General features: G+C 39.2%; 1 protein-coding gene and 1 pseudogene across 3 annotated transcripts; both read right to left on the bottom strand.

Annotated features, from left to right (window-relative positions):
• Positions 1 to 5,007: 5,007 nt before the first annotated feature.
• Positions 5,008 to 61,618, bottom strand: RNF19A (ring finger protein 19A, RBR E3 ubiquitin protein ligase). Of its 3 annotated transcripts, none has more exons than XM_047088873.1 (10): positions 61,363 to 61,618; positions 36,904 to 37,671; positions 23,281 to 23,489; positions 18,507 to 18,651; positions 17,133 to 17,295; positions 13,452 to 13,566; positions 12,759 to 12,920; positions 10,111 to 10,324; positions 8,276 to 8,419; positions 5,008 to 7,186 (listed from the first exon to the last, which is right to left on the bottom strand). In XM_047088873.1, the coding sequence occupies exons 2-10, from the start codon at positions 37,575 to 37,577 to the stop codon at positions 6,496 to 6,498; spliced, it is 2,517 nt and encodes an 838-aa protein (XP_046944829.1). In that variant the 5' UTR covers positions 37,578 to 37,671; positions 61,363 to 61,618; the 3' UTR covers positions 5,008 to 6,495. The 3 variants fall into 3 exon arrangements, with proteins under 3 accessions (XP_046944829.1, XP_046944830.1, XP_046944831.1); XM_047088874.1 differs by lacking the exon at positions 61,363 to 61,618 and adding an exon at positions 50,739 to 50,837; XM_047088875.1 differs by lacking the exon at positions 61,363 to 61,618 and adding an exon at positions 50,723 to 50,820.
• Positions 61,619 to 72,401: 10,783 nt separating this feature from the next.
• Positions 72,402 to 72,981, bottom strand: LOC124518968 (60S ribosomal protein L18a-like; annotated as a pseudogene).
• Between the last annotated feature and the right edge of the window lie 53,142 nt (positions 72,982 to 126,123).

Raw genomic sequence — 126,123 nt, 5'->3', positions numbered from 1 at the left:
AAACTGAATAAAGAGAAAACCCCCTCCAAAAACAGGCAAAAGATATAAAAGTCAGTTTAGAAAACAGTACATCAAATACCACCAATTCTCCTCCTACAAAAAGATATACAAATTCACTAGTGACCAGGGATACATAAACATAAAATCAAATAATACATATTACTTTATGCCAAATAGTCTTGTAAAAACTATAAAGCTCTAATATTTACTATTCGTTGAACGCAGGGGAAAGGAGACTCATCTATTGTTAGTGGAACTGTAAATATTGATGGCCTTTTTTAAAAAAGGGAATTTGATAACCTTATTAAATTTAAAACTACATAGACTTTGCAACCTAGACATCGGAAATCCATGAAACTATCTCCCATAATTAAAACTACCAGAAAATAAGGACTTACATGAGGGGCTGCCTGCACACTTTTGTAGAGGAGTGGGGCCGGGTGGGAAACAAGAGAGCCAAAGAGAATGCCCATCATATGCAGCCATTAAAAAGAATGAGCTGGAGCTGTACCAGTTGACTTGGACTAATTTCTGTAAGATATTGAGAAAATCAAGAAAATGATCAATGTATATATGCATTGTGCATGACCATGTAACATGGAGAAAACTATGCTATCATACATACTTGCTCCTTTGCAGGGGTTATGGGGGGAAGGTAATGTAGAAAGGAGGGGCTGAGAAAAGGTGGAGCAAAGAATAAAGGGAAAGAAGGGAAAAAAGGGCTGAAAGGGAAAGTAAATTCTTTTCTGTGCATTCTCTGAAACATGTTTGCACATTACCTCTCTAAATCAACAAATTTCTTTATCCAGCTAAAGTATCATATTTCCTATAATAAATGACAATACAACAAAAAGCCCCCAAAAGCAAAATTAAAATGCCTTGGCTAAACCAACCCTGAAAAATGCTGTTCCAGTTGATGAGGGAAAAAAGGCAGGAGAGCTGCAAATCTCCTTGCAGCTTGCAGCCCACAGACAGACACGAGAAACATGCAGAGTGTGCCTTCCTCAAAGAAATCACGGCTGCCTTCATGTTTTATTAAAAACTAAAAATGACTTTAACAGCAGCTGCCCCTCAAGGTCCTGAAACCCTGTTTCAAAGTATCTTAGAAACTTACTTTATCTCTATCTCCATTCCCTCCACAAAGTATATAATCAGTCACTCCTCACAACCCTAGTGCAGCTCCTTCTCCCCACGGGTCCTGTCCCTGTGCTAAAATAAAATCACCTTTTTGCACCAAAAATGTCTCAAGAATTCTTTCTTGGCTGTTTGCTCACGAACGCAAAACTTCCAAATTTCATCATAGTGGCTGTCATACACCTACATTTATGAACGTACGTGATATAAAACCTTATTAAAGGTGACTGCTTTTTCAGTCACTGTCTTTGTTTCCAAAAACTTGTTCTAACAATGTAATGAAGAGACTGGTACCAACTCTGAGGCCTAGGCCCACAAACATTCTCATTGCCGCTGCTCAGTTATTCTGTCCCATCATAGCAAGCTTATCCTCAATCTCCTTTTCAAATATAAAGTACTTATTAGTACATAACTTATAGGAAAAAGAAGACATGGTCCTTATCCTCAAGAGCCTATAGTTTCTTTCTTTCTAAGATTTCTCTTGTCCCAGTATTCTGAATTCAGAATTTGGAGGTACTTGGTATACCTGTGCTATGAAGCATCTAAGTTTTACCTCCTCCATGCTGGATAAAAGGTAGTTGAAATAGGTGTTCCAATTATTAGGCAAAAGGCTGGAAAGAAAAACAATAAAAGCAAAACTGTCATTACCATAGAGCCAGAAAAATTCACAGATTCTAGGATTAGTAAACTCTTACAGAAGAAAGCCTGCCACTCCTTACTGCTCATGTTATATCGATAAAGATGAACTGCTTCTCAAGCTGAAAATCTCATTTTCTAAATTTTTTTTTTTTTCAACATTTATTTATTTTTGGGACAGAGAGAGACAGAGCATGAACGGGGGAGGGGCAGAGAGAGAGGGAGACACAGAATCGGAAACAGGCTCCAGGCTCTGAGCCATCAGCCCAGAGCCCGACGCGGGGCTCGAACTCACGGACCGCGAGATCGTGACCTGGCTGAAGTCGGACGCTTAACCGACTGCGCCACCCAGGCGCCCCTGAAAATCTCATTTTCTATAATATTAAAAAATAATTCACAATGCCCAGATAGCCTTAACAACAATTTTTACCAAACATTCAGAAAAGATATAATTCCAATCCTATGCACTCTGATACTGAAGTTTATCCCAGAAGGTTTGTATAATATTTGAAAAATCAAGTTCATATTTTAACCATATTAACCATAACCATATTAACCCTTAAAGGAATAAATCACAATTATATGACAGATGTCCCTTCCAATAGCAGTCAATAAAATTCAACATATTTCTCAAGGTAAAAACTATTGGCAAACTAAAAGACAACTTAATAAACTTGATAAAGGGCATCTACAAATTTATCCACACAAATATCATACTTAATGGTTGTTATTCAGCACCTTACACTTGAAGTCCTAGCCAGTGCAAATGAGCCAGAAAAAGAAATACATGATAGAAAGATCAAAGGGGAAGAAACAAAACCGTTTGAATCCTGGCTTTGCCACTTACCAGCCATGTCACCCTGGACAAAATACTTAACTCTGTGCCTCTGTTTCCTCATCTATAAAACGGGGACAATAAATACCTCCTTCAGAGAGTTGTCTGAAGAATAAATAAGTTAATATTTTAAAAGTATGTAGAAAGTGTTGGACAATTCAGAGCACTGTAAAAATGTTAGATAAAAAAATAAATTATTCACACATGACGACTGTGTACACAGAAATGTCAAAGAAGCTTAACTACTGGAATTAAAAGTTATATTCCCTAGATATGAAATTACACAAAAATCAGCTGTATTTATATATACTATCAGTAACAAACAGAAAATGGCATTGAAGAAAATATAAAGTTCCCCAGGAATAAAATTTAACAGAACACACAAAAGACCTCCACAGGGATAATTATAGACCCAATGTAATCCCAACTAAAACTGGCGGAATTCAACGTTACTCTAAAGTGGTTATGGAAATGTAAAGTGTCAAGAATAGTCAACACACTCTCCAAGAAAAACAAGGTGGCAGATTTGTCTTACTAGATGTCAAATACCAAGACTGATGTCTAAATAGTCCATTAACTCACCTGGGAGAAGATCTCTTTCTGCAATGCTCATCCATTTGGTTTGGATCTTTTAGATCTTTACACTAATGTTATCTAAGCAGAAATGCTCTGTATAAAACAGCACTACCCAATACCTCTAGTCCCTTTATTCCACACTTCATGTTTTTCATAACACCCATCATCTGACACCATTTTAAGCTATGTGTATGTTTTTCATGTCTCTCTCCCCCAACTATAGTATAAGGTCATTGAAGCCACGGTGTCTGATACAATGCTGTATCTCCAGTCTACTTTGTTACTTAGTTGAATAAATTGGCAGGAATCCCAAAAATTCTGACTAGCATATGAAATACAATGATTAAATTTGAACTAAATTTAAAACCTGCAAACTCCCTTTCACTATTCATCTATTAAATGATGGTTACCAAAACACTGTAACTCTCCCCAAGTTTACAATACTATTCTGAGCATTCAAAACCCACCAGTATGTAAACATTGGCTTTTAGCAATGATAACTCATGCTTCAATAAGGGAAATAAATAAAACAAGCCTATTAAAAGGAACCATATAAGACGTAGCCCTGAGAATCCTAATGACTCTGGCTATAAAGGCAAAACGATCAGAGAACAGGAGGTTAGGTATTTTGCTCATGTAGGAATTAATAGCTATGATGGTTTTCAACATGTATTTTATCCTTTGGTGGTCAAAGTTCACATTTAACTAGACAATATGCTGTGGAAAGTCTTACATATTTACAAATTAACTCAATTTGCAGTGAAAATAATAGTGATGGACTGTGTAAATTTTCCATAAAAGCAGATTCAGTGCTCTGAGGCTGGGAATTTGTATATTTAAGAGAATCCCAGTAAACTGGTGGTCTACATAACGAACAGTAGAGTAATGCCATTATAATCTTTGTATTCTTCTCTCTCACTACTCTGTGACTTTTCCCCTGTAGGCCTTAAAAAAAAGCAAACTACAAATGGTCTTACAAAGATTTTGGTGAGTTTAGGCCTGCTTGAACCCTGGAGTATTCTCGTGTTCTCAGAATTGAGCTCCAGGGGAATTTGGCTTGGTCCTAAATTAATCCAAGTGTGAAGGATCCGTGGGGGGATGAAGGAACTTCTGAAACCAGTGGAAAGGTTTAGACCATTTTTTCAAGTGAGACTGGGGCAGTACTTGTTGAGGGCACAACCAGAAGTGGAATGAGGTACACTGAATGCACTGACCTCCTACGTGGCACCACTTTTGCCGTATTCCTCCAAAACTCATTTCACTTTCCATTTAATCTTCGGTCTTTCACAGAAATGTCAAGAAGGTGGGCAACATATGCATACATATTAGTTTCATTATTAACTATGTAACAGGAAATTTAAACAATTACCAATGCATTTTTAGAGGCTACGAGGAGGGAAAGCATTTGATTACAATTACTAGCTTAAATTTAAATGGCTCTAGTTTCATGGTCTTATGTTGCCAGAGAAAATCTTAGAATAGTCTTTTAAGATCTTTTTACTTTTCTGTTAAGATGAGGATTTATAATACTTATCTTTTCACAATTTAATGATGGATCTATTTACTTTCCAACCAATTCACTTTAAAAAATAAAATATGTTGATGAATAAAGCAGCTTCTTTCTAGAGGAAAGGCAAGTATCAGACATGAAGAAAGGACAGTTTCTAACATTGTTTGTTGAGAATTTCAGCAGATGCTTCCTTTTGGGCTGAGACTAGGATACAGAATCATCTCAATAGCTTGCAAGATCTATAAATACCTGCCATATAGCAAATAAGTATTCTTGTTCTTATAAAAACACTTGCAAACGAACCATAAGGCAGCAATACATTAGTATTTACATTTATTTAATGTATGCAGTTTACACACTCACTGTTGAACAAAATTGGAATGCAAACAAATATACAAATACCATAATAAGCATTATCAAATAAAATAACTGGCACTAGTGTTATAAGCATATTAATGGACCTGGTGAGAACAAGTGATGGAAGAAGACTGCAGCCCAGGGCATTTTTCTTTTTATCAAAAGAAAACGCTCAGTAGCACCATAATGGTAATACTTAACAGAAACACTTAAGATGGAACATTTCAACTGCTATCATTGAGGTTAACCTGTTTTATATAAGTGAATTAACAGTATAGGCAGTATTTTGGCCAACTTCTGTTTATGTCAGCTGACCACCCTCCATAAACAAAAGCAAAAGAAAGTAAAGCCAGCCATACACGGATCCCCTCCTCAGTACTTGGTACAAACTCTGCACCGTGCTTTGAGCTCATGATCAGAGAAGATATGCATGTGTTAAAAACTGAGGTTATGTAATCACTGAAGCCTGAGTGTGTCTTTGGTAGGCTAATACTTTTTCAGCATTGTTATTATTAATCATGTTTATCTATCTTGTATTTGTCTACATAATCCAAAGTGGCTAGAGAGGACACTATGGAAAACAATATAGCAAAATCTTCAAACAACTAGGCCCTTAAAATCCAGTCTATTCCAAAGGCACCAAGAATCAATGGGGTGCAAACGTCCCCTTGGTAGAAGGTGACTTTTTTGTAATACTTATAAACTAATGGAATTGTATTTTGTAGTTTTATAGATCTTATTTGGTGCTGTCAGTATACTTAATTACCTACTTTTACGCTTTGCTTCTAAGATGGCAACAGCAAGATGCAAGATATAGAGAGTACCAGGTATTTCTATTTCAAAGTTGTGCAAAAACTGCCACAATCTTGCTCAGAGTGTCTAAGTATCCAAATGGTAGCAAATGGGCTGCATTAAGCTTTATATATCCACATTGCATATGAAGAAAAAAAATGAAATTTATGCTCAGTTATGAATAGAAATGTTACAAAGAGGATCATATACTGAGAGTAACCTGCAAAGTTCTTTAAACAGTATCCTTTAGTGGTTTCAATAAAATGTCACTAACCACTTACCCCTAAGCCTCAAGTTTTCTTCATAAGAATGTTTCTAATTGCATTAGTACTTTATACTGATTATAAATTAAGCCAAATTTCTATCTAAATACACAGTATGTGCTTCAAGCATTGTTTTGTGGTGAACACACAAAACATACTTCTCTTAAGAATTATTGTCCTTACAATAATGCACTTTTTAAAGCCTTCATTTCATAGTTTGGTAATTAAGATCCACATGAAACACAATGCTTTGCTGAACACAGAAAATGTATCTGCATTAGATTATGCAACCTGGCATTTGCTGGTAACTTGAAACTTAAAGTAGTCACATGTAGTTCAACCAGCTCCAAACAAGGTTGTTCAGTGGTAATTAATTTGCAGCATTTATAGGCCTAAATTTCAGTCTGAATTGCAACTTTTAATTCCATTGTCTGATGTGAGTGGTTATTATTTGTTTCTTTTAGTGCATCACCAAAATATAAATCAACATTGGGTTTTATTCCATTGTTACCATGTTCTTCAGCAATATGATTCAACTGTGGAACTTCTGAACACGAAGCAGTTTTGGTAAGCACAGAGATGCTACACTGATGTGGAGAATTTTCCAGACGGTCATTTTCTACCTCAGGAAGAATGTTAACGGTAGCAAAGCGGGCATGATAATCATTGGAACCATGACTACAAGAAGTTTTCATGCTTTCTAGGTCAGAACAACTAAATTCAGAAAAATGACTAGAGTGCGAATCCGCTACAGATGGCATACTGTCACTCAGGGATGGAGCCTCAAATTCACTTGAGTTCGTGCTTTGCTGTTCTAACAACTGTGCATCCATGTCCTCTCTGGTCTCATTTATCTTCATGGTACTCTTTTTCCTCAATTTACCACTTTTTGCTTTCTTTCCTGCTGTTGCTTCTTTGGACCACTTGGTGGCACCGGATTTACCTTCAGGCAAGCCACTGGATGAACCACCAGGATGACTCCGAGCGGCGCTGCCATCCTCCACGCTACTACTTCCGCTGTTGTGCCTGAATTTAGATGGCTTTGATTCAATATCTACTTGCACCTCCAGACTGTTGCCTTCTCTGGAACACAAGAGTAACAAATATAAACAAATTTCTAACTTCCTTTTATTTTGATTCAGGTTAACAGCAAAGGGGGTGAAAAATTCAAAGACTACATAAAAGCTGTCAGAACAAATTGATGTCGGACAAGTTCTATTAAAAAATTACTTGAGGGGCGCCTGGGTGGCTCAGTCGGTTAGGCATCCGACTTCGGCTCAGGTCATGATCTCATGGTCTGTGAGGTCAAGCCCCGTGTCGGGCTCTGTGCTGACAGCTCAGAGCCTGGAGCCTGTTTCAGATTCTGTGTCTCCCTCTCTCTCTGATCCTCCCCCATTCATGCTCTGTCTCTCTCTGTCTCAAAAATAAATAAAAAAACATTAAAAAATTTTAAAAAAATTACTTGAAATAATAGGACTATATTTACATTAATGCTTTAATTAAAAAAAAAACAGAAATAGCTACATTTATTGCTTATGCTGTTCCAGGTACTATGTTACCTTCTCCATTTTTTTTCAGAATAGCTTTATTGAGATGTAATTTACATATCACAAAATTCCTGTTTAAAGCACACAATTCAATGTTCTCTAGTGTATTCACAGAGTTGTACAACCATCACACCACCACCTAACTTCACAACATTTTCATCACTCCCACAAGCAACTCTGTATCCACTTCCACTGCCTGTCTTCCCACCCCGACAACACCTAATATACTTTCTGTCTCTATGGATTTGCCTACTCTGGACATCTCTTCATTTGCTTTTCCCAGAGAACCCAATAGTTGGTAACCACTATTTATGATAGTTTTGCCTAATGATAGGAATAATTCTTTTAAAATTAATTTAAAAAATACTTTAACTTTTGGGGCACCTGGGTGGCTCAGTCAGTTGAGCGTCTGACCTCGGCTCAGGTCATGATTTCATGATCAGGTCATGGGTTCGAGCCCCGTATCAGGCTTTGTGCTGACAGCTCAGAGCCTGGAGCCTGCTTTGGATTCTAGGTCTCCCTCTTTCTCTGCCCCTCCCCCACTTGTGCTCTGTCTCTCTCTCAAGAATAAACATTAAAAAATTAAAGAAAAAAATCTTTAACTTTATAACAGTTCTTTCCTTACTTGTCCAACGGGATGTAGGAATTCAGAATAGATCCTGCCATTGCTTTGGTGCTGGCATTATCACTAACTGTTCCCAAGCTGACTGTGCCAGATTCTCCACTTAGACTGTACCGTTCTTTCTGTACGTCTGCTTGTACTTCCAACCTTAAAAAGCAGGGAGGAGATAAAAACTGAAATTACATGTAATATCAGACTACTATAATACATATCTTCAAATAATTCCATTAAGAATCCCTAGGAATTAAGAAACTATTTTAGAAACAGCTACCAGCATTTTTTTAGCCTCCTTTTATTTGATTATTTAAATTCTACTGCAGCACACGGAACAGTACCAGCCATCCAAATAAAATAGGAAAAATTAGCTGTCTGCCAAGTAAGATACTAACAGAATAACACAAAAAGGACATAAAGGATTTTAATTAAATATGCTGGCCATGTTTGAGTGTGAAACAAAATCTGAATACACTAAAAGCCATTCTACTTGACAGAACAATGAATCAAAAAATCATGAGCATCTATATATTAAAAATGATCCTATGAATTTGACCTGATTCTTTAAAAAAGACATAATAATAAACACCACTACAACTTAAGAGTTTGTATTTAAAAGCAACCTACCTGAAAATAAGATAAATACAACCAATTTGACTTTTGGGGTGCCTGGGTGGCTCAGTTAACTATCTGACTCTCTTGATTCTGGCTCAGGTCATGATCCCACAGTTCACGAGCTTGAGCCCCACATCGACGAGCTCTACATTAATGGTGCAGAGCCTGCTGGGGATTCTCTCTCCCTCCCTCTCTGCCCCTCCCCCACTTGCTAGCTCTCTCTCAAAATAAATAAACTAAAAAAAAAAAAAGATCCTGGGGCACCTGGGTGGCTCAGTTGGTTAAGCACCCGACTTCAGCTCAGGTCATCATCTCATGGTTCATGAGTTTGGGCCCCACATCAAGCTCTCTGCTGTCAGCATGGAGCCCACTTTGGATCCTCTGTGCCCTTCTCTCTCTGCCCCTCCCCTGCTAGTTTTCACTCTCTTGCACACAAAATAAATAGATAAGCTTTAAAAAAATTTTTTTTAAAGAGCCTATAAAATATCTGATTCTTTAAAAATGACATAATAATAACTTAAGAGTTGTGTTCAAAAGCAAGCTACCTAAAAACAAGATAAATATGACCAATTTATCTTTTAATTCATGTATACTTTCTTACATTAAAAAAGCTAATAAACAGAAGTAAAGAATACTGAATTAGAAAAGAAACAAAGGAAGATAAAAATGCTTTACATTTCTCCTACTTATCTGTATGGCTGTTGGTAAAAGACTTGGTGAGAATGAAATAAACATAAATATACAAAAGGATTCAGGTGGACAAGACTACCCTGGCCTCAGTTCACACACTCCCACATATCCTGATTCCTCCTGCTCCCCTAGGCCTTAACCCAATGTCTCTTTTTCTAACATCCAGCTGCTGCTGTCTTGAGAGGTAAGGTCCAGGCTTAAGTATTTCCTTTACTGTGCCTACCAAAGCAGCTCTAGCACTGATTCATAACATCAGATGTGACAAGTGCAGTGAAAAAACTGGCAGAATGCTATGCCATAGACTTGGCTTTTACCATACCATGGGTCTATACTATTATGACAGAAAATTCAAATAAGTAAAAACCTCCTGTTCACCACTAAGATTCATTTTTAATATTACCATTTTCAACTCTGACACAGCCCGGTTATATGTAATCATCATATTGATTACATAATGACATAATCATTCAAAATTCTTATTTAATGAATAACTTGTAGTTAACAGAAGGCAAACAGAAAACTAAGCACACTTCTCTTACCTGTTAAAACAGTTTACCATGGCACTTCCTGACAGACTCCCTGTTATACTGGCTCCAGCCAGAGCCATGGTACTGGCCGTTTCACTCAAGTTGTCTCGAATGGCTCCTATTCGATCCATGTGGCTTCCACTCGCGCTCAAACTGCCAGTCAGACCACCAACACTTCCCTCCCCTATGCTAGGGTTGTGTCTTGCTTCTGCTACTGAAGTTGTGTCTAAATGCAAATATTTCAAAGAAATTAAATAAGTGTGATTATTAGTTTTCCTCTTCTTAAATTCCTCTATGATTTCAGATAGGACGTTTTATTATAAAACATACACAGGAACAGAAAAGACATCTGGAGTCAGGAATAAGTAACTATGGGGTAAAGGGAAAGAGAAGTATCTCAGAGTTTAAAAACAGATTAAGGACTAACTCTCAGTATTAAACTGTCACCACTTTTTGCCATAATAGAACTGTATGGGAACAGACGGTCGCTACACTTGTGGTGAGCATAGTATAATGCAGAAACTTGTTGAATCACTATGTTGCATACTTGAAATTAGTGTAGTACTGTGTGTCAACTATACTCAAGAAAGAAAAAAAAATAAATGAGGAATGAGAAGAAATGGGAGAGGAGAAACTGGTTTTCTCCTTTTTTTTTTTAGGATTAAAAATACTAGGATTTTTGTATGCTAATAGAAACAAATAAATATGATCAAAGCAAGTACCTACTATGTTCTGGGTGCTAAAAATACAGTAACAAAGAAGACACATATAGCCCTTATCCTTAGGAAACCAAGTAAACAAAAAAGTTATTACAAATTGTGATAAGTGCTTTTAAGGAATCAAATTTTTCCCTTTAAGGCAAAATTGGCTTAAAATCCCACCCCTTCCCAAAAAAGTGGTCAGCACTTTTTAGAAAATCCAGATGATTTAGGAATTCTGTGAAAAATGTGACGGTTGAAAAAGTTAGCTGACTTTGGAGGCAAATATGTGAGTTTCCAACAAGGTTCCATTTAAACCACTTATTATTCTCCAGGTCAAGAAAATGGGCCAGGAGCTGATTTCTAGATATGTCCTACAGATCCAACTGTCTGTAAGCTATTATAAGATCTGATACCAGGGGAGAAAACTATTCCAGGCAGAGAGAACTGCAAGTTTAAAAGTCTACAAGTAAAGGTGTACTTGGCATCCTCAAAAACACGAAGGAGGGATGGTATAAGATAGGAGAGTGACAAGAAAGAAGTTCAGAGATGCAGCCTAGGACAGATCATGTGGAGTGGAGCTGTACAGGCCATGGTAGGGATTGTGGATTTTTCCTCCGGCACAGTTGGAAGCACTAGCAGAGTTCTGAGCACAAGAAAGACATGATCTGATTTATGTTTCACAAGTTATCACTATGGCTACACTGTGGAATAGTGAGTGGAAGATAAGATGATGGATGAGCTAAAGAAGCTATTACAATAGACCAAGAAGAGGATAGTAGCTTGGACTAATGGAATAGTGGTGGTGAGGGTAAGAAATGGTTGGATTATAGCTAAATATTGAAGGAAGCACCAGAATCTGCTGATGGATCTGATGTAGGGTAAGAAGGGAAAAGGAGGAGTCACTGTAAGTGAAGGTTTTTGGCCCAAGCAACAGCAAGAATGGAGAGGCTACTTAATGAGGTGAGGATGATGACTGAGAGAACACGTCTTAGAGTGAAGAATTTGGTTGCAGACAAGTTAACCTTGAAATTCTTGTTAGATATTCAAGTGTAGATTAAAGAGGAGAGTTAGATGTACAAATGTGAAGTTCAAAGGAGAGTTCCAGCCTAGACACAAATTTATGAGTCGTCAGTCTACATATTATTTAATAGAGGAGATTATAATGCAGCGGGTGTAGATGAAGACTGAGAAGAAGTAGCCAGGAGATATGATGAGATGAGAAAAGGTTTCCCGGAAGATAAGAAAATATTTCAAGAAGGAGGGCATGGTCTACCATGTCAGGTGTACTGGTATATTAAGATAAAACCCAAAAGGTGACCATTATATCTGGTAACATGGAGGTCACTCATGACTCTGCTTTAGTGGAGTGGTAGAGATAAAACCCTAGAGTGGAAGGGTCCAAATACATTTGGAGTGAGTTCAAGACAGAATGGGAGGTAAGAAAGTGTATATTATCTTTGTACTTCTGCCTAATTATTTCCTGAAGACAAATTTCTATAAGAAGAATTGCTGGAATATAGAACATGCACATTTTTTAAGGTTTTACTCCTACTGGTAGTCTATGAGGGCCTTTTCATTCTCTAGTTAATTCATATTTCTTTGAATAACAGTGGGTTGAAGATATTCTCTATTCACTGGCCATCTGCATTTCTTCTTTTATGAACTACCTTTCTCTTCATATCCTATCCTTACTGACTTGTAATATTTTAAGCAAAACTGAAGACTGAAAGTCTAGAACTTCTAAGACGTTACATTTCCAGTGTAGGTTAGGTACCCAGAACCCTTCCACCCGTTTTCATCCATTCACCTTTCCTAGGCAGTATTTCAATGATATACTTCTGGATGAATGCTATTAGGCCTCTGGAAAAGAAGGCAATGGAAATTCTAATTTACATGTTATCTATCCCCTAACATAAACTATTAATAAGTACATTTTCTTCCTTTGCTTAAAGGACTTACCTACAGCTGTATTAGTTCCACCAACATTTATATCATTTTCATCATCAAATTCAATCCTGACTCCTTTTCCATTGCCTGCTGAGACTCCACAACCTCCGCTTCGACAGAGAGAAATTGGAACAACACCATAGACATAGGCTAACATGATAGGAACACCAATACCTAAAGAGGAATTAAATTAGTCATTAGAAGGCAAAAAATAAATCATAGAAACATGACTTTTTAGAAAGCCTTTTCAAGAGAAAATATACAGGAGAAAAGTGCTGTTGCTCTCCAACTCTTGCCCAAAGTGGATTTACCCAGCTGATAAGGGGAACAAACAAATTCAAAGCTCCGAATCTTTCAGGTGACACTCATGAGGTGAAAAAAGATGTCAACCTTTTTAAGTGCCAAGTCTTCAAATTGTATGGGGTGAGGGAGGGAATAAGCCACTAAGAATTTACCAATTATCCTAATGCTAGGCTCTTGAGTCTATAATACTTTTAACCAATACAATTACTCAATGAGAGGTTTTCTGTAGGCTCAGTTTAAATTGTCCTTAAATACAAAAGTAATTATCGTTGGGATGAGCACTGGGTGTTGTATGGAAACCAATTTGACAGTAAATTATATTTAAAAAAAAAAATATAATGCTTTCAATCCTTCCACAAAACTTAAAACTTGAGATTATTGTATTTTTAAGCATTTTCTTACCTACAGTTACTGCAGCTACAACTGGAGATACTATTACAGACAATGTTACACCACCTGTTATGGCCAAATTCCGTTTGTGCTTTGAAACGTCCTTGCCTTCGTATCGGTTGTGAATCTTGAATTAAAAATAAAAACGAGGTGAAGATTTAAAAACACATTACGTATTTAATTTAAATGAAAGTCTAGACATACATTTGATAGTAATTTAAAGTGATTTCTTTTATAATTTCATTCACTTAAGTGTCCTAATTGAAGACAAATGTTTTAATGTTCTTAAACCACATTCTTACACATAGTTTACTCCTTATTAATAATTTGCTTCAAAAAGACAGTGATTTAATAGATTTTACTTTGTGTTTACTTTTAAATAGTCTTGAGTAAATGTATAATCTTATTCAAGAATAGTTAAAATCATGTTTTGAGCAAAGAAGAAATTAAGAATATTATTTTCAACACAGTTATGAATTAGATATTTACAAATAGGATTACTCCTAAGAAATTTAGCATTTCACAGGTTTCTAAATAAACATCCCTAAATGGTAAAAGTTGGCTTCTAGGGGAGATTTCTACAACTTTTTTTTTTTTAAATGTTTATTTATTTATTTTGAGAGAGAGAGACAGAGAACGTGAGCCGAGGAGGGACACAGAGACAGACACAGAATCCAAAGCAGGCTCCAGGCTCTGAGGTGTCAGCACATAGCCCGATGCGGGGCTCAAACCCATGAATCGTGAGATCATGACCTGAGCCGATGTCAGACGCTTAACCAACTGAGCCAGCCAGGCAGCTCCCCCTGCCCCATTTTTTTAAAAAAATTAACCTTTAACAAGCAGTATGAATAAGCAAACACCACTAAATAAGTCACTTAGATTCCTTTTTATAAAGAAAAATATTATCAAATGACTCAGAATCCTGGGGTCCCATTTATAGCTCAAAGTAAAAAGGTGAAAGAGGGAAAAAAGAGAATGCTGCTGCCAGGGGACAGAAGTTAGATCTACTTAGCATCTTTGTATACAATATAAGTAGTAATAAATAGAATTTAATATCACATTGAAAGTGGCTTGGGAGATATATGAACTTCAAGAAACAGCTCAGTATCTGGGATGCCTGAGTGGCTCAGTTGGTTAAGTGTCTGACCTCAGCTCAGGTCATGATCTCACAGTTTGTGAGTTCAAGCCCCATGTGGGGTTCTGAGCTGACAGCTCAGAGCCTGGAGCCTGCTTCCGATTCTGTGTCTCCCTCTCTCTGCCCCTCCCCTGCTCATGCTCTGTGTGTGTCTCTCTCAAAAACGAATAAACATTAAAAAACAAAACAAAAACAGCTCAGTATCTTTGGTCTCGTGATTTGCAAGGGCTAAAGCTAATAAGTACATTTCTCCGGTTTCAATAGAGATTCACAACAGCCTTCAAAAGTGTGCAAGTAGTCTCTAACATAAGATACTTGACTTATGAACAATATTACAAGTGAGGTTTAATAAAATAATCTATTATTATTATATGGTTATTTTGAAGGCTATAAAGTACAATGAGTCTTGTGAAATATATTAAACAGTGAGAAAGCTGGGGTGGGGAGGTGGGAGAAGCATGTGTGGGACAAGAAATATTCCTATTTCCTAGTCAGAATCTTGTTTCCCAGCATTGACTATATGTTCCTATGGAATGGGCCTCTATAATTGCCTCAACAGTCCCTGCAGCTACCTCCCAAAGGTATCTTTCATTACCCTTCAGTACTGCAGCTAATTCTTGCTCCTCTCCCAACTACCATTCCTGAAAAACAGCACTGAAGCAGAATAAAGCCAAAACTAAAAACTGAGTAAACAGGAACCCTCCAGAAAACTTTTCATCCTTAAGCACTCATGTTTAATTACAGTGATCATATCACACTACTTCTGGTTCAACTTAATTTTTTCTATTTTACTATTTTGTGCCACATTTTCTATTTGTTATTGCAAATAAAGACTAAACTTTTAGGTACTTTTCAACTTAATAGGTTTGCCTGGGCTGGTTTGTATCCCCAAATACCGCAGAGAAAATTGTTTCAATGGAAAACTAATTCATCAACTTGTAGATGTTTGAAAAAAGGAGACTGGTAACTGCACCTAAGACTTGAACAATGAGGTAAATAATCCCTCCTCTATAAATTATTTGTAAGTGTGTGCAGTACAACAGTCTCTATTTACCTTCTACTTCTATTTCTAAGTATCTGAATAAACAGTTTTGTTTTTAGCAAAGGCTTGCTTTGGATAATTACATGAAAAATTATTATAATCAGCTATTATGTATGGGACACTTTAAACAAGCTTAGTTACTTAAAACCTTCCATAATAAACATTTGGCTCATAAGTATCTATGTTTATCCTTGGTCCCAAAGCTAATTTTTTAAAAAAATAGTATGTATTGTTATTTTTCTGATTATAAAAGTAATATATGTTGAATATTTAAAAATGTGCCTGTTATATGGAAAAGGATCAGCTTTGTCTTGAGTTTGGCCCCAAAAGTCTTAACTGGAATTTAATGAAACAATTCAAAGGGAAACAGATTCTGACTCAACATTAACAATTACAGATAACAGGCAACAGAATGGGCTGCTTCAGGAGTTGGTGTTTCCCCCATTACTGAAGTGCCCAAATGGCTAGAAGAATTTATCAGGATTCTTACATAAAGAATGTATCTGTGTTTACATCCTAGCTCTGCTTCTGTTTGTGTAACTCAAACTTTCCTAAACCTCAATATTCTAACACATAAATTTCTGTGAGTTTAAAAGGAGTCAAAGTACGTAAAACACCCAGCACACAGTAAGGGCTATATGCCTCTGCTCTATTCTGCAATTAGATACCTTCTATAGTTACTTCTCAATTCTGATTTTCTATTAGCCCCTAAGTGACTTCTTAGCCACTTCACAAATTATCCCTTTAACTTTTCAAAAAAGAATTATTGAATAGCTAATGAAATATAATTCATCATTCACAGGCCACTCACTGGTAATTATTGGTGTTTGGACCTTCAAAAGATTGTTATAATCTACAAAACAGCATATTTAGTAATAGCAGTAATCTAAGAAAATAAAAGCTTTGAACTAAAGTTCAAAATAATTCAGGAACTGGCTAATTATTCTTTGCCTTGAGAGCATGTGTTTTTTAGCCATTAACTTTTTCTAGACCTGACTTTACAAGGATATACATCCATGCGAAAATTATCAGGTGTGTCCTTCAATACTTTACACTTAAAGTTAGAAAGGTTTATAATACAAATGTACTCAAGTTTTCAGATTCAGGTAATTTCAAAGCAAGTCTACTTTTTAAAAAAAAATTTTTAATCTTCATTTATTTTTGAGAGAGAGAGACAGAGTGTGAGCAGAGGAGGAACAGAGAGGGAGACACAGAATCCAAAGCAGGCTCCAGGCTCTGGCTCGAACTCATGAACTGCAAGTTCACGACCTAGCTGAAGTCAGATGTTCAACTGACTGAGCCGCCCAGGTGCCCCAAAGCAAGTCTACTTTCTATGCATTCGTATGAGTTTGCTGAATGCTGAAAATTTATTATTTTATGAAAAATAAAGTAGTTTTATACTGAAAATACTAAAAATGATCTTTCAAAACAAATAAAAGGCAAAACAAAAATCATCAACCTTAATCCTAAAGATTTAGAATAAGATATTAAACTAATAAGGAATCAAGCATTTTACCTTACGGCCCACATAGACAGGAATGCCAATAATCATTGCAGGGATAGCAATGCCAGCTATTAAAGCAATTCCTACAGGAGCACCAACAAGTGTCCCCAGCTGCCACAATATCTTCTTCTTTCGGCTCCAGGGTTTCTTCCCCCAAAAAGTACAACCTGATGGACTAATGAAAAAAATTATAACTGTAACCACTGTAAAACATAATAATGACTACACTAAAGAAATGACTCTAAAAGAATTTTCATACTTAGGAATGAGGTTTTTTCCCTTTCTTTGAATTCATTAAAAGCCAAAAAAAAAAAAAAATCAGTGTAAGAATCACCATAAATTATTTTAAAAGGATACTGACAGGGGCACCTGAGTGGCTCAGTCGGTTAAGCGTCAGACTTTGGCTCAGATCATGATCTCACGGTTCTGTGCTGACAGCTCGGAGCCTGGAGCCTGCTTCAGATTCTGTCTCCCCACTCTCTGCCCCTACCCTGCTCACACTCTGTGTCTCTTTCTAGCTCTCAAAAATAAACATTAAAGGGGCGCCTGGGTGGCGCAGTCGGTTAAGCGTCCGACTTCAGCCAGGTCACGATCTCGCGGTCCGTGAGTTCGAGCCCCGCGTCAGGCTCTGGGCTGATGGCTCGGAGCCTGGAGCCTGTTTCCGATTCTGTGTCTCCCTCTCTCTCTGCCCCTCCCCCGTTCATGCTCTGTCTCTCTCTGTCCTAAAAATAAAAAAAAAAAATAAAAAATAAAAAAAATAAACATTAAAAAAAAATTTTTTTTAAAGAATACTGATAACTAGGATTCAGGTTAAATATTTATCCCTAGTTCTCCATTAGCCGGAAAATGTTAGTTTTTGAAGAGTAAATTAATGCAAACATGCTTATTTCTATCCCTGTTTTAGGCATACAATTATCTGATTATATTAAGCTCACTTTGTGGAATAAATGAGGAAATTTATATATGAGAAAATTAAGTGGAATTATTTATGACCTAGCATAATTACATGGGGGTATAAAATACTAGCTTTCTAGTTTAAAAAAAAAACAAAACAAACACAAAAAAAGAAGAAATCTAGGTTTCCTATTTTTGACTAATCCCAAATGACAAGCACAATAATTTGGTTCCATTTAAATTTATGTAACTGAAATAAAACACATCCCTCTAAGAATCTTATAAGCACCAAGTTTAAAAATGCTTAGGATAATACAGTTTCAAATTCTTTTACAATATAAAATTATATTTAGATATAAATAGCTCCTTTTCCCTTCCCACCCAAGTACTAACCAGGCCTGATCCTGCTTAGCTTCCCATATCGGACATGATTGGGCATATTCAGGGTGGTATGGCCACAGACTAAATAGCTAGCTCCTACTATAAACTTACCTTAAATAATGTAAATCTGAGATTTCTTTCATACATAACCAACAAAACTCACAACCACAGACAGCACATGTCATGTGATTACAGCTCCCATCATTCATCTTTATTATATAAGCAGCACATCGTGGACATGGCTTTATATCATCAGCTATCAGGAAAACAGAGAGACCTGTTTGTTTAGTACATAAAACTGGTCTAAAAATAACAATTTTAGTAGATAATCAATTGCAGCAATGCCAAAAAAATCTTAACATATCAGATTGTTAACTGAAGAAAGGAACATACTTTATATTAAATTTTCAAATTGTAAACATTTTCAAACAGAACAATGAGAACAAACAGTGACAAAATAATAAAAAGAAAGGAGAACCAAGGACAGCCCTGGGCAAACTGCAAACTACATAAAGTTTGTCTTTGTTCCTACCTCATAGCTGTCTTCTCTGAGTGGCACTTGATATTCTAAAACTTTTCTAACCATCTCTACTTTATTAAAATGTAGATATTCTTTATACTACAGAATAGTTATCTTTGTCCTTTTTTTTATTCATTTATTCAAATGCTGTTTCTGGATAATGCACAGTAATATGGTTACAATGCACACAGGTGCTAAGTTAAAATCAAATGGTACATAACTTTTGGAATCACTAACATAGAATACAAGTTATCTCAAATTACACAACTATTTTGAACTTTGGCACCTAAGAGCAACCAGTAAATTATTTTCTATTATTAGTAGTGAGGTATATTTTCTAACTATACACAGTTAAGAAAAGATATGCATGGTACTAGCCATTGAATTCAAGTATTTGTTCCATTTTCTTACATGATAAGCATTAAACTATATTCTAGTTTCCTTTCTAAAAGTTTTATGGTCATATTTTACAGTGAATTCAGCTTTCCTTACTGCTTCTTTAAGAGCCAAAGCTGGTTTTTAACTTAAGAACTCATCAATGCTCACAATTAGTATTTTAACAATTCAAACAATTTTGAGCAAACTGGTAACTCTATGCAGCCAGATCAAGAATATAAAAATTAAAAATATCCGTAAGTCATGATTTCAATGATCCAAAGGACATAAAGTCTGCATTAAAATACTTTTAACACTGGAGCATAAATTTTAAAAAGCTAACTTTTATAGGTGATATAATGTCTAGTACATCAAATTAAAGAAATACTAATACTATCTGCTTAACTGGCATATTAATTGATAAACTTCCTCATTCCAGAGTATACTCAAGTAGTAAATATCTCAATTAGAGGTGGGAGTAAAGACACTTGACTTTGGCTCTGATACATTCAGAACAAAATGAAAGGGGACATCCTCATTCATTCTTATGTTCTAAAAACACAAAACAGCTTTTCAATACGCTTAGATTACATGTTAGAGAATGAACACCATAAGGGATTTTTTTTGAGGTCTCCTTATAGATGTGCATGTTTTCACTGTGTACTTATCTACAAAAGGCTGTTTTGTCTTTGTCTCTTTTCTTAAAACAAATTAGAAAAAAATTCACTGTGTACATATTTTTCTCTCAAAATGCAAAAATCCTAAATAGAGCTATTTTACTGATTAGATGGTCAACTGATGCCCCATTCCCTGAGCATCAATTAATCCACAGCTGCTTTATGTTAAAAGTTTCCTGTTTGTATTTAAGGTGGGTTTGACAAAGTTTTGTGGTTTTTTTTTTAAATCATATTTCTATTTGCTGTTAAAATATGGGCTGGCCTACTGTCATATTAAGAAAAAAAAATAACAGGTTACAAAACACTATACAATTTGTCAAATTTGTCAAATCTCAAAATTTGTTTAAAAATGTTCCCACCCCCCACCATAGTACCTGTAAGGACTTACAACAAAATGTTAACAGTGGTTATCTCTTGGGGTGGTAGCATTAGGGAATAGTACACAGGGGACAGTAGTAGATAGGGGAGTGGAAAACCAATTAAATGTATTTTTAATAAAGGGGGAAAATATAGTAATAAAAGTGAAAAATACAGTTATTTAAAATGTGAACTCCAAGTGCATAAACTCCCTAGTAGCTATAAGGAAGTGTCTCATGTAGATGCAATACTGTCACAGTTTAAAGACAAATATAATCACAATACAGCACTCTTACTTATCTTCAACTCACTCATAAGGAATAGTCAACTGATTATTATCGTTATGTCAAGCAATCTTTAAAAGTACAGCCAATTTTTCAAAGAATCATGATAATGGGAGACAAAAAATACCAAGATATCTGGAATAATGGGAATTAATAAAACCATTTCAGATGGTAGTTTCCTTCCCTCTTCCCCCCGCCAGTCAATGAGCAGCCAAGTTCAAGTTGATAGATTATATCAAAAGAAACTATCACATAAACATTTGTCCTGAGAGTTCTGATTTTTAGAGCACTGAAAGTAAAAAGGCATGTACTTAAATTTTCAGAATTATAAGATTTTTGAAATATGGAAAAATTCCAAATGAACTTTTTAAAATAATCACCTTGGGAAGCTATATTTATTCCAACAATGCTACTATTTGGCTCAAATCATTTGGGAAGTTTTTCTTTCATAATTACTTTCAAAGCAACTTAATATAAAGAAAATCACTCTCGAGAGCACCTGGGTGGTTCAGTCGGTTATGCAACCAATTCTTGATTTTGACTCCGGTCATGTGTCTCATGGCTTGTGACTTCGTGACCCACAATGGGCTCTGCACTAACAGTGCACAGCCTGCTTGAGATTCTCTCTCTCCCTTGAGAGATCCCTGCTTGAGATTCTCTCTGCCCCTCCCTCCCTTGCACTACCTCTCTCTCAAAATAAATAAATTTCAAAAAAAAAAAAAATCATTCCCATGATCAGACAGTCACATTTTACTTTGGATATATCCCAAACCGGTGATTCAACTTGGTATGATATTCTAGTGGTTAAACTTAGCTCCAAAGGAACTTCTGGTCATTTCCAAAAATCAAACTGACATTAAGAAGATAGTTTAAGTGGCTGTATTAGGATCTAAAGGTTATGACCAATAAGGTGTTCCAGGGTAGCACTGCTGAAAAAAAAACAACAACATAAAATCCCCCATGGTGAATACTGTAAGATCAACATTTATTTGGATGACTAAATCATGATGTTTATTTTAAAATCAATAACAAATGCAAATCTCTAGCAGGTGACTGGTTTCTCTAGTTTCTCCACCTCTAACAGCCAGAGCACCTACTATGTGTCAGGAAATGTTTCAACCTTATAGACATAAGTATTATTAATATCTTCATTTTATAGCTGAGACAACTTGCTCAGGGTTGCACAGAGAATTAGTGGAGAAGCTACAATTCATATCCAGAGACACTGATTCCAGGGTCAAGTCTGTGACTCAGTATGTCATGTGTCCTATAACCAATAAACACCCATCCCTACATTTAAAAAAGAGGAATATCATTTCCAAGTGGACCATTCAATGGCTACAGCGGACTCTACAGGGTACAGTTTACATATATCAGGTCCTCTCTGAATTGCTTCTGGACCCACACCTACAATTCATTATTAATACCTTTGAGTTCCACCCCAAATCTTCAGGAGAGTAAGCAGAAACAAGTCAATCAGCAAACAAGCATGAAAATCTGTGTACATTATATAAAATATTAAATGTTGACTTTCAAGTTTATATCATTTTAAATGTTTAATTTAAAATTCAACTTTAACTACTGAATAAGACTTTTTTCTGATAGCATTAAGTATATGACTATCTCAATAATACACTGCTGGTAGGAATGTAAATCATTTTCTTGACAAATGTCTGTACTTTCCAAGTTTTTCCATTTTATAATTAGTGAGAAAAGTATTTTTCTAAAAAAAACTATTTTTCTAAAAGTATTTTTCCTAAAAATCCCAATAAACAATGAAATTTTGTAAATGGGAAATATTAATTTTTGGAATTTTTACTCAAAGAACATTAAGAGATTCAGAAAAATTTTTTAGGGGCGCCTGGGTGGCTCAGTCCATTAAGCGTCCAACTTCGGCTCAGGTAATGATCTCGTGGTTCGTGAGTTCGAGCCCCGCTCAAAACGTCAGGCTCTGTGCTGACAGCTCAGAGTGTGGAGCCTGCTTTGGATTCTGTGTCTCCCTCTCTCTCTGCCCCTTCCCCACTGATGCTCTCTCTCCCTCAAAAATAAACATTAAAAAAAATGTTTTTTTTTTAAATTTTTGAGATTTAGAAGATGCATACATTGTTCGTGTACATATCCCCAGGTAATTTTTAAATTCTTAGCCAAAGACACAAAATTCTTAGTGTCCTCCCCACTAAGGTATGATCTGAATCCTTGATCACAAAATCAGAAGAGACATCTGTAAATAAAAGATGTAGTATTTCACAAAACATGTAAATGAAAGAATTCAAAAAATAAATACCATTTTAAACCTGTAACTTTGTGATATTTACACAATTAGAAATAATCTAAAGGTAATATATTCAAACTTAATATTTTATTAAAAATCTTTGCTAAGCTTTGCATAATACACCTTTATAAATTACAATTTCAGACATCCTTAGCTATCAGTTATGCAAGTCATCACGGCACTTCACTTTTTTACAATAAAATCTTTCCAACCTCAGTACCATTTTCTTCCACAGCAAAGATTGAGTGCTTCTGAGACAGAAATGCCAACACATAAAACACTTTCAAAAACTGAAGGGAGAAAAGGTAATAACAGGAACTGAATGCTGCATTTTTTATTAAGATAACTATAGTGCTCTGTATGTGTCAAGTATCTTATTAGAAAAGTTAGACATAAGTACCTGCTGCTCCAGATTCTTGACTATAACTAATGGATGAAGAACGTATAGTTCTCAGACGTAAACTCTGGGCTCTCTCTTGCCGAGCAGCATCACAGGTCTGATTGGGGTGCCAAATTTGTTTACAGTGGTAGCAAAACTCTGTTCCACAGCCTTCTCGCCCACAAGTTAATTTTGGACAGCTAGCACATCCAAATGCTATCACAGCGTATCTTCAAAGAAGAATAAAAACGATTTAAAATGTGACATAAAAGAAGAAATATTAAGTAAAACAATTAGCCAACTTCAATGCTATTCCTGTTTTCTATTTATGCATGACCAAACAGTCATAAACTCTATCTCATCAATATAAAAGGGGGGGGAAAGTGAACAATTCATAAATGAAGACATACAAATGGTTCAAAACATTTTTAAAGTTCCATTGTTAACTAAGATGGCAAACTATATAGTTAACTTAATCCCAATTTTATAAAAATTCTATTAAATTAGTATAATATGCACACAGAAAACACTAGAAGGAAATACACCAAAAATCTTGACAGCCGTTTTGCTGGTATTAGAGTTCTAATTTTCTGTTTTATATATTTATACATTTCTGACTTAAAATTTTTTTTTAATGTTTATTTATTTTTACGCGGGGGAGGGGCAGAGAGAGAGGGAGACACAGAATCCAAAGCAGGCTTCACACTCTGAGCTGTCAGCACAGAGCCCCATGTGGGGCTCAAACTCACGACTTGTGACATCATGACCTGAGCTAAAGTTGGACACTTAACCGACTAAGCCCTATAGGCACCCCTATACATTTCTGATTTTTATAATTACTTACTTTGAAAATCAGAAAAACAAAAATATAACCTATTTAAAATATAATGACTGTGAATGAGCTATACCTATAAGTGAATGGCAAACTGCCAATTCATAAGTTTTGTGATTATCTAGTATTTATGCATAAATTCTCATATTAATGTTTCTAAGGCACATGCTGAAAGTGCTCTTTGGTGCCGATGTCCTACCAAAAAGTACATAAACTTGAATTCTCAAGCAAAAAAAATTTTTTTCCACTTAAGATAAAAGACTGAGAATAGTAGATTTATGACTTGCCCCAATACCTATTCTCTAAGTTAATATTTTTGTCACTTTCATGTTTATTTTTGAGAGAGAGAGACGGACAGAGCGAGTGCGCACGTGAGCAGGGGAGGGCTGAGAAGGAGATATAGAATCCAAAGCAGGCTCCAGGCTCTGAACTGTCAGCACAGGGCCTGACACGGGGCTCAAACCCATGAGCCGTGAGATCATGACCTGAGCCGAAGTCAGATGCTTAACCGACTGAGCACCCCCCAGTATTTTTGGCACTTTAATAATTTCTTATTTAAAATAAATTCTGGGCACTCTTGGACATTTATCCCAGAAAAATGAAAACTTATGTTCAAACAAGTACACAAATGTCTATAGCAGCTTTATTTGTAACAGCCAAAAACCAGAAACAGTTTAGATGTCATTCTTCAACAGGTCAATCAATGGTTAAACAAACTGGGGTGCATACATACCATGGACTGCTACTGGAGAACAAAAAGAAACTACTGATACACTTAACAACTCTCATAAATCTCTGGGGAATTATGCTGAATGAAAAAAGTCCGTCTCAAAGTTATATATACTGTATGATTCCATTTATACATTTTTGAAATGACAAAGTTTTAGAAAATGGAAAACTGACTAGAGGTGGCCACAGGTTAAGGGATGGGGTAGAGGAGCCAACAGGGTGTGATACAGGTGGATGTATTTATAAAAGAACAACAGGTATATGACTAAATATACATACACACACCAGTAAGTACAAGTAAAACTGGGGGAATTTAAGATTGGTAGATTATATCAATGCCAATATCCTGGTTGTGATGTTGTCTTATAGCTTTGTAAAATGGTACCACTGGGGCAAACTGTGAAGGATACACAGGATTTCTCTATTATTTCTTATAATTACACATGAATCTATAATTATCTCAATAAAAGTTTACAATAAAAAAAATGTTTAGGGGATTCTGGTTCTCTTTGAAAGAGACACAAACAAGTCTTATTTATATATAAGAAGCTTTTGGGGCACCTGGGTGGCTCAGTCGGTTGGGCGTCCGACTTCAGCTCAGGTCATGATCTCGCAGTCCGTGGGTTCGAGCCCCGCGTCGGGCTCTGTGCTGACAGCTCAGAGCCCGGAGCCTGTTTCAGATTCTGTGTCTCCTTCTTTCTCTGACCCTCCCCTGTTCACGCTGTCTCAAAAATAAATAAATGTTAAAAAAAATTAAAAAAAAATATATATAAGAAGCTTTGTAAATATCAAACATTTCCTTTTGCCTGGAAACTTAGGGGAGTTTCCAGGGTTCCTTTTGTTATTGGCAGTAAAATTTAAACAGTAACTGTCACTGAGATTTTTATTAAATTTCAAAATAATCTACAAAATTGTAAAGTTTTAATAGTCAAGAAGTTCCTCCACTTTTGGACCCTTTGTTTCCTTAATATCTTATATCTTACCCTTTAAACTTAAATTTTACATCTTAAATTCCATTTTATTTTTGATAGACCAATTCTGCAATTACCACTATCATAAATATGTCCAAGCATGACTAACTCAAAGGTAATTTATGTATCAGCGTCAGGTAATTTAGCAAAGTTTAATTTCCTGAGGGCTTATTCATTGCATTCTCAATAAAAAGAAAAAAGTCCTCAAAGACTCTACACTTTCTCTTCTACAAATTATAACCCTAAGTAGTCTTTAAGGTAGTAATTTCAGTGAAAAGGAAATGACCTTCTCTTCTAAAACTCTTTTCTAACCTAGCTTTTCTTGAAGGAAGGAAGAAAAGGGACACAGGGAAATCTCTGTGTGTATGCAGGGGACAATGATGCTAAGACCGACTTTTTTAAGGCCAGTCACAATTATAAAGGCAGAAGAAAAATTTAGGTTACCTGGTCCAAATTCCACTTCTACCCCCTATTACTGAATAGTTTCATGTAAATTACATCATCTCCCTACAACTAAGTTTTCCCAAAAATATAACAGGGACTCAAGAAGTTTGGCTTAGGCTCAGTAGTCACCCAAAATCAACTTCAGCTTTAGCTTTGATCTTCAGAATGCCAAATAAGCAATTCACCACTTCAGTGATATTTCTAGTATCTCTGCACCTGTGTTTGATTAATGACCATGTGATCATACAAGTTACTATCCTTTCTACAGCAATATAAATAATGTATGTCATTTTGGATTATTAGTATCTGAATATTCATTGTAAAATAACCATTAGTAGGCATTCTAGACAGAATAAAAATCTTATGGCTTTATATGGTGAAATTTTACTGGACAACTTAAGTATAAATGTACATAATGTTGGAAAAATAAAATGCAATAATTATTAGTGATGACTGTGAAAGCCAAATTTAGATACAAACTAAAGAACTTTCAAACAATTAAATAGGGAAACAGATTTACAGTTAATATGAACATTGAGAGTGCTATAACAGAATTTAGGAAGAATATAGCCTTTCTGAGTAAATAAGTATTTATAAAAAATATATGAGGTAGATGAACAGAAATTAGGTTATATCAGGGCGCCTGGGTGGCTCACTCGGTTAAGCATCTGACTCTTGATTTCAGCATAGGTCATTATCTCACAGTTGTGGGATCAAGCCTGGTGTTGGACTCCACACTGAACATAGAGCCTGCTTAAGATTCACTCTCCTTCTCTCTCCTTCTGCACCTCTCCCCTGCTTGCACTCTAAAATAAATAAAATTAAATTTAAAAAAGAAATTAGGTTATATCGTAATTCTAACCTCGGTTGAAAGTTGTTCAGTATACTACTATATCACTAAATAAACCTTTAAGAATTGACATACTTTTTAATGATTTAAGCTATGAATCTTTTAAGAAAAAGTCCTTATTACAGAATTCTTCACATTTTGACAAGAAGAATGAAAAACAGAATGTCAACTTTGCCATTTTAAAATTTCATGACAAGATGCAGTGTATGGGTGGCTCAGCCAGTTAAGCAACCAACTTTGGCTCAGCTGGTGATCTCACGGTTCATGAGTTCGAGCCCCACATCAGGCTTTCTGCTGTCAGCACAGAGCCTGCTTCGGATCCTTTGTCCCCTACCCTGTCCTCTCTGCCCTTCCCCTAATTTCACATGTGCTGTCTCTCAAAAATAAACATTTTAAAAAACAAAGTAAAATAAAATTTCATGACATGAGAATTTCCAAAATCTGATACAATATCCATGAAAACACAAAAGGGTATGGCAAGAAAACTGAGATCTCAAAACGCATTTTATTCTCAATAATCAAACTTCAAACAGCTTCATAAATTGCTTTAAGATGAAAATTCCTTACAGTTTTGAGTCTAAAGACTTAAGCTTGTTGAAAATAACTGCTTATAAGTATTGAATATCTGTACTTAGAATTTTTTAAATATGTAGTATAATTATCAGGAGCAAACTAAACAGCTGACATGTAGACTAGTATCTTACAGGATGATGTCAAACGCTTAACATTTGATTATTTTTTAAATTATTTTTTTAAATAAAATTTTATATTGGGGCACTTGGGTGGCTCAGTTAGCTGAACATCCGACTTTGGTCATGATCCCACAGCTCGTGAGTTCAAGGCCCGAGTTGGGCTCTGTGCTGACAGCTCAGAGCCTGGAACCTGCTTCAGATTCTGTCTCCCTCTCTCTCTGCCCCTCTCCCATTTGTGCCATGTCTCTCTCAAAAATAAATAAACATTAAAAAAAATTTTTTAGGGACACCTGGGTGGCTCAGTCAGTTGAGTGCCTGACTTAGGCTCAGGTCATGATCTCACAGTTCATGGGTTCAAGCCTGCATCAGGCTCTGTGCTGACAGCCCAGAGCCTGGAGCCTGCTTCGGATTCTGTGTCTCCCTCCCTCTCTGCTTCTCTCCTGCTCACGCGCTCGCGCTCTCTCTCTCTCTCGAAAATAAAATAAACATTACAAAAATTTTTAAAATTTTTAAATATAAAATTTTATATTTACTTTTGTATCCTCTAAGTTCATCACACCATAATTAGTGATATTTGACTTTGGCCTTGGAGCAATATTAATTTGACATCTGGTCATTTGGCATTTGTTGAAAATGTAGGTTAGATGCATCTCAAAAATTAGGATATAATACTAAAAAGAGTTGTGATACATAAATAAAACTGTGTGTGTGTTTATACAGGGAGAGCGAGAGAGAGAGAGGAGAGAAAGAGGTGGGGAGAAAGGAGGGAGATGGGGGGAAAGAATTTGTTCATAGCACGTATGTACTCAAATATTAGAGATAAAGTAATAAGAAAAAGTATATCAAACTTGTTTTATGCTACTTCTCAGTATTTTTTTTAAAGGAAAAGCTAAGAAATCCAATCCCAGAACTAAACATTCACGTCCCATTCAATCTGTTCAAATCACAAAGAAAAATAAGTTTATCTTTCCTAATTCTGTTTTCATGAATGTATATTTTGATTAAAAGTTAAGGCAGTCTACCAGTTTTTTCTTATGTTAACAGTTATTGAGTACTTACTATATAAGTGTTCGTGTTCATACATATTCAGTCCTAATAATAACTTTGTTAGGCACATTCTATAATACAGCAAGAATTAAATGTACCTAGCATTCACATGTTTTTGAAAGCAAAATGTTAGGCCTTTTGAAGATCATTTTCATTGTGTGGGAGCTGAACTTTTTTTCCATTGGAAAACAGCTCTCAAATTATAATGGAAGCCAATGGTAAAACTAAATATAAAATGCTTCCTTTAAAGAAAAATTTCAGGAGTCTCTCTGCTCTGATGCATTAAGTGTTATGTGGGAAAAGAACACCCTCAGATGTCAGAGATAAGTGAATAATACCAGTTAACTAAACATCTTTGGCTTGAACAGCATTCACATCTTGGTTTAAAAGATACTCCATTTCCTTCTACAATCCATTATTTAACTCAAGTCTTACTTTCCATCTCTATTCTTTCTACTTAAAATGTTTTTTTTTAAGTTTATTCACCCATTTTGAGAGAGCAAGAGAGAGCAAGCATGCAAGCAGGGGCAGAGAGAGAGAGAGAGAGAGAGAGAGAGAGAGAGAGAGAGAGAATCCCAAGCAGGATCTGCACTGTGAGTGCAGAGCCAGATGTGGGACTTGAACTCACAAACCCAGGGGATCATGACGAGCTGAAATCAAGGGTTGGACGCTTTACTGAATGAGCCACCCGGGCACCCCCCTACTTAAAATGTTGAAGCCTCCCTATTTAGCAGGAGTGAAGGGATAGGAAGAAATGGGAAAGGTGCAAAGGGATTCGAATAGGGCAGTCTTTCCAGAAATATTTTCTGTTCACTGAATTGCTAACAGGAGGTCTATACTAACAAGTACTCAATGGTCAAGTTAGGAAAATGCTAAGCAGAATTACTTTTTCATTTTTTTTCTTTGTTAATCCTAGGATTTTCTAAAAAAAATTTTTTAACATATCAATGATCAGTAGACAGTGATTTCCAGAATTTATTTCACCATGATGTCTATTTCCTGGTAGAGTTTCGCAGTACTAGAGTTCTACAAATTACACTAATGATCACACTTAGGAAGTAGGGATACCAGCTAGGATAGTATAGTCTGTCTATAGCAAATTCCTCATGAAGGAACAAGTAAAAAGAACAATAGATATATTTCACGTGAAATGTAATCCTAAGAAAGATATAATAGTCCCCAATAAAAATATTAAAAAATGAGAAAAAAGAAGAACGATTATCTAGGAATCAAAGATACATTTTTTGCCCCAAAGGTAAATTTTAACACAACCTTTAGAGAACAAAGAAAACATAATCACAAATACCCAAACTATTTGATCCAGATAAGGGGAAAAGTAAAATTTTGTATCAAAATCAACAGGCTCATGTTTCCACTTGCTAAAAGTTACTAATATTTTATGGAAAAGGAGTAACTTGCTTAATATATTTGGGAGAGTGTCTAGGTAATGTGAGGCTCATCTCCTGGTTCCCTCTTTCAGAAGCTGCTTACTTCCTACATAGGACGAATTCTGTTGTGCTTTCCACTACATGCTCCAGGGGAGGCTTACAGTTGTTGAGAACTGCCCAGACTATTTGGAGAAGTCAGTCTTACTTAGGAGTGAAGTGTAAGTAAGCTATTCTGGCTGCACATCTAAAGCCACATTCTTTAGTTAACTAATTAGTAGAGAGAGCTGACATGTCTCCTGTCATATCAACTTGGTTCTGAATGAAGGTTTGAGAGAACGTTTTTATTGATTCCCTTAAAACTCCATCAAAAATCTTAGTATCATAACAATGTCTGGTATAGCAGAAGTTTATACTGAATTACACAGCATTAAAATCTATCTAGATCAATTTTATGGTTAGGAAGAATAATTTAAAAAAGAGCAAACTCTCAGCTCAAGGTACTTTCAAACTCCCAGAACACTTTTATGAATGTCTATTCTAACAGATACAACTTACCACTAGTTATGAATTACAACTTCCACTGAAACATGGTTTACTCATGATGGTTCCCTATACACAAAACCTGCTGTTTTCTAAGTCACATGTACTTGTTTCCTCTGGAGAAAATAAAAGTTGGATCTGTTCTCTGTATAAAATTTCTAAAAGGTCAGCCTACAAAAGCATTTCCAGCATGTCAAAAGATGGTCAAGTTATTTTTTATTTTTTTAATGTTTATTTATTTACTTTTGAGAGACAGACAGAAAGCACAAGTGGGGGAGGGACATAGAGACAGGGAGACACAGAATCCAAAGCAGGCTCCAGGCTCTGCGTTGTCAGCACAGAGCCTGATGCGGGGCTCGAACCCATGGACCGTGAGATGATGACCTGAGCTGAAGTTGGATACTTAATGACTGAGCCACCCAGGTGTCCCAAAAGATGACCAAGTTATGGCTAAAACCTTTTTGTAGGATGGAAATAAGAGTTATATAGATATTAACTAAATTTAAAATATTTAAATATTAAAATTTGAGTTTAAAATATTGTTTAGTTGCTATAGCTCCATTTAAGTTTATGAACAGTATCCTCCACCACAATAATTATATAGAATAATTTAAATATCGGCCAGTTTGACACTACACAAACCTGATTATAGCTGATCACATTGCTTTAAAGTGTTTTATTAACGGTTCTTAAGATAGATGATTTATGTTTGTGGCATACAGTAAGATTGGTTCATTCAACAACTCTTTGTTGAGCATGGGGTTAACCAATGGTTACAAAGAAAAATCAAATATATATATACACACACATACACACACACACACACACACACACATATATATTTTTGCCCTTGAGGGGCTCACAGACATTATTAAATCATTAATCATATTCTTCTATAATAAATGTTCCTATGTATTCAAAGCTCCCCATCAAAGTCAGAAGCACTCACCTGAGATAACAGGGATAATTTGTGCTGGTAGAAGGGTGGCATTGAAAAAAGTGATGACCACAACTGATATGCTAACTTTTTGCTATGTGCCTACAATGTATAAACCAGGCCTCCTGGGCAGAAGGTAATCAGATATTTTTACTCAACACAGGTTTTATGCTTTCCTTCCTAAGTGCCCCTCACCCCAACACTTCTTAGCCACGGCCAGATTTTTCTCTGAACCTGTACAGACTGCATGTTCTAGAAGCAGTGTGGCTAACTTCATCCTGGTTAAATCATAGCACACAGGTTTGGCTCCTTCTCAAGAGGAGTTTTTAGAAATACTATCTTTTAAACAAGCTTCATCTGTCCTGGCCCTCAGAAGAGTGGAAAGAATATTAGGTCAGAAACCCTGAGAGATCTCAAATAGAAACCAGGTCAAGTTTTCTTTATACTCTGAGCTCAGGGCAGTATTTCTCAAAGTGTGTTAAACTACATGTTTAAGTAAAATTAACGTTAGACACACAAAAGGGTTATATTGATAAATGTCAAATGCAAAAGAAAAAATTCATAACTTAAACAGCATTTCTAGAAAAAAGCCTTTCAAGTGTGTTGTACAATGAAAGGTATTAAATACTATGTATGTGCCAATGGTCCTAGTTGCCTAAATATTTCTATGACTTACTGACAATCAGATATTTACCAGTATTCTTAATGCCAGATTTAAACAATAAATGGATTTTAAGTTAAAAAATGTCCTGGGGCACCTGATGGCTCAGTCGGTTAAGCGACCAACTCTTTTTTTTTCTTTTTTAATTTTTTTTTCAACGTTTTTTATTTATTTTTGGGACAGAGAGAGACAGAGCATGAACAGGGGAGGGGCAGAGAGAGAGGGAGACACAGAATCGGAAACAGGCTCCAGGCTCCGAGCCATCAGCCCAGAGCCTGACGCGGGGCTCGAACTCACGGACCCTGAGATCGTGACCTGGCTGAAGTCGGACGCTTAACCGACTGCGCCACCCAGGCGCCCCAGCGACCAACTCTTGATTTCAGCTCAGGTCATGATCTCGCAGTTTGTGAGTTTGAGCCCTGCATCAAGCTCTGCGCTGACAGTACAGAGTCTGCTGGGGGCTCTGTCTCCCTCTCTCTCTACACATCCCCTGCTCTTGTGTGTGCACTCTCTCTCAAAAATAAATAAAATATTAAAAAAAAAAAAAGTCCTTCTGTGGATCCAAAGATTTTAGTAAGTTCTGAGAGGGCAGGGATTTTTGGGTTTTGTTCATTATTAAATCTCTACTACCTGGCACACAGATGCATTAAATATTTGAGTAGCTGTCTGACTTAAAAAAATTTACAGCAAAACTTAAGAAATGGACATGAGGAATGATAAATAAGAGCTATAAAAGTTGTTGTGTGCTAGGAATTATGCTAATAATAAAATTAAAGATCTATCCCAATTCTTAACACAATAGGACAGAGATTCAAAATCAGATCTGTATATGCTCATGCTAAGTAAAAATGAAACTTTTAATGAGAGTTTATGTAGTCTATGTTTTCAAGTTTTTTATGTTTATCTACTTTTGAGAGAGCGAGCGTGTTCACCCGCACGCGCGAGCAGGGGAGGGGCAGAGAAAGAGGGAAACACAGAATGTGAAGCAGGCTCTAGGCTCTGAGCTGTTAGTACAGAGGCAGATGTGGGACTCAAACTCACGAACCCACGAGATCATGATCTGAGCTGAAGTCAGACACTTAACCAACTGAGCCACCCAAGTGTCCCTCTATGTTTTCAAAGTATACATATACATTTTAGGTTACTAGATGACATTTTCTACATAATGTAACCATAAAAGCCTACAGTGTAATCAAGTATATAAAATATGCTCTTAATCTTGAGAGACAGCATAAATCAAATGTAAATGAAAATACATAAATAAAAGTTATGTTGACATGTTTTCTTTGTCCTTTGTGGGTAAAATACTAACAACCACCAACCCAAAGTTAACTTACAGTCAATTTAATCAAGGCCAATTCTTTGTTAAACTTATATAACAATCAAGTGGTTGTTTTCCTAATAACAGAATCTATTAAAGTAGTTGTTTCTATTATTTTATGATATTTATACTTGAGTTAACATTTAATTTCTCCAAAATATTTAGAATATTAAGCCATTTTACTTTTTTAACAATGAAGTCTCAATGAGAAGAAAATGGGCGAAAATAACCCAAAGTATGAAATATTTTTAAATTTTACTGAAAAATGTCACACATACAAAAAGGACTTATAAATGAATACCCCTGTATCTACCACACAAACTAAGAAAAGTATCAGTAGAGTGATCATATAATTAACAACCTAAACCGGAACATGTGAGAGCGGTGATGCTATTAAAAATTACACCAGTACAGTAAGTGTAAACTGAAACCACTGAGGGAAATCAGAACCCAAGGTTACCTCATTTATCAGTGGCTTTAGAAGCCCCTTGATTGCCCCTTCAAATTCACATCCTCCTTTTCAATTGGTAACCATGAAACTCAATATAATTCATCCATTTTGCTTTAATGAACAATTTTTTTCTTGTTTGCTATCACGAACCTTCTTAAACATGTCTCCTAACAAAATGTCTCCTGGTACACAAGAGTTTTTTCAATCCTTTTAAATTACAGGATAAATGTGTATTCAATTTTAATAATAGTAATAATAATAATAATAATAATAATAATGGCAGTAGGTGAGCTACTCTTAGACATATGTTTTCTTTTGGTTCAATTTTTTCCTTTTATTTATAAAACTTTCCTTTGTAACCTGTTTTGATTTTGTTTTGGTGTTATTACATGTGATGATCTATTTTTTTCCCCTCAAAGAGCTAATTTTCACAATTCTGTATGTTGAAAAATCAATCCTTTCCCAGTTTGTTTCCCCTAAAATCAAGTTCTTATATAAACAAGAATCTGTGTCAGCCCTTCTATTGTGTTCTATTAGGTTGATACAATTGATATCTATTTGGACCACATGATCAGTCAACCCAGCACCAGAGAATATACCTATTTACTGACCAGAAAGTTTGTGCCCAGGATTTATGGTCTCAATCTCTTAGGGCCACAGATTCTGACACGTAAGCCTTTTAACTTATTCTATCACTTTCAGACTTTTTCTTTTAAATCTATTAAATGCTTGAAGGAACTTGTGAAGCACTTCTTACCCTGAGGTTCCATGAAAGATAAAAAACCACATTCTTTCTCCAGACAAAACACAATATATAGGCATATTCCTCACTATTTGAAGTCTTGCTATAGAAGTATTTGCTATAATGATGTGTAAAAATGTTTTTATAACCTAACATTTGCTGTCCAACTTAAGATCTAATGAACGTGCACACTTGCACCGTGAAACTTTGCACAGGAGTCCAGGGAACCAAGTGATACAAAGGTATCCAAGCTGTTCTTCTCACAGGATAAAGCCTCCTGTTCAAGTTATTTAAATGTATTGTTCATTATCCCTATTTTCTTCCCATCTTTTTCCTGAGAGTTTAATTCTTCATGGATCTCAGAGTTTGCTTCTGTCATATACCTGGAAGCACAGCCAACCTTGGCCTGGTTTAGATAGTTATCTTTAACATAACATTTTATTATTTATATTCTAGTACAAGCTCCCTGCAGTAGAGGGGAGCATAGTTCAAATCTGATAATAGTATTTCTGAGTCCTTCACACAACTAATAAGTTCATAAAATGTTCAATAATTAGGTAATATTTTTAATGCTTTGTATTACACTGAAATCCTTGGTAGACAGTTAAGTGCTAGTTATAACTGGGAAAACTGGCTGTGATTTGCACAGGCTGGCAACATATCATCACTTTTCTCATTTAAAATTATGGAATGCAATTGATTGATGAATAAAGAAGATGTGGTATACATATAAAATGAAATTTTACTCAAATATCAAAAAGAATGAAATCTTGCCATTTGCAACAACATTCATGGAACAAGAACATATTATGCTAAGTGAAGTCAGTCAGAGAAGACAAATATATGATTTCGCACGTATGTGGAATTTAAGAAACAGATGAACAGGGGAAGGGATGGAAAATTAAGACAAAAACACAGAGGAAGGCAAACCATAAGAGACTTAAATACAGAGAACAAACTGAGGGTTGCTGGAGAGGTGTGGGGTGGGAGGATGGGCTAAATGGGTGATGGGCATTAAGGAGGGCACTTGTTGGGATGAGCCCTGGGTGTTATATATAAGTGATAAATCACTAAATTCTACTCCTGAAGCCATTAGTACACTATAGGTTAACTAACTTGGATTTAAATAAAATTTAAAAAATAAAAAAAATTATGGAATATAGGCTAAATGCAATCTGAAAATTTGCTACTCAACAAGCTTTCAATAATAGATTCGATTCAGACAATAAATCCTGAAACTTCATCTGAGAAATTAAACTCACATTCCACCCTCGTCTCTGATTATACCCAGATAATCTTGGAAGTTCTGGGTTTTCCCCAACTCTTACTTACAATCTCTGGTTTACTAATGGTATGCTAAATTACATCCGGTATTTACAGCTTTTGTTCTTCTTAGAAAACATATGACTGCTTATTCCTAGTTATAGCAACTGTACACAGTAAATGCTCTATAAAAAGAAAATGCTGTTAAACATAATGAAATACTGAAGCAAAATTATTATCAATGTTGAGAAAGTGGTACTTGTAATTAAAAACTTGAGGCAACTGAAGTATTATATAACCTCTAGATCTTGAGACTAGCAATACTGACGTAATACCAACATGTACACATGACACTATGGCACACATTAAGGTATCATGTGCATGTTTCAAAAGGATCAGTTGAGTTTATACAACCGAAATCCACCCCCCGCACGAAAGCAAACAAAATCCCTGATCATTTCATCTGTTCTACTAAAATAACCGTTTTTCCAAATGAATGGGGAAAATCAATTTTGCCCACAACTAGATCCTAGTACTCTATCATCTTATCCTTTTCTTCTGAAAATGCTCTTAAGTGAGTATGAAGAGATACAATATAAAAATGAGTAAGAGAAGATTCTTGCCATTAGCATCAAAACACTGTGCCTGGCACATGGTATGTACTCAAATGCATGTTTGTCTTACTGAATGAATGAATTACCTGACATGTTAGGATTTTTGAGTAATAGCTAATTCTTGTTTTATCCACAGAAAAAATATTAAAAACAAAATCTTACCCACAATCTGGAGCCGGACACCACCTACAATCAGGATCTGCAACAAGCCACCGTCTAAGCATAAATTCTTCGTATTTTTCCATCAAGACATCATCACTTAATATCAAGCGAATATCATGGGGATTAAACCGTTCAGTACATTCTGGGCAACTGATATTAACTCTACTTTCAGATATTTCTATCCTTAGATATTGTCGTAAGCAATCCACACAAGATCTATGATGACAAGTCATTATCTCAGGAAATCTGTCCTTAGAATGCCGCAGAAGGCACAAAGGGCACTCTATAAAGTCTCCAATTTGTTTGCTGAGAGAAGTTAATCCATTGTCAGAGGAGGTATTTGTAGAGAAAATGGAGTTCTTATCAGTACACATTTCAGAATGTATACTTTCAATGCTCGCAATTCCATCCACCCCGCCATTTAGCTCCCTTGATTTACGTTTGTTATCCTTTTTTCTCCGAAACAGAGAGCCTATTGAAATTCTTCTCTTTTTGGGTGCCTTTTTCACTGAAGGCAAGCTCACAGATGAGGCAGAAGACTGAAGATCACGATCTGAACCCATTTGCCGATGTAAACTCATGTCTAAAATGCTCATTAGAATTGAGTCAGGGTCTGTGTTTACACACAGCCCTTCATTATATTTAGAGATAAAACCTATTTCTTGTTCTTGCATTCAGATTAAGTCATGATGTAAGAAAATCCTACTTGGTTCCTTCGGTGAATTCTTGAAACAGCTGGACTTACAGAAGATGGTAATCATAGATGTTCTGAAAAACAAAACACAACACCAATATCATTTTACTGTATTCTTAGTCTGCATGTTTTTCTTAATAAACTTACAACTTTACTATAAAATTTCAAGCCAGTATGTTATTTAATCATTACATTGTTTTTTTTAATAAGGCCAATTTAGTGAGAAGTCTACACAAGAATGTAATATAGAATGAATGTTAAAACAAGTATATTCTTTAATTTTGATTAAAAACTCTAGATTTGAGCTGACCTTGTCATTTTTGAAATCTGATAAAAAAAATTTCATCATTTTCACTCAGACCTCATGATTCCCCAATGCTTTTCAGAGTTTTTGTGAACTGACAATAACATATTCACACAAATACAAAGGATTAAGTATAGCTTATACACTCTTGAAGAGCAAAGTGTGTGTGTGTGTGTGTGTGTGTGAGTGTGTGCATGCTCTTACCCTGCCAGATGTAATGACTTTTAAAGTTACAGTAATTAAGATGACATAGTGGTTACATCACACAAGGCTGGATACAAAGACCAATAGCAGACAGTCCAGAAAAAAAGTCCCACATATATGTGGATATATATATGTGGTTACATTATTGAGCACTAAGGATGGCCTTTTCAAAAACAAAACATAGTACTGTTTTACTGGTTACCATCTGAGAAAAGGAACTTGACCTATAGCTCACCTCATGCATAAAAATCAATTCCACTTGGTTCACACATCTAAGCATGAAAAGTAAAATTGCAAAGTTTCTAGAAGTCAGTAGAAGACAATATTTCAGTGAAAAGATTTCTTCAACAGAAAAGTACTAACCATAAAAGAAAAGACTGACAAACTGTGGAGTGTAATAAACTCAAAAGGTAGTATTAAGGGAGTGGGACTACACATTTGCCACATATAATAAAGGATCAGTACCCAGAATATGGAAAGAACACTTACAAATCAATAAGTCAAAACAGATAATTAAGAAGAAAAATGGAGAATGTGTGCCTGGGTAGCTCATTTGGTTAAGGCTCTGACTTGATTTTGGCTCAGGTCATAATCTCATGGTTCATGAGTTGGAGCCCCATATCAGGCTCCATGCTGACAGTGAGGAGCCTGCTTGGGAGTCTCTCTCTCTCTCCTCTCTCTGCCCCTCCCCTGCTGGTGTGCATATGCATGCTCTCTCTCAAAATAAAATTATAAAAAAGAAAAATGGGCAAGGGACTTAACAGAAACTTCACAGAAGGATATGAACAGTGTCAACATCATTTGTCATCAAGGAGGTGAATATTAAAGCCATGTTGAGATACACACCCAGTAGGATGGCTAAAATTCAGACTGACATTTCCAAGTATTAGCAAAAGGGTGCCTGGGTGGCTCAGTCAGTTAAGCATCCGACTCTTGATTTCAGCTCAGGTCATAATCTCATGGTTCATGGGTTCTAGCCCCATAATGGGCTCTGCATTGATGGCGCAAAGCCTGTTTGGAATTCTGTCTCCCCCTCTCTCTGCCTCTAAATAAATAAATAAATAAATAAATAAATAAATAAATAAATATTAAAATAAAAAAAAATTATTAGCAAAGATGTGGATTGCTGGTGGGAGTGTAAAATGGCACAACTACTTTGGAAAAGTGTTTAACGGTATCTAGCAAATTTGAACATATAGATAACTCTATCACTCAATTATACTACTAGAAATAACTGCACAAAAAAATGAATGCATACACACATCAAAAGATATACATAACAATACTAATAGCAGCATTAGCTATAGTAAACCAAAATACTAGATGCAAACCACACTTCCAACAGTAGAATAAGTTGTGATACATTCACGTTCTAGTATATTAGAAATCAATGAAAATGAACAAAATACAGCTTCACACAAAACAAGAATAAATCTCACACAAAAGAAGGCATACTGTATGTATAATTCTATTTAAATAAACTTCAAAAACAAGCAGAGCTAATATGATGATAGAAGTCAGGATTATAGCTACCCTTTGTGGGGAGGCACAAAGGGAACTTTGACATATGTAGTGGTTACAAATATATGTTCTCTTTGTGATAAATCACTGACCTACAAATCATGTTTAATATACTTTATTGAATGACTATAAAAAAATAAAAAAGCTTCCTGAGATGATATCTACACATATCCTTGAGAAAGTCGCACTGATTTCCCAACATAAAATATAGAAAAACATTTCACTCAGATGAACTTTATTCTTGTCCATCAATTTTTATTTTCCCATTATTTGCAGCATTCTCTGCTAATTCTGAGGAAAATACAGGGTTTAAGAGTAGGTTTTACCAAAATTTTCTGCATATTTTCTTCTTTGTATGTTATTTTATCTTGCATCTGAAAATGCCTTCTGTACTCTACAGTGCAATATATTTATCATAGAACAGTACAGAGGGAATCTATCTTGGGGAACATATCTTAAGAATTTATCATTTAAAACAGTAAACCAATGGTAATCAGGATCACCTGGGAAATTTTTCAAAATATATACTTTAAGAACTTGATAGCCATATAATTTTTTATCCAAAAGAGAATTTTGTAAGAGTGAATAGAAGCACTCTTAATATTTAAACTAGGGTAACAGGGGCAAACTGGAACATGTGTTCATCATATTTAGGAAATCCTAAAATATTGTGCAAATACACAAATATGCCTCAAAGAGAAAATAATCTGAATACTAAACCTTTAATATTTCTATATGGTAAAAAATACTATAAAGTAGAAAGACAATATGTTAGAAAAACATACATAACAATGAACAAATTTCCCCACTACACAAACAGCTTTTACACTTAAGAAAAATGCATATTCTGATAGCAAAATGAGCAAAGATACAAGGAGGATGTTTAGAGAAAAAAAGTACAAAAATTAGAAAGATAAGATACAATTTTTAACAACAATCACAACTAAAGAAATGAAAATTAAACATTAGATACCCTCTTTATGCACATTAGATTGACAGATTGTAACGGGTTGGTGAGTGTGTACGGAAAGAAGCATCTATGTTAGGAGGAGTGCAAGCAAATCAGCACAATTCTAGGGAACCAATTGGCATTTTCTATTAAACTTCAAAACGGAAATATTCTTAGGCCAGCAATCCTACATGTAAAACTTATCCTTCAGAAAATAAAAGGACACAGGCATGCAAAGACAGTATGCAAGGAAATTCACTGCAGCCTAGGTGACAGAAGCAAACAAAACAAGACCAAAAAACCCACACAAAATCTGAAAATAACTTAAATGTCTAACAGGGGACATGTAAACATAAATAAACCAACCACAATTTATGTGCAACGATATGGAAAGCTCTCTATATATAATGCTGAGTGCATAACTGCAAAACAGTGTGTATAATGTGAACACATTTGTGAAAAAACACTCACACAGGCTTACATATACATACATAATTTCTGGAAAAATGTTAAGAAATCATTAACAATGGTTACCTTGTAGGGTACAATCTAGTATTGACTTTCTGCCTTCTGCAGAGCTTAAAACTGTATCATGAGCATCTACTACTTAGAGTTAAGAAACTGAACCCCACAAAAAACAACAAAAAAACATATTTGCCCTAAAGCTAACCAATCAAAAATAGGATGGGGTCCAGAGTTCACCTGTTTTATATTTAGTCAGTAATGCAGTGGCATACTCTGATGAAGAACCACTAATACTAAGGAGACTTACTTAAAACACTCTCACTTAAAAACAAAACTCCATAGGCCTAAGCCTCCTAAACAAGGCTTCTTATGTTTCATTATTTTAGGTACAAAAAAACCCAAAAGTTCCATTAAAAACAACAGCTTAGTTTATTAGTCATTGTCAGCCTATGGGGTTATAGTGAGGTACCCCTTAACTTATGGTATAGAGATGACAAGAAAGACTTACTTAAAAATCTACATAATTTAATGACTATCTTTCTGGAGAAATAATCCACAGAAGTATCTATAAGCATGTGACTGAAGAGTATTAGGAATGCCTCAGTCAAGGGAACTTTGGCTAACTTGGGATTTCTAAGACTGCACCCTAAACCACTAAAAGAAGAAAAGAAAGTACTACAGAAATTCTGCCAATTTGGACAGATGACAAAACGTGTGAAATTAAAAAAATTTTTTTTCAGTGACTCAGGAACTTATTTTTAGAAAAAGTCAACTTCACTCTCCAGTGAAAAATAAAAACCTATTATTTGCATCATTTAATATAGTACTATTCTTTTTGAACTCAACTTTTTATTTATTTTTTTGATGTTTGATTTTTTGAGAGAGAGTGCGAGCTGGGAAGGGGCAGAGAGAGAGGGAGACACAGAACCCAAAGCAGGCTCCAGGCTCTGTCAGCACAGAGCCTAATGTGGGGCCAGAACTCACCAGCCATGAGATCATCACCTGAGGTGAAGTTGGATGCTTAACTGACTGAGCCACCCAGGCACACCATGAACTCAACTTTTTAAAGAAAACTATTGGGAGCACCTGCGTGGCTCAGTCCACTGAGCACTGGACTCTTGATTTTGTCTCAGGTCATGATCCCAAAGTCGTGGGTTGAGCCCAGCATGTGCCTCTGTGCTGAGCATGGTGCCTAAGATTCATATTCTCTCTCTCTCTCTCTCACTCTTTACAATAAAATAAAAAAGTTGCCTGGATGGCTGTCAGTTGAGTGCTGGGCTCTTGATTTTGGCTCAAGTCATGATCTCACAGTGCATCAGGCTCTGTCCTGACAGTGTGGAGTCAGCTTGAGATTCTCTCTGTCCCTCCCCTCCTCGTACTCTCTCTCAAAATAAATAAACTTAAAAATAAAAGATTTACAAAAACAAATAAACTATCAACTATAGGAATCTGCATTATGTTCTGCCTCATAAATGCACATTCCATTAAAAAAAATTACTGAGTTTTTAAAACAAATGGTTGGGTTGCTAGTAGGAAAAAGAAGGAAAAAATATGTTGTATACCATAATACCATTACAGGGATGCCTGGGTGCCTCAGTCGGTTAGGCATTCGACTTCGGCTCAGGTCATGATCTCACAGCTCGTGAGTTTGAGCCCCGCATCAGGCTCTGTGCTGACAGCTCAGAGCCTGGAGTCTGCTTCAGATTCTGTGTCTCCCTTTCTCTGCCCCTCCCCCAATCACGCTCTGTCTCTGTCTCTCAAAAATAAAGATGTTAAAAAAAAATTTTTTTTTAAATACCACTACACATTAGAGTTTAAAAGTGCTTTTTAGGGGTGCCTGGGTGGCTCAGTCGGTTAAGCGTCCGACTTCAGCTCAGGTCACGATCTCGCGGTCTGTGGGTTCGAGCCCCGCATCGGGCTCTGGGCTGATGGCTCAGAGCCTGGAGCCTGCTTCCGATTCTGTGTCTCCCTCTCTCTCTGCCCCTCCCCCGTTCATGCTCTGTCTCTCTCTGTCTCAAAAATAAATAAACATTAAAAAAAAATTTAAAAAAAAAAGTGCTTTTTATTTGTGTCTTGATTCAAACCTCGCTACCCTATAGAACAGGTATTATTAACCTTATTTGATAGACAGGAAAACTGAAGTTCAGACAAAGTAAATATTGCAATGTTAGTAAATGATAGGGTTAGGGGTTAAATTCAGGTCTTCTGACATCTCAGCCTCAGTACCATCATCAGCCTACAGTTGCCTTCATGAAACAACTTCTCCAGGCGCTATCAGGATATACAAAATTATCTCAGAAAATGAAAGACAATTACATCTTGCATATCATCCAGGGCCAGTCTTAACTATCATCCTTCAACTCCATGTCTCATTCAAGCCATTCTCCCTTTCTGAAATGCCACTCCCTTTTCTCTCCTCCTAATCAAACTATACTCCACTTTTATAACTCAGATGAAACTTTACTTTGTTCACTTTTTCTTTCCTGATTATCTTTAACTTTTTTTTTTTTTTTTAATTTTTTTTTTTTTCCAACGTTTATTTTTGGGACAGAGAGAGACAGAGCATGAACGGGGGAGGGGCAGAGAGAGAGGGAGACACAGAATCGGAAACAGGCTCCAGGCTCTGAGCCATCAGCCCAGAGCCCGATGCGGGGCTCGAACTCACGGACCGCGAGATCGTGACCTGGCTGAAGTCGGACGCTTAACCGACTGCGCCACCCAGGCGCCCCTTAACAAGGTTTTTAATAAAAATTTTTTAATGTTTATTTCTGAAAGAGAGAGAGAGAGAGAGAGAGAGATCGAGACCATGAGTGGGGTGTGGGGCAGAGAGAGAGGGAGACATAGAATCCAAAGCAGGCTCCAGGCTCTGAGCTGTCAGCATAGAGCCCAATGTGGGGCTCGAAACTCACAAACCATGAGCTGAAGTTGGATGCTTAACAAACTTAGCCACCCAGGCACCCCTAATACGGTTTTTAAGGTAGAACTTGAATATTTGTTTTTTTAACACAACAGAGCCAAGATGGTGTCATGAACATAAGCATCATGAAGAAATGCCAAATGAGTGTTTCTTAAAATGATACAATGTCACTGAAGTGATATTATTCCAGAACTACAAGAAAATATGAGTCTTCCCCCACCCCCAATTGTTATTCCTAGGCACATATGTCTTCCTTTTTTTTTTTTTTTAAAGTCCAATTAGTTCAGGCACCTGGGTTGCTCAGTGGGTTAAGTGGCTGACTTGATTTCGGCTTAGGTCACGGTCTCAGAGTTTCTGGTATTGAGTCCCACATTGGGCTCTGCACTGACAACAGGGAGCCTGCTTGGGATTCTCCTTCTCCCTCTCTCTACCCCTCCCCTGCTCATACTCTTTCTCAAAATAAGTAAAATAAAAGAAAAAGTTCAATTACTTCATATTAGGTCTACAAAGAGAAATATCAGGTCTCCTGGATTAAATACATAATAATTTATACATAAAAGCCGAGATGTTTACATGGTACAACACCATTTCAGAGCAGGAACAGAAGATGAATGACAGTAAATGTACTAATGATATAATCTGAAATATACCCAACTCCTAATAATCCCCAATATTGGAAGCTCTTTACTATCTATCACAGGATTTGTCAAGTTGTAATGCACTGATGATATAAAGCAGAGAGGGGGAAAAGATAACTGAGGTGGGGCTCCATAATAGTACGGTAATTGGTTTAGTAGGAATATCCAAAATAAAAGTAGGGATCTGTAATTAAAAATGCTAGAAGAGGGGCGCCTGGGTGGCGCAGTCGGTTAAGCGTCCGACTTCAGCCAGGTCACGATCTCGCGGTCCGTGAGTTCGAGCCCCGCGTCAGGCTCTGGGCTGATGGCTCAGAGCCTGGAGCCTGTTTCCGGTTCTGTGTCTCCCTCTCTCTCGCCCCTCCCCCGTTCATGCTCTGTCTCTCTCTGTCCCAAAAATAAATATGTCCCAAAAATAAATAAACGTTGAAAAAAAAAATTAAAAAAAAAAATGCTAGAAGAGGTTAGCTACTGAAACAGAAAACAATAATAAAATACAGGTAGACCCTAAATTATGTATTTTCACTTAAGTATCTATAATCATAATCATTGTCACACCAATGGCACAAGGAATTCCTGTCACCTGTTAATTAAGCTATGAGAAATGTCTCCTTTCCCTCTTTTTCAGTCTAGCATAACTGACAAGTAACCAAGATTGCCAGTTGCTGCTGCATACTCATGCCCCTGAAGAAAATGGTTGGAGAATTAGTTTTATCACAGGCAAACGAGCCCCACTCTTAACCTTTTAATGCACTTCAATGGAAGAGTATCACCCAAGACTGGTATTGGGAAAGACAAAGATCTGCACTTGCTTATCTAACCTTCCCTAGTCCAGTGTTTATACTCCTGTAAAGTCAACACCATTTGATTCTTACTTTTTTCTACCTCTTGGGAATACGTGAGGAATTATGAAATAGGAATGACTCAAAACAAAGATATTTCTACCAACATGTGTTAAAGCTGTGTAGACTAAAGATTTAGTAAAAGTGCTGATAACTTTGTACTGACTCATAAAATACATCTAATTTGGTACCACACTATTTTTTTTATACTTTCTAAAAAGTACAGAAATTAAGCATTCCAGATGAAGTTCCTAATCAATAATTATAATACCATTTTAAATGAAAATATGTACTATATGTATTTTTTTTTTAATTTTTTTTTTCAACGTTTATTTATTTTTGGGACAGAGAAAGACAGAGCATGAACGGGGGAGGGGCAGAGAGAGAGGGAGACACAGAATCGGAAACAGGCTCCAAGCTCTGAGCCATCAGCCCAGAGCCCGACGCGGGGCTCGAACTCACGGACCGCGAGATCGTGACCTGGCTGAAGTCGGGCGCTTAACCGACTGCGCCACCCAGGCGCCCCAGTACTATATGTATTTTTTAATGTTTTATTTATTCTTGAGAGAGAGAGAGAGAGAGAGAGAGCGAGCACGCACGCACATGAGCAGGGGAGGAGCAGAGCAAGAGAGGGACACAGAATCTGAAACAGTCTCCAGGCTCTGAGCTGTCAGTACAAAGCCCCACGCGGAGCTCGAACTCACAAGCTGTGAGATCATGACCTGAGCCAAAGTCAGTTGCTGAGCCACCCAGGCGCCCCTACCATATTTTAAACACTCAATTTATAAACACAGGATAGATAAGAACAATCAGAAGGCTCAAATTCATACAAATAGTAGTCCATGGTTTTAAGAAAAGCTGTATGTATCAGTCAGGGTCCTGGCAAAAACAAAGCATTCTCAAGGAAGTATCTGAAATTCACATTTTAACAAGTGTGGGCAGGGTTAAAGGAACCAAAAAGGGATGGAAACTATTCAGGAACCCACTGCCACCCTTTGGAATGAAGGGGCAGAAGGAAGCAATTACCAAAGAGCTGTGCAACAGCAACTGAAAGAATAATATCCAGCTTCTCTCTCTGGCTTTCCAACATCCTGCCAATGCCTCACATTGGCTAAGTCCAACAAAGGAGTCCAAACAAGGTAGTCCTTAGAAGAACTCCCTCTGGGGCACAGAGCAAGGCAGAGAAGGGTTAAGAGTGGATCTGGAGGGGCAAACAAACAAACCCAGTACTGGATATATAAAGAAGAGAATTTTGGAGTCAAGACCTGGTTAACTGTGTTTAGTCATAAAATCCCTGCATAAGGTACATTACTGAGTCTGTGATCTCCACTACAAATAGATGTTAGGAGAATAAAGTAGACATGTGCTAAAAGTACCTAACAAAACCCGGCACTATACTAAACGTTAGTATACTAAATGAAGTGAAATGAGAGACAACTTTGTACTCCTAGTGCCTAACACAATGTGTAACTTATAGCAGATGTCTAATAAACTTTGACTAAATTATGATGCAGAGTACACATAAGAAATGAGGAACTGAGGATTCTGTTCATATCTTTACCTTTGATTTGCTATCACTGTATGATCCGTATATTAAGGGATACAGCTTTTTATAATGAAAAAGACAAGAATCTTTACCCCATGAGTGCTACAAGAAAAATAAAACAAGTATCTTAACACTATATAACTTCAAGAATTACAGATTTAAGATTTCCCCCAATAAAGATCTCCTAACCATAAACACTTCAATAGCACCTGAATAGCCACCCACATGCTAAATGATTTAAAACTAATAAGAGGGTATTCTGGAAATGTAGAAACCTGGGCAAAAAAAGTTTACAGACAATAAATCACTTCCAAGAGAAAATTCCTTTATACTCCTGATCTGTTTTCGCCTGTTATTTAGCTAAAATTAGGCCTCTTCTATTACTTCTCAGAAAGGTTAAAATAGAGCCAAAATCCAATAATTTTGTGTCTAAATACTAAGTATAAGAGCAAAAGTACCTTACAACTGTTAATTTCAGGTTTGTTTTTTTTTAGATGTCTGACATCTAAATGTTTAGCATGTCTAAAAACTTGCATGTAATGAAAACACAGAATATTTACTAGCACTGTTGAAGAGAACAGCTAAGTCATTTTTTTTTTTGCTGATTTAAATGTTTTTTTAAAAATTTTTATTTAAATCCAAGTTAGTTAACATGCGGTGTAATAATGGTTTCAGAAGCAGAATTTAGTGATTCATCACTTCCATAGAACATCCAGTGCTCATTCCAACAATTTAGCCCTATTTAGCCCATCCCCCCACCCTCTACCCCTCCAGTAACGTTCAGTTTGTTCTCTGTATTTAACAGTCTCTTATGGTTTGCCTCCCTGTTTTTATTTCTGTGTTTAAATGAGGAGGAAGTAGGTACAGAGATCCCCACCAGAGTTTCTATTGCTCACTAATTTTGGTTACTAGTGAAGTCTGAGCTATTTTATATTCAAGTGAAAGAGTCAAGAAAGAAGATAAACAAGATTTTCTATTTTAGATATTGTATTCTATTGAATACAATATTCTATTGAAAAACATAAAAGGCTACTAAACTTCTTCAGTAATATACACTTATGTTGTAAAGGTGGGAAAAGAGGAGAAATAAAAAAGGCTTTTAAATTTCAATGGCTATATACTTGAAAGATACTTTTAATATTTTTCACATGTTTACAAGTCACTTACATTTCATTTCCTATGACCTAACCACATGCTCATATCCCACTGTTGGGACTTTTCCTTACTGATGTATAAAACCCACGTATATAGAAAGAACAATTGCTTTTACATGTCAAATACATTTTTAAAAATTTGTACTTGATGGCATAGCAATTTTCCAGTGTAGGTATTTCAAATTTTCTTAATGTGTTCCAATACCATATCTTACTCTTTATGACTTTTGGGTTCTACACTTGTCTTGAAAGAGTCTTGTTCACTCCAAGATTATATTTCTAAAATCCTCTCATGTTTCCTTCTGGTACTTCTATAGTTTATCTTTCTGCTTAAATCTCTCATCCATTTCAATAATATTAAGAATAAGCACATATCAAAATTTATGTTTTCTAAATGGCTAGTCAGTTACCTCAACACCAGCTGTTGAATAATCTCTTTTTCATTCACACCTCCCACCTATTTAATAAGCTACACCTAGTATGTGAATTCATGCTATCTAGGTGGTATGGACTTTTAAAATAAGCTCTTGAAATAAACTACCAAACTCTCTTGTTCCAATTTGTAATCCCACCAGTCAGAAAGGTGCTTATTTCCCTGAATTCTTACCAACATCCTTTGCTATTTCAATAGCTTTTTCTGAGTCACAAAAAAAAGTACTTCAATTTCCATTTATCTGATTACTAAACAAATCAAACGTTTGTTCACATTCACTGTCCTATTTCTTTAGTGATTTATCTGTTGATATGTTTTTGTCCGTTTTTACACTGGAATATTGATGCTCCTTTTTGATTTTAAGCTTTCAATATTTACTTTCTAGCATTTGTCCTTTAATTTTGTGACGTTTTGAAGACATGTAAAATTTTTATTGAGTTATATATACAAAGCTCTTCTGTAAATTGTTTTATATGCTCATAAAATCTGTTCAGAGGATAAAATCTATTTATCGATATATATACACCATTTTTGGTATTCATTCCTTCTTGAGGATACAAGTTTCATCGCAAGTCATTTCCCTCCAGCCTGAGGAGCATTCTATAGCATTTCTGGTGTGCAGGTCTCCTTACAATGAATTCTCTCAACTTTAGTTTATCTGAAAAACGTCCTAATTTTCACCTTCATGTTTTATGGATATTTTTGCTGAATTCAGAATTCCAGGTTGACAGCTTTATCCTTTTGAACTTTATTTAAAAAAATTTTTTTTAATGTTTATTCAATTTTGAGAGACTGAGCGTGACCTGGGGGGCGCGGCACGGAGGGAGGGAGGGAGAGAGGGAGAGGGAGACAGAGGGAGAGGGAGATGGAGAGGGAGAGAGAGGGAGAGGGAGAGAGAGGGAGGGAGACACAGAATCCAAAGCAGGCTTCAAGCTCTGAGCTGTCAGCACAGAGCCCGACATGGGGCTCAAACCCACAGACCACAAGGTCCTGACCTAAGCTGAAGGCAGGCGCTTAACCAACTTAGCCACCCAGGCACCCCTGGGAGTCCCATAATGTAAACAAATACTTATCAAAATCCACTTTAAAGCTTTCTTTCTAAAAGACAATATATACTATTCACAGCAACTCTATTTTTCATAGTAACAATGGTTTTCCTGATACCATAAATAACTGACAATTTAAGTTATAGAAAAAGGAATCACTGTTTATCTGACCAAATGATCTAGTATACAGAACATTCATTTAGGTCACAGGGCATAACTTCAGGAACCAATACTGATAAATAAACAGTGGGGGAAAACCTATGTTTCCACACTATCTCCTATGTAGAGAGTAGCTAGGCACAATTTAATGTAGCAATTGACTACCAAAAAAAAAAAAGAATTATCATAAGCCACCCCTGGATCAGACCACACTAGAAGTGATGTACTAGAAATGATGTGTCCACACATAAGCTAATTTCAGCCCAAAGTAAATAGAGCTTTTGTAAATCAGAACCATCTCATTAAGAGAAGCTTAAGGCATTAATGTTTCTGGATTTTCATATATGCCTTTCCCTAAACAAATATAAACCACTAAAGTTTATTACAATAAACCTTGTTGTTACTCAAAAGATTTAAATGTTTAAAGTTTTTAAGTTATGCCATTCATTTTACCAACTTTAAATTTGGAAAATCCCTATTTTCCTCTAATAAATCTATCCCCCAATATACCTGCCAAATTCAGCTGGAGCAGCAGTGCAGGCTCCAAGCATAAGTCTTGCTCTCCAAATAATATTAAGAGGACACACTCTTTTATAAAAACTCTCAATTATTAAACATCTCCTTATACAATCTGGTAAAAATATAATAGGCATAACAACAAATTTTTGGAGGAGGATAAAAATGCTTAAGAATAACAGCTAATACATGGACAGGCTTCAAAGAAATCCATGAAATCTCTAAAACAGTATACTAAATCCTGAATATATGTATATTCTAGGGACAGAAGCCACAGCTCTCAAGAAATTCTCCAAGGAGCCTAAAGTATAACAAACGTTAACAGCTACTGCTGGGATGCTGGAATTTCTGTAAAAGTTATTTTCAGTTTCTGTAAATTTTCTGCTCTCAGTAATTTATATTAGTATGATATTCATATCTGTACTAATTATTACCTCAGTTAGAACATACTTGTATTCCATTAAGATTTGAAGTTGCAGGGGCGCCTGGGTGGCGCAGTTGGTTAAGCGTCCGACTTCAGCCAGGTCACGATCTCGCGGTCCGGGAGTTCGAGCCCCCGCATCGGGCTCTGGGCTGATGGCTCAGAGCCTGGAGCCTGTTTCCGATTCTGTGTCTCCCTCTCTCTCTGCCCCTCCCCCGTTCATGCTCTGTCTCTCTCTGTCCCAAAAATAAATAAAAAACATTGAAAAAAAAAATTAAAAAAAAAAAAAAGATTTGAAGTTGCAGTTCTTTCCAAAAGAGTTAAGTTTTGGGGAAGGTTAAAAAACAACTTTCATTCTTAAAACAAATGTCTCAGGTTCACAATGCAAGAATAAACGTGAGATATGTAGATGGCCTAGAATAATTTATCAAACATTTAAGAAACAAAATTCTACAAATAAAGGCTAATCAATATTGTATATTCAAAAGACAATTGAAGGGCACCTGGGTGGCTCAGTCCGTTGAGTGACCGACTTCGGCTCAGGTCATGATCTCACAGTTTGTGAGTTCAAGCCCCATGTGGGGTTCTGAGCTGACAGCTCAGAGCCTGGAGCCTGGTTCCGATTCTGTGTCTCCCTCTCTCTGCCCCTCCCCCACTCATGCTCTGTCTCTCTCTGTCTCAGAAATAAACACTAAAAAAAGATTTAAAAAAAAAAAACAAAAGACAATTGGTTACAAATAGGCATATAAAGAGATTTTAATGCTATTACGTCATCTTCACTTAAAATGGCAATTACCACTGGAAAATGTTAAGTTTGTCATTCTTCATAGAGTCAATAGCAGTATCTCTATTTAAAACATAACGGACACAAAGAGGTAAAATATTTGATGTCCAATGAGAAAGAATCAACAATGATGCTAGAAATACAGTCTAAATGCCTTTCAATTTGTGTATATCTCCTCAGAAACGTGACCATATTATATGCAGCTCTAAGGAAATCTGCGTTCTATTTATTGCTACCAAGTGGTTTTGTGGCTTTGGTTTAGTAACAACTTCTCTGTATCATCTGTAAAACAGGGAAAACACAACTGTGGCATAGATATTATATTCTCACCTGTTTCATTTTCCTCCTGAGCACATATGAGGACCACATTTTCCATTCCATTTGTAGCTAGATGCAGTCATGTGTCTAGTCCTGACCAATGTGAGTTCAATGATGCATGCTCCTTCCAGAACTGGTCCCTAAATCAGCCCTTCAAACATCCTCTGAGGTCTCACTAGTAACTCGGGGGGGGGGGGGGGGGGGGGGACTCCAAGCAGGCCATAGGGGCAGCTGAGTCACGAGATGGAAGGAATCTGAATACCTGAGTCATCCACATGGTTTTTTGTGTGATGAGAAATAAACTCTTTCATTGTGCTCCACCATGAGATTTGGGGGTTATCTATTTCAGACACAATAATCTTACCTACCTTAGTGGGGGGAAGATAAAATGAGGTAAAAAAATTTAAAGTAGAAGATAAAATGAGGAAGGGATTTTTTTTTTAACGTTTATTTATTTTTGAGACAGAGAGACTGAGCATGAACGGGGGAGGGGCAGAGAGAGAGGGAGACACAGAATCGGAAACAGGCTCCAGGCTCTGAGCAGTCAGCACAGAGCCCGACGTGGGGCTCGAACTCACATACCGCAAAATCGTGACCTGAGCCGAAGTCGGACGCTTAACCGACTGAGCCACCCAGGCGCCCCGAGGAAGGGATTTTTAAATTCTATACAAATGTGGGGTAATGATAGCAACTATTTTTTTATATATATTTTAACGTTTATTTATTTTTGAGAGAGAGAGACAGACAGACACAAGCAGGGGAGGGGCAGAGAGACACACACACACACACACACAAAGAATCTGAAACAGGCTCCAGGCTCTGAGCTGTCAGCACAGACAGGGGTTCAAACTCATAGACCACAAGATCATGACCTGTGCCCAAGTCAGACTCTTAATCGACTGAGCCACCCAGGCACCCCCACAACCATTTTTTAAAATGTTTGTTTTTGAGAGAGGGAGAGACAGAGCATGAGTGGGGGGAGGGCAAAGAGAGAGGGGGAGACAGAATTGGAGCTCAGGCTCCAGGCTCTGAGCTGTCAGTACAGAGCCAGATGCAGGGCTAAAACCCACGAACCAGGAGATCATGACCTGAGCCAAAGTCAGAGGCTTAACTGACTAAGCCACCCAGGCACCCCATGGTAGAAACTTTTTATCCAGAAAGTAAAGCAGAAACTTTGGAGTCACTACATCTGGGTTCAAGTTCAGCCTCTGACACATATTAGCTAGGTGTGTGACATTGTGTTAAATTACTAAGACAGTTTCTTCAACTATAAAATAAGAACAATACCTACAGCCCACCAGATTATTATTAGGATTAAGTGAAATAACATATACAAAGAATCCAGCAGAGGGTATGGCACATATTAACCACTTAACAAATATTATCCAAACTATTACAAATATCTGAGAGGATGGCACAAACCACCTACTGGATAAAACTGTTGGAAGGATTGTAACACTTAAGGCTAGAAATAAAATGAAACAAATTCTTGGCTCCAAAAGGGCTTTTGTAATGTAATCAGAAAAGTTAGGCTTTTGGTAGTTTAGAACACATCAGTATAATACATTAAATTCTCTAAGGTAAATATAAATAATGATTTTAGTCTTAAGTTTATATAGCTACAAACCTACCTCAAGTGATCGTTCTAATATTACAAGTGGGATAATTTCAGTTCAACTACTTATAAATGGGTGAAGTGGAGGTAACTGAAACAGATGATTAGCATAGTCACTATCAGTTTCCAGCAAAGTTCTTTAGAAAGACTCAAATACACTACCATGAGCTCTATCCTTAAAATAGTTTCTACAATTTCACAGAAAAAGAAACTAAAAGTTCAGAGTAAATGATTCCCATATACCACAAAGCTTCTCCAAAGAAGCAGTCCTTAAACAGCTTCACAACATACACCTGCTACATTTATCTCTTAAAGCCTGTTAGTGATTGGGAGGTAGAACAGAATGGTACTTTGTGGTTTTAGTAATATTCATTACAAATAATACTCATTACTTAATCCATTACAAAAAGCAAGCTACTGCAGAAAGAAAAGGCATTATTCATTCCATTTTTCCAATTAAAAAAAAGATTAAAGACATTTTGGCTGGCTCATTCCAGACCCTCTTTGTTCAGAAAGGGAAACAATACATCAGTAGGGAAATAGGTGGGAAAGCATAATGCAAAATGCTGGGCATGACAGAGTGCCCAGAAACATTAAAAAGTTTTAAAATAGGTTTTAAAAAAGATACCTAGGTGTCAACATTTTTTGAACTGGTTAAAATACTCATTGCTACAGATCAACAGAAGGGAATTACTAACCTAGTCTGAAATCTTAGTCTACCTACTGTTTTGAATTTCAATGTCCTTATTTGAAAGTTGAAGTGATTGGACCAGATAATGTCTAAAAGACTATGATTCTAACATACAAATGTGTAGAGTTTTAATATACAGCATATTCCAGAGTGAAAAGTGGATAATTTAGACTGTAAGATAAAGAATTTTTGGTTTTGTTTTAAGAATGTCTCCAAATCCTCGGGCACCTGGGTGGCTCAGTTGGTTAAGCATTCGACTCTTGATTTCAGCTCATGATCCCGTAGTTCATGCATGGGTTTGGGCCCAGCGTCAGGCTCTGTGCTGGCAGTGTGGACCCTACTTGGGATTCTGTCTCCCTCTCTCTCTCTGCCCTTTACCCACTCATGATCTCTTTCTGTCTCTCTCAAAATAAACAAACAGGGGCGCCTGGGTGGCGCAGTCGGTTAAGCGTCCGACTTCAGCCAGGTCACGATCTCGCGGTCCGGGAGTTCGAGCCCCACGTCAGGCTCTGGGCTGATGGCTCAGAGCCTGGAGCCTGTTTCCGATTCTGTGTCTCCCTCTCTGTCTGCCTCTCCCCCGTTCATGCTCTGTCTCTCTCTGTCCCAAAAAAATAAATAAACGTTGAAAAAAAAAAATTTTTTTTAAAATAAACAAACAATAATAAATAATAAGTTATCTCCAAATTCTCTCAAATGTTAGTATACTCTTCTGCTTTAGTAAATCCAGTTGAATGAGTATAATCTTTGCCTTTCTGATAATCTTTTTCTAACCAATTAACATATTTTTTGAGACCAAATACAGAAGCACATAGGACACTGAACTGGAATTACTAAGTTGAACTGAAAGTCAGGATATAAGACTTCACTTGGTTTTACAACTCTCCCAATATGACTATGCTTCACTCTCTTACCCTGTCTATAAAACAAGGGAAAATGTGCTATCATCTATTTCACTGGAGTAGTATTAAAGTATGTCTTTGAAACACTTTGAACCACTCAGACAAGACTCTTACAGAAGAGATTTTTTTCATTATTAGTAACTTATCATACCAAGTCTAAGTATAAAAACAAAAGAAAGAAGTTCCCATGAGACTACTGCATATGGGAAGTCCTCTTACCTCCTACATTGGAATCAGTTACAATTAATAAATCAATATAAGATGTTCTTATAATACACAGAATCTGGAAAGGTGACTAGGCCCATTGCAGCACCAGATTTTAAATCTCTGATCTACATAAAAACTGCCTGAACTAATCTATCCTTCAGTTTTTGTTTATATGAATAACCAACATTTCTTAAATAGGCATTCTTAAAATCATGAAATAAGGAAGGTCCTTTGGAAAGAGGGGTAGGGACAGATAAATAGGTGTGAATGGCGAAAATAAAACTATTCAGAAAAGATATATTATGTACAGCACAAGATATATTATGTATATATAGCACAATGACTATTTTATCCAAATCAAGGGTGGCAGTGGTTCCCTAGTAAGAAGTTATTCACAAATATAGCTAAATCAAATAGATGCTTCCTTACAGCTAGCAAAATACCCTTTAATTAAAAAAAAAAAAAAAAAAACTTAGGGTGGGAGGGAGGGGAGGGTGGGTGATGGGTATTGAGGAGGGCACCTTTTGGGATGAGCACTGGGTGTTGTATGGAAACCAATTTGACAATAAATTTCATATATTGAAAAAAAAACTTAAACTATTATTATGGATGAATATCCTTTGCCTTTTTGCATAAACATAATACACTTTACTAATGTCCTTAATAAAAATTTCTGGAATCACGTAGTAAGTTGAACGGTGGCCTTCAAAAGAGATGTTCCCATCCTAGCCTGGAACCTGTTAATAATATCTCATTTGGAAAAAAAATTTATAATCACTGACCTAGAATGATTGTGGAGATAAGATACGAGTCAGGCCTTGAAAGAAGAGAAGGACCTTAGATAAGCAGAGAAGATGAAAAAGAGTATTCCAGACAGACAAATGCATAGGAAAAGTCATGGAGGTGAAAACTATCCACATTTTGTTAACATATTTACCAAATAGATCAATTGGCTGCAGTGTGGGGTTTTTTGGTAGTAGAATGGTGAGAGACTTAGGTTAGATTGTGGAAGGCTTTGAATACCATGAAAAATCTGAAATTTATCTGTGGGAAGCAAATGGTGATTTGTAAACAAAAAGACTAACATAATCATGCAGAAACCAGGTGATTAATGAAATTTCAGTCTGGGAAAATAGAAAGTGGTCTGAGCTTTTGGCTCTACCACATTGTCCAACAGCACTTTCTGAAATGATGGAAGTATTCTAGACCTGCACTGTCCAATATGGTGGCCAGTAGCCACCTACAGCTATGGAGCATTTGAAATGGGAGTGGTGCAACTGGGGAACTGAAATTTTAATTTTTTAAAATGTTAACTAATTTAAACTTAAATAGCCCCATGTGGCTAGTGATGATATACTGGACTGAACAGCTCTAGAGTTTTCTCACTTATAAAACGCAAAGTGCAATGAGAACACTAGTGTCCCTAGGCTAAGTTCCACAGCCAAATAAAGTTGGTGCAGCATTCTGATAAAAGCAAACAGGTATTCAAGCAGATGCACCTGAGCATGACTGAAACAGTTCCAGGTTTGTAACCTTTTCATTTCACTCTTTTCATCTCCTTGATTTACTTAAGAGACCCACTCTGTCTCTTGCTGATTTTTCAAATTGGTCTTTAGGTTGATGTTTCCCATGAGTCTATAGTTAAATAGGTAAGGCATCTAATTTAATAGAATTTCTGTGGAAAGGAACAAACATTTCATACAAAAATGCCCCTAGAGCTATGCTGCCCAGTGTGAACACATACTGGAAAAAAGACAGTATGAATAAAAGAATGTAAAGGCACTCATTCATACATGTTGAAATGATAATATTTTGGATACACGGAGTTAAATAAAATATATTATGAAAATTAATACACCTGTTTCTCTTTAATTTAGCCAATAGAAAATCTTAAATTACATTTATGACTCACATTAAATTTCTCTTAGACAGCCCTGCTGTAGAGAAAGTTATGACATAGATACCTCACAATATACATACTTTATTCAGTTAGTACATACTTACTCAGCATCTATTATTGTCAAGCTTTATGCAACGTTCTGAGACTTTAACAGTGAAGAAAGAGAATGGTCCCTGCCATCAAAGAGCTTAAATTATCTCCTACACTTCTGCACATTTTACATATATTATCTCATTTGTGATAATGCATAAAGATAATTTAATTTTAGAATACTTTACCATTTGGGGGAGCAACGGTCAATGTATAACTAAGAAATTACAAAACAAAGATTCACACTAATGACTATTTTTGTGATACACTAGTTATATTACTATGCTATATAATATGTATCTGGAAGCCTAATACTATCACATTCCCAGTAGCTTCTCCTGGTTTCTTGATCCCTCCCTCTAACTAGTTTGCTCCCTCTTTATGGCTCACCTCTCTCAGACTGTCTCTTCGACTGGCAACCTGCCTGCTATTCACATTACAGCAGGGTTATTTATACTTCCAGGGGTCTCCAAAGAAGGAAAGAGGTTGAAAATATAAGTGTACGTAATTTCAAGCAGCCAACTTCAGTTTTTTGAACCCAAGACTGAGTTTTGAAGTTTCTTTTCAGCTTAAATGAGGTAATTTCTGTAGGATTTTGCTTTATAATTCAATGCACAAACTTATTTGAGGGCTGAAACAACTCATTAGTTTTGTTCTACTGAAGCTTTCACATAAGAAAACTCTCCCAAATAGGGCTTCAGAAACAAATTAACAAGTAGTATTTCTCTAGCAAATGATTTTTAAAATAAAATACTAGGTAACATCAATAGGTCAAGAATATATAGGATTTTAAGGCTAATGGCACAACTTTCAGGAAAATGTTACTAATAAACTAAATGTTTAGGTTTGACAGCTACAAAGAGAGCAAATACAAACAAAACTGCTGTACTTTATCAAAGGGTGGCAATTTTTCCTAATTTAATAAAGTATTACTAATATATGATAGTTATTGAGAAACAAAATGAAGTACCCAAGTTTTAACTACCCAAAATGATTTCACTGCCTTTTTTGGTTGAAGTCTACCAGCATCTGAAATACAGATGTGTTTAGGAAAGGAATACTATTCCTTGGTCTTTAGCTGTATGCAGGTGTGGCTATATACATAGTTGTTTCAATGTTACACATCTGCTGCCAGCAAACAGAAAACTCACTTTATGATATTAAAAAAAAAAACTGAAGAAAAATAATAATTACTCCCGATTTGGGGGAAAAAAAAATCACCTAAGGAAAATGTAGCTATTCTCCTTAAGTAACTGCATTAGCCTTTTGCTAAAAAGGAGTCAAACCAAATTTAAGCTAACATACTTCATATATGATCATGGGTCCTCTCAATCATTAACTATTAGTGCTACCATGCCATCAAATATACAATGCAATCAAATATAAGTTTAGAAATTCAACTTCTGTTTGCTCTCCAGTCCAAAATGGCCTATCTTTTATACAGGCCCCAAACAATAAAAGAGCATAAAGTTTAGTGCAAAACCAGCCTGCCTTTGACAATCAACTGTCACTTGTTAGTAGCATCAGAAAAACAAGTAACGATTCCTGAGATTTCCTTTATAACTTCAAGACAGAATAAGTATAAGGAGGCAATTCAGATGTAAATGTAACAAAATTTATCCCCAGCTCACTCTTACTCTGTGCCCAGAACTAGCTTAGGGACTTTTACATGTTATCACAAATATTTGTCCTCCTCTTCCCCTTTGATAAATTCAGAAAATTACATTGTTCAGTCCTCAGTGCCCTCCAGATTAAAAAAAAACCAACAAAAAATAAAGGAAGAAGAAAAGCAGGAGGATGGGAGATGGTTACAAACCAAAGAACTTCTGTGATAAGTCTAAATTAAGTGTTAAGATAAAATCAGAACCCGCCATAATATATGAGATTCTTTCAAATGTTAAAAAAGTTTGCTTCAAATTACCTATATTTAATTCTATCTAACAACCTCATTAGAATAGTATCTTTCAATCTGATCCCATTAAAGAGAGGTGGCCCCAAGGTGTCTTACATTCAAACTGCAAAAAAAATTACGACTTTCCCTACTTCAAATTTATGAGGTGCATTTATTTTCCGTAAAATGAAGGATCTTTAAAAACAGATATTGATCTTAGTATCTTTCATACATTAGGTGGAAAAAAATATGGTTTCATTTAGTCAAGTAGAAAAGCACCCCAAATTCTACAAATCACCACCAAAATTTTAAAAAGAAATTAAAACAGTGGTTAGAGGACAGTAAATTGGGACTGCTCTTTATATAAACTCTAATCTTCAACTGAGGCCTTCCCCAAATAAAACAACAGTTTTTTAAGTAGCTACTATCTGAAGACTTCGGTTGTGTTTCAATTCCTGAAACAAGCTGCAGTTTTAAAAGTTAATCTTACTAGAATCCTCCTGGAAGTCAAAGATATTGAAAAAAATACTTTAACATAAGATGCCAAAGTAGAATTATTGTTCCCTCAGCAAGACACCTTGCGGTGCCATTAATAGTTTCCATGGAGGCATGAAATTTAAACTTCAGTTATACTGTATACAGTCATTTTAAAGGAGAAGATTAAACAAAGAAAAAGGTTTTGTTGTTGTTGTTGTCGCATAATTTGATTAAGCCCCCAGACTGAATTCCAAATCTTTACCATGGAATTGCAACTGGCAAGGAAAGAACACTTGAAAATAAGAGTTAACAATAGATCATCGCCATTTTCTACACAGAGAGAAGTATTTACATTTTAATTCAGTTCAGGCAGCTGGGTGCTAAGGACGCATAAAAAGGCAAATATGGTAATAGCTTCAATTATAAACAGACGTGGAGAGCTGCCTATTAAGATGGTTAATGGCAAAACTGAAAATGAAAACAAGGCATACCGTCATACTTCCCATAACCAAGAGTCAAGGCAATCTAGGTTAAAATAATAAAAAACGAATAAGCCATATTCTCACAAAAAGAAAAAGAGAGAAGTGGGACTGAAAGAAAAGATCACGATCATTTCAAGGCAGCCAGTCAGGGGGAAAGACTGCTTGCTGCCTCCACTGTTTACTAATATTTAAAACTAGCATTTCCAGTCAACACCTGGGTTTGAAAATCGCAGCAGCACGGAAAGGCTGGGTCCTTTCCGACGTAAACCCAACAGAACATTCGGCAACGTTTTGCATAGTAAATATTACCCAGAATAAAGCATTGTTCGCGTATTTCCACCTTTAAAGACCAAAGAGAAAAAAAACAAAAAAAAACAAAAACGAAGACCCTTCTTTCTCCCATAAATAGCCTTCACCCCTCTCTCCCCTCTTTTACTTATCGCCCTTGCCGCGCGGGGTTAATGAACCCTAAACTTCTTTTTCTTCTTCCCATTACTGGAAACGGGGGGAAAGAGCAACGAGAGAGGGGAAGGAACCCAGATGACAGGAAAAACTGGAAATCAAAACCAGTGGCGTTTCTTCCTGGGCGAAGGCTAGGAACTCCCTGAAGGTTTCGCGTGACGGAGACAAGCCTGGAAGACCCCTATTAAGCCCCTGTTAACGTATCTTTTGAGCCCACGGCGACACCATTTTTCGTCTCATTTCTGCTGCTGAAGGGGGTGGCAGTTCCCCCGGATGAACCTTCACGGGCGCACGCCTCCCCTTCCCTAAAGCCCCCGCAGCAGGGGTTGGGGGGCTGTGGCCCCCGCTCCGAATTTACAGCGAGGCCCGGAAATCGGTCCCGTTAGAGCCGATTTCACCCATCAGGAATGCGCTCCACCCCCGCTGCCTCCCCGCGGCGGCCGCCCTCGGTGTCGGCTGCTTCAGGGGCCCGGGAAGTGCTGCAGGGGAGCGCCGCTCCGCCCGTCACAACACTGCTGGGTCGGCCGCCGACTCCACAGACTGGCCGGGCCGGGAGAGCAGAGCTCGGGCGGAGCCCGAGCGGCCGAGGGGGCGCCAGCGCCGGGCGGGGGACGCGGAACCAGCCCCAGGCCTGACCCCCAGGTCCAGGACCGGCCCCGGCCTCGGCCCCGGGCTGAGCCCGAGAGGCGGCGCCTTTCCCGTGGGATTTCTGAATCCATTTCCGTCCCGGGAAGGGGCGCGAGGGCAGCGGCCGTGCCAGAGCGCCTCGGGTCGGAAACGGGAGCCGCCCCTGCCCTCCTTTACCCGGGCGCAACCTCTTCCCGTGCCCGCCCGTACCTTCAACTCCTCGGAGCGGCGGTGGGCGCCGGAGTGCGGGTGAACAGGCCCATCTCCCGGCGGCAGCGGCAGAAGCCGAAGGAAGTACGGAGGAGGTTTCCTCAGACCCGCCGAGACGCCTCTCAGCTGGGGCGGAGGGAACGCAGAGGAGGGGTCCCGAGGGCCGCTTTCCCGAACTCCTCCTCCGCAGTTCTGTCTTGACGGCTGTTCCCGGGAACCAGCGCCACAACTGCCATTCTCCCCCTCCTTCAGCCCCCGCTGTCTCCGCCTCCTCCTCCCACTCCTTCCTCCCGCCCCCGACCCACCCAGCCCCGCCCCGCTCCGCTTCGCTCCGGCGCGCTGCCCGCGTGCCGTGCGTCATGGCGTCACGCCCACCGGGCCCGCCGCGGGCGGCTCTGGGACGCTGTCGTTAGCTCCGGCGCGTTGGCCCCGGCTGGTCTCGGCGCGCCCCGCCCGCGACCGGGTGGCCGGGAGGGCAGCCCCTCGCTTGTCCTCTACGCGGGCCAGTCAGCCGTCCTTTCTGCCCCTCGGCCCGCAGCACTTCGCCCTTAGCGGGGCAGGTGTCTCCTAAGAGAATGGGTGGGGTGGCCGGATCTGCGTCCTAGGTGATGGAGGATGCTGGACTCGAGGACCCTGGCTTTTTGGTGTTTCGCACGCCATAAATTATTCGTTTCTTTGTGTTCTCACGGTTCACCTGCTAGATTGGCAACCCCAGGGAAAGCAAGGCCGGGATGTTGCTGCAAGTTTCTGCCGCTCCCCGAGTGAAATGTTTTCCCCTCCTGTGGCTGCGCCCCCACCCACTCGTTCTTACAGTTTTAAGCAGGGGCTGCTAGCAACAGCGCTTAGCTCAATGTCAGGGTGCAGAGAATATCTGCCACCCTCCTCTTCCCTTCCCCCCATCACTTAATTTCACAAAGTCGCTTAAGTATTCAGAATTCATACTTCAGTACTTACTGATACATTCTGAATTACTTTAATCCAGCTTTATCTGTTCCATCCCCTCTTATCCTTTAAGCCAGTCATGCCCCCTTTAAATTTTTTAACCTGCACATGATTTAGTATCAGTTCTTTTTAGTTGAATAAACATTCATTGCAGACCTGGTCCATTCCCTCATAGTTGATTTCTCTACAAGATTCCTTGGCATATTGAGAAATGGAATGTTATGGATGCTGGACAGAATGTCCATTTGCCATCTGTTACTTAACAAAATATATCACCCTATCTATTCTTGTTTTAGTGTGTCTGTCCAATTTAAATTAGAAACAAACCAAGGAGCCATGGTGTTTCAGACGGTACTTGGTAGCTTTGGTAACCCAGTAAATGTTTACCAATTAGAAAACTAAACAAGCAAGGCAGTTAAGCCCAAGTATTTTTTTTTTTACCACAAATCTTAAAAGAAGTAATGATGAATATGTTTATTTTCATTTATTGGAAGTTTTAAAGCTGTTTTATACTCCTTGAAGGCTGCCTACCATTTAATCAATGGGATACTTTGTACAAGTAGTACCAGAATAGTAAGTTAAATGGATTTATGGAACAGTATTCATACATAATATAATCCTTGAGAATGTATCAACATGTTGAACATTTAAGAACAGATAGGGCAATGGCTTGAAAGGAGGTTTTGAGTAAAGAGGCTGTACAAAGTGAAATGGTCTTGTACTCTGTACATTGTCATATTTTCCAGAGGTGCCTTTTCCTGCTTGTCTTCTTGAAAGCTGGAGGGATTTCCTACTCTTCACTAAGGCAACATAGATATATTAAAAAACAAATATTTATTGAACATCTCCACTTGAATCCCCATGGGTACCTCAAACTCGGCCTGTCCAAGACAGAATTTCTCTTTTCCTCTAAACTTGTGTCTCTCATTCACCCAGGCCCAAACCAGAAATCGAGGATTCTTACCAAGCACCCTCCTTTCAGTCACTTCCAATTCATAATTAACCATCCCTGTTAAACATTCCTGCACTCTCCCTTCTATACTCTCCTTCGGCCTTTAGGGCAGTGATTTCTACTTTGCACATTAGAATCCCCTGAGGAGCTTTAAAAAAATCCTGATGCCCAGGCTGCCTCTGCCAATTAAGTTAGTATCTCTGAGGATGGCACTCAAGCATCAGGATATTTTTTTTTTTAACTCTCCAGGTGATTCTAGTGGTTGAAAACTATTGCTAGGGCCTCATCATTATTCACCAGATTACTGCAAAGGCATAATAATTGGCCCTAGGTGCCTTGAATTTTGGCAGCATTGTCCCTTCTTTCCCTACTGTCTTCTAATTCATTCAAAATCAATTCAATAAATATTTATTGAGTGCCTAGTGGGGGGGGGTCCCAATATAGCAATGAAAAAGATAGCCCTTGTATGTGGTCTCATAGTCTGGGGGAGTGGGGTGGCACAATTGGGGGGAGGAAGAAAAAAAACAAAGAAATAAAGGAAAGGAAATAAATTTACCCGTGTAACATATAGAAACCAGGAAGGCTGTTACCTTAGTTTGGTGTCTCCAACTAAAGTCTACTCCTCTGACATTTGAGCTGGGTTCTACAAGACAAGAGGAGGCAAACAAGTGAAGGGATGGGAAAGGTAGAGGAAACAGTAGGTGCAAAAGTCCTAGCCAAAGTTGCCAAGTTTAAGGCAGCTAGAGACTGAAGCATAATCAGGACGAGGGAGTAGAACATGGAGTTAAAGAGGCAGGAGGAAGCCAATTATGTAAGACATTTTGAGGTCATCATAAGGAGAATTCTAACTGGTTGGTATGATATATGATTAGACACAATAGATTTTCAAGTGGAGAGACACCTGATTTACCTCTGAAAAGGATCATTCTGGTTGTTCTGGGGACCACATTCTGGCAGAGCAAGACTGGAAGCAGGGAGACCAATTAGGAGGCTACTTCAAGAATCTAGGAAAGAAATCATAGTTCTTTGAACCAAGGTGGAGACGAAAGAGGATGGTTCCAGTATTTGTTTAGAGGCAGAATTGGTAAGACTTGCTTAGAATGGAGTGAAAGCAGGGATGAGAGGAAGAGAACAGGGTTACAATAACAGCTGCTTTTTACTGAATACATGTTACCTGACAGGCATTGTTCTAAGTGGTTTATAAGTATTCAGCCATTTAATAATCACAAGAGTCCCAAAAGATAGGTGCTATTCTTTTTTAAAAAAAAATTTTAATGTTTATTTATATTTGAGAGACAGAGAGAACAGGGGAGGGGCACAGAGAGACAGAGACAGAATCTGAAGCAGGCTCCAGGCTCTGAGCTGTCAGCACAGAGCCTGACGCAGGGCTCGAACTCACCAGCCAGGAGACAGTGACTTGAGCTGAAGTCAGATGCTTAATGGACTGAGCCACCCAGGCGCCCCAAAAGATAGGTGCTATTCTTATCCCATTAACAAACTAGTATCTGAGGCTTGAGGGTAAGTAATTTGCTCAAAGTTACATAGCTGGTAAGTGGCAGAACTGGGATTTGGACCATGCAGGCAAGTTAGTCTGACTCTAGAATTCATATTCTTTTTCTACCCCAACCATAGCCCCCTCCATTGGTGTCACAGTCAAAGTGAAATTTTCATCCACATTAAACTACTTAGGGTACCATAAATCCTTTCTCCTTCCTCCACTTCTCTCCTCCTTCTTCTTTCCTCCCTCTCTGTTACACATGAGCATTTACTTTTCTTTGCACGTGCTGTCTACTATACCTAGAATGCCCTCTCCCCTCTCCTTCCCTTCCTGGCTCAATGTAGCAACCTTTGCTGGTCCTTACAGGCTACGTCAGGCCCACCTTTATGGCTCCATAGCAACCCTGTGCTTACCTCCATAATTTTCTATGTAAGGTGCTTCATCCTTATTTGTAGGTCTTTCCCACTAAACTTTGAAGGCAGGTAACTTAATGCCCAATACATAAGACAGAGAGCAAGGAGGTTTTCTCTGGTCATTGGGAGATACAAATGTGGTAATGCATTGTCCTTGCCTTCAAGAAGCTTGTAAACTTGACAAGGAAACAGACACATAGAAAATCACTCTAATACAAGGACCAAAGGTATCATAGAAACAACATGTTATAGGACAGGACATTGGAGGCAAGAAAGTTGGCTTGAAGGTTCTGCTGGGGAAAAAAAAATGCAACCAGAAACGTGATCTTTGGGGCTTTATTCTCCACCATCATTTAACATGGCTTGGGGAGGCAGCCTTGGGACCTCATCCAGATAGACTTGGGAGATTCTCGGTTGCCACAGTTGATTCACTGGAATGTGCTACTTCCTGACTTCTCACTTTTACCTGTCCCTATGTGAATAAGTGTATTGATCTCCAGTTTGTTCAATTCCCTTTCTGGCAAGGTCAGAAATTTCTTCTTATGCAAGTCCCTCCTTTTTCTCATGTGTGAGGCTTCAGAACTTGGGTTCTAGCTGTGGGACCTTGGGAAAGTTACTGAACTCCTATGACCCACAGTGTTGGGCCCAGTGTGTAAGGCGTGAGGGTTTTGCCCTGCATTACCACAAGGGGTGTCACTGACATAGACCACACTGTGGTCATAGATCACACATGGATGCGCTTCATAGTAGGCCTTCTCAACATGACCCATCATGAAATAGGGGGAAAATAGTACCTACCCCTTTGAGTTGTTCTCAGAACTAAATGAGTAAATGTAGATACAGCACTTAAGCTTGGCATGTAGTAAATCATCAGTAAATGTTAGCTGCTATTACAAGGTAAAGGGAAGCCGGCTAGAGTGGGAATTAATCCAGCTAGGATTTTAAAAGTGGGGTCATCTGTGTCCCTGCTTGGGTGGTTCTCTTCATTGTTAGGACCATAGAGGGAATCTGGAGAGGAAAGCACTTTTCTCTTCCAAATTGAGGACCTAGGACCCTCAGGGGAAAAATCCTTCAGGTGGCTGAAAGCTGAGTTGCTCTGATCCACCAATTCCTCCTGCCCCATCTCTCGCTCACCACCTTCCACACGGAAATGGCACCATATACTCCCCAAAGCCAGCCCAAGCCACTCTTTCTTGTGGAAAGATTAGACTCCCTGAAGGGCTATGAATCAGCCTGTAGGGTGGTATTTCTCAAAGTGTAGGCTAGAATCATCATTGCTAGAATCACATGGAGCACCTGTTAAGATAAATTCCTGGGTTCTATCTCAGACTTACAGAATCATTATCTGTGAGATGGTAGTCCTGGAATCTAGTTTTTAACAAGCTCTCCGGGTAATTCATACTACATGTTTGAGAACTACAGCTTAAGTGCTTCAGCCATGATGACAATATCCCAGCTTCAAGCAGTTTTCTTTCACAAGATCTCTCATTAGGCTCCTTAGGAGGGAGGGTATCTCATTCCTCTTCAGGGGACCCATCCAGTTGTCTATAATCTGGTTCATTCTCCCTCCCACCCATTATCAGAAATGGTATCTCCTTTAACCTTCTCTTGGTAGAGACTGGAGCCTCAGGCCACCATTATCCATTGTTTATTCCAGTCTTTCTTAATTACCTTCCCTATTTGACTCATTCATGAGTTACCCTACTCTGAGCTGGTGACCTGGGCTAGAAATCCCCAGAACCCCTTATAACTAGAGCTGGTTAGACTCACTCTATGTTGGACAGGGTACGTTTGCCTGACTAGGTCCAAAGTGATGTGTTGCACTAGAAGCAGGATATCAGTGGGTGATGAGCAAGGACTTAGAATGACCATATGTCCCAGTTTGCTCAGGAGATCCCTGCTTATACCTGTTGTGGGGGCTTAATTATTAATGGTACCCCTTTCACTCTCAAAGAGTCCTGGGATAAACAAATTATCGTCATCCTGATAACGAGCCTCATGTCAAGACCAACAGTTGCAATGCTTTAGCCCTTGGATTGTGCCTAGACCACCCCCTTCCTACTCTCCCAGCCACCAATCCAATGGCATGGTTCCTTCTTCTCAGATTTCCTTAATGAATTTACTTTGGTGTAATACTTTGGACTTACATTAAGGGATTTATAAGAAAGCACCGTGAAAATTGTTGCTATATTTACTCTCTCTGACTGTATCTGAAGAATGTTTTTTTTTGTTGTTGTTGTTTTTTTTGGTTTTAGCACCTGGAATAGCTGTGTTTCCCCTGTTTATTATCCCCATTTGTTTTGTCTTCTGGATACCTAATGGAACTGACAGTATTTCTCTTGGCCATGAGGAAGCTTAGACCTATGTATGTGGCCTCCTTCTGGTCTGTATATGGATTAAACAGAACGCACTTTACACGCTTAATTTACTCTTTTTCTTTTAATTTTTAAAATTTTATTTTAGAGAGAGAGAGCATGAGGGGAGAGGGACAGAGGGAGAGAGAGAGAGAGAGAGAGAGAATCTTAAGCAGGCTCCACACTCAGCATGAAGCCTGAGGTGGGGCTCAATCCCATGACCCTGGGATCATGACCTGAACCAAAACCAAGAGTCAGATGCTCAACCAACTGAGCCATCCAGACACCCCATACTTAACTTACTCTTGACTTGAGTCCTCTGTTTCCATTTCTTCACTAACTTGAGATTTAATTTCTCTGGTGCTACATTATACGTATCTGTAACCCATCTTTTATCCTTTTTGAAACAAGGCAGGTATGAAAAATGTTTATGAACACATTCTCACAAACAAACTGGTACTAATTGCTAGTTATATAACTGAAAGAGATTATTTTAAAATGTATACAATGAATAATTTCCTCACTTCAAAATATAGCATTAACAAAATGAATAGCATTTTAAGTAACGCTGGATTTAGCATTATTCAACTGCGTTCTTATCTAGCAAGTGAAAGATTCAAACGAAAGCAAATGAACCAAAGATTAGATTAATTTTCAAGCTGAACTATTTTTAGATATGACCCAGAACCTTATACAAATAATGTGATGAGGAACACTCACCTATAGAAACCGCATAGCCCAATTAGACTCTATTCAGGGGTGTTTACCTTCGTAATGAAATTCTCTGCTGTTGGACCTGAAGAAAGGGAGAGGAAGGGGCAGGTCAGGGAATCAGATTTGAGAATGTACATTCCAGATAATAATGATCCATGAAGAGGAGTCTTTGGCCAGAAGTATGTGGCCTGTAACAGTCTCCAGACAATTATTCTTACTGCTGGCCTCGATAATATTGCAGGAGTTGGGACACGGAGCCATATAACATAAAACCACATAAAGAAATTCACCTTAATGAAATTACTGAGAAATACATTTTTTACAACTAGTTTATTTGGGAGATTGTGCTGAATTTACAAGACTTAAAGTTATATGGATAGTATGGATAGTACACTGTATTATTTTATGGATAAATAGGCAGCTAGTTAAATGTGCTTCAAAAAAATTTCGCCCCAAGTTTATGGAAAGCATGCTAAATATAGTGATTTCTGCCCCTTATCAGCATAAATATACCCATTTATCTTTCTTTAATTACAAAAATTTGCAGAGAATATGGGAACCTGTGTAACTCCTAAAAGAACAAATGTTAACATTTTCTCATATTTGTATTCCTTTTCAAAGCAAAAGAAATGAAACATTATAGCATTGAAGCCTCCTTTGTTACTCCTCCCAGCGCCCCCCCCCTTCCATTTCTCTCCTCCCAAGGTAACTGTTATCCTAAAAGTTTTACCCTTCTGGCTCACATTGTTATCCTTTTATGATATAAGTGCATATTCACAAATAACACATTCTGTTGTTTTATGTTCTAAATATAGTTTTTGCTAAACAACATTTTTACATAAATGATATTGTACCAAACGTATCATTCTACCTGCCTTCTTTTTTTTTTTTTCCTAATCAACATTGTTTTCAAGATCTACCCATGTTGATACATGGAAATCTATCTTATTCATTTTAGCTGCTTAATAAATGAGTTTTCTTATACATGTCTCCTTTTGCACATATGGGAGACTTTCTCTAGAGTATATACCTTGAAGCAAAATTACTGAAGACACTCTTTTGAAACTTGAAAAATACTAGAGACTGTCTTGTGGCTGTCCTCTGCTCTGATTATACCTGTAGGTATTAATAGTTAGTGGGTGAAAAAAGTAGGCATGTGTATTTGAATTCTCAGGGCTCTTCCCGTAAAAGTTCTAAAATTATTAATACAGGGAGATGAATGTCCATAAATCAAAGTTCCTATATGTCTATTCCCTCATCTTTATAATGAGGGTAATAAAAGTACCTCCTTCTTAGAATTTCTGCGAGAATTAAATGAAGGAATAAGTGTAAAGCATTCAGCACCTGGCACTTAGTAATAGCTCGGTAAATATTAGCAATTATCAGTAGTGTTATTTTAAGATGAGTGGATACTGGATTCAGTGGCTTTTATTTGAAGATAGTCTGTCACAGACAGAATTTTAAGGAAGAAAGAAAGTGTTATCCCCCCTGCAATATCATTTTTGAAAGTTTTATCTTTACGTTTTCCTTTTCCTTTCAAATTGTGTTTAGTATTTTTGGCAGAATATAGCACTGAAACAGTAAGAAGATTCAAGACATTTAAGCAGGGAGAAAACAGTAGGAAAGGTGACTAAGTATAAACTAACCCCTGCTGGCCGTGGACAGCCTGTTTTTGCAGGTGCCATCCTCCCACTTTTTTTGCCTTCCCTTCTGTTCAATGGTATTGTCAGGAAACTCATCAGCAATTAACAAAAGCAATTCTGTTTCTAGGGTGGTTTCAATTTAAAAAATCCCATCTACCTTTGCCAGGGGAATCCCGTCAGAAATGTCAGGAGAAGACGTATTTAAAAGTTAACTTCCTGGCAAATGTGGTCAGAATCCAAAATGACTGATTAAAAGCCTGTGTGATGTCAAAAGGCGGACGAGAAATGACATGTAATACCTTGAATACATCAGCTGATTTTTGGGGTTAGAGAGAACAATTTGTTACCTTACCCAAACGGATACTTGGGAGTTTTCAAAACAACAAACCCCCCAAAACAAAACTATCACAAGTTTGGAGCTAAAATAACTGTGCTGAGCCAACATTCCTATCAGTGATCAAAGAGAAAAAGATTTTAAAATAGTTGAATAACGAAGCAAAGGAGAAATATATCCGAAGTGTCAGGGCTAGCAATCTGTATTCAATTTCAAATTGCTTCTGGGAGTTTTATATCCTGTGATAAAATCAAAACTTTTAAATAATATATCGCAAGGACATGAGGGGAAAACTGAATAATTACTACAATGCTGTGATTTTGAGATGGTGTTGTTCAAATAAAGATTCCCTCACACTAAAATTGTATTATCATTTATTTTTACCAAGAAGAGGAAGATACCCACGGGTGTCTGGGTGGCTCAGTCGGTTAAGAGCCTGACTCTTGATTTTGGCTCAGGTCATGATCTCATGGTTCATGGGATCAAGCCCCGTATTGAGCTCTGTGCCGACAGCACAGAGCCTGCTTGGGATTCTTTATCTCCTCCTCCTTCTGTGCCCCTCTGCCACTGGTGCTCCCCCTTTCTCTCTCAAAATAATTAAACATTAAAAAAAATAACAAGAGGAGGGTTTCCAATCCAGATTTTGTACACTGTTGGTTCCATACATCACAGGAGCTATTTTCAGTGATCTTCTCAGTGTTTCAGTGTTGAATAGAAGAGGAAATAATTTCATAGCAAGCATTCGAGGATTTAGAAACAATACTTGAGACATTCTATTTTCAGAAGTACAAATCTGCAACGCAATCAAATTCAAGGACTGATGACTAACGTAAATGGTCAATTGCCAGGAGGTAATTCTTTTGTTTCCACTTTAATATTTTACTGATTTATAGACCCAATAGGAACACGTGTAGAGTTTTTGTTTTTCTTTAAAATGAACAATGGATTCCCCTGAAATATTACATTTAGAAGACGTACGTAGGAAGTCTGGAGGAGAGAGGAAGTTCCTTTCATTTTCTTCTCCTTCCAGTGCCTACGCCAACCTCACTCCCATCTAACAATGAGTACTGTTTTCTCTTAATTAGGCTTCTAATGTAACTTTGCATTAATTTTTCACAAGTGAAGAATTAAGAATTTGCAACCTGAGAAACCTAAGTATATGTGTATATGTATTTGCATAATGTCATAAAAAATTAAAACAAATAAAATAGAACCTTATAATGTGACATTTCAGTAAGAGATGATAAGAAAATTAATTCAAAAGATTCATCTTTCAAAAAGAAAATCCTAGAGAAGAAAATATGTTTGCTGTTAAAGGCGGAGAACTTAAAACTGAAGGGTCTTAGCAGAGGGTTTGATTTTCAGGTCTTCCAAAGAAGCAAACCCACGGTCATTCTGGATCTTGACTTCCTGTATTGTATCTGCTAATCTGTCCCTCTGTTTGACCTGACCAGTTCCATGGTCTTTGATTCTCATCAGACTGTCACCTCTAGGCCTTTTCCTCTCAGTGACCTCTGGACAAGATACATGTACCTAGGAATTTCATTCTAGTTTTCTGCCCTCAGCAGCTTCAAGTCTGCAGCCTGTCTCCTGGGTCCTTAAGCCCAATATTTACCAGATCTCTGCTTCATCCTATATTGATCTTAGAACATAGAACAGAATATAGAATATAGAATATATTCTATAGAATATAGAACATAACTATAGAATATAGAACATAACTAACTGATAGATTTTCCGATCATTGTTATCAACCCCAATATTGCAGAAAATATCTGCGGATGTTTAGGATGGTTGATATCCAAGTATTTATATATGTTGATATACAGAGAAAAATTAGGATAGCCCACATGCACTTTTTAAATTTTTTTTTTTTAATTTTTTTTTCAACATTTTATTATTTATTTTTGGGACAGAGAGAGACAGAGCATGAACGGGGGAGGGGCAGAGAGAGAGGGAGACACAGAATCGGAAACAGGCTCCAGGCTCTGAGCCATCAGCCCAGAGCCTGACGCGGGGCTCGAACTCACAGAGCGCGAGATCGTGACCTGGCTGAAGTCGGACGCCCAACCGACTGCGCCACCCAGGCGCCCCCACTTTTTAAATTTTTTATTTTATTTTTTTTCTGAGCACTCTGGTTTTCCCAAAGAGTCTTTTTGGGCCTACCTCCGGACAGGGAGGCTCTGCATCTAAAAATATGTGTTGGGCCTCTTGGCGGTGCATTATGGCTTGTGCTGGGGACGCAGGACCCAGTGGGGCAGCGGGAACTCGATCTTGGAGTCCCGGAACTGCTGGGCTGAGGGCTGGTGGCACTTGCTGGCTGCGATCTCCTCCACCTTCATGACCTGGATCCAGTGAGCCCGGCGCGGTGTGGAGCGCCCGCCCGTGTCTCAGTAGCGCTGGGTGACAGCGCCTGCCGCGGTCGGGTCCCGGTACTGCCGGTACAGGTTGCGGGCGCCCCTGCCGGAGTCAGAGCACAGCCAGGTGCTGAAGTCCCTCACCCTCAAGGGGATTTCTCCAACACCTGTCCACAGTGGACGATTTCCCCCAAGACTTCATCTTCTTCAGCTGAGACACAAAGCACCAGAAGCGGAACTTGGCGACAACCTGATTAGGCGCAAAGATTCATAAGCGATAGAGGGGCGGAGTATGGCATTTGGGGGTGGGCAGGAGGCACCCCACCACCTTGTAGTCTCACAGCGTGCCCCAGGCCTTCAGGGTGCTCTCTTCGCTCGTGCCGCCAAGCAAGAAAAGACTAGGATAGCTCATAATTTTAATGCACATAACACATGTCAATCATGTCTTTAATTTCCTTCCCTCTCTCCTCCCTTAAAAAAAGTCTGGGGTGTCTGGGGGGCTCAGTCCGTTAAGCATCTGACTTCGGCTAAGGTCATGATCTCACCATTTGTGGGTTTGAGCCCTGCCTGGGGCTCTGTGCTGACAGCCCAGAGCCTGGAGCCTGCTTTGGATTGTGTCTCCCTCTCTCTGCCTCCCCCACTTGCTCTCTCTCTCAAAAACAAACATTCAAAAATTTTTTTTAAAACGCACTTATTTATTTATTTTGAGAGAGAGAGAGAGCATGAGCACAAGTGGGAGATGGGCAGAGAGAGAGAGAGAGAGAGAGAGAGAGAGAATCCCAAGCAGGCTTCATGCTGTCAGTGCAGAACCCAATGCAGGGGTCAGTTTCATGAACCATGAGATCATGAGCTGAGCCAAAACCAAGAATCTAACATTCAACCAACTGAGCCACCCAGGCTCCCTACATTGGTGTTGTAAAGGGGCTCATTGCTGAAAGAATAAAATCATACCATTTGCCGCAACATGGATGGAACTGGAAGGTATTATACTGAGTGAAATAAGTCAGTCAGAGAAAGACAGATATCATATGTTTTCACTCATATGTGGATGTTGAGAAACTTAACAGAAGACCATGGAGGAAGGGAAGGGGAAAAAAATAGTTACAGAGAGGGAGGGAGACAAACCACAAGAGACTCTTAAATACACAGAACAATCTGAGGGTTGATGGTCGGGGGGAGAGGGGAAAACGGGTGATGGGCATTGAGGAGGGCACTTGTTGGGATGAGCACTGGGTGTTGTATGTAAGTGATGAGCCACAGGAATCTATCCCAGAAACCAAGAGCACACTTTACACACTGTATGTTAGCCAATTTGACAATAAATTATATTAAAAAATAAACAAACAAAAAATAAATAAAGGGGCTCATTGCCTAAAGCCCTCAGAAGGGCTTGACCTTGACCGTCTATTGCTGCTTTCAGTTGGTCTTCATCTTCAACCCCATGTCCAGCCTGGCTTCCATCACCCTTGCAGGCATACTGGACCCTCTTACCCCTTTTCCATCCCACTCTCTCAGTCACACCAATTCCAATCTGTCTGCTTTTCTATTTCTTGTTTCTGAACTTCAGGAAAATGCATGCCAGCTAACCTCAAATTAGCAACCCCATTATTCATTTCTTATTGATTTCGAACAGCTATTCCCAGTATTCCCCATTCTTCTAAGTTCCTAATGTCCACTCTCTTTCCTTCATTTTATTCGACAAATACAAATTGAGAATCAACAATATGCCATGCTTGCTATGCTAGGTGATGGGCATTACCGTAGGGGCCCAAAAAATCCCTGCTTTGACAGATCTTACCATCTAGTGAGGGAAAAGAAGGTAACTTTCCACCCTTTCAGCTTTGCTAGAAACATCCAGGTCTTTTGGGAAACATCAGCCTCTTCACCCACCCTTTCTCTATGTCCTCTCTCTCTGCTTCTTTGTCTCTAGTTCCCCTCCTATCTCAGAGGAAAAGCCAATCTTATTTACTTTCCCATATGAGCTCTTGAATTCATTCCCTTCTTCCCTCCTCCAACACCTTACTTCCTTATGGTTGTTAATACTTTTCATTCTGAAACAAATGATATTATTTTAAACCCTTGAAATAGTCTGTATTAAATACAAAGCTATATTTTTACTTTCTTTGATGAAATAAATGCTGAGTACATTTGTTAATATCTTCAAAATCAGAACTGGCAGAGTTTCTTTGAATGCTATCTTATTTTTTTTTTTTTTCTTTTTGAAATCTTCTTGAAATAATCAGCATAGGAGCCAGTGGATTAGCATTTTTGGATCTGGTCTAAACATTCTAATGAATAGTTCCTCAGCAGATATGTCGGTATCACTTCTTTTAAAATGATTTTATTTGGATTGCCTTCCAGGTACTTTCTATTTTGCTATGAAAAAGTCCCAAATATATAGGCTTGGTTTTCAGTTTTTAATCTGAGATTGGCTAACAGATACCAGAAAAATTATTTTCAATTTCTGATCTGCTAATTTTGGATTGGTAGGGAAGAGTATTTCAGTATCTAGGAAATCTTATAAAAATTTCCCATTAGATTTAGTAATTACTTCTCATACACTATTTACTGCATTGGTTCCTGAAAACCTGTCTCCTGTAGGCGATGTCACCTATTACTTTACTGTGACCAGAACCTGGAAAATCCTGAGTGTATGGTCTTTCAATTCCAGTGTCTTATTTTTCAGTAAGAGGGTGTTAGAAATTTCCCCTTAGGAACACATCTGGTTCCTCTTTTTAAAATACTACTTTTTAAAAAGGGCATCCCACAACACAAGTTTGGAAAGGTGATGAGAACATCACTGATAATTTTGTTTTAGCATTGCTCTTCAAGCCAGCATTTCTTCTTCAGGGAACCAGACTAGGTGAGCAAGAAGCACTAATATATTATCTCTCTGTTGCTGTTGACACATTCTGACAATGAGCTATTGTAGAGATCTATGGGAAAACTGAGAAATAAATCCTGCCAAACAGGTAGGCTCTTCAAATATTTGAGGTATGAGTCCTACCCTGTAGTGAGAGTCTGAGACCTCAGAACTTCTTTAAGGGGGTCTGTAGTGCATGCATTATGGGAGACAAGACGCAAGGGCAATTGGTATCTACCCTGGCACAATGTACCTTCCTTCTTTGGGTCAGGGAAGGGGCTTCACTTTTGACCACATCCTCGGGGTTCCAGTTGCACATCTTCTTTAATGATCATAATTGGCACTTTTCCAGAGCCTCAAGTACCTAAGATCTCCTGTTGCAGAAGCAGGCTCAAGCTGGTAGGAGGGAGTAGTGGGGCAAGAAAGCAGTGGAGATGAATTGAAGCAAAGGAGCTAGCTCTTATCAGGGAGCGGTCAGCAGTTAAGATCTTCTAGTCAAAGCAGCAAGGTGAATTTCAGTTCACTTTGTAGCGTGTCTATATGCAAAAGGTCTATAGTCCAAGGGGCTGGGGCAATGTGTAGCAAAAGCTTCTGGGTAAGAGTATCTTTTTTTTTTTTTAATGTCTATTTAGTTTTGAGAGAAAGAGGGAATGAGTGGGGGAGGGGCAGAGAGAGAGGGAGACACAGAATCTGAAGCAGGCTCCAGGCTCTGAGATGTCAGCACAGAGCCAGACGTGGGGCTCGAACCCACACACTGTGAGATCATGACCTGAGCCGAAGTTGGCCGCTCAATCAACTGAGCCACACAGGTGCCCCTGGGTATGAGCATCTTAAGATAGTAAGTGGGTATACAAATCGGAGAGGCCCTTCCAAATTCTGGAGGTGAACATATAGCCCCATGAAAAGTGTCTTCTGTGAACCAGATGAGGGAGTCACAAAGGAATCAAGATCCTAGATGACACAGCTGAAGTACAGAGGGCTTTAGTTCCCAGAAGGATGTGGGGTGGAGGGTAACTAGAATCTGGGACTTGGGTCAAAGGCTCATCAGACCGGTTGCCTATGTGATGATGAATTAGAGCTCTGACAACTCTGCCCTAAAGCAGTGAACAAATGTGACAAATTCCAAATCCCTGGCTGATATTGTTTTATTGGCCGTGGGAGAGGGGTGGAACAGCTTACTGGCACCAGTGTCTGCTTATCCAGAACAGCAGGCATGAAGCGAAAGTGGGGCAAAGGTTGGCATAACTGACCTGAAACCACAGGTCAAAGCTTAGCATCTGATATACATGTGTGCACACACGCACAGCAGCCATCGGGCAGAAAGGCTGTCCAATTATTAGTGGTACAACATATGACCAAGGCGTTAGCAAGGAACAGAAACCAGATTATTCAGGAATCAAGCATGGGCACTGGCCCATACATAAGCCAAAAACCAGTTGGGTAAATGGAATACCAGGGGGTTCCTTTCTTTTGCAGCAAGGTCTACAGGCCTTATACCACCTGGTCATAAAGGATCACATTTTGGCAGGACACATAACAGGGTAGATCCTGAAAAAACACAAGAAAAGATGGGAAAGAAAAAAAAAAAGGAAGTTCCATTCTGTTGGCTCAAAAAAGTACCACTTGCATAATTACAAAAAGCCTGACTTGGCAACCATTCATGAGAAAAAAGACCTGGGGATTTTGTTGGTAATAAGCTCAATATAAGTGAGTTTGCGATATAGTGTTGCAAAAAAGGCCAATGAAATCTTCAGTTGCATTAGCAAAATATAGTTTCTAGATAAAGGGAGGCAATGGTCCCATTGAACTCAGCAGTGGTAAGGCCTCATCTGGAGGCTTATATCTAAGCACATTTTATTTTATTTTTTAAAATTTCTTAATGTCTATTTATTTTTGAGAGACAGAGAATGAGCAAGGGAGGAACAGAGAGAGAGGGAGACACAGAATCCGAAGCAGGCTCCAGGCTCTGAGCTGTCAGCACAGAGGCCAACGCGGGGCTCGAACCCACATACCATGAGATCATGACCTGAGCCGAAGTCAGTTGCTTAACCGACTGAGACACCCAGGCGCCCCTCCAAGCACATTTTAAAGAAAGACACACATAAGTCAGCATGAATCCAGAGAAAGACAATTAGGCCATAGAAAAATCTGGAAACCATGTTACCTGATATGTGTCAGAAGAACTGTCTGTGCTTGGACGAAAGAGAAAAGACTGGGGTGGAAATGTCTCTCCCAACACTTAAAAGATTGGTGATGAGAGGAGTAACCTGAAGGTTTGTTAATCCACAGGGCAAACTGAGAATTGGGTTTCAGCTCACTGAAAAGCAGAAATTTTAAAGAATCAAAACTGTGTGACAATAAAAGTACTTTCTGAAATCACGAACTATCCGTTACTGAAAATGTTCAGGTCAAGTTTGAACGATCTTGTAAGGGATCCTAATTTTCTGTACGTGGAGTGGGCAGGGGAGGTGCACATAAGAGGAGAAAGGGAGCTGGATTTGTCCTAGGAGTCCTTAATAATTCTCCACCAGCAGTGTTTCCATGTCTAGACAAGATACTTGTCTAGTATCTTAACATTTTCTCCTTCCAGACATCCTTTCCAATTTTTATTTTTAAAGAAAGGAACAATCTTCATTTGATCTTTTGTTTTTGCTTCGAGTGGAGTGCTATTATTGTTTTCACCTGTTCAGCATTTTTGTATTTGGAAAGAGCATCCTGATTTCTTTGGGTGACTACCCCTCCCTCATTCTTGGTTCATAAGATTAGAGTGGTGTTAACCACCACCACCCCTCCTTTTAGGGGTGTTCATATGACCTTTGCCTAGCCTACTAGTGTTTCAGACAGTGATTAATTCAGGGATGGGCGTGTGACCTAAGCTGTCCAGTAAGAATCAATTCTAAGGTGCATGTGTGTGCATGTGTGTGTGTGTGTGTGTGTGTGTGTGTGTGTGTGTTTTACTGGAACTATTAGGAACTGCTGGGACCACTTCTTTGTTAATTGTAAGGCTGGAGTTGCCAGAAACAAGCATGTGGAAAGAGTCTACAAGAGAATGAAGCCAACACAGAAAAGTGGGTGTGGCAGTGGAGAAAGAGAAAGAATATCCTGATGATATTGTTGAATCTCTGGACTTTCCAGTTACACAAGCCAATAAACTCTCTCTTTGGTTTAGATCTCTGTCTCTTGAAACCAAAATAGTCTGAACAATATGTTTGGGCTCTCCATTTCTTCCTAACTTCTCTCGTCCTTCTCAGTTCTTTACGTGGTATCCGGGGCCCATGGCAACTTGCCTGCCCACCTCTCCAGCTGCATCTATCACAGATGGCTTTGACACTGATGTAGACACTCAGTGCTGGTATGGAAGGGGCAGGCTGGCTCTGTGCCAGTCCTTCTGAAATCTGACTCCCTTGCGATGTTTTTGCAAGGAACCTTCCTTTTACTCCTAAATGCTTTTGTCTCTGAGTCTTCCTTTCAACATACCGTTAAAAAAAAGTTTTTTTTTAATGTTTTATTTATTTTTGAGGCAGAGAGTGACAGAGCATGAGCAGGGGAGGGGCAGAGAGAGAGAGAGGAAGACACAGAATCCGGAGCAGGCTCCAGGCTCCGAGCTGTCAGCACAGAGCCCGACGTGGGGCTCAAACCCACAAACCGCGAGATCATGGCCTGAGCTGAAGCTGGACGCCCAACCGACTGAGCCACCCAGGCGCCCCTCTGAGTCTTCCTTTCATATTAATCTGTCCATTTCTTTCTATGGCTCCTCCATTTTTCTACCCTTTAGATTAGAATCCTGGTAGTCCTCTGAGACATATTTATTAAGCACCTCCCATCTGGGCTAGATGCTGGTGATTCAACAGGGAAGTCAGCATACACGGCCCTTGTCATCTTGGGCTTAGAGTCGAGGGGAGAACACTAACTGGTGCAGTTGTATCCAAATCACAACTGGGAGAGAATCCAAGCAGCTGCCCTTCTGAACTTTGATTTCACACAGTGTAGGAAAGCCGTCATCATACTCTTAAGAGTTATATTTTCCCATTGCAGATGTAGAATACAAAATTCAAAAGGAACAAAAAGAGTGAAAATTCTCTTTTTTGCCTCTGTCCCTCAGTTCCCACTCCTTTGGCACCCCTCCCCCCAGCAACTATTAATAGTGCCATATGTATCAATCCAAAACAAGTCTGTGCACATGCAAGCAAATATACACGTGTATGTTCCCCATCCCCACCCCCTTTATAGAGAGTCTTTGCATCTCGCTTTTTTCCTCAATAATGTATCTTGGAGGAATGCTATACCAGTACCTATAAAGGTACACTGTTCTTTTTATTCATTATTAATTAATTAATTTATTTATTTTGTTTGAGAGAGAGAGAGAGAGAGCTTGTGAGGAGGGGAGGGGGCAGAGGTCAAAACAGAATCTTAAGCAGGCTCCACACTAGGTGTGGAGCCTGATGCAGGGCTTGATCCAGCAACCCTGGAATCATGACTTGAGCCAAAATCAAGAGTCAGACTGGCTCACCCAGGCACCCCATACACTGTTCTTTTTAATGTATGCATAATATTCAATTGTACAGATACACCCTACATTACTTAAACTATCTCCTATTGACACACCTTAAGTTGTTTCCAGTATGATGCTCCCACAAACAAATTTGCAAGATTATCTGAATTATATATTATTTCATATGTATTATGAATTATCTACAAGATAAATTCCTAAAAGTGGAATTCTTGAGTCAAAGGATATGTCTAATTTTCCACACTGATATCGATTGTCCACTTATTTCCCAAAGTAATCACATACTTTTAAGTCTTACAGCAATGGATGAACACCTGTTTTCCGACATCCTCTTTGACAAAACCTATTATTAAATATTTTGGTCTTTGCAAATCTGTTAAGTGGAAATGCTATCTCATTTGCATTTTAACTTGCATATTTTATTGAGTGAGGCTGAGTATCTGTTTGTGTTTAATATTCACTTGTATTTCCTTTCCTAGAAATATTTGTTCATGTTCTTTGCCCATTTTTCTGTTAGATTTTTGACCTATTGATTGGTATATGCACTTTATATTTTATGGAAATTAGCTTCTTCTCTTTCATATGTGGTACAATTTTTTCTACACTGCTATTTAACTTTTCATTTTGTTTATATGTTTCTCTTTTTTGCTTTCTTTTGTTTATTTTTGCCAAGAACACGACAACTTTTAATCTTCTCTCTTTTTCATCCTCTGGATGTTGGTAAGTCTTAAAATTTGTTCCTTCTTACTATTCTCTGCTGGGGGTAAAATGAACAGACCATTTGTAACCAAGGAAGATAAGTGGCTAAGAAGCACAAAGAACGGTCATCCTCATAAACAAACAAAAGAAAATACAAATGGGATTTCATTTTTTACTCTAGCAAAGATAATCAGAGTGAAACCAACATTGCTACCCTCTGTTGCCAGGAGCGCAACTTAGTTCAATACTTTTGGAAAGCAAATTCTCAGTAAGTAGCGAGAACTTTACATTTTTGAAAAATCCTTATTCAGTAACAGCACGTCTAGAAATTTATCCCACGGATATACCATCAAGATGGACAAAGATTGATGCATGAGATGTACTTCCACACAGCACTATTTTAACACGGGAAGAATTGAAACAATTCATAAGCGGTTGTCCTACAGGTAAACCATGGTTTGGCCACACCAACGAAGGCCACACGGCTACAAAAATAAAGCTATTAATGACGTGAGAAAATTGTCACTCTATTACACTAAAGACGGGATTCAAAATTGCTTGGACAGTGAGATCACAACTGCATTGAAATTAAAAACTGCCAAGAAGTGTCAAAGCAGTGGTTACTTGTGTTTAGAGATATGCGTGAAATTTTTCTTTTTACCTTTCTATGATTTCTCAGATTTTATAATGCGCAAGTATTATATAGTCTGATAAAACTAAAAGTCAAAATAAGCACACCTAAAAGGAACGTAAACCTATTTCTAGGATTTATGCTTTTTCTTTGTGTTTCCACAGTGACCACATAGGCCTTTATTTATTTGCTTTTCCCACTGGGATTATCGAAACAATCCATATTACCCAGTCTGGCCTCCTCTGGGCTCCTCCAATCTGTTAGACTACAGGAAAACACTGCCTGTCTTTACTCGTGACCCACAACGTCTCCCTGCTCCCTACCGCATGATGTTTACATTACTCAGGCTAGTACATCAGCCCCTCATAATCTGGCCCCCGCTCTACTTAAATCATCCAAGTGGATTTCCTGCTACTCTCCAGGGACATCCTGCATCCTGGGGTGGGGGTGGGGGGGGGTCTTGTCACTGTGTCACCCTGGGCCTTTTTGACTCTGCTCATTCTGTGCATTGTTCTCCTGACTGCCTTCCTCACGCTCCCTTTGTGCCCATATCTTGCACATCCTTAGGAGGTTCCATCTCCCCCGTGTCTAACTCCTCCTCCCCCTTGGTGGAACTCTGAGAGCATGTCCTTTCAAACGTGGCTGTGGTGGAATGCCTCGCCGTTCTGCTACCATTTCTCATGGGCTGATATCCACTCCCCAGCGGTGTTGAGAGCTCCGTGAGAGCCGGCAACACTAATCATAATCTTCTTTTCTCTTCCCACTGGGTGTGTGCAAAGTGCCGAGCAGAGGGAAAGACCCGGGCAACTCCTGAGGAGGCTGCTGTGACGGGCAGGTTCATGGGCCCTCTTTCCCCTGTTCTTGCCTGGAAGCCTCACTTGTGAGGAGGCCCTGCCCGGTGGCAGGAGCAAATTAGAGGAAGCCCTGGAATGGTGGGGTTCTCAACCCTGGCTACCTATTATTAGCATTTGGAGACCTTTAAAAAATACAGCTGCTTGCTCTCTTCCTCCCCCTGCCCTGCTCAGAGGTTTAGAATTTAATTGGTCTAAGGTGGGACCAGCACTGATGTATTTTCTAAAGCTCGCTCGCTGACTCTAATGGTTTCATTAACCCAGCCCCACTGCTCTCAGGCCCCAGCCCTTTTGGCATACACCCCTTCCAGCACTTTCCTGTCTTGTTTCCAGGCAGGAAGTCATCCTAGAACTGGTCAGAGACTCCAAAGAGGCTGTCTTTAGATAAATGCTTTGGCATCAGCGATAGCCTTTGTTGTTTTTCAAAGGTGTTTACTTTCAAACTGACAACTGCCTGCCTCAGAGCCTGCTCTGAAGATTGCCTTGCATGGGTTGTCTTTCAGTCTAGACAGCAAGATAAGCTAATGGATGGACAGACCAGCACTAGGGTTAAAATAAGCTCATATCACCCCCCCCCAACAAAACACTATTTTATAGCAATCTGATTGAAACAGTTTGTATCACATGGGAATGCAATACATAATTTGTGTGACAGAGCTAGAACAAAATATCAAAGAAAAGAGAACATATACAAAGAGCAAAATCTCAACCATTATAAAAATTCGACTAATGTATTAGTACACAGCCCCCTGATTTATACAATAACAAAAGCAATAATAACAATTTTTAGCACTCACTATGCACCAAGTACATGTTCTAAGGTTTTTTTTTTTATTGTCTCATTAATCTGACAAACTTATGAGGTAGGTATTATTATTAACCCTCATTTTATACATGAGGAAATTGAGGCACTGAATTACTAAAGAATTTGCTAGCTGGTAAGTATCAGAGCCAGGATTAGAACGCTTTCAGGGTTTCTGTTCTTCACAACTTTCTAAAAGTAATTCCTATTTCAAAGGAAAAAAAGGTTTTTTTTAATATCCAAAGTTTTTCAAATATCTGAATGTGTATTAAATACCTTCCATTAGTTTTCTTTTATAATTTTCAATGAAAGTTCTTCCAAAGTATACTATATGCATCACTGCTTCTTTTTTTTTTAAGTATATTTATTGATTTTGAGAGAGAGAGAGAGAGAGAGAGAGCACATTGAGGGAAGTACAGAGAGAGAGGAAGAGAGAGAGAATCCCAAGCAGGCTCTGCACTGACAGCAGAGAGCCTGAGGCTGGGCTTGAACTCCCAAACGTTAAGATCATGACCTGAGCCAAAGTCGGGTGCTTAACTGACAGAGCCACCCAGGTGCCCCTACACATCACTGCTTCTTAAATAGAGGAAAATGAACTCAGTGTAACCTTTTCTTAAAGACTCCATGCATCATAGACTTTAATTATTTGGGAAGGCTAAACAGAGCCCGATGCTCTCAGGTTTTTTAAAACTTGCAGTTAGGTCATTTTGACCCAGTGCTCTGGACAATTATGATGGTCACCTTCTTCATCGGTCCCTTCTAAAGGTAACTAAGTGTACTGCTCATGGGCCTTACTGAGGCATCAGCCCCAGACTGCTGTGCTCTGTTCTGCACAGGCCTTGCAGTTCCTCAGCCACAGCCGATGACACGGAGAGGACACCTGACCTAAAGCAGTCATGCTCTAGGCTGCCCAGAATTCTGCAACACGAACCAGTGGGAAAAGTTTAGCCCAAATGGGCAATATGGTCCAGATTCTCCCCTTGGGGAGTTTGAACTGAGAATTGCTAGTTAGTAGTGGGAGCTAACTAGAGAGAGCCAATAGGATGGAACAAGCGAAAGTTATGCGGAACCAGATACGATGATAAGCAGAAGCTGTGAGATAGAAAGGAGATAGAGAGCAGGAGTCACAAACTTGGATACCCTCAGCAGCCCAGCAGGCTAGGTCAATGAGAGAAGAGGGCGTGGCAAAGGTAATGGGGCCCGGTTAAGTTTCCTGCAACTGCCAAGTTCATGTCCCACCCAAAGACTGGAATTCTAAACAATGTGGAGGCACCATGCTGGCCAAACAAAATGAGTCTGCAGGTTGAAATAGGTCAAGAACTGGCAGTTTATACATTCCAAAGAGAGGATGAAGAAGCCAGTTAGAGGCAGGCAGAGAAGCCGAAAGACTTTGCCAGCTGTAGCCAAGGGGAGAGCTGAGTCACATAAATAACTGATCACTGAGGTGACGATGTGTGAGCTCCTGATGCTGAAGTCCTGGGGTAACCTTGGATTCTCGATGGTGTCCTGGTTCCAGTCTTTCTGAGGTTTGGCTCTGTGACAGTGTCTGTTCTTCCAGAGGCTTGGTGATCTGGCCTTTCGTGGTTCCCACGAGGCCCTGTGGGGCTGAGATCCCTGTTTTCTTCATTCCTTATAACTCTTTCCCCTAATATTAGATGTAACTTGAGCTGTTCCTCGGAACTACAAGAGCCTAAGGAAAACACTCTACATGGCCCCAGATTGCTCTTTTTTTCCCCCTTGGAATTATTGTTCTCCTATTTATAGTTTCTCTGTTTCTTCTTTGCTGCTAGGCTGTCAACTGTCACTTTTTATTGCCATAGTGTGCTTGTCTGTACTAGCCATTCTCTTTGTTATTAAGGCTACTTGTAGACTTGGACACTGGATCTGGAAGCTTGGTGGAATTAAAACAATTTTTTTAAGTAAACAGGCAATCAGACAAGGGTGAACTTTATAGTATGTCAATTACATCTCAATAAAGCTGTGATCCAAAACTAAATAAGCAATGAAAGACTTTTAGAGTCACATGAGCTTTAGTATATGTTTTGGAAATGCAATTCGTTCAGATGTCTTTCTTGTTTACTTTTAGACTTTTGGCTCTGGTCCAATCAGTGAACGTCTTACTAAAATATCCCTCGGTTCCGAGGAACCAAACATGCTGGAGCCAGCACGAGTAAAGGAAAGGAGATTTATTTTAAGACATTATACACAACCCAGCTGAAGAAAGTATGCATGGTCAGACAGATTCTCTCCCATTCTGTCTCTTTCTTTCCCTCTCTCCCTCTGGCTGCTTGGTTTCCTAATCTCTTGTTGTCCTTGTTTCACGTCTGTTCCATTATCCTCTCTGCAGACAAGTTATTTTGTAAGGATTTTAGTTTCTTTTCCCTCCTAATGCTGGCTAGCACATGACTTCGGGTTGCCAGACTGCCAGTTTTGGCAATGGCTCTTCATGACCTTGCATCTTCAATGCCAACACCATCCAATGCAGCCTCCATGTCTTTGAGAATGTGATTGACCCAGTTTGAGCCTCGAGTCTGTTCCTGAGCAAATTAGCTGGTCAGAGAGCTAATTAGTAGAGCTAACTGTTCCTGACACAATGCCCTTCCAGTATGTAGGCAGTGGCCTCTCTGAGCAGATTTGAATACGGAGGAAATCATTGGCATTTCCACCTGAGTGAAATTTCTAAATTTCTGAGCTTTATTTTGTTATTCCATGTTTACTTTTCCTCTTCCTTGTTTTTCTCCATTCAGAGCTTAGAATCCTGCTAACAACAAAGAAACTGCTAGTGGTATTAGCTATCACCATCTGAAATTAGTCAACAGGCACTATCTTGATTTTCAAGCATGTGCAATTACAAAAGATATTAAAGGCGATAAGATAGTTCTCTTCAGTTCTTTCTTATCTCCTTTCAGGATCTTACTATTCAACTATCCCTTTAAAACTTTAGTTCATGGTAAACTAATTATAATGCATATTTCCTTTTTCACAATATAGCTACGAGCTGTTGTTGGTTGATACGTCAGTGAAAAATCACTTTAAACTCCACATTACATCGACACAGGGATGCTTTCCGGACCAAAAAGTTGTCACTGTTGTAAGGATGTTTTGACCGTTTGTCTAAAATCACTGTTTTTTATGGTGTTTCCTTCCCTTCACAAATGTATGAAATAATTACGAGTCAACTACCGGTGGAAGAGCTTATTATTCATTTTTTAAAAGATGCCAGGTGTTAGAGGAAATTTTTCTCCTAGGCCAAGACAAGAACAGTTCTAATTCAGAAACAATAAAATGCAAATTAAATGTTTTTCCATTCTTAATTGAACGTTGAATGGTTTACAAAACATTTTCTCACATGTGATTGAACTTAATACTCAAAGATAACATCGTGAGGTCAGTACTATAGAATCATTTTGTAGCTGGAAAACAGGGTCAGAGAGGTTATATGACTTGTCCAAAGTCACGTATGCGCCAGATAAACACTAAAGTCTTTTTACTCTAAATCTTATGGGTTTTGCATGGCGCTTTGCTCTCCCTTTACTTTATCCCTAAAGTTTTTTGGGGGGAGGGGACACCAGTTAATGGTTGTATTTCAGTGTTTCAAAATCTGCAAATTCTCAATATAAGCTCCTTGATATATCTCGGTTGGTTTCTCTAACTCCAAAGCCCATGCACTTTATGATATAACAAAACTACCGCTTAATTATTTATGCAGAGTGATGGATTGAGGGTTGCCACAGCCTAAGACACGGTCTGACCTGTCCCTCACGGTTGAAATCACACACACCATTTTAATTCAGTGTATCCCTTTCTAACTCTTTCTAACTTTGTCAGGGATGTAACCCTAATTATGGAGATTAAAATAAAATGTAAACCTCTAACAAAACCATTCTTGCAAGGAGTAACTGTCAATGCTATCTAAAAGGAGCCAATTAGTCCCCTAGATGAGACTGTGATTGCATGGTGATGGTGGTTAGGAAGTTAGCCAGCTTAAAAGAAGAAATGTTTTTTAAAGAGATAAGTGCATTTGCTATTGATATGTAAATAGATCCTATTAACTACCCAAAGGGTTATTATCACTAAAGTAGATAAATAGGGCTTCTAACTTGGAAAACCCTCCTTAGCAGTTCAAATTATTCTTGGTACACAAAAGTAATACAACGATGCAGCTTTTTAAAAGTCTCTGGTTCAGACTTTTCATGGATTTGGATCTGTTTTCCTCTCCGTTGCTCATCTCTAAAATGAGCAACATTTTGCTGTGTTTATTAATATACAAGAGGCAGACATTAGACTGGCATTTAGGTGCTCTCTGTTCACAATTCACTCAATTTTGTTTGTTAATGTCACATTTGGTGCGTCTAACAGGATCCTCAGGACTGTGCTAAGCAGAGGGATTCTAATAGTTCTTACGGTCTACAGAGTATGAACAAGAAATAACCCACATGTAATAAAATACTAAGAAACAGAGGGACACCTGCCAACACGAGTTATTTTTATTTCAAATCCTTCCTTCTTTGTGTTGACTATATTCCTAATCTCTTTGCTTAGAGGCATTTAGGATCACTTGAGGAAGAAAAATAATCTACACACTCAGGCAACATTTTAGGAGAAAGTAAACTAGGGATAGCTGAGGGAAAGGGCTGAAGGGGTGAAGGCTGCAGTTCAGAACAGAGGGGAAAATGGAGAGATACATGCAGAAACACAGCAGCATTAGATTTCTGTTTAGGCTGGGATTCAGGTGGATGTTAGGAAGAAATGAGAGGTTATTTAAATAAGACCACAGCGTTGCAAAACTTTGAATGTAAAGAGAGGTAAAAGGTCTCATTTTCATATATGAGTTCGTGGACATGTGAAATTAAAATTAAATGTGTAGGGGTGCCTGGGTGGGTCAGTTGGTTAATTGTCTAACTCTTGATTTCGGCTCAGGTCATGATCTCATGGTTGGTGGGATAGAGTTCTGAGCTGGGCTCTGTGCTGACAGCGTGGAGCCTGTTTGGGATTCCCTCCCCACCTCTCTCTGTCCCACCCCGACTCATGATCTCACATGCACGTGCTCTTCCTCTCTCTCTCAAAATAAAATAAACTAAAAAAAAATTAAATGTGTAGAAGCTAAATAACAGAATTATATGTTTGAAGGGAGGATTTTATTCCAAAGTATAAATGTAAATTGTGTGTGTCTATGTCTGTAACTATATCTATGTCTCTATACAGAGACATGAAATTCATGTCTCCAACTCACAAAGAGATCATGACCTGAGCTGAAATCAAGAGTCAGATGCTTAAACGAAAGAACCACCCGGGTGGCCCAAGACCAATGCTTCTTATTCCTATTATTAATAGTCCTATTTTATAGTTTACACTCTTTTAATAAAATAAGGGCAAAATGCGGGGCGCCTGGTGGCTCAATTGCTTAAGTGTCCAACTTTGGTTCAGGTCATGATCTTACAGTTCATGAGTTCTCTGATGTCAGCGCAGAGCCTGCTTTGGATCCTCACCCCCCCCCCCCCCGCCCCTCCACCCCCGTCCCTCCCTTGCTTTCTCTCTCTCTCAAAATTAAATAAACATATTTTTTTAAAAAGGGCAAAATGCAATAAATGATTCAAATCATTGTACAAACACTGAGACAGAGAGAGATGGCAGTATGTTTGAAACCGACCTGTTATCTACCAGCCAGTCCCCCTCACTGACCTCACATAATCACGTGAAACACAATGAATCTGAAATACAAAGGCTAGAAGTTCAGCATGTGGAGGCAATTTAAGGGCATTATCTAATATATGCCTGTGGAATAAAGTCAAGGAAATCAAGTGAAAGGTCTAATGCTGAAATTATTTCTTCAGGAAGATTTGCAACGTATTTGGATGTATACTAATAAGAAAACGAAGAGATTAGATAGGAGGAGGATTTAAGTAAAGGGAAAAGATAGTAGAAATTTAACTGTTCTGAAAAGGCAAATGTCTCAGTAAAGTTTCAAAGGATTTGGGGCCTTTCCATCATAATCTCCATCAAGGAGATGGGACTTGGGAAGTCTTGAGTGAGGCGAGGTAATTTACTTCCTTTCAATGGGATTCATTTTCCAAACCTGATAAAGGAAGAAATTGTTCCTCATTGGATTGATGTAAACATCTGCAGGAAAAATACATGAAACACTAGTGCAGTGACTGACACACAGTAGGTACTTAATACACGGTAGCTTTTTTTATTAGATGGATATAATAAAAGGACTGTTTGCATAGTTACTAGAACGTTACTCTAATTGGCATTGGGGAAAAGTGACACCAATAACAGCAGGATTTACTCCATGGCTTATGTCTCCAAACGCTGGTTCAGGGGTAGTATTTTGCAAAGACAGGAATCCTACGGTGGTAATGTTTTCCCTTCATTGCCCTGTGAAATGGCTCTTGCGTTCATCCCCTTCTTTCCCTTCCTACTGCCATGGCCCGTATTGATATTCATACCCTTTAGCCATAATCATGGAAAAATCTCCTAACTAGTCCCTGTCTTTAAACTCTTCCCTCTACATGTGGCCTCTAGTGAAATCCTTTTAAAACAGATTTATTATTTACTTGCCTCTTAAGAACCTGTGACAGCTCCCCATTGTGTGCAGAATAAAGTCCATCTTCCTTGCTGTTTTATTCTGTCTTCCACACAAAGTCCCTGCTCGCCTCAGTAGCCCTATTGCCTCCTGCCCTTGCCTCTAAAACTACTGCCATATGAAAAGGGAGATTTTTTTTTTACATTTCAAAAATAAATAACTTCCGAATCTTAACTTTTTCTGCTTTCTGTTGTCTTAGTCTGAAATGTCCTTTTCTTGGGTGAACTTCTAATCATCTGTCAAGGGTCAACTCAAACACTATATCCTCTAATGAGTATGTCAGGTTGGAATTAGTTGCTTTCTTCACTGCTCCTATCATATAGGAGTCCTATCATAAGTCCTATATCCTATAGGATGGTGTATATTGTGATAATGAATTTCTGTTTCCTTTCTAGACTGTAAGCTCCTTAAAAGCAGGCAATGTTCTTTTCTTTTTTTTAAGTTTATTTATTTATTTTTAGAGAAACAGAGACAATGCGAGTGGTGGAGGGGCAGAGAAAGAGGGAGAGAGAGAATCCCGAGCAAGCTCTGCACTACCAGCACAGAGCCCAACGTGGGGCTCCAGCCCACTAATTGTGAGATCATGACCTGAGCTGAAACCAAGAGTTGGACGCTTAACTGACCGAGCCACCCAGGGGCCCCAAAGCAGGCCCTGAAATTATGTATATAACTATGTGACTAAGGTATAGCCTCTCCTAAAGGCCAGGAACTGTATTTGAGGTCCTTTTCATGACTGTAGGTTTTGTCCTTTTAAGGTATTTTCTAAAAGCATGATATGACAGACACCGCTAGTTGAAGACTCAACAGTCCTTCCACTGAGCTGGCAAAACCATCACCTATTATTGAAACTGGAAACTCTGTCACTTGATTTTCTAGCCTGACATATAGTATGGTAGGTGACTCAGGTCTGGCCAATGGGAACTGAGGGAAATCTAGCGGGGAGAAAATGTCTAGGAAACATTTTTCTCTAAGTTAAGAGAGAGACACATGAGGGAAAACCCTTTACTTCCTTCTTACCTTTGAATATGGCCATGAGAAGATGTGATGCTTGGAGCTCTGGTTGCCATTTTGCAATTGGGAGTTTAAGCCAAGACATAGGAGAGATATTGCCCCAGAATTCTGATATTGTTGTGCTACGTGTCTAACCATTCCCAGAGCTTCCTATGATTCCTGTTATGTGAGAAAATGGTGGGGAGGGGAAACCCATATGTCCATTATTTAAGTAATTTTCATTTGGGTAGGTTTTACTTACAATAAAATGCATCCTAACTGATATAGAGGATATGTAATTTGATCCCACAAACAAAAAGTACAAAATAATGATTGGATTTGAGGTTTTCTCTTCAACCTTACCCAGACCTCTGTTTCCTGCAGCCTTTCCTTTTCGTCTCATTCTATCAGTCTCTCGTGGATGCATTTCCTTTCCTGTCTAACCAGAACTCCAGCATCTCATCAGTTTCTCAGTGAATTCATCCTCTTTCTACTGCCAACCATTCCTTGTGTTGGCCTTCAGCACTCCTACACTGTTGATGTTGGGCAATACAACTAAGGAAAATTGCCCAACTGTGCAATGGGAACAATGACAATTTCAAGGTTTCCAGACTCACCTGGGCCCTTAACATCATTTAGCTTCTCTTTTATTTGTTACTGGTTAGGTCTCTTCTCCATTCTTCATAACATATGTTCCAGATCTTAGTTGTTCTTCACCAACCTATTACTCAGCCCTGTGACCCTCCTTTTAACAGATGATCTTGTCTCTTGCTTCAAGAAAATGGTCGTCAAGAGGTATATGACTTCTCACTCCTCCACTTACAAATTTCGTTTTAATTTCTTTCCTTTCTGTTTTAGCAGGAGAAGGATTCATTTTTGTCATTATAAACTGCTTTTCTAATCTCCTACCTCTTTTTGCAATCTTACTATACCACATACCTTCCATCTCTCCCTCTCTCTCACAATAAATATGTTTAAATCTTTTGTCCTCTCCACAGAAGTAAAATCTTACTCCAAATGTAAATACAAAACTATAAACATTTTGAAAGAGAACACAGGACTTTGGATTAGAAAAAGATTTCTTAGGACACAAAAGTATGAACTAGAAGGGCGCCTGTGTGGCTCAGTTGGTTGAGCGTCCAACTTCGGCTCAGATCATGATCTCACGGTTTGTGAATTAGAGCCCCAAATCGGGCTCTGTGCTGACAGCTCAGAGCCTGGAGCCTGCTTCACGTTCTATGTCTCCCTCTTTCTCTGCTCCTTCCCTGCTCACACACTGTCTCTCTCTCTCAAAAATAAATAAAGATTAAAAAAAAATTTTTTTTTAAGTATGAAGTATAAAAGAAAATGCTGATAAATATGGACTTTGTCAAAAATCGAAAACTTTTGATTTTCAAAAACACTGTTAAGAAAATGAAAAGACAGGGGCACCTGGGTAGCTCAGCTGGTTAAGCATCAACTTTGGCCCAGGTCATGATCTTATGCTTCATGAGTTCGAGCCCCACGTCAGGCTCTATGCTAACAGCACAGTGGAGCCTGCTTCACATTCTGTGTCTTCCTCTCTCTCTGCCCCTCCCCGACTCATGCTCTTGTGTCTCTCTCAAAAAACTGAATAAACATTAAAAATTAAAAAGAAAATGAAAAGACAAACCAGAGACTTGGAAAAAATGTTTGAAAAACATGTATCTATTAAAATACTTGAATCCAGATCATATAGTTTCACAACTCAGAAAAACCCAACAAGCAACTTAATTTTTAAAATTTGTAGGGGCACGTGGGTGGCTCAGTTGGTTAAGCGTCCAACTCCGGCCTAGGTCATGATCTCACTGTTCCCGAGGTCAAGCCCCATGTCAGGATCTGTGCTGACAGCTCAGAGCCTGGAGCCTGCTTTGGATTCTGTGTCTCCTTCTTCCTCTACTCCTCTCCCACTAGCGTTCTCTCTCTCTCTCTCTCTCTCTCAAAAATAAATAAAACATTTAAAAAATTGTTTAAAAAAATTTGTATAATTCTACAAGAAAAGAAAACTATAGGCCAAAATTCTTGATGAATATAAATGCAAACATTTTCAACAAAATATTAACAAATCAAATTCAACAGTACATTAAGATGATTGTATACTATGATCAAGTAGGATTTATTTGATCTTGGGATGTCAGGATGGTTCAACATATGTAAGTCAATAAACGTGATACACCAAATTAATGGAAAGAAAGATAAAAATATGATCATCCCAGTAGTTGCAGATAAAACATTTGACAAAATACAACATTCTTTCATAATAAAAACTCTCAACAAGTTGGGTATGGAAGGAACATACCTCAACTTAATAAAGGCCATATATGACAAGCCCATAGTTAACATCATATTTAGCTGTGAAAAATTGAAAGCCTTTCCTTTAAGATCAGCAACAAGACAAGGGAGCCCACTTTTACCACTCCTATTCAACATAATATTAGAAGTCTTAACCGGAGCAATCAAGCAAGAAAAAGAAATAAAAGCCTTCCAAATTAGAAAGGAAAAAGTGCAATTGTCTTGTTTGCAGATATCATCTTATATATGGAAAACCCTAAAGATGCCACCAAAAAACTGTCATAACTAATCAGTGCATTCATTAAAATTTCAGGATACAAAATCAACACACAGAAATCAAATGCATTTCTATATACTAACAACGAAATATCTGAAAAATAAATAAAGGAAACAATCCCATTTACAATTGCACCAAAACAATGAAATACTTAGGAATAAATTTACCCAAAGAGGTGAAAGATACATACACTGAAAACTGTAAGACTTTGATGAAAGAAATGGACAAAGCCACAAGTAAATGAGAAGTTATCTCATGTCTGTGGGTTTGAAGAATTACTATTGTTAAAATGTCCATACTACCCAAAGTCGTTTACAGATTCAATGTAATTGCATTTAAAATTCAAGTGGCATTTTTTACAGAAATATTAAAAACAATCCTAAAATTTGTATGAAACCACAAAAGACCCTAAATTGCCAAAGCAATCTTGGGAAAGAAAAACAAAGCTGAAGGCATTATAATTCCTGACTTCAAAGTATATTATAAACCTGTAGTAATCAAAACAGTACTGATGTAAAAATAGACTCATAGACCAATGGAATAGAACCAAGAGCCCAGAAATAAAACTGTGCATATTTAGTCAACTAATATTTGACAAGGGAGTCAAAAATAGAGTGAAAAGGATAGTCTTTTCAATAAATGGTGTTGGGAAAATTGAATAGTCCCATTCAGAGGAACAAAATTGGACCTCTATCTTACACGACTCACGAAAATTAACTGAAAATGGATTAAAGACTAAAGCACAAAACCTGAAACCTTAAAATTCCTCCTAGAAGAAAACAGGGGAATATCTCCTTGACATTGGTCTTGGCAATAATTTTTTTTGGATAGGACACCAAAATTTGCACAAGCAACTAAAGCAAAAATTAACAAATGAGACTGTATCAAACTAAAAACTATCTGCATAGAAAAAAATAATGAACAAAATGAAAAGGAAACCTCCTGAATGGGAAAAATATTTTCAAATCATATATATGATAAGGGGTTAATATCACAAATATATATACAGACCTCACACAGCTCAATAGAAGACAACAACAATAAACAACAACAATCAAACCAAGCCAAAAAGCAAAAACAAAACAACCCAATTAAAAATGGGTATAGGAACCACAGAGACAATTTTCCAAAGAGGTTGTTTAAATGGCCACAGGTACATGAAAAGGGGCTCAACATTACTATTCATCAAAACCACAATGAAATGTTACCTCATACCTGTTAGACTGGATGTCATAAAAAAGATAAGACATAACAAGTGTTGGTGAGAATGTGGAGAAAGAGTAACACTTGTGCACTGTTGGTGGGACTATAAACTGGTTTAGCCACTATGGAAAACAATATAGAACTTCCTCAAAAAATTAAAACCTGAATTAACATATAATTCCTGCAATCTCATTTCTGGGTCTCTCTCTCTCTCTCTCTGTAGAGAGAGGAAATGAAATCGGAATCTTGAAGAGATATCTGCCCTCCCATGGAGACAACTGAAATGTCATCAGTGGATGAATGAAGAAGATGTGGTATGTATATATACATATATATATACACATACATATGTACATACATACACACAATGGGATATTATTCAGTCATGAGAAAGGAGGAAATTTTGTCATTTGCAACAGCATGGATGAAACTTGAGGGCATTATGCTAAGTAAAACAAGTCAGACAGAGAAAGACAAATAGTATGTATGATATCACATGTGGAATCTAAAAAGGCACAACTCAGAAACAGAGAGAAGAATGGTGGTTACCAGGGGCCGGGGAAGTGAAGGATAGGAGATGTTGATCAAAAGGTACAGACTTCCATTTACAAGATGAACAAGTTCTGGGGATCTAATGTACAGCATGGTGATTATAATCAACAATACTGTATTATGTACTTGAGAGTTGCTAAGAGAATAGATATAAAATGTTCTCAGCACAAAAAAGAAATGGTAATTGTGTGAGGTAATGGAAGCGTCAGCTAACACTAGAGTGTTAATCCGTTCATGTTATATAAGTATATTAAATCAACGTGTTGTACCTTAAACTTGAACAATGTTGTGTGTCAATTATATCTCAGTAAAAGTTGCAAAAAATGGGGCACCTGGGTGGCTCAGTGGGTTGAGCCTCCGACTCTTGATTTCGGCTCAGGTCATGATCCCAGGGTCATGGGATTGAGCCCCACAGTGGGCTCCATGATGAGCATGGAGCCTGCTGGGGATTCTCTCTCTTTCTCTCTCTCTCCCTCTGCTCCTCTACCCTACTTGCATGCTCTCTCCTTCTCTAAAAACTAAAACAGAAAAAAAGAGTTGCAAAAAAATTAGCAAAAATATTGAAAAGGCACTTCACCGAAGAAGAGGTACAAATGACAAATTAACATATGAAAAGATGCTTAATGTAATTAGCAGAACACAAATGCTATGGGAAATGTAAACTAAAACCAGAATGAGATATCACTGTGAATCTATCAGAATGGATAAACTTTTAAAGACTGACAGTGCTAGGGATGATGCAAAGCAACAAGAACTCCTATTTTGTTGGTAGGCAAAATGATGCAGCTACTTAGGAAAATTGTGGCAGTTTCTTATCAACTTCTATCCTTCCCACTCCCAAGGATTTACCAAGAGAAATGAAAATATGTGGTCACATAAAGATCTGTACACAGATGTTTATAGCATTTTATCTATAAATGCCCCAAACTGGAAGCATCCCAATATCCATCGACTGAGAAATAAATGGACAAATTGTGATGTGTCTCTACAGTGGACTACTGACTAGTCACCGATAAAAAGGAATAAACTACGAATACATGGAAAAACATAGATAAATCTCAAAAGCATTATATTAAAAGAAATAATCCAGACACAAAAGGCTCTTGTTTGATTCCATTCACATGGTATTCCGAAGAAGTCAGTTTGTGGAGATAGGTATTAGATAGGTGATTGCCAAAAATTGGCAGTAAGAGAAGGGGACACAAGGAAACTTTTAACATTCGTTGTGGTTACTATATGACCGTGTACATTTGTCAAAACTCCTAGAGCTGTATACCTAATACATTAAACCCGAAAAAAAAATCTTGTATCCTAAAAAAACACCCTTCTACCATGCCTCCTACTCTCAAAGTTCTCGGAGGGAAGAGACTTTTTCTGTGTAGTTTGCATTTAGCTAATATTTATTTACTGCTTATTATGTGCCAAATGTGCATGAATTGCTGGAGAACAGGGTAAACAAGACAGTTTGTCTTTGTCTTCAATGTATAGCTTGAGGGTTAATTACCAGGCCTTTCTTTCTTTCTTTCTTTCTTTCTTTCTTTCTTTCTTTCTTTCTTTCTTTTTTCTTTCTTTCTTTCTTTCTTTCTTTCTTTCTTTCTTTCTTTCTTTCCTTCCTTTTGTTTTTCTCTTTCTTTCTCTCTTTCTTTTTCTTAACAAGCTTTACAGAAGAGTCAACTAAACTTAAGGCTCTTTTTCTTCTTTCTTCTTTCTTTCTTTCTTTCTTTCTTTGAACAAGCTTTACAGAAGAGTCAACTAAACTTAAGGCTCATATCTCACCTTCCTGCAGTCTAGGTTTCCCTCTCCATTTTAGTACAATTTCTTTTGATAGGTGAGCAAAGACTTCTTATGGCCAATTCAATGGAGGCTCTTCAGTTCTTACTTTATTTGACTTTGGCTTTCTTATGACATTTGGGCTGGTCATTCCATTTTCCCTTAAACCTCTTTCTTTCCTTGATTTTGGAGGGACCACTCTGTCCTGATGTTTGATTTTTCAGACCTTCTACACTGATCAGTCTTCTACCCAGTAATTTTCAGTGTTCCCCAGGGCTCTAACTCTCTTAAAAGAGTTCTTCTGAGGAGGCTGCGCATACTTCTTCCAAGGATTCAACTACTATGTATGCATCTACCTAGAAATTTTTGTTCATCTGTAATAAAGACTCCCAAAATAGTGGCTTAAACAAGGTACAAGTCTGAACATAGGCAGTCCAAGGCTGCTGTGGAAGCTTCATTGTGTCAGCAGGGACCCAAGTTTCTATTTTTCTGCTCAGGCATCTGTTATCTGAAGATTTCATTTGCAAGGTCCAAGACGGTCTAAGTTGACAGACAGACCTTCAGCCTATAGAGAGCAGGAAGCTGCTGGAACTGAGCACCTGCCCCTTACCCCTGTGCTTTTAAGGATGCTTCTTGGGAGTCCCACAGAGCACTACAAGGAGAATTTGGTCACAAAATCATAGAGATCTAGACTGATGTCTACACTGAGATCTAGAATCCCTTATTTTCAGAAGTAATATGTCCAGTTAAAAATGGAAGTGCTAGGGGCGCCTGGGTGGCGCAGTCGGTTAAGCGTCCGACTTCAGCCAGGTCACGATCTCGCGGTCCGTGAGTTCGAGCCCCGCGTCGGGCTCTGGGCTGATGGCTCGGAGCCTGGAGCCTGTTTCCGATTCTGTGTCTCCCTCTCTCTCTGCCCCTCCCCCGTTCATGCTCTGTCTCTCTCTGGCTCCAAAAAATAAATAAAAACCGTTGAAAAAAAATTTTTTTTTTTAAAAAAATGGAAGTGCTAGAAGAATCATCACTTTGTAACCATCATAGTAAATATTGATCTGGACAAGCATCATCAGAGAAGCCTCAGTCTGGGGAGGAAAGTTGCCTGAAGAGCAGAACATTTATATGGTTTTAAAGTATTTCTCCACAGATTGCTTATTGGTCACAAAGGGGAAAATAGTAACTACACAGTGGAGAAACCAGGCAATACCCTGACTGGATGATCAAGATGAACGTAACTAATGAGGAGCAGCCAACATCATGTGGCCTCCAGATGTGACCCTGTGAAGGACATGACATTGCTTGTGTGGTGTTCCAGCTGGAAATGCATAACCTGAATCTAATCATGAGAAAACATCAGACAAACCAAGATTAAGAAACAGCCTATAAAAGAACTGACCTGTGCTTTTAAAAAATGTCAATGTCATGAAAGATAATGAAAAGCTGATGAACTGTTCCAGATTAAAAGTGACTAAAGAGACACAACAACCAAATGTAAAAGGTGATCCTGAACTGGATCTGGTACTGTGGGAAAACAAAATGCTATAAAGGACATTATTGGGACATTTGACTAAATTGGTAGATACGTCAGACAGAAAATGAACAGGACCTAATGACTCAATGTTCTGAGTCTGTTTTTCTCTCCCTAGAGCCACTGGCTTAGTTCAGGTTCTCAGCATTTCTCCCCTCAACCCTCTTACAGAATTTTCCAAGTGATAGAGTGAGGTCCATTGTCTTTCCCTTCTTTTTTTTTAATTAAAAAAACATTTTTTTTAATGTTTATTTATTTTTGAGAGAGACAGACAGAGGGTGAGCTGGGGAAGAGGCAGAGAGAGGGAGACAGAATCCAAAGCAGGCTCCAGGCTCTGAACTGTCAGCACAGAGCCCAATGCAGGACCCGAACTCACAAACCGCGAGATCATGACCTGAGCGGAAGTCGGACGCTTCACCGACTGAGCCACCCAGGCGCCCCTGTTGTCTTTCCCCTCTAGTCTGTCCTCCATGTTCTCACCAGAGTGATTTTCTGAAGCACGGATCTGATTATGCCACACTCCTTGTCCTTGTCCACTCAGGCTGCTGTAACAAAAATACTATAAACTGGATGGCTTACGAACAACATTTATTTCTCATAGTTCTGGAAGCTGGAACGTCCCAGATCGTATCACCAGCAGATTGGGTGCCTCGTGAGAGCCTGTTTCCTCACCGAGGGCTGTCTTTCCCCCATCACGGCATGTGGCCGGAGGGGCAGGGGAGCTTTCCTCGCCTCTTTTGTAAGGGCACTAATCCCATTCATGAGGACCTGGACCATATGATCTAATCACCTCCCAAAGGTTCCGCCTCCTGATACCATTTTGTTGGGGGTTAGGATTTTAACGTATGAAATTTGAGGGGACACAAAGATTCACTCTATAGCACTCCTAATTAGAAAGCATCTGTGGCTTGCTATTGCTTATTCCTAGTCTGCTGGACGAGACCCTTCACACGGATACAGAGTTCCTTGTGGGCTGTTTCTCTCCTGTACTCCCATCTCAAATGGCTCCATTGTGATGAGTCTCTCCGCCTCCAGTAGTCACGACATAGCACCCAGGATGACATAATGAGGCCAAGGATGAGATGGAACAAGCCAGCAAGATAGAAAGTTATTTTGAAGCTTTTATCTAGTTTGAAATATAGGCTGGTCTACCATGAAAAGGACTCCATTAAATTTTTTTAAAGGAATTAATTTTTCAGAGAAATAAATAAGTGTCGACCGTTTGTGCCAACTCAAAGGAAAGGGCAAATGAAGATGGGCTTGTTGGCTAACTTCCATCCTAAAATTTCCTGTGAGGCTATTAGATGCAGCCAGCTACGGAGCTCATTATCTTAGTCAGAATTATTCTATCAACAGCCCTTTTTCTTTCTGTCACAGCTGGTGCTGAGAGCCCTATGTCATAAAACTCCCTGTACTCCCAAAGTTTAGAACCCTTGCCGAATGGAAACTAAATCACTGTTGTTGAATCAAGTGACCCATGGGGTTCCCAAAGGAATTTTCCTTTATGTGTTATAGTTATGTGGTGAAAACTTATGTTTTTTCTTACCCATGTGGCTTTTCTCCCATTTCCCATCTGCTTACTCCTGTAATTTTTCCTAAATGTTACTCCATCAATCTGTTTAATAAACAAAGATTGCTTACCTCCGTTGTTCTCAGGAATAAGAAAGCTTCACAGGAATTGCATTCAGTGCTGAGTTGATCCAGCTCTTTCTCTCTCAAGTAAGATTACCAGCAAACGAATACTTGTTTAGAATTCAAGACAGAAAATCCAGCTATTATATATTGATATCTATTGCATGTCTATACCCGTGTCTATACAGAAATTTGTATTTTTTTTAAATTTTTTTTTCAACGTTTTTATTTTATTTTTGGGACAGAGAGAGACAGAGCATGAACGGGGGAGGGGCAGAGAGAGAGGGAGACACAGAATCGGAAACAGGCTCCAGGCTCCGAGCCATCAGCCCAGAGCCTGACGCGGGGCTCGAACACACGGACCGCGAGATCGTGACCTGGCTGAAGTCGGACGCTTAACCGACTGCGCCACCCAGGCGCCCCAGAAATTTGTATTTTTAAGACATCACCTTTAATTGTTGTTGAGCATTCTCTTAAAAGCCAAAGGTACATCAATTTAACGAATCGTGAGAGAGGATTGGGACTACAATTGTGACTTGCTTGGTGAAGATTATTCTTTCTGTACCAGGTCCCTTGTCCAGTAGAATTGTAATTTGTGACCAAACACCATGCTCATCTCCATATAGGAGAGAAGGTCTGCAGAGCTCCTAATAGCTTTGTGTTTCAGAGGGACTCTTAGTATGTCATTTAACTAATTTGTGTGCTTGGTATGTCTCTATTTCTACTTTGCTCTGTGAATTACAAAAGTCACTTGCCTTATATTCTCGGAGTAAGTGAAGTAATACATTATCTGTGACAGTAGCAATTTCTAAGCTACAGATCCATTTAAGGTAAGTTATCATCCTTAGACTCTAATGTCATCCAAGATTTACAATTAGATTCCAGGAAATTGATGAAGAAAATCTGAGTAACTCTCTCACTTTCCCAGAGAATACTACCAGTTCATCAATATTTATGTGAGTTTCCAAAGAATTGCCCCAAATCATATGTGTTAGATGCTTCCAAATACAACAAAATAGTGATTAGTCTTTTAATAGGACAGATAATATCACTCTACCCACCTCACTTGAGGCTGTGAGAACCTTATGATTTATGGGAAAATGTATGAAGTGTTACTCTAATGTTAAATACTATTATTAAAAATAATAGTTTTGGGGTGCCTGGGTGGCTCAGTCAGTTAAGCCTCTGACTTCGGCTCAGGTCATGATCTTGCACTCTGTGAGTTCGAACCCCATGTCAGGCTCTGTGCTGCCAGCTCATAGCCTGGAGCCTGCTTCAGATTCTGTGTCTCCTCTCTCTGCCCCTCCACCTCTCATGCGCGCGTGCTCTCTCTCTGTCAAAAATAAATAAACGTTAAAAAATTAAAAAAAAATAATAGTTTCTTAAGTGACATATGTGACCAGATTATTATAAATCTTGAGAAACCACCTAATATTATTTTCTGATAATAAGTAGACATGTATTCTGTTCACAAACCAGGAAGAGTAGGTGCCAAAGCCTGGTCGTTCATTGCCAAAGTGAAATCAACCGAGCTTGGAAACTGTCTTAAGTTGAGCCACTCGGGACTGGACTTCAGCTACCTGAATTGCCCCACTCCCAAGGCGTTATTTAAAGTTTCTGGTGGGAGGGCCTCTTTTATTAAGCCCTTATTTTATTTATTCTCAGAAATAACAGTCAATGGATACAACAGCCTCAGCACTGGAGGGAGGCGAGGTGGGAAGGTATCCTGTGTTCAGTATGGCTGTGCAGGTTGTTTAAGGCTGGATCCGTCTGAACACAGTCTAACACAGTCAGAGCCTGTGCTAGACATACTGTGAAGTAGAGTCACTACGATTATTATCATCCTTATTTTAAAATTAGGGAATTGAGAGGTTAAATAAGATTCTCAAAGTCATATAGCTGATAGGTGCTAGAGCCAGTATTTGAACTCACAGTTTGTCTCCAGGCTCTATGTCTTAACTTTGACGCTATTGACAAGTAGTTGAGTGCAAAGGCCTGTGGACAAGCCATAGCCAGGATGTATGGGGGAATCAGAAGAGTGGAGAGGGTACAAAAGGGATATGGCAGAACCCCAGAGGCAGCTCTGTCTGCCCTACCCCAGGAAAAGGTTTGGGCAGAATATTTGTAACGGAATATGTATGTATTCAAGGAGCATTCAAACCGGATGGGACCTTGAGAAATAGCCGGTGTCTTCCTCTTACAGATGAAGAAAATGCAGTACCAGAGAAGTTACATGAGTTGCCTAGGGTCACACAGCTCGTTCATTCATTTAATCATTCCCTTAGTCAAGGATTGTACTAGGTGCTAGGAAAACAAAGTTCTGAAACACATGAAAAACTATAAAAGACATATGAGCAAAATGTGTGAGAACCCGGAGACTCTCTGGGGGAGTCCTTGAAAGCTTCCCAGAGGACCTGGCATTTGGGCTGAGTCTTGAAAGGTGAGTAGGAGTTTGCCAGAGGAGAATGGCAGGAAGATCATTCCAGGCAGTCCAGCTGGTTGGTGGCTGAATGCAGTCTAAACCCCCTGGATGCTGACCCAGCCCAGCACTCTACCCATACTGCAGGGAAAGAAATGCCTGGTCTTGGGAAGATTCTTGCAGGAATGTTCCAGAACACTGGAGCACACATCAGGAAAATATACACAATTGGTGGTAATTGTGAAAATCTTAAATCATTTCTATTCTCCAAAAGCAAGGATTTCACATCTCCTACTATTTAATTATAACTTTCATCTAAATTGTAAATTATATCTAAGTTGTATATAGAAGATATTTTAATGTATCTATTTTTTCCATTTTAAAACCACAGAGACAATTTACTGTACTGTCTCAAATTCCTTTTATGATTTCGTTTAAAGATTTCCTGGGAAAATTGTTTTTTACTATTCTTTTAAACTTCATATATGATTGGTGAGAGTGACCACTATCTTTCAATTCCAATATCTGTTTGGCAAAGCATTTCTTAACATTTCCTTCTAAGAATGATAGTATATTTTGTTTTCTGCCAGGATCCTAACTCTCTTAAGAAAGTATGACTGGCCAGAGCCTCCAGGATTCAGTCTCCTTGGCCTTGAATAGTTGCAAAAATGTATATAAGATTCATGGACTTCGTTATTTTTTTTATTTTTAAAAAATACTTTTTTACATTTATTTATTTTTGAGAGACAGAGTGAGACAGAGCGCGAGTGGAGGAGGGGCAGAGAGAGAAGGAGATACAGAATCTGAAGCAGGCTCTAGGCTCTGGGCAAGCAAGCATTCAGCACAGAGCCCGATGTGGGGTTCAAACTCACGAACTGTGACCTCATGACCTGAGCTGACGTCGGACGCTTAACCGACTGAGCCACCCAGGTGCCCCCGTTATTTTTTAATTAAATGACATTTTCCTTCCAAGTTTTTTTTTTCAGGCGAAAACAGGAACTAAGTTGCTTAACTGTGCTTTGAGTATGTGGTAAGGTTATGCCCTCACAAAGTCTCCTGGCAGAGGGCGTGAATTGGAAGTCAAGTCCAGCCCGAGCCTTATGAGACTCAGAAAATGAAGACTTCTCCTTCTTCACACGTAGTAGCCAACTGGACTGGCACTTGTCTTGGTTACCCCAAGCACAGGTTTGGTCTTCCGGGAGAACTCAAAAAAACTTAGAATATCAATTCCAGCTAAACTTTTGCCCTTCAGAGGAAAGCTTATCACTCAGGGCTGGGTTCTAGTTACACTATTAACTTAGCTTTGAACACATAGGTCAGCCGGGACTTGAACCCAGTCTGACTCCAGAACCTTTGGTCATAACCATCAAGGTGTGTGGACCCCCTCCCACTTGGAGCTCTGCTTCTAGCCTAAATTTACAAGTCATATAACATGATAGCCCTGGAGCCCTGAATTTCCAGCGTTTGTTGTCCGCCTCGCCCCTCCACTCCCTATGAAGTAAAGAATCCTTATTTCCTGGCTATTTCTGGCAATTTGCTAAGGTAAGAGATGGGGCCTGGGGGCGCAAAAGTGCTCACACACTTGCCTGTTGGCAGCATCCAACCTATTCCTCCTCTTCTGTTCCTATTCCCATCATCGATGTTTACTGTCTGGGAAGGTGCTTTTAATGCCTTATGATTGCCTCAGACAATGGTGTCTTCCAAACAGTGTTACAATAAGCAGCAAATACTTGTATAGCAGTCACTATGTATGTTCCAGGCACTGTTCTAAGGTCTTGGCACATATAATTCATTTGATCTTCTAAACAGCCTGGTGAGGTAGATACTATGTTATCCCTCCATTTTATAGATGGAGAAACTGAGGCATAGAAGGGCTAAGTAACTTGCCCAAGGCCAAGTAGCAGATAAAGAAGCTAGTCGACTTCAGTGCCCTCAGTCCTAAGCACATAGGTGTATTGCTAATGTTCCAAGACATGATCCAATTGTTGAGGTGAATGAATGGCTCTGGGTTCATTTCATTAGTGATAAATAGGGCTTGCTCCCAACTGGGGCTACCCTTGGTCCTCTCAACCGCAGGCACCATCTGTGCTCAGATTTTCTCAAATCCTTTGATGCAAACGACTCCTTGGTGTTCTTGAGTAAATGCTTCCTAAGGAATATTTGGGTTCTATAAGCACAGGCAAGGTTTACCTGCACTTACAGGTCAGTTTCCTACACAGAAAACTTGAAAGCAAACACAAGTCAAGTCTGTGACGAGGCAGCTGCCTGTTGTGTACAAATCATTTTATGTTCATTTACTCATTTTCTCTCCAACAAATACTGATTGAGCACCTGCTCTGCACTCCGGCGATTTGGTGGTAATCAAACAGTCCACATTCCCACCTTCACGAAAGTCATATTCTGCAAAGGAGCAGTTTAGCTCCTTGGAGTCATGCCTCAACCATGTCCACATTAGAAGAGGGTCTATACTCCACATTTGAATGATTAGGCGGTCCCACAGCCACCTTCATGGGCCTGCAACCCCTGTGGTTCCTCAGGATCCCGTGCTTAGAGGGATGTTTGTCTCAATACTCTGCTGTCATCATTTTGGATCTCTTACAAATTTGTGAATGATAGTCCTGCATTTCTATTTTGCACTGGGCTCTACAAATCATATAGCTGGTCCTGACTGGCCCTTTAGATCTCCTTGCTTATGAAATTGAAAACTGCTTACGATCTTGAAACAGGTTGTTTTCTATTCACATGTCAGTGATCTCTGGTTTAAGTTTCCATCAAAAATCAAACTCAAGGTCCCAAGATGATGGCCACAGGTTTACCTCCTCCTCCTCCATCTCACTCCAGAAATCACCGTGTGTTGCTGTGCACCAATCGGTTTCCGTAACTCCGACAACAAAGATCAATGGAAGATAGGAACTTGCATTGGTCATTGACTAATAACAGAATAAGGCCAAACTCAAGGAATAGCATCTCACCAAACCATTGTCTTGATCTCTTTGGGCATGTGTTATCTCCCCGCCTGCAATCTATTTATTCTTTCTTCCTCTCATTTCTTAGATAGTGATGGGAGTGCTGAGCTATTTGTCCCTTGGATACCACATGGGACTGAGGAGATGTGGCAGAATTGAAAAGAGGAATACCCAATGACCCTGCTTTTAGCCAGGTTGTAATGTAGGCATCTAGATTCTAGATTTTTCCATGACCTCTCAGAGTCCACGACCCATTTGCTTTTTCCCCTTTCTTAAAACTTGCTCTGTGGAAAGTAGAAAAGAGATAAAATCAACTGAGTTTCATCAAAATGCAAATGACTGATAAGACTTACTGTGTACTTCCTCTCACGACATTTCACTTTTAATTTAGTGCAAACCCCATTTGATAATGTTTGAGCAGAAAGAGCTGATAGAAGGATTCTGTGCCGGTGAGTGGGTGCTAGAGGCTGTGTGGGGAGCAATGGGGAGAAGATGAGAGAAGAATAGAGGAGAGATCTTTCCACTGACTCTTAAGAGTGGCCCTGAAAGACCCATTCTGCCTCAAATAAAACGGAATTGCTCTGCCCGTTTGAGTGTGCAAGCTGTATGCCAGGTGGAAAAGGTAAATTTTTCCTCAAAGCCCAAAGAAATGAGTAAATGCGTCAAATGGTGACTGGGGCATAAACATCTTTGTGAATTAGCACGGAAGGAGCTTGGTCCTGTCCGTGCCCTAGTAAACATTCATGTGACTGTCTGTCGTCACGCAGACTGTTCCTTAAGTGGGGGCACGTGTATCCACAGGCCTCTCTTTTTCCTGATTGTTTTGTCTTCCTTTCCTAGGAGGCCCTTTGTTGCTGGCTGGTAAATTGGGTCTCGTTGTTGCTACTAGTCTTCTGGTAGCTATGCCTGCGATTTTTTTTTTTTCATTTTATGTTTATTTTTGAGAGAGAGAGACAGAGCACCAGCAGGGGAAGGGAAAAGAAAGAGGGAGACACAAAATCCGAAGCAGGCTCCAGGCTCTGAGCCGTCAGCACAGAGCCCGAAGTGGAGACTGAACCCACGAACCGAGATCATGACCTGAGCCAATGTTGGGCACTTCACCGACTGAGCCACGCAGACGCCCCAATGCCTGCGATTTTTAATAAAAAACTACCACAATGTTGTTGACTAGGATGGACCAATAGTCTAAGAATATACATCGCAGACACGTTCAGTTAATTCAACCGAGTCAGCTCCTGGGAGCGAATGAATTAGAGTACCGTGAAAGCTTTTGCCACGATTTTTTTTTTGCGTAAGTTCAGGCAAAGTGCAAGTGTAATGAAAGACCCTACAAGAGACGGTAAATGTCATGGGGCTGACTTTGTCCTGTGAGTCTGAGAGGATCCTCTGGAGGAACAGAGGAAGCAGCTGGAAGGAGAGAAGTGAGCAGCAGACGGTAGAGTATTGGAGTTGATTTGGGGAACCCAATCAGCCCCTTCAAGAGGAGTGAAGCAGGGTGCGTGGGACCAGATAGCATGACTGTGAGAAGCCCGCCCCAGTTCAGGCAGGGTGGTGAGGGCTGGCCTGGACTTCACATGAAGAATGGGGGGGCATCCTGAGTGTCACGGATGGGGGCCTAGAGATGGCATTATGTCATCTATTGGACGCATTATTTAGCAATAAAAAGAGGCTGAAAGTCATACCTTTTGGGGCTAAGAAAGGCAAATGTTAAAATATGGAGAGCATCAAGAGATAGATGCAAAATGACCATATCGAAACCTCATGTACTCTTTGGGGGCATTCTAGGCTCCAGTTCCCGAGTGGAATATTCCTTCTCACTGGGGCAGAACGCAGAGGTTTGGTAGCAAGACCACCCGGAAGGTGTTCTGTCAATGAAACAGAGAAAATGAACAGCTTGTGCATGGCCGGAAAACAAAGGAAAAGCTTCACCGGGGTTGGCACGTTCACTAGGCAGGAATTCAGGGGTGCGTGGGGTAGAGTAGGGGGCTAGGCGTGAATTGTTGGGGGAGGTATGGGGTCCCTATACACCTAGGAGTTAAACAGATCCCATCTGGAAGACTTGGATGTGTAAAGCCTCACTTTGAGGAACTGGTCGGTTTAGTTTGAGCAGAGGCTTGCAAGATTGGAAAACCGTGCCACTAATATCTTGGGCGAAACTGTAACATCCCCAATCTGTTGACCTGAGAAACACCTATTATGTAATCTTTGACTATATCTTTTTACTACCAAATGGGAACAATAAGCTCAAATCTTCCTCCTAAGACAATGCGTAAAAAATGCTTAGCAGAAATTTGTTACTTAGAAAAATTTCCATAAACTTAAAAGCTCTTGTGTAATTAAACCGCAATGAAATTGTGCCCCTTTTTGTCAATCAGGGGAGCCCGCTGGGGATGAAAGATGGCAACAGAACCATTATCAGAGCTCTCCATGAAGTGATTGGGACTTCGAGAAAAGAACTACCAGAATTGGGTGATTAACCACATATGTGGGGTGAGGGAGAGAGAAAACCGAAAGAAGAGCCAGTTTGGGGGAGAAATAATGAATTTTGTCGTAGACTGGACATGGTCAAGCTTTTGGTAGGAGCATCCAGCAAGCCTGGAGGGAGACAGGGACTGAAGCTACAAATGGGGGTCACTTGCTTACAAAGTGGTCGCTGAAGCCATAACGGTGGGTGAGTCCATGAGATAAGAGCAGGGAGCCAAAGAGGAGGATAGAGGTCAGGACAGTAGAGACAGCTGCAATTAGTAGGTAGAAGGAGAGAGAAATGTAGACAAAGAGTGCTGGGAAGGAGACTGAGAGACGAGAGGAAAACCACAGGAGTGGAGAAAGAAGAATGATCGATCACGTCAAGTGACCTGGCGACTGACAAGGAAAACAGTTCTTCGACTTGGCAAACTGAACTCATAGATGACTCTTAAGGCTACACCTTCATTATATTTCGGAGAATAGAAGCCAGATTGCAGGGGGTTGAGGCATGACTGATTGTGGAGAAAGTCAGTGAGAAATTTTCTCTTGTGAGGCTTGATTTGAAATTCTAGTGGCAAAAGGCAAAGATTAAAGGTCTGAGTCACTGAGACAAAATTGGGTTTATTAGGAAGGCACTGAGGGCTTTTTGGAAGGCAGTCAGTGAGCCGGAGAGAGGCGGGAGAGGCTTGTCAATGTTTTTTGTAAGCCTTTGCGAGTTTTCACAACATCCTCTTACACAGGCCCTTATAACATCCTGCCAAGAAGCCTCGGAAGGCAGGCACGAGCATTTCCATATTACACACGAGGACATTGAACTTCCCCGAAGTTGCAGCTTGCCCAGGATGTCCCAGATGATCTGTGGCAACAATGAGATTCAAATCCTGTCTCCTTGTTCTCTGTATTCTGACATGTCATTTCAATGCACAGTTAGAGTCTTTTTGGTAAAGGACTAGGATTCTGAGCTTTCAGGGTTCCTTTTGTTGGAGAAGGTTGATTGGGACATGTGGTTACTTCTTGGGGATAATTATTTCATGTTTGTTTTGGTGAAGAGGGTGGAGGCGGGTGGAGGATGGGTCAAAAGTCAGCTAAATTAGCGTGGCTCAGACATGTGAGATAAAGTGCACTTACTTTCTCTTACCGTAGAGCATAGCAAGAATAGCTGCTCTGGGCAGCCTCAGACTCCCAGGAAGCTAACTAGAACTTACTGAATATCAACAAATACCAAGAATGCGAGTCCAGAGTGCTTAAGGGTACAAAGAACAGGCAGGTCCTCGTCAAGTAACAGGACAGAGAGTCATCATCTAAGTATATATAATCATTATCATAATTGCAAAATTGCCCCAAAGAAATAGTCATTTAAAGCTTGTGTTGGCAGTGTTTGGCACACAGTTTATGTTCGAAATGAACGGATGTCTGTTGAACAAAATTGCCAAATGAATGATAGCTAATGAAAATGTTCTCGAGTGAAATGAGTTCAGCAGAGAGGTCAAGGAGAAAGAGTAGAATGTGTATGTGTGTGTATGTTGGGGGGTGGTAACGGGGAGGTCTTCTCCAGGGACGTGGGCAGTTTGGACCAAGACCCCAAGGTGGGGTGTACATCACACACGGGGAGGCAGATTGGTGGAAACGAAGCCTGAGGTTTTGGATAAGTGAGCGATGGACGATAGCAATTTGAAGGAGCCGTAACTAGCTAGTTGCCACATTTTCTTCTTTGTCACATCTTTGAGGGAAGCTCAGGGGCACACACCTTGTTCAGGATTAAGGCTGTAACCACTGTTGTTTGCAGTTGGAATTTTTTTTTTAACAATTGTTTTTAAATTTTATTTTTAATTTTTTTAAATTTACATCCAAATTAGTTAGCATATAGTGCAACAATGATTTCAGGAATAGATTCCTTAATGCCCCTTCCCCACTTAGCCCATCCCCCCTCCCACAACCCCTGCAGTAACCCTCAGTTTGTTCTCCATATTTATGAGTCTCTTATGTTTTGTCCCCCTCCCTGTTTTTATATTATTTTTGTTTCCCTTCCCTTATGTTCATCTGTTTTGTCTCTTAAAGGCCTCATATGAGCGAAGTTGTATGATTTTTGTCTTTCTCTGACTAATTTCACTTAGCATAATACCCTCCAGTTCCATCCACGTAGTTGCAAATGGCAAGATTTCATTCTTTTTGATGCCGAATAATACCCCATTGTATATATATACCACATTTTCTTTATCCATTCACCCATCACTGGGCATTTGGGCTCTTTCCATCCTTTGGCTATTGTTGATAGTGCTGCTATAAACATGGGGGTGCGGGTGTCCCTTCGAAACAGCATACCTATATCCCTTGGAAAAATGCCTAGTAGTGCAATTGTTGGGTCATAGGGTAGTTCTAGTTTTAGTTTTTTGAGGAACCTCCATACTGTTTTCCAGAGTGGCAGCACCAGCTTGCATTGCCACCAACAATGCAAAAGAGATCCTCTTTCTCTGCATCCTCGCCAACATCTGTTGTTGCCTGAGTTGTTAATGTTAGCCATTCTGACAGGTGTGAGGTGGTATCTCATTGTGCTTTTGATTTGTATTTCCCTGATGGTGAGTGATGTGGAGAATTTTTTCACGTGTTGGTTGGCTATCTGGATGTCTTCTTTGGAGAAGTGTCTATTCGAGTCTTTTGCCCATTTCTTCACTGGGTTAATTGTTTTTCAGGTGCTGAGTTTGTTAAGTTCTTTATAGATTTTGGATACTAACCCTTTATCTGATATGTGATTTGCAAATATCTTCTCCCATTCTGTTGGCTGCCTTTTAGTTTTGCTGATTGTTTCCTTCCTTGTGCAGAAGCTTTTTATTTTGATGAGGTCCCAGTAGTTCATGTTTGCTTTTGTTTCCCTTTCTTAACACATTTTTTTAAACATTTATTTATTTTTTGAGAGACAGAGAGAGACAGAGCATGAGCAGGGGAGGGGCAGAGAGAGAGAGAGGGAGTCACAGAATCCGAAGCAGGCTCCAGGCTCTGAGCTGTCAGCACAGAGCCCGACACGGGGCTCGAACTCACGAGTGAGATCATGACCTGAGCTGAAGTCGGACTCTTAACCAACTGAGCCACCCAGGTGTCCCTGCAGTTGGAATTTTAATAGTAGCACACCTCCAAGCCAATCAGCCCGGCTCTTCTGATGTAGCTCTTACCCCCATTTCCTTGTCCTGGTGTCCTACAAAAACTTGGCATGGAGTGAGACAGATGAGGCTATTTCCTTTTATATAGGAAACTTGTAGAGTAAATGGAACCATCATTTTCTAAAAGATGGTACTTTATGCAGTAATAAGTCACAAAACACTCGGTTTTTGAATGTTAGTCAAACAGAACCATAGAGCCTAATTTTAAAGCAAAAGAGCAAAGAAATATCAGATTATAAAGTAGAAACTATTACCACCTTATCTTTGTGTGTCCTGTTTAACAGATATATATTGCCTTTTATTTTGTGGAGACACAAATCAATGCTATTGAAATCTTTCCTAATCATATATATATTTTGATTTTCCCCATCCGATTAGCTTAATGGAAAGAGCAGCAAAAGAAAAAGATACATTTTTTTACATGGCATAAAAATTCTAATGGCAATTACATATCAAAGTGGATGTTGAAGATACTTATATTTCATCTTGACGTCAAGTTTCTTTGTTTATACTACTCAAGGGAATGTTTATGGGATGTGTAATATATGTGCAATCTCTGATTGCGTTGTTTTTCTTTTTGGTAAAATTTTAAAGGAGCATACAACAGAATAATCAATGCCTTTTGAACTTGGGTAGGAGGGGGTTTTAATCTATGATTACTTGCTCTATTTCATCACCTCTCATATTTTGTCAAACCAGGCTTTGACTGTAGGCTGATTCTTCTTGATTATATTGTTTGATTCTACCAAAACATACAGCTATTAAGAGTGAAACATTAAGTTACTTTCCCACCATAGTTGTTTGCTTAGAATATCTAGTAACATGTAAATTAGGTTTCCAGATAAATGGACTCCATGTATTCAAGGACTCTCTAGGGTGTAGTGCGGTGGTTAAAGGAATGAATACTGAGGGGTTAGGAAATATAGGTTCTGGAATTAGACCGCCTGAGTTCAGATCCCAATTCTGCCATTCACCATTAGGGTCCTAGGACAAATCAGTTTCTCCATCTGTGTGGATAATAGTACTTTTCTTATAGGGTTATTGTAAGGATCAAATGAATGAATACATATGGAATACTTAGAAAAAGTCTAATCTTTAATAAGTATTCAATTATCATAAACTATTATTGGAAGGCTTTGTTTTATTTAATTGTGACAGATCCACCATTTATGATTCTTTGACCTTTTTTCTTTTAGTAACATCTTTAATGAGATATGATTCAGTACCACAATTCACATAACATCAAATTCACCCTTTTTCTCATTTCATGATATATCTGTAGGAAACTCTATCATCACTATCTACCTATTTGGATAGCTTTAAACCTAACCACTGCCTTCAAGGAAGGAGGGGATAACCTCAGCAGTACTGTGAAGAATGTTTCCCCGTTAGCTAAGAACAGGATAATGCTGTGCTATTTTTAGTATGCTTTATAAGAATTTTGCCCTCTGGGGGCACCTGGGTGGTTCAATTGGTTAAGCGTCCGATTCTTGATTTCAGCTCAGGTCGTGATCTCATGGTTTGTGAGGATTGAGCCTCGGGTCGGGCTCCGTACTGACAACACAGAGTCTGCCTGGGATTGTCTCTCTCTCCCTTGCTCTCTGTCCCTCCCCTGCTTGCACTTTCTCTCTCTCTCTCTCTCAAAATAAATAAACATTTAAGAAACAAAGAATTTTTGCCTTCTGGCTATATATTGTGGATATTGAATATACGGGTTCTATGGGGCTTTGTGGTTATACCATATATGATTTATACCCTTGCTGGGAGGATAAAATGCGAATTAAGCAATGCGAACAATTTCCTGAATGATTCCAAAATAGCCAGTTTGAAAACTGGTCACCTAATTTTTTTTTCATGAAATTTCTTGCCTCTAAGTTGGGTGTTAGCCTATAGGGAGACTTACCTTTCCATGTCCATGTAAACTGTCCTCTGAGTGTTTGAAATATTTAAACTTCAGACATTGCTTTATACGTTTGGAGTATCTAATATCATTGATCATCAGTATTTCAGATGCTCATTGTCCTTCTGGTGACTTAGGAGAAAATGTTTTGAAGGTCTTAATTTCTGGGGTAGGTAGAATCACGCCTCCTCAAATACATCCATTTCCTGACCCCCTGGGAACCATGGACCGTGGTACTTTACATGACAAAGGGAAAGTCCATTGCAGAATTAAGGAATTAAGGCTGCTAATCAGTCAACCTCAACATAGAAAAATTATCCTGGATTATCCATGTGGGCCCAATGTTATCACAAGGGTCCTTAAAAGTGGAAGAGGGAGGCACGAGAGGAGAGAGTCAGAGATAGAACGGTGACGAAGGAAGCGAGTCAGTGTGATGTGATGTGAGAAAGGCCGGCCTGTCATTGTTGGCTTTACAGAGAGAGGAAGGGGACCAGAAGCAAGGAATGTTGTCAATCTCTAGAAATCAGAAAAGGCGGGGAAACGGATTCTTCCTCTAGAGCTTCTGAGCGGGGAACGCAGCCTTGCCAACACCTTGATTTTAGCCCAGTGAGACCCATTTTGGACTGCTGACCTCTGGGACTGGAAGATAATACATTTGCATTGTTTAAACCACTAAGTTTGTGTGAGCCTTTAACATGTTCATCTACAGTATGACTCTCCAAGAGATGGCATTCAGCATTTCCCAGTTTTTTAGCAGCAAATAGAAAACTAATAGGATCTGTAAATGCTCAATGCTATTCAACTGGTACTGAATAGTCCGGTTTTTTTCTGTTGGGCACCATTCTAGCCTTTCACACGTGAGGAAGAAAATTGGCTTTTTCTATCTTGCAAGGCTTAGGAATCTACCTTCTGCCTCAGGGTCACAGCTGGCAATCCTTTTTGATATTTGTTTCTTCACCTGTCCAAATCCAGTCAATCAAGAGCCCTATTCTTAATATCTAATGCTGTTTTCCACATTGACAAATCCATATAAACTTCACAAGGACACCAAATGTTAAATTCTTTTAAATTTATTTGCCAAGTACCACTTAGTCTCCAAGGATGCTTCTTGGTCTCTCTTGTTAACATGGAGGACATTTTGTGATGTACTGGTGAAAGAGAAGCTTCCTGTGTCCTTTTTCTGGGCAAAGCTCCTTCCCCCACTGCCACCATGAGTACCAGAGGGTGTTTGGTCTCCTCACGGTTACTGGCCCTGGCACCACTGCTTGGCTCAGGGGTGGGCAGTAATCCTGGTCGTCCCTGGAACTTTCTTTCTTTCTTTCTTTCTTTCTTTCTTTCTTTCTTTCCTTTCTTTCTTTTTCTTTCTTTCCTTTCTTTCTTTCTTTACTCCTTTCTCTTTCTTTCTTTCTTTCTTTCTTTCCTTTCTTTTTCTTTCTTTCTTTCTCTCCTCTTTATTTTCTTTCTTTCTTTCTTTCTCTTTCTTTCTTTCTTTCCTTTCTTTCTTTCCTCCTTTCTTTCTTTCCTTTCTTTCTTTCTTTACTCCTTTCTCTTTCTTTCTTTCTTTCTTTCTCTTTCTTTCTTTCTTTCTTTCCTTTCTTTTTCTTTCTTTCTTTCCTTCTTTCTTTCTCTCCTCTTTATTTTCTTTCCTCCTTTCTTTCTTTCCTTTCTTTTCTCCTTTCTTTCCTTTCTTTCTTTCTTTCTCTCTCTTTCTTTCTTTCCTTTCTTTTTCTTTCCTTCCTTCTTTCTTTCTTCCTTCCTTTCTCTTTCTTTCTTTCTCTTTCTTTCTTTCTTTCTTTCTTTCCTTTCTTTCTTTCTCTCTCTCTCTTTCTTTCTTTCTCTTTCTTCATTTTTTCTAAGTTTTTATTTATTTATTTTGGGAGAGAGAGCACGCAGGGGAGGGACAGAGAGAGTGGAGAGAGAGAATCCCAAGCAGGCTCCGAACTGTCAGTGCAGAGCCTGATGTGGGCTCAAACTCACAAACTGTGAGATGGTGACCTGAGCCAAAACCAGGAGTCGGACGCTTAACTGACTGAGCCACCCAGGTGATCCATCCCGGGCAGTTTTGAACCGGGGGCCCGAGGACAAGTGTTTCAATCTCCCTGGTGGTAATATTAGGTAAAAGAGCAGCAAGGGGGTTAGGTGAGAGCATAAAAGCGAAGAGAGAAGCAGGGAAAGTGAGTGGGTGAGGAAGCGCCAGGAGAGGAAACCCTCGCTGAATTTGAGTTCTGGCATCAGTTATGCTTGAGGCACAGCGGAATCACAGAGCTCCCAAATTTTTCCTATGTGAGCAAAGGAGGGGTTTTTTTGGTCTTGTTTTGTTTTGCTTAATGTAGTTTGAGTTGGTCGGGTTTCACTGAGCTAGGTTTCCGACTGTAAGGGAAAGGATCCCGATAGAATACTCAGTGGAGGAGTGATAGAGTCCAGGAAACTCAAGTTTGACTGATCTTCCTTCTAACTATGGGTCAGGGGTTCCCCAGTGCTAAAAATGCCATCAAATAATTGATAAGTCACTGTTACATATTGCTTAGAATGTGTACAAAATCCTTTCACGCATCAGTGTTATCCTGGTGTCTCGTGGTTAATGCTTCCCAAAGAGTGTTTTATGGAACCATATGTACTAAAAATGATCTACCAGGGAAATTAATAAGGATTAAAAAAAAACTCTGGGAAATGCTGAATGTTATCTCTTGGAGGCTCATAATAATATAGACGAACATATTAAAGACTCTAAGAAGTCTTGCATCGAGTAAAACTTTAGTCAGATAATCTACCAAAATAATTAATGGGATTTAGATGTACGGAAAAAAGTTCTGGGGCGCCTGGGTGTCTCAGTCCACTAAGCGTCGGACTCCGGCTCAGTGCGTGATCTCACGGTTGAGTGAGTTCGAGTCCCACGTTGGGCTCTGTGCTGAGAGCTCAGAGCCTGGAGCCTGCTTCAGATCCTCTGTCTCCCTCTCTCTGCCTCTCCCCTGCTCACACTCTGTCTTTCTCAAAAATAAATAAAACATTAAAAAAAAAGCTCACCTTCACTTATACTAAGTAAACGCAAATTTAAACACCCCATTTTAACCAATTAGATTGGCAAATATAAAAAATTATGTTACTACACTGCTTTGGAATGAGGATGTGAGGAAATCGGCAGTGGCATGCATGGTTGCTGGCGGTATAAACTGCTCTATCATCTTTGGAGGACCACTGACAATAATTGACAAAAATGCACACACAGGGGCACCTGACTGGCTCAGTCAGTGGAGCGTGGGATTCTTGATCTCGGGGTTGTGAGTTCGAGCCCCACACTGGGTGTAGGGATTACTTTAATACAATAAAATCTTTAAAAAAATACACACACACGTTGACCCCTCCATTCTACTTCTAGAATGCTATTTTAGAGATACGTTTTTACATTTGAGCATTCATTTCAGCTTTTTTTTTTCCTAGCCAAAGACTTGAAATAACCCAAATGACCACCAGCATCGCACTAGTTGTATGAATTACGTATGATTCATCCGTAAAGTGGAAGAATACGTGGCCATTAAAAAAAAAAAATGAGACAGATCTAAACCAGGGTTTCTCAATGGTGGCACTGCTGTTGTTTCGGGCTAGATAATCCATTGTTGTAGGAGGCGGTCCTGTGCATAGTAGGACGTCTAGCAGCACCCCTGAACTCTAGCTGCCAGCAGCACCCACAGCAAAAAGTCTCTAGACGCCACCCCTGTTGACTGCTACTGATCTAAATGAACTAATATTTCTCCCAAGATATAGTCAGTGAACAAAGGAAGGTAGAGAAATATGTATGCTGTGCTATCATTTGTGTAATGATAGCTCCAGAAAGATACACCAGAAACTGGTAACAATTCTTGATTCTGTGAAGAACTGGGGGACAGAAGGTGAAGCGAGAAGAAATTCATTCTGTGCTCTTTTCTGCCGCCTGAATATGTATCCATGTATTTGCATTACTTTTTAAAGAAGCCTAGAAATTGGTTTAACTTTGTTCAACCCAACAGCTCCTAAAATATATAATGCCACGATTTCTTTTCCTCTGAATAACATCCAGCATGTAATTTGAAAAATATTTCTCGGGTTCACTTGCATTGAATCGTTTTTGAGCATCAAATAGCTTTTCTTGTTTGAGTTTAGGAAGGTCCTAGTTTTAGAAGACTTTCATCTGAGAAATACAGGGTAGCCGGTTTTATGGACTTAAGCAGAAGGACTGTAACTGAGTTCAGTTATGCCAACAGGCTAAAGGTTTATTAGTCTTGCCTGCCTTCCAAAAAACTCTGCTGATGCAAATAAAGTTGTTCTTTCCACACAGCATTTGCTTTTAGCTGGCCTGACATTCTTTCCTTCCTCTGTTTCCTATAAACCTGGCTTCCAGTTGTTTTGCATCGATATTTCAGTGCTTGCTCGCATCCTTGCTAAACTCTTTGCTGTTTGCGATGAACGGTGGTACTTTCTTATCAGAAAAACCATTTGCTGAGGGTATAGTAAGTGTCTGGTACTATAAAAGACACTTTGTGAACACGATTTCTGTGACAACAACCTCAAAAAGGTCATATTCTTGTTCACCTTCTTCTGATGAGGAAGCTGAGATTCCCAAAGTGATTTGCCCATTCCTCCCCTTTGATGGAGCCGGGAGTCAAACCCACACCTGTTGCCATCCCAAAAGCCTGTGCTCTTTCTACCCAGTTCTGATTCCTTACTCGATTCTGCTTAGGTCTTCTCTTTCCTCAACAGTTATTTTTCTGCTGCTTTAAATGCATCTCGAGCAAGATTTTTCCAATTCTTCAAGGATTGTGCTAAAAACAGTCAGAGGTTGATAAAAATGCTACTAATGTATGCTATAACAAAGCTGTGTTGTCGAGATTCAAGTCTTATCCCTTATCCTCTGTTACATTTTGAAACAAATTTGCAAGAAAACCCTGCATAGTTTGAGCCTGCTATTATTTTAATCTCAGTTGACGAGATACAAGAGCCCAAACTGATTAAATTAGAATGCAATTTAGACCTGACAAACTTGCACGTCTAAAGGAATAAAATGTACTATTTTTCATATATGACTTCTAAATATTCCAGCTGTCCAAGATACATTTGCGTGTCTGCAGTTATTTGCCAAGTGAATTGTCTTTGTTCCCCAGAATAAGGAGGATTTATTCATCTCTGCATTAATGAATCTCGACCAAATATTCATTGTTCACACAAATTTGTGTAACTCTTCAAAGAGCTGAGATACAAATGCTTTTTGTTTAGCAACAAAGGCAATCAACTGGGCCTAATGTTAATAGTTTCCTCATCCAGTTACTTTTAACAAGATACACAGTCCATTAAACTCTTGTTTGAGGCCTCGGGCATAAGATGAGAATTTTTCAGCAATTAGTTTGGCAGAATTTCTTGCTTTTGAGATCCCTGAAGCAACCAGTTAAAAACCAGCTACGGCTAATTGGATAGTTTCCATTGTGTTTCTTCTAACCTTACTTTATCAGGCCCTTCCTTTACCACTTTTTAGCTATTTTAGCCCCCTTTAGCGGTTTCCAAAGTACCTTCAGAAGGAAGCTGGTCCCAAGAGGTGTCCTGTAATAAAAGAGGTTCATAATCAATTAAATTTGGGAGATTCTGCATTCTACAGCTCCTTTTTGGATAGCTGTAATATGCATGAGGGGTCCCATAGTGAAGAAATGTGTATAATCTAGTTTTTCTGAAATGTGTTTAACCAAGGCCACCCTCTCTTTTTTCTGTTTCTCCCTCTCTTTTTAAGCAACACCCAGGTACTGTGGTGGAAAACACTGACTTTGGCCATTGCAAGATCAAGAGGACAGTTTACTCCCTAAGTCCTTCTTGTAGTGAGACCATTGGGAGTTTTGGGAGATGCAAAATTTCGGTGCATTTTTCAGTTAAGAAACCAATATTGACATGTTATTATTAACCAAAGTCCACATCCTGTTCAAGTTTCTATATTTTTTTACCTAATCCTTCTTCTGTTCCAGGATCCCATCCAGGGACCACATTACGTCATCACGTCTCCTTAGGCTCTTCTTTGTTGTGTCACTTTCTCAAACCAGACTTACTGTTCATGACCTTGACAGTTTTGAGATGTACTGTTTGGAATTGTTTAATTTTCTCCTTATCCCTCTTGCTATCTCCTTTGTGGCAGTGAATCCGTGGGGTGACTTCTACAGCCTGGCATAAACTTGTGCACAAACTCCCCCAGACTGGGAACATGCAATCCTGGAGCTGGGCGAGCCAGGAGCACAAGCAAATGCTTAAATGTGCCAGAGTGCAGACAGCATTGCAAGTGTGTTACTAGACTTTTTGCTCGGGCCGCTTTGCTTTGTGCTTTCCTGCTTTCTCTTTTTTATCTTCTTTTGTTACTAGTAAGTGCCTTGGAGGTGAGGAAATGAGATTTTTCAGCTTCTCACATCCCTCTGCGAGTCCTGTTTAGATTAAATCTCTCCCTCTGTATCAAGTGCACATTCAGAAAAGACAAAGCCCCGTGGGACTTGACTTTGGCAAACACTTGCTCCCTTGTGGTCTTCATCTCTGGTCTTTGTGTTAAAATGGAGAAATGCTTTGCTAGGCTTTTTCTGGTATTTTAACAATCCCTATTCCTGTGCTCAGAAATCTTGCTGTGAGTTCCCTAGGCACCGTGGATAAAACGAGATTTCTCTGGTATTTACCATCACTAGGACTTTTCTTTCTATCAATAAAATAAGACTTATGTTAACCCAGTGAATGTGATGGCTTTTTAATTTTGAAAAATAATGTCCACGTCTTTTTCTCCCCAGCACTTTCCTTGTTAATTATTACAATCTTTCAACATTAAGGTTTTAGTGCTAAAATTGCTGTTTCTTTCTTTTTTCAGCGATTCAGGGACCTCTCTTCAATAGTTCTGACTCCTCAGTTTGTTTGCTAGGACAGCCCAATTTTGCCAAGAGTTTTGGATTCATCTCTGTCCACCGGTCAGTTTCTAAGTTGAGTTAATACTAAACTATGTCAACAACAGTTGCCTGATTAATAATCATCTTCTCCAACTGGTGTCATTAGCTCTTGTTGCCATCTTGTCAAAACTTATGCTTTCTTGACAAAGACATGGTAGGATTGTGTCAAATGTGGGGAAAGCAGGGGACTTATACATTTCCGTTAAATCTTTTCCTGACCTTTAATGGATTTGCGCGTTTGGAACAACTCTATTTACAACTTCACTTATCCTTCTTCCTGCCTCCTTTTCTTCTCTTGCTCTTTTTTTTCTCCTCCTCACCTACTTCCACCTTCTCCTTCCTCCCTCCTCTATGCTAAGATATGATGAAGTCAAATAAAATAAAAGTGTGAAGCATGGGGTGCACTTGGAAAGTTCTCAGGGAGTATTTGCAGTTTGTTAATCCAATGGAATTTCTGACCCGGGGTTGCATCTGGGGATGGGCTGCAGGTAGGGGAAGGGAAAGAGGTTTGGTTGGGTATTTCTGAGTGAGGAATCTTCTGTCATTATTCGCTTATAGCAGGGATTGGCAAACTTGTCCCCGTAAAGGGCCAGATAGGAAATATTTTAGGCCATGCACACCATACAGCCTTTGTTGTGACTATTCAGCTCTGTCTTGTAACAGCAAAGCAGCTGGAGATAATATGCAAATGAGTGAGCTTGGCTGTCTTCCAATAAAACTATTTATGGACACCAAAGTTTCAGTTGTATATGATTTTCATTTGTCATGAAATAGTATTCTTTTTTCTTTTTTTTTTTTCTTTTGTCAACTATTTAAAAATGTAAAGACCATCCTTATTTGGGGCGTCATATAAAAATGGGGAGAGATGAATTTAGCCTGCAGGTTCCAGCTTGTTGACCCCTTGGCCATGCCAAGATCTCCCTTATTATCAGCCAACCATCCAACAATCAAATAACAAATAGCAGTGAACCATGGGGCAGGGTTCAAGGAAAGAAAGGAAGGTTTTCTGGGGAGGACTGTGTCATCCGGGTGGATAAGGGGGAGGGTGCTCCAGGAGGAGGGACAGAGCTTTGAATGATGTCTTGTGCCTGCTAAGCTAGAGGATGAGGTCTGATGGAGCCGCTGATGTGGGAACATTGGCAGCTCACAGGCATCTCCACACCAAAAACATCCTCCCCTTTATAAAGTACTCCCCACTGGCCAGCCACTGTCACTGGAATGCCTGACAAAGTCCTCACTCTCCCATGCAGTCCGTGCGATAGTCCCTCTGTAAGAGATACAGAGCTGATGAACACCTTGCCAGAGTTACAGAGCTGGAATGTGACAGAACCAGGATTTGAACTGTAGCCTGACTGACTCATGGCTTCCTTCCTCCCCCCCACTCTATTCTGGCTCTTCTAGGAAAGAGTGCAGAAAATGAGGGCAGTTATTGTCCCCATAACCTCATCCTGCTAGAGCTGCCCCAAGGCAAGCCTTACCATGCTAAATAAGAAACAGTTCTTAAAAACCAGCCAGTACCTATAAGGATCAACAGCCCCTCCGAGCTGCTGACTTCGTCCACCGGCCACTTCAAGAAAGGAGGCAAAGAGTATAATGGGAGAGAACACTTGATATTGACCCCGGCTCGGTTGTTTACTATCTGTGTGATTTACTTAGCTCCCTGAGCCCCAGTGTCCTGATCTGAAAAATGAGGAATAAGAGAGTAACTGCCTTCCAGGCTTCTAAGAATTTAATGAGGTGATACATACAAGCCACTGACATAGTGCCTATCACAAGTAGGCACTCAATTGATGCTGATATCATTGTTTGCTCATTCAGTCTATAAACATCTATTGAATGGCCAGTAGGTACCCGGCACCCTGTAAGCATGGGGATAAACATGAGTTGGACAGTTTCTGCCTCCAAGGAGCTGACAGTCTCGTAGAGCAACAGGCGTATAAGCAATATGCTTGCCAAAGTGCCACAGGCACTTTGAAAGAAAGCTACGGGGCCAGAGTGAGAGAACAAAGGAAGGAGTGGGTATTTCTAGGCGAATGGGAGAAGGGGCACAGAACAGGCTCCAGAGAGGAGGCAGCAGAGTTTGTAGAACAGGCTCCAGAGAGGAGGCAGCAGAGTTTGTATCGAGGCAACTCAATTCCCGTGCAATTCCTGTGGCTGATCACTCACCAACATAAATCTTGTCTCATGGATAACATTGAAATCACCGCACTTTTCCTAAACGCGTTTAAAAAATACCTATGCAAATTTTGGAAAGCAAAACAGGAAACCAAATTATAGGCAAGGGAAAAGCACTCCTTCCTTCTCAAGTCTCTTGTGCTGGTTGCAGGCAACATGGGAAGTTTCCTGCCAGGATGTTGACCAGAGGGAGGAACAGCCTGACCAAGAGTCATTTGTTCCTCAGGAGTTTCTTTAAAAAGAAGCTGATTTCATTTTTCACATTCTCTGTGGCCTTGGGAAACACCTCCTACAGAAATAGAAATATCCAAAAGAGATATGGGGAGAAATGATTCCTTCTGGGTCTTAACTGTCCATATGCGACAATGGCAAGCTGCCTTTGAGCCTGCACAGAATTTTTACATAAAGCACATTTATAGCGCAAGGGGGCTGGGGCAGGCCGCCCGAGTTTGTGTTCTGGCTCCCCTATTTAATAATTATGTGACCTTGTGGCTATTGGGAGAAATCAATGAGATCAGACATGTAAAGTGGCGGCCATGGCATCTGGCCCAAGAAATGTAAACACTTTATTATTCATTTTATCCCCCTTAGAATTAATCCATTGCAGCCTGTGAGGCTGAACACCAGCCACTCACCTCCCTCATGTGGTTTTGTACTCCTGATCACTCTGCCCTTTCCTTGGTTAAATATGCCACTTTCCCCCCACCTCATCTTTCCACCACTGTTTCTTTACCACGACCAGCTCTCGTTCCCCCACTTCATCCGGTCTAAATTCTACTCATCCTCTGCATCTCAGCTCAAACGTTGCTTGATCAGGGAAGCCTTCCCTGACCTCCTGGTCTAGGTTAGGTGCCCTGGTGAATGCACCCATAAGTCCAGGTGCACTATGATTGTGACACCCGTAGTTACTCGTTTACAATCAATTTCCCAACAGAATGTAAGATACAAGAGAGCAGGAACCGTATCTGTCTCACTCACTGGCCCCCAGCATCTAGCCTGGTACCTGGAGTATAGTGCCATTCTGTTGAGAGGGAGGCAGGTAAAAACTATTATCTCTCTCACAGATGAAGAAACCAAGAGCCCAGAGAGTGTAAGAGACAGATTTATGATCACACAGTCAGGGATCTCAGGAGCCAGGACTTGAATCTTGGACTTATGACATCAGACAGAGTGTTACTTCCCGGAAAAAGCCCCACTTGAAGCCTTTGTTTAGGGCGCCTGGACTCTCATTCGTCTCCTCTACAAATGTACAGAAGTGTCAAAGGCTGGAGACGAAGCCACAGAAATATTGGGGAACCATGCCTTTTTTCAAGTGAAAATCCCCACTTGTCAGTCTCAGGCAGGGTCTGTCTTCAACTGCTTCCATTCTTACTGATACCGTCTGTTCCAAGCATTTCTCCTGCTTACTGCTTCTTTCCCAGGGTCCTAGTGACTCTTTACCTCGAGCCCCTCCCTTGGCCTAGACTCATTTGTGGCAGCGCAGAAGCTCCGCATCCCACACCGTTTCAGCCCCTAGTGTTCCTCAGACCAGCATACAGTCTACCTTTGGTTTTTAAGGCTTTCTGACTCCCTGACTTTCACCCTTTCCTGTCACTTCTCATTTGCGGGGGCTGTCCTGAATGCTCCCACCCCCACCCACATGCCTAGGTAGTTGATGGGGGAAGGCAGGGAAGAAGGGATCAGTTACGGTGCCACTCAAGGTTAAGTTCATAGAAGAAAGTTTTGTAATGTAACTCAAAATCAGAAAGGAGACACATTTTTATAGTATAATAAAGTTCAAAATTAGGTTAACAGGGAAGACGTAGGATCTCATGGGTGCAAAGGGCAGAAGATTAACCAGAAAGTTGATACCTTTAGTGAGAGCCACCAGTGGAGGGGGGACCTCATGTGGAGACGGTCTAGCTAGAGAAATGGTAACATGGGATTCTGGGTGAAGTTCCCTCCCCAGAGAAGAGTTGCACACACTTCCTCCAGGTCAGAGATAAGGATTCTGTCACTGAGGACCTTATGGTCATATGGTCAAGCCCACACATTCAGGCCAGACTACACTCTATATGGCCATGGGTATTTTAAGTGGTGATCCTTCCCTAGTATCCTGCTCACATAAATTTCCAAAAACTCACTTCCCCCTTTGGTGAACACAGGCTTCCAGTCAGCTCCTCTAAACTATTTTTCCTCTTCTGTTTAGACAGAATCCACGAGGCAAAGAACCCTTGGTTGATCTGGAGGAATGGAATTAAGAAGTAAATCAAGTGTCAGTTATAAAACTTAAAAAAGCTCTAGCAAAGTAGTGTAAGGAGGGGCACCTGGGTGGCTCAGTTGGTTATGTGTCCGACTCTTGATTTTGGCTCAGGTTTGATCTCAGGGTTGTGGGATTGAGCCCTGTGTTGGGCTCTGTGCTGAGAGCACAAAGCCTGATTGGGATTCTCATTCTCTCTCTCTCTCTCTCTCCCTCTCTCTCTGCCCCTCCCCCTCACGTACTCTGTCTCTCTCACAAACAAACAAACAAACAAACCCAACTCCCCCCACCCCTGCCCAAACCAAAGTAGTGTAAGTAATAAGATTATGTGCTGCTGGAGATGCTCAACCACCAAGTATGTGGTAATCAGATAAGACACCACCCAAGAGAGATCCCAGGGAGAATAGATGGGGCAAGCTATGATAGAAAGCAGTGTGGTCTTTAAAAAAGAAATCCTTCTACTGGCTGCACCCATGGGGAATCTATTCGCTATAGACCTTTCTGTTGATGGTGCTGTGCTGGGCATAATTCCCAACCCCAGGTTCTCTGGGGATACCCTGCAAGCCTGAGATCAGAAAATGAACAGATCTTAATCTACTTTAATTCCAATTTGGAAAGTGGTAGGATGTACTCACACAAAACCAAATGAGAACGGATCTTGACTGGCTATAAAAACATTATTTATCTTGGAATGTTGACCACATAGCATCATACTTGTTGGCCTCATAGCAGTTTTTGATTTAAACATGTCTATGTAGATATCTAAAAATCCTGTCTATGCTATGATCACGCCCTTTAAAAAATTTTTGGCACTTCGAGCCCTTTGGTACTGCACCATCTTTTCATTATATGGAGACTAAAGAAAGGCTGTATTCATTCCTCTCTTTGGTTAGTGGACGTCTGGGAGTTCTGGGAAGAACTAGGAATGATCCCTGGAGAATGACACTCGGGCAGCTGATAAGAAAGCTGGGAACGTCAGAGCGAGTGGCAGGCCCTGAAAACGGAAAAGAGAAAACAAAGTTTGGGAAAAGAAAATGTGATCGGTGTCAAGGAAGAAGTAACTTGACTTCATTTATTCCTTACTTCAACAAGTATTTTAAACAATTGAGTGAGTGCGGCACTGAGCTAAGAACTATTAGAGGTGGGGTGGGAGATGACAAGAAAGGAAATAGAAAGTACGTTTAAAACGTGGTCCTTGATATCAGGAGGCTACAATTTACGAGGCGATGACAACTAATTATGCAAGACTGTATCTAATTATTCTTGCCACTGCAAAGGGCTCTGTTTCGAGAACTAGAAGAGAGGAGAGACTAAACAATAAAATCTACAGCAAACTGATCAGCAGTGGATTGTATTGGTTTCTTTCCCTGCCAAGAGGCCTTGACCATTCCATTCCACAAATAACTATGGAGCATTCATCCTAAACAAGAGTTGCACTGAGGGTATAGAGATTACCCAGATGAATAAACATAGTTTCTGTTTTCACAATACTTGCTATCTAGGATGGGGATAAGAGAAGGACAGAAATGACGAAAAGCCATCACAGGATGTAACTGTCAAGTGAGAGATATACAGTGCTATATGGACGCAGTGTAGAGAGAGGGGTTCCATCCTGTCGAAGGAAAGGAGGGAAATCTGCTTGGGAAAGATGATATTTGAGATGGGCCTTGAAAGAAACAGAGAACATTGAGAGGCAGAGACAGGGATAAACATTTCCGGAGAACAGGGGCCATTCAAGCCAAGAAGAGGGAGTTGGTGGAAGAAAGGGAAGGTTGGAGATCTTTAAGAGAACATTTATCAGCTACATGACGTACAAAATGTAGGGAAGGAAAAAAGAATGAAAAAAAATTTAAAAATATTTTTAAGGGGCGTCCGGGTGGCTCAGTTGGTTAAGTGTCCGACTTTGGCTCAAGTTACAATCTCATGGTTCGGTTTGTGAGTTTGAGCCCCACGTTGGGCTCTGTGCTGACAGCTCAGAGCCTGGGGCCTGCTTTGAATTCTGTGTCTCCATTACTCTTTGCCCCTCCCCCGCTCATGCACTGTCATTCTCTCTCTCTCAAAAATAAACATTAAAAAAATTTAAAAATATTTTTAATAGGTG

The sequence above is a fragment of the Lynx rufus genome, unplaced genomic scaffold, assembly GCF_022079265.1.
Source record: "Lynx rufus isolate CCGP_SWC_20201006 ecotype Redwood Valley unplaced genomic scaffold, mLynRuf1.p SCAF_26, whole genome shotgun sequence".
NCBI classification, from domain to species: domain Eukaryota; kingdom Metazoa; phylum Chordata; class Mammalia; order Carnivora; family Felidae; genus Lynx; species Lynx rufus.
The sequence above is the reverse complement of the archived record's forward strand: the minus strand, read 5'-3'. Positions and strand labels throughout refer to the sequence as shown.

Bases quoted from the DNA above. Each gene is read 5' to 3' on its own strand.
- RNF19A (XM_047088873.1), bottom strand. From the start codon at position 37,577: ATGCAAGAACAAGAAATAGGTTTTATCTCTAAATATAATGAAGGGCTG. The intron at 23,490-36,903 runs GTAAGATTTTGT...TCTTCTTTGAAG, and splicing joins TGTCCGGCTCCAGATTGTGG to ATACGCTGTGATAGCATTTG. The intron at 13,567-17,132 runs GTAAAATGCTTG...TTTTAATTCAAG, and splicing joins CTGTCTATGTGGGCCGTAAG to ATTCACAACCGATACGAAGG.